The 130578-nt window shown below is 30.9% G+C and overlaps 10 protein-coding genes and 2 long non-coding RNA genes across 26 annotated transcripts in view; 6 read left to right on the top strand and 6 right to left on the bottom strand.

The window, feature by feature from the left end:
• LOC122525558 (fasciclin-2) overlaps nucleotides 1-4488 on the top strand; it is a gene marked incomplete in the record, with an annotated part of 110473 nt that extends 105985 nt beyond the window's left edge. Inside the window, 2 exon segments of the mRNA XM_043648428.1 lie at nucleotides 869-994; nucleotides 3366-4488. Coding sequence (XP_043504363.1) covers nucleotides 869-994; nucleotides 3366-3507 — 268 coding nt within the window.
• Nucleotides 4489-9648: 5160 nt separating this feature from the next.
• On the bottom strand, nucleotides 9649-13127 carry LOC122525585 (galactosylgalactosylxylosylprotein 3-beta-glucuronosyltransferase I). 2 transcript variants are annotated; one of them, XM_043648493.1, is made up of 5 exons: nucleotides 12995-13127; nucleotides 12328-12484; nucleotides 11165-11721; nucleotides 10386-10682; nucleotides 9649-10189 (listed from the first exon to the last, which is right to left on the bottom strand). In XM_043648493.1, exons 1-5 carry the CDS (start codon nucleotides 13007-13009, stop codon nucleotides 10091-10093), a joined length of 1125 nt encoding a protein of 374 aa, XP_043504428.1. In that variant the 5' UTR covers nucleotides 13010-13127; the 3' UTR covers nucleotides 9649-10090. The 2 variants fall into 2 exon arrangements, with proteins under 2 accessions (XP_043504428.1, XP_043504429.1); XM_043648494.1 differs by lacking the exon at nucleotides 12995-13127 and adding an exon at nucleotides 11987-12251 and having other exon boundaries at nucleotides 12328-12418.
• Nucleotides 13128-16039: 2912 nt separating this feature from the next.
• LOC122525548 lies at nucleotides 16040-44995 on the top strand. Of its 3 annotated transcripts, none has more exons than XM_043648409.1 (18): nucleotides 16040-16927; nucleotides 36477-36796; nucleotides 37217-37293; nucleotides 37631-37844; nucleotides 38203-38337; nucleotides 38488-38517; nucleotides 38616-38697; nucleotides 39274-39468; nucleotides 39551-39685; nucleotides 39793-40033; nucleotides 40115-40343; nucleotides 40463-40902; nucleotides 41094-42076; nucleotides 42161-42945; nucleotides 43273-43585; nucleotides 43686-43935; nucleotides 44017-44244; nucleotides 44466-44995. In XM_043648409.1, exons 2-18 carry the CDS (start codon nucleotides 36720-36722, stop codon nucleotides 44669-44671), a joined length of 4620 nt encoding a protein of 1539 aa, XP_043504344.1. In that variant the 5' UTR covers nucleotides 16040-16927; nucleotides 36477-36719; the 3' UTR covers nucleotides 44672-44995. The 3 variants fall into 3 exon arrangements, with proteins under 3 accessions (XP_043504344.1, XP_043504346.1, XP_043504345.1); XM_043648410.1 differs by having other exon boundaries at nucleotides 16041-16927; nucleotides 43384-43585; XM_043648411.1 differs by lacking the exon at nucleotides 38203-38337.
• Nucleotides 44996-51327: 6332 nt separating this feature from the next.
• Nucleotides 51328-55857, bottom strand: LOC122525560 (kelch-like protein 10). Of its 2 annotated transcripts, XM_043648437.1 has the most exons (9): nucleotides 54775-55857; nucleotides 54194-54531; nucleotides 53791-54122; nucleotides 53535-53716; nucleotides 53176-53387; nucleotides 52738-53073; nucleotides 52522-52644; nucleotides 52264-52431; nucleotides 51328-51682 (listed from the first exon to the last, which is right to left on the bottom strand). In XM_043648437.1, exons 1-9 carry the CDS (start codon nucleotides 55179-55181, stop codon nucleotides 51495-51497), a joined length of 2286 nt encoding a protein of 761 aa, XP_043504372.1. In that variant the 5' UTR covers nucleotides 55182-55857; the 3' UTR covers nucleotides 51328-51494. The 2 variants fall into 2 exon arrangements, 1 of the variants encoding a protein (XP_043504372.1); XR_006305819.1 differs by lacking the exon at nucleotides 51328-51682 and having other exon boundaries at nucleotides 52340-52431; nucleotides 52695-53073.
• A 376-nt stretch (nucleotides 55858-56233) lies between these two features.
• LOC122525597 (15-hydroxyprostaglandin dehydrogenase [NAD(+)]-like) lies at nucleotides 56234-62754 on the top strand. Of its 2 annotated transcripts, XM_043648514.1 has the most exons (8): nucleotides 56235-56337; nucleotides 56556-56606; nucleotides 58719-58858; nucleotides 59199-59322; nucleotides 59414-59520; nucleotides 60025-60198; nucleotides 60676-60830; nucleotides 61158-62754. In XM_043648514.1, the coding sequence occupies exons 3-8, from the start codon at nucleotides 58766-58768 to the stop codon at nucleotides 61270-61272; spliced, it is 768 nt and encodes a 255-aa protein (XP_043504449.1). In that variant the 5' UTR covers nucleotides 56235-56337; nucleotides 56556-56606; nucleotides 58719-58765; the 3' UTR covers nucleotides 61273-62754. The 2 variants fall into 2 exon arrangements, with proteins under 2 accessions (XP_043504448.1, XP_043504449.1); XM_043648513.1 differs by lacking the exon at nucleotides 56556-56606 and having other exon boundaries at nucleotides 56234-56337.
• An 872-nt stretch (nucleotides 62755-63626) lies between these two features.
• Nucleotides 63627-66433, top strand: LOC122525576 (protein RCC2 homolog). 2 transcript variants are annotated; one of them, XM_043648471.1, is made up of 5 exons: nucleotides 64202-64288; nucleotides 64399-64501; nucleotides 64744-64984; nucleotides 65264-66111; nucleotides 66194-66433. In XM_043648471.1, exons 3-5 carry the CDS (start codon nucleotides 64774-64776, stop codon nucleotides 66362-66364), a joined length of 1230 nt encoding a protein of 409 aa, XP_043504406.1. In that variant the 5' UTR covers nucleotides 64202-64288; nucleotides 64399-64501; nucleotides 64744-64773; the 3' UTR covers nucleotides 66365-66433. The 2 variants fall into 2 exon arrangements, with proteins under 2 accessions (XP_043504405.1, XP_043504406.1); XM_043648470.1 differs by lacking the exon at nucleotides 64399-64501 and having other exon boundaries at nucleotides 63627-64353.
• A 2347-nt stretch (nucleotides 66434-68780) lies between these two features.
• On the bottom strand, nucleotides 68781-71031 carry LOC122525600 (ras-related protein Rab-18-B-like). 2 transcript variants are annotated; one of them, XR_006305824.1, is made up of 5 exons: nucleotides 70631-71031; nucleotides 70368-70485; nucleotides 69926-70243; nucleotides 69507-69726; nucleotides 68781-69283 (listed from the first exon to the last, which is right to left on the bottom strand). XR_006305824.1 is itself a non-coding variant. In XM_043648517.1 (4 exons), the coding sequence occupies exons 1-4, from the start codon at nucleotides 70711-70713 to the stop codon at nucleotides 69565-69567; spliced, it is 681 nt and encodes a 226-aa protein (XP_043504452.1). In that variant the 5' UTR covers nucleotides 70714-71031; the 3' UTR covers nucleotides 68781-69564. The 2 variants fall into 2 exon arrangements, 1 of the variants encoding a protein (XP_043504452.1); XM_043648517.1 differs by having other exon boundaries at nucleotides 68781-69726.
• Nucleotides 71032-71756: 725 nt separating this feature from the next.
• Nucleotides 71757-78615, top strand: LOC122525555. Of its 4 annotated transcripts, none has more exons than XM_043648424.1 (11): nucleotides 71757-72183; nucleotides 73364-73465; nucleotides 73557-73695; nucleotides 73773-73934; nucleotides 74011-74542; nucleotides 74621-75175; nucleotides 75255-75674; nucleotides 75748-75936; nucleotides 76027-76886; nucleotides 76966-77409; nucleotides 77486-78615. In XM_043648424.1, exons 1-11 carry the CDS (start codon nucleotides 72170-72172, stop codon nucleotides 77678-77680), a joined length of 3612 nt encoding a protein of 1203 aa, XP_043504359.1. In that variant the 5' UTR covers nucleotides 71757-72169; the 3' UTR covers nucleotides 77681-78615. The 4 variants fall into 4 exon arrangements, with proteins under 4 accessions (XP_043504359.1, XP_043504357.1, XP_043504355.1 ...); XM_043648422.1 differs by having other exon boundaries at nucleotides 73361-73465; XM_043648420.1 differs by lacking the exon at nucleotides 71757-72183 and adding an exon at nucleotides 72470-72749 and having other exon boundaries at nucleotides 73361-73465.
• A 1763-nt stretch (nucleotides 78616-80378) lies between these two features.
• Nucleotides 80379-98999, bottom strand: LOC122525571 (pancreatic lipase-related protein 2-like). 3 transcript variants are annotated; one of them, XM_043648461.1, is made up of 10 exons: nucleotides 98823-98999; nucleotides 85110-85273; nucleotides 84556-84710; nucleotides 84344-84463; nucleotides 84118-84264; nucleotides 83474-83702; nucleotides 81831-82262; nucleotides 81444-81570; nucleotides 81145-81351; nucleotides 80379-80869 (listed from the first exon to the last, which is right to left on the bottom strand). In XM_043648461.1, coding segments are annotated over exons 1-10 (1686 nt in total). In that variant the 5' UTR covers nucleotides 98825-98999; the 3' UTR covers nucleotides 80379-80766. The 3 variants fall into 3 exon arrangements, with proteins under 3 accessions (XP_043504396.1, XP_043504394.1, XP_043504395.1); XM_043648459.1 differs by lacking the exon at nucleotides 98823-98999 and adding an exon at nucleotides 93481-93536; XM_043648460.1 differs by lacking the exon at nucleotides 98823-98999 and adding an exon at nucleotides 93481-93536 and having other exon boundaries at nucleotides 81831-82253.
• Nucleotides 99000-99171: 172 nt separating this feature from the next.
• Nucleotides 99172-108638, bottom strand: LOC122525573 (pancreatic triacylglycerol lipase-like). Of its 2 annotated transcripts, XM_043648466.1 has the most exons (8): nucleotides 108358-108638; nucleotides 106738-107015; nucleotides 106371-106641; nucleotides 104122-104361; nucleotides 103488-103721; nucleotides 102789-103116; nucleotides 102300-102438; nucleotides 99172-99555 (listed from the first exon to the last, which is right to left on the bottom strand). In XM_043648466.1, the coding sequence occupies exons 1-7, from the start codon at nucleotides 108524-108526 to the stop codon at nucleotides 102333-102335; spliced, it is 1626 nt and encodes a 541-aa protein (XP_043504401.1). In that variant the 5' UTR covers nucleotides 108527-108638; the 3' UTR covers nucleotides 99172-99555; nucleotides 102300-102332. The 2 variants fall into 2 exon arrangements, with proteins under 2 accessions (XP_043504401.1, XP_043504400.1); XM_043648465.1 differs by lacking the exon at nucleotides 99172-99555 and having other exon boundaries at nucleotides 101962-102438; nucleotides 108358-108637.
• Nucleotides 104271-104983, top strand: LOC122525624. The gene is made up of 2 exons (XR_006305837.1): nucleotides 104271-104373; nucleotides 104769-104983. It is a non-coding gene; the product is annotated as an uncharacterized LOC122525624 (long non-coding RNA).
• Nucleotides 108639-111770: 3132 nt separating the features above from the next.
• Nucleotides 111771-130578, bottom strand: part of LOC122525626 — a 24452-nt gene continuing 5644 nt past the window's right edge. The window contains exons 1-3 of one of the 2 annotated variants that reach the window (XR_006305840.1): nucleotides 117312-117410; nucleotides 112207-112322; nucleotides 111771-112128 (exon numbers count right to left, since the gene is read on the bottom strand). This is a non-coding gene — a long non-coding RNA (uncharacterized LOC122525626). Of the gene's footprint in view, nucleotides 112129-112206; nucleotides 112323-117311; nucleotides 117411-130578 lie in introns of those variants that run through there. The other variant, XR_006305839.1, reaches the window with a different exon arrangement.

Genomic DNA, 130578 nt, shown 5'->3' with positions numbered 1-130578 from the left:
TCAACGAATGTTGGTGGTGGTGTTCACGAGTAAGAAAAAAAAAGTTTTTAAAACGATTAATAATATTCTATTATTTTAAACAAATATGACTGGTCATATAAATAATATTATTTCGGTCATATAAATAATATTATTTTAAATTATATATTATTATTATATAATAATATAATTGATATAATAACGGGTCATTATAAATAATATTATTTCGTAAATAATTTCTTTTAACGAATTCAACGAATCATCACTATTTCTCTCTATCTCTATATATAAATCATGTTCTACATCCTACATTTATGCTTTGGCAAGTCTGGCGCTATATATAGTATATACATACATATATATTATATATATGTATTATATCTTATCACGTTTGTTATATAAAATTGATACCATCATTTAAAAACACGCGCTCACATATTCGAATATATTTCTCTTTTATTATTAAACTATCGCGCGATATCGATATATTTAAATATTTATCATATATTTAAATATATATATATTTTACATATACATATATAAAACATACTCTTCGATTTGTATTCCATAATAAAAAAAATTATTGCACATTCATTTTCGAGTCATACTAACTTTTGATACGAAAATCGTGTTTTAACTTTTCTAAAATCTTTCTTTTTGTATTTTAAATTAAATAATAATAATAATTCACTCGAGACACACGAGTCGCGTTATGTAACACAAAATTTTCAAATTTCAAATTAAAATCAAAATTCATAGGGGAAAATAAAATTATTTAAAGAAAGAAGAAAAAAAAAAAGAAAAATGTAACCATATATTTTAGAGAACAGAAAAACTTTGTTAAAAAGATCCTCTCGCATTTTTCTCTCTTTTTTTTCTTTACCGGTAGTCTTTACGGTTGGCGGTTTCCATTGCCGTATTGTGACCAAAAAATGGCCAATGTCGCCGGGGTGACGGCCATCCAAGACTCGGGTAGTGGAAAAAATACCATTAGATTGGTCAAACACACTGCCATGTAAGAGAAATATGACGATACGTATTTAAGTGAAATCAGTAAGAAGCATGGACCAGACCCTTATTTTAAAGGGTTCTCTCTCTGACACGGTTTTCTACTTGGCATGTTTCATCTCTCTTTCTCTCTCTCTCTCTCTCTCTCTTTCTCTATTTTTTTCCTTGGCTTTTGTTTTATTTTATTTTTTAATCTCTAATAATATCTTCCCCCCTCCCCCATCTCTCAGTCCTTATTTTCGACCATTTCTTTTTACATTGTTTTGTTTGTTTATTTTTAAACAATAACGAAGATTAAATTTCTAGGAAATATTATGAAATAAATAAAATACATTTTTTGAAAAAATCATTATTAATTTTTGGTCTAGTATCGTTAATTGTTTAATCTCTATTTAAAAAAAATCAACAATTATTAAAAAATAATTATAACTAAATAATGAATTTTTGTTGAAAAAGAAAGTTGTTGCATCGACAAAATGATTTTTTTGTTTCAATATTCCATAGATCATCCTAGATTTCGAAAAAAAAAAAGAAAAAAGGAACGAAAGAATAATTATTAGAATATTTTTTCGATCAAACACATTAATTTAATAGTTTATTTCTTTTTTCTATTAATTTTGATCGTTCTCTCTTTATTCCAATTGTTCGTTAAGAATTTTCATTAAACCATATATTAATATTTTTACCGCCAACCATGGAAAAAGATCATCATCAAACAAAATCGTTTATCACTATTTTTGATTCATTCCATTATCATCATCATCATAATGATCACATCGTCTACGTTGTTATAATAATTCCGTTATATTTTTTTGTCTAGCATTTATTAATTATACACGTTTCATTGTCACAGCTAGCTTGCTCGTTATTATTGCTCGGCTTATTATCATCATTATTATTATTATTATTATTATTATTATTATTATTAATAATCAACGCGAGCATAAATAAATATAATATTAACCATCGCTTCCTCGTAAATCGAGCAAATTAAATTACGCTAGAGCTTTGGCCATGCTGCATGATAGACACACTTGAAAAAAATAATAAATTAGTCTACTATACTATGAATAAATAGCACACCTTCTTTTTTTTTTCTTTTTTTAATTTTATTACCTTATTCGTTTACCTTATTCGTATATTATAATAAATAATACCCATAACAATATTGTTAAAAACAACGTTTTCCTCATTTTCAAAAGAAAGGGAAGAAAATGAGTGGGTACGTTGAACGAGAAAAATTATTTAAAAAAAAAAAAAGAAAGGGTTTAACAAGTAAATCCCTTGAGTATATATATTTCCCTTTGTACCACCCACACACACACACGTATACACGTGAAATCATATGCATTTTGGTTGTGTTTCGAGTAACAAGTTCTAGAGAAATACGAAATAAACATAAATTTGTATACGTAAGACGGAGAGAGAAACAAATATTTCGCGATTTATTTTCATTTTATTTTATATATCTTGAAAGAGGGTGGATATAATATTCTATGAATGATTAGCATGCCTGACGTATTTATTATAATACATTACAATGGATGTGTATTGCACCCACGCGCGAGATGCATCTATCTTTTCACACGTGAACGAATTTTTTCTTTTCTTTTTTTTTTTATATTCTACAATTTATTATTATATATATATTAATGTATATAATATGAATATATTATTATGCATATATAAAAAAAGGTGTATATATATTATATTTATTTTATTATGCAAGTAACCCTAGTTATAAACAAGGCTTTTGAAAATTTAACGATAATTATTATTATTATTATTACAATCGATATTTATTTATTTTTCTTTTTTTTTTGTCTTTCCATGCGTGCGCGAATTGTATTATCAGATTTGTTTTATTTTCTTTATAAAATATAAAACACATTTTAACACACGGTGGTGGGTTCAAGGTTGACACATTAAAATACTTGCATATGAATAATTTGTGTATAAATATGAAATATGTAATAACGTTATTTATTCGTTTGTAAGATTTTATTCTATTTTTTTAATACTAATTACTTCTTATTTCATAAAAATTCGCATATACTGATATTATTATACTTTGGTTACTTGTATATATAAAATATATAAATACAATAATATATAACACATAGATATTAAATATTATATACACACACACACACACACACGATCTCTCTCTCTATCTCTCTCTTTTTCTCTCTCTTTCTTTCTCTTTCCATATGTGTGTGTGTACGCGTGTGTGTGGTGTGTACGATGATGAAAGAAAATAAAACACGTTGAAATTTTGTCCGAATTTATATACATATATATATTTTTTTTTGGTTTTTTTTTTGTTTATAGAAAACTTATGATATTAATAATAGAATAAATTGTGAATTTTTTTTCAGAGACGAGAAAGAACCGTTGAAGGAAGAGAAGAAAATAACACCTATCATCGATTCTGGATTACGTAGGGAAACTTCGGTAACCTTTGATGGGAAACGATCCGTTTCGAAGACCGGTTTCGTTGGAAAAGATTCGGCCGTTTAGATATTCTTCCGGCGTACTAGATTGTAAAAGATTAATCATCCCTCTCTATATCTGTCTAAATTATTGAAATACTTATTATTTCCTTTTTTTCTTAAGGTATTATTATATTAATAATAATAATAATAATAATAATGCCTTACATTCTCGCAGGCATCGTTCGACAAGGATATGAAAAAAAAAAAAAAAGAAAAAGAAAGAAAGAAAGAAAAGAAGTGTGTTCTCGACAATTTATCAACGAAAATGATTAATATTAATAACCGATGATACAAAACGTGGATATTGATTACGAATATTTACATTTACGAATTCACGCGTGCATACACACGTAATGTCAAACACACGACGTAATAATAAACACACACACACACCCAACCGTGTATATTCGTACGTTTACGAGTCGAGTGTACGAATGGTCAAAAGGTTTATTATAATTTTTCACTATTTTTTAATTATTTTTTCATTTTTATATCAGAAAAATTTGTTAAAAGGATAAGTAATTCAATTTTTGATTATTAATAATTTTATTTGAGGATAGATATATGTGTTGGTAAAATTTTATCATACACATTAGGAGAGAGAAACTTTACACTGATTTATTTTATTATTATTATTATTATTATTATTATTATTTCACACAAACAAATAATTAATTTAATTTACTAACATTTAAAAGGTACCAAATTTGTATAACAATTTATTTGGCCCCCTAAAAATGTAGATAATTCGATCAATCAATCTTTAAGATTTAGGAATTAAGATCGATTTGACAAATGCAAACGAGGACTCGTAGGACAAAAATCATTTCTTTTTTCCTACCGCGAGGATCATTTTTTCAAATGAAAATTCGTGTTGTTAGATAGAAGATCATCATCGTACTTCCCATAACTATTTGATTTTTCAATCAATTTCGAATCAGAGTAAAGGGAGGAAGATCGTCGTACGAGTTATCAATTTGTACTATTATCTTTGTGTGTATCTGTACGAGAGTGTATGTATACGGGAATACGTAAGTGTGCGTAATAGTAATTTATAGCTGTTCTTTGAAAAAAAAATCGTAAAGAAAAAAAAAAGGAAAGTCATAGAACTAATTAGAAATTTTCTCTAACTCTTTGTGTGTGTGTGTCTCTCTCTCTCTCTCTCTTTCTCTCTCTTTCTCTCTCATTCTGTCATTTTCTTTCTCTTTCTCTTTCTTCCTCAATCTCGTTCTCTTTAAAACGATCTTTTTATCTATCTTTATTTTTGTGGAGAAAAAGATCGCAAAAAGGAAAAAAGAAACACAAAAATAGCAGGGGCAATCAAATTTTAAACGAAAGTGTGTTTAGTGAAGTTAGGTGTTAGTACGTTGGAAGAAAATTTTCAATCAGATATTATTATAGTTCGTCGTTTTAGATAGGGAAAAAGAAAAAACAAAACAAAAACTTATTCTCAATGTATTTCTAACGTATTTACGTAGAAAATATTTATATATATTATATATAATATTAAAAAAAATTAAATAGAAAAAGAGGAAAAGGAAATAATAACGTGAATGAATAATTCAAATGAAAGTTTTTGATGATAGGTCGCTTATATAAAAATATTTCCATAAATTTAACACACACGTACACACATTACACGTGCACCCAACACGCACATATATTTATAAGAGGAAAGATGAAAGAAGAAGAAGAAGAATGTGAAAGAAAATATCAAAAATGAAAGAGGAGAAGGAGAGAGGAGTAGAAGAAAAAGAAAAAGACAAAAAAAGAAAAGAATTGACGAGAAAAAAATATACAGAGTGTATAAAATTTCATCCACCGAACATTGGTTAGAACCCAGGAATGGAAGATAATGTTGTATATCGATATAGTTAGTTTTTTTGGTCGATGCTACTGCGCTTCGAGGCACATAATTTAAACAAACGAAAAAAAAAGAAGAAGAAGAAGAAGGAAAAAAAAAATTAGAGAATAATCAAACACCCACACAACACAGTCTAGTACGCTGGATTAGTTTATAAGTGCACGAAATGTTGGGTGTCCGCACCCAACCCCTATCCTCATCCCCATCCCCATCCCCTTCCCCAGTCCCCCATTCATTCATACGTTCGTGCAGATGATCGTACAGTTTTTTTCATAATTTTCTTTTTTTTTTCCACGCGCGATACATCTGCCACGAAGAAGGGAAGAGAAGAAAAAAAAAACAAAAACAAAAAAGAACATTTCTAATCGTATAATGTTTTTTTTTTTACCTTCTTTCGATGATCTTTTCAAAATGGGGGGGGGATGAATAAAAAAATGAATAAGTAGATTGCACGAATGAAATGATGGAACAATGAAGTTAAAGTAAAAAAAATAAAACATGGTGAAGAAGAAGAAGAAGAAGAAGAATTAATGTGAGCAATGAGAGGTCATCGAAAGAAGGTCAACAGAATTTTTTTCATTATTTTATATAACGTGTATATATATAATTTCAAGATTATTCTTTTTCCTTCCCTCCCCTCCCCCCCTCTCTCTCTCGTAACTCACCTTGTAACACTACTTATCTACCTCCCCGATCCACTCGATATAATAATATTCATTTTTGGTTTAAGAAACTCATAGAACTGACGACATTACTTTATTAGTTTTCATTTATATACTGCTATGGGGGTTTTAGTTAATAAAAATTATTATTTTTATAATGGGTCTCGGCTCTGTATCGAAAAAAACAATTATAATATGATGATCAGGTATAATAATATCATTTTGCTATAATACAATTGGATGAATATAATTTGATGAATTTTTGTTTGTTTGTTTTAGTTTTTATTTATATCAAGTTTCGTGTTGTCATATGTTATAGATAATTAATTATCTATTTATTAATTCGACTTTTCGAGAATCGTGAGAAAACATAGTTGTTTGGATATTTAAAAAGAAAAAAAAGAATAAGAAAGGGAAAAAGAATTAGGATATCAAAAAGCATATTTTATATCCATCCAATGAGAGAAAAGTTAAATACTCTTGAAATATATTTCAAATTATTTCTATATGGAAAAGAAGAACTTTTTTTTGATACAACCGATATATAAATAATAGAATTATTTTGAATAATAATTTTTTATATTAACTCTCTCGCTCAGAGGGATATATATATTCGTGATTATCTTTAAATTTTTATTTTTCTTTTTTTATTTCACATATCTTACATTCTTCTTTTAAAGACTGACTGACTCTCTATCTATCTATCTATCTATCATTTTTTTTTTTTACATACTGGTGGAGACGCAACCCGAAGTCATATATAATTATCACTAAATAATTAATTATGATTCCATTTCATTTAATCATTTCATCTACATTCTATTTTATTCTAATTTTAACATTCGTTGTACTATTTGAAATCATACTACCATTCGTATACACTCTTTGTTTGAAACTTTGTCGAAAATGTTTGAAAATGATTTATGTGTTCTTCATTTTATACAATGGGTTAATTCTCGACATTACAAAATCGTACTACGAACCTTTGTGAAATGAATTAACAACCTTGACAAAACCTAGACGAAACCGTTCTATTGTTAAATTGACCAATAATAAGTTCATGCGGTATTTTTTGTTTTGTTTTTTATTTAAACGAAATAACAGCTAAAACTTATTGGCCAATTTAATACTTTTATTTATCTATCTATTTTTAGTATTATTAATTATTTTATATAATTTTTTACTGGCATTTATTATAAACGGGAAAATCGTCTCTCTCTCTCTCTCTTTTTCACTCTCTTTCCACTCTTTTATCTATTTATCTATCTATCTATCTATCTATCTCTCTCACTCTATCTTTAAATATACTTACATATACATACGTATATAGAGTGAACGTAATCGATGGCATTTCGAGGGATCGTTTTCGTAAGTTTTTAAGAAGGTAATTATAAAGATAAAAGACAAAGATGAAAAAAAAAATAATTAATTAATTAAATAAATAAATAAATAGGAATGCGCGAACATAAGCTTGCCTGTTTCCACAAAAGAGTCTACAATGCGTGTTAGTTGTTGTAAACCACCCCCAAGTCGTCACATTCGTTTACGATACAATTTTGCGTTCGTTTCGAATTTTTATTTCGAATTTATTAATAAAGAAAATAAAAGAAGATTTTGGAATTTTCCAAAACTCAAATATTCAATGAATATTGTATCGTAAAAATGTGAATGACTTAAAAGAAAAAGAAAAAGAAAAAACAATACGTACGCTTGTGGACTGTTTAATTGCCCTTAAGAATATACAAAAGAAAAAAAAAGATAAAAAGTAAAAAAAAAATAATAATAATAATTACAAGTATGTTGTGTAATAAGGGTTGGCTTCTTTGCAAAAACGCAGTTTTAAAAAAAAAATATGTGATACGTTTTTGTAAATGCTTGTGTAAACGTTTCTCGCCCTTGCCCTAACCCTCCCACCGCCCCCACCCTCTCTAAACCCTAAGGAAAGAAAAGAAAAGAAAAATACCTTGTAAAATTTAAGAATGATAAATTTAAGGGAAAAAAGTTTTCGATAGATTTAAGTGAAGAATGATGATGATGATGATGACGATGACGATGATTGTAACGCGAGTTGTTGTTGAAGATCGTGTTCGCGAGAAGGAAACTCTTTATCGAACAAATTAATAAATAGAAGAAGAAGAAGAAGAACAAGAACGAGAAAAAAGAAGATGAGAAAGTATCGTACTAATATTAAGTAGATTTCGAGAAACAAAAAAAATAAAACAAAAATTTCGAATCAAGTAAAAAAAAACAAGAAAAAGAAATGTGTTGGTTTCGTTCATCCATTATATTCGGTGCGTTTGTTTCCATCTCGCGAAAATGATTTTATCAACGTTTTCGAGTAGCTTTTTTACACGTAACGTGAGAAGAAAAAGAGTTTTGCCAAATGTATAAGTACTTATTAGCTATTAAGTCATTATTAGCTCGTAAACGACATGTGAGAATTAATGATTATAATTATATGTATATATATATAATACAAAAACATCGATCTTGGACACGACGACGAAGAGAGAAGAAAAAGAAAAAGAAAAGAATAGAAAAGAGAATAGAATAGAAAATAGAATAGAATAGAGTAGAAAAAAAAAAATGAAAAGAAAAAACGTGGATCGCGATTTGCGAAGCAAAGATTGTTCTTCTTTTTTTCTGTTTCTTTTTTTTCTCTCTCTATCTCTCTCTATCTCGTCGGGACGATGTTTCCAAAAAATCGGAGAGAAAATAGGAGGCTTCGACGTTAAACTTCTTTAACACTTGTTCAAGCAATTTTGTATCTGCCGCCAAAATGATCGTAAAAAAAAAAATTTAAAAAAAAAAAAAAAAAAAATTATGGGACAAATGAAAAAGAAAAAAAAACAAATATAAAAACCTGGAGCGTAGCTCTGTCTCATTCTCTCTCACTCTCTCTCTCTCTCACACTTTCTTGTTTTCTCTTTTTGCATATAGAGCTTTCCTTGATAAAAAAAAAAATCAAAAGAGGAAAAAAAAAGTATTACTACGCAGCTTCCAATTTTTAATAAAATAATATTAGCGATTATTATTATTATTATTTTTTAATTTTTTATTATGATTATTATTATTATTAGAGTATTATTATTAGTAGTATTATTATTATTGTGGAAGGTTTATAAATGTAAGGCATATTTTTTATGTATGCTTTTTCCTGTACGTGAGAAAAACGTACCCGAATAAAGAATTTAAAGACATTTCCAAATAAACAAAATTCAAAGAAGATATTAAAAGGAACGACGATGAAAAGGGCTCGTGAAATTTTCGCAATGGTCAAATTTTTTAACCCCTTTTTACATTAGGGAATTATTTTCTCATTTTTTTTAAGTTTAAAGTAACGTTCAATTTGAAAGACTATGAAATATTTAAAATTTATAATTTTACTAGACAGTTTATGTTTAAGTTTAGAATTTTGAATTACCCAAACCCCATAGTTTCATGTCAATGGTATTTGACTCCGCAACAATGGATTAAAATAATATTCTTTTAAACACGTTTTAAGTCTGTATTTATTTATTATAAATATTAGAAGGAATATTTTTTTATATACACTTGAAAACAAAAAATTTGATCGCGATATTCGTAAGAATACGCGTGTATATGCACTTTTACTATTTGTAAAAGTAAATAGTATATATAAAATTCCCATTACATTTTATTTCGGATTGAGATGAAATTATTTGCGATAACAGATATCGATTAAATTAAATGAAAATAATAATAATAATAACAGTATAAAGTATAAATCGAATTGAAAAGTAAAAAATACAAAAGTATTAAGCCGATGATTTTTCAGCCGCTATATTCGTTCGTCGATATAATAAATTCCTACCTTATCGAACAACAATTTTCAAATAGAATCATTTCAACAAAAAACAGATCTCTCTTTTATTAAATATAATCTAAAATATATATATCACGTTGAAGTGAAAACTTATGTTGATTGCATAAAACCCACATTATTAGTTTGTGGATTCAAATCCATCACAAAAGTCATGTTCATATCGTAGAATGAACTGAAGCTGCAGTTAGCAAACGAAGACTTGTGTATCTTTTACAGAAGATACATTGTCATGATTTTAGACTTCTATTCCAAAATCCGAACGCATCCCTTTCTTTATTAATGATTGCTCAACGCTCAATCGTGGTGGTTCTGTTCGCGTATGCCAAACGTATACCTATAATTTTTGATAAAAAACATTAAAGAAAAACACCCTATGAATTTCGTAACAGTAAATAGACTATCATCTGTTGGGTATCATCATTTGACTGGGTATGATAAAAATATTAGGTACATACAAACTGTTACTAAAGTTAGTGTTAAGTTTTTACCTATACTTGCTACCTGAAATAAAGATCCCAAATGTTACTTACTTTTGTACAGAAATCTGCTAAAGGTTCCAGTTCATCCTTAGTTACAATTTGTCTAAGAATCTCACTCTCCTGATAACCACTCTCAACTTCATAAGAAAATAATGCATCCTTATTCTCTAATAGGAGTTTCAGGTTGATAGCAAAACCTGCCATATCTATAGGAAACGGTCTATTGGGCTTCCAAGCAGCATTAAATCCGACTACTTTATTAGTTACATTATCACAAATAGGTTTCTCCACCATTAGACCACCAACGAGGCCCACCGGCCAAACGCCGACCTTTTGAATCTTTCTCATCTGAAATATATGCAGCAAGTTGACTTGGAACAAGTTTTCTCAACAGGGAGGAGAATTTCTCCCTTGGGGGCAATTGTAAGGTTTCAAGAAGGGGGATGATTGGGGATTAATATTTAGCTAAGTTTACTGTCTTCTAGATTATGTACGAAACTATAACATCGATTATTGAACATCATGAGTTATTCATTTACGAAATTAAATTATTATTTAAAGACCCAGGTGTTTTAGGAAATTCTGTTCTAATAAAATTAAGAAATTTAGTTGGATTAGTTTGAGTAGAGTAGTAGAAGGTTGAAAATTATACCGACATAGTAGTTTATTTTTTAATAATATATGTTAAGTTGATGGAAAAATAATAGAATAATTTTTGAAGTAATGAGAAAAAGTCATTGTCAAATATAAAATAAAATTGACAATTATATTTCTACATCTCAACTCTTGAAATATATTATAAATAATATTATTGGATTATATTACGTTACCTCTTGGAATAATTTGACGGAATAAGTATTATCGTCATCGGCAAAAAATACAACGCCGTTTTCGCTTGAATCAACATTTTTCCTTAGCCAACGCAAAGCGGCATTTCGTTGCTCAACACCTCGCGGCTTTTTCCAATTAGGATCGTCCTTACCAAGTTTATAATTAGGAGGAGTAGCCGTGGCTAAATGAGTATAAGTCGTTAATGAACTTTCCTTGAGTAATCTCGAGACAAGTTGTGTCCTCTCTGACGAGTCCTCGACGATTATCCAATGGAAATTTGGCACAAGTTGAAAAGTTTGGGATAGCCGGGTCAATTCGGCCTTTTGTACGGCCCTGGTAAAAGTTGGCGTTATTGCGTATATCCTTGTTTTTTCGTACGTTACATTCGTACTGTTGTTATTGTACGTTGCTTGTCTCAGATACAGTTCCATAGCTCTCAGGAAATTATTTTGTGAGGCTATATAGTCTCTGTTAGATTCTAGGTAGCTTTTGTGAGAAACTAGGTATGATTCTATTCCATTCCACATCTCATGCCATTTATTCGCTTCTAGATAATCTGTGTTGAAGGAATATTTTAAAAGATCGTCAAAATTATTCAATAAAATGTTTAAAATTAAGCCCACATGCGCGCAATTAATCTTTAAAGCAATCGATGTCAGAAAGGAATGCAAATTAATAAATATTATTAATTATTAATGTAATCATAATACATAAAATCATGAAAAAAAAATACGTTAGTATATAGTCTCAATCAGGGACGTTAAAAAATGATAATAAAATGCGCATAAAAAGTGGTTATACTTAAAACATGCATATCAAACCGAATCAAATATTATGTTGTGTGTTTTGTTTTTGTTATTTCTTTTATTTTATATTCCTTTTCATTTTCTAATCCAAAATTAAAGAAGGAGGGGGGGGCATCGAATTATTATTTAATAGTTTAATAAGAAATAAAATTGTTTGATTCGTCGAATCCTCCCCTTCAATAAGATAGTTTTTGTCTTTTGAACTATTTGAATTTGGCACCAAAATTATACGGAAGCGGCCATCATTAGTATAGCGTTTCTCTCTCTTCCCCTTCTCTTTCTATATCCATGCAGTAACAACAGTAAGCAGAGACACTAGAAAAATATATAATCTACGGATCGGATAATAAACTCACAAGTATAGTTTAGTGTTGCAATAAGAGCTATCACTAGGTAAACAAGAAAACTCTTTCCACAGGAGTAGAGCAAGTATCCGAATATCATTCGACGTTTCATTGTTAATTCGTTGCCAGACGAAACACTCTCTTCCATATTGATGTTACAACCACGGAGCTATATACAAGGAGAACGAATGCAGTGTTATAAATGTGTCTACGTATATGCAGTATGAAAGGATGTTTTCTATTGTCACTAGAGAGCGCGTCGATTCGATGGGGTCAGATTTTTATAATATATATAGTTCTACCTTTAACTTAGGAAAAAAATAGATAAATAAATCGACGAAGTAAATACAAAAATTATAAACTAAAGAAAATCGAATAATTAGTTATGATATCACAAGGTCAAGAGAAAATAACGAAAATAATAATAATAAATCACCCTATATATCTGTAAAAAAAATTGTGAAATTGGAATCAATTTATCTTTAACTCAATTATTGAGTATAAAAATGAATGATACTGCGTGTAAAATGTAATTGTCAGTTACATTAAGCTTAGATAGTAAATCATAAAATCAACAATATGAAATAACCTGTTGATCTGTAAGAAAATTAATCAAATAATTAACCATAATTAACGGATAACTCCCAAACAACAGTACCACTCTTATAGAGAATCGTACCTGATCTTTGCTCATTTTTAACGACACAAATTCGACGAGAATGCGTATCCTATTCGTTCTCCTTGTATATAAGCTTCGTGGTTTCAACTTTCATCTTCCAAATGGCCGCTCATGTTCTTTTAACCACGAGTCGACATCTATGTCCATTGTTTCATACCTTTCAAATAGTTTCAGTGTCTAATTTTTGATGGCGCTCTCAAGTCTAGCTTTCTCAACATTTTAAATTCGAATTCATTTTTGTAGATTAATTTAATACTTGTTTCTTTTTTTATTTATTAATGCACACGCTATTGGGTTGGCGCAACAATAATTATCCGGTTCCATTGTTTGAATTTCAAACTCATTTTTGGGCATTTACAATATTATTTTTTACTTTTTATATTTTTAAGAAATATATATATTATTAGCACTAGTATTATTAGGTTGGTGCAAAAGTAATTGCAGTTTTATAAAATAAAAAGACATATATATATATAATTTAAATGTTGAATTACAGTTAGTTAATCAACATTGGTTGTATAATATAATTTTATAAATACAGGCAATAAAAATATGTTGACATATTTCAAATCATTTTTATTGATCTTATTATTTCATATAAGAAAATTAAATAAGAAAGTAAAGATATAAACTCTTGGAAAGGTTTTTTTCCAACAAAAAACAAGGAACTTACGTTTGAGATCAAAGATTCTCTCTCAATGTCCGTCATCACTGTTCAATATTAATGGCCTAATGAATTATTTTTTAACGAGCCTAATGTTTCCTTCACCTTACGTATCTTCATTTTTATTTTTAAATTCAGTTTTATTATGTAATTTTAACAAGAGCTCCCTATAAGGATCTAAACATTTTTCCAATTCTTTTTTAAACTTTTCCCTTCGCACAGTTGAAGGATCATTTTCTAAAAAGAACGTTTTTAATTGTTCACCCAATTCTAGTCCCTTGCTCACAACACTTAAATCAAAATTTGCGTCCGATTCTTTATTTATATTTTCGTTTACCAATACATTGGAAGAAGATGCGTCAATCAATTCCATCAGTTCCTCATCATTTGACATCTCTTCTCGAAACAGTTCTTCTAAATCTTGACGGTTTTTGTCTTTTTTAAACCCTTTGCCAGTTACGCGAGAAGTAACATTTACTTTTTCTGGAAATGAATTATCATTTCCTTTTTGGATCATTTTCAAATAATTACATGACCGTTTCTTGAAAATATTTTTTGACATACGAGAAATTTTATTAGAATTACAGAGTACAGGTAATCGAGACTTATCTATGTTTTTCATTATTCTAGTATTTAAGGAACAATTTGTTAACATTGGATTTATCAAGAGATTTTCTGCTAAATTTGTACACATATCAAGAGTGATACTTTCTTTGTAAGCGTCAAGATTTTCAGGCGATTCCGCCTTAAACTTATAGGCAGTCTGTTCACCTTGAAATTTAATATTATGCAACGAGTATCTTTTTTTTAAATTTTCTAACCACCCTTTACTTGCGCTAAATTTTGATTGTTTTTTGTCATCTGCAGAAGGACCCCTAATTTCTATCAAATGATTGTAGATTTGTAATGCCTTCTCTTTGATACGATTGCCATTAACAGGAATATTTTTGGCAATACAGTCGTACAACCAAATCATTAGATCTCGTTCCATTTTAACTATATCAATATCTCGATTGCGTGTCGTACGTTTAGCACCTAAAGGACAACCATCTGCCATGGTTTTCCTTATTTTTTCCTCATTTCTCTTCAACGTTCTAATCGTAGATTCGTTTAAATCGAACGATTTTCCAACAGACGATATCCTTTCTCCATCCTTCAAACGATTTAAAATTTCTACTTTGTCCTCGAGAGATATAAACTTTCTTTTCAATTGTTTTTTCTCATTTTTGTCAGACATTATATTTATATTTAGGATTAACAATTATTTTCGGATTAATTTTACAATTATTTGATTACGTTAATAAATAATATTATCTTAAACATCGTTTTTAACGGTGTTCAATTACGATAAAGTATATTAAACGAGCGAAAAGTACTTCCTTAAATACTACTTTTTACGTCTAAAGCTATTAAAAACAGATCGTCTACTGAAAAGTCGATTAGGTAGAGAAAATGGCAGCGGCAACGAAAATTCGGCGTCGCTATTGGATAAAGAAAATCACTAGGCAGCCAATAATATCATTGAGCTATCACAGCAGCAGTAGCAGCAACAGCACAACAATGTTACTGCATATTTTTGAATTTAATAATAGAATATTTGCGCGTACATATATTAAAAATTTGTTAATACGATTCCGCGAACTGTTTTTACTTTTAATTATCTTATAAACATGGTACTTTTCTTTTGTGATTTTACATAAATATTGTTTGTAAAGTTGACAATTGAAATGAAAACATTACAATAGAACATTAATATATTATTCATCTATATAAAGCGCAACAAAATGTATTAACAATTATTGCATAATTTTTATCGAACCGTTAATATTCTACTTCGGATTATAAAATAAATCGAATAATAATAACATCGCACGTTATAATTAAAATTCGTAGTATCGAAATTAACATTCAAATTGTTCTCTTCATTTAGTAACCAAACTGTAACTACCCTTTCTTTCCAACAGAGAAGATAATTCCCTAGGCAAAACTCTTGCTAAATTAACCAGAATTTGACGATAGATGGCGAAAGTGGTCAGGATGACGGGAAGGAGAGAATAATATACCCATTGGCACAGAGGAGGAGGAGACTGTTTTTCTCAGAGGCTTTCTCGTTGCTTGCGGAAGATGGTCTCGGGATAGAACGAAGAGGAATTAAATCTCGAAATAATCGAGATCCATGTTAGGGGGAGTATGGAAGGGTAGGTTTTACGATAAAAATGTAAACGTAACTGTATTCCCTTAATGATGAAGTAAAAGGGGTTCCTATCGTCTGCTGATTATATAGTTTGCTTAACAATGAGTTGGTATTGGAGATGGATAGGGGATGAGGTGGCGGTACTGCACGTGCGTATCTTGGACGCCCTGTCACCACGGAACAGCGTCACTTTGCTCGACGGCAGTAGCCTCCTCGACAGCGTCGGCATAACATCGTGCGCTTTTGAAGAGGGTGAGAGGGGGGATGGGTCACGGCGGCGGGGGCTAGTCGATAGGGCAGGAGAGAGAGAGAGAGAGAGAGAGAGGTAGAGAGAGGTAGATAGATAGATAGAAAAAGAGAAAGAGAGAAAGAGAGTAGGGAGAAAGAGAGAAAGAAGGATAGATAAAGAGGGAACGACGAGTCCTCCTCACCTTGCAACAGAGGTGAGCTCCAGCACGCATTGCAAAGCAAGCGGCTGCTGCAAAACCGAACTGACACTTAATTTTTTCGGTCAGTTGTTATTTGCCGCTGCTGGCAGCGTTTGTTACCGTTCCTGTGTTAGGTGTGTTATCATCCTTTAGCTGGGGGGATGGCCACGGTGGTTTTTGCGGAGGCGGGGTAGTCGTTCGTGTTGGTCGTGCTTGTTTGAAAGGTGGTGGTAGAGGTGCTTGTGTGCCTGTGCTGCGCCTTCGTCGAAAAAGGGAGAGATAAAGATAGGTAGAGGTAACGAGAACGAGAGAGAGAAAGAGAGACAGAGAGAGGGAGAGATAGATAGAGAGAGAGAGAGTGAGAGAAAAGTAGCCCTCGAGGTTACGAGGCCAAAGGAGAAAGTGGGTGTTGCCGAAGTAACGTGTTGGACCGTTCGGGAGCTGCGGGACATGCCGGGAGCCCGGACAGGTGGTGGCGTGCTAGGATACGACGAAGGATAAAGAAAGAGAGAGAGAGAGAGAAAGAGAAAAATAGAGAAAGGAAAAGATTAAAAGGAAGGAAAGAAGGATGCCACTTTTCGTTGATCCTCGATCAACGAGTCATCGACGACGTCATCAACGTATCCTCGACGTTAACTTCGTATCCAGTGAGTAAGCCAAATTATCTTTTCGAAGTACGTTTCCTTATAATGCATTAAAAAAACAATAAACAAAAAAAAGAAGAGAATAATGACAAATATAATAATATAATACAGGTCTCTTTTTTTTCGTCGATCTCCTGTTCATTCTTAACCAAAGTTGACGCATTTCACTTACCAACGAGAGAGTATCCGATATTAAATTCGATAAGGGATAATTCGTTGGATGAGAGGGATGCTACAGAAGAGAGAGAGAGAGAGAAAGAGAGTTTCATCTAAGGTTCATTTATGTTGGCGGAGATTGGAGGGTTACGAGAAGGATCGCGTAGTTTCTCTTGCTCCTCGAGGAAATATACGGGTCGGATGCAAATTATGATCGCGAACGAGACGGTAATTGGGGCGAAGGGATGTTAAGACTCCTACCGTAGATTAGGATGTTTTCTACCCCTTCTATATTTTCCTCTTTTTTTCCTTTTTTTCTTTTTTTTTTGCTCTCGCTCTCTTTCTCTCTTTTTCTCTTTCCATCTCTTCCTCTTTTTTATTTTTATTTCTTTTTATTAACCTCCGGCAAGCCCATCCTCCCTCTCCTTTTTCCTCCCTATATCTTTTTTCTTCTCCTTTTTTTTCGTTTGTTTTTTTTCTTCTTTTTTTTTTCTAAAAAGAGAAGGGGGAAACCGCCGGCGCGCAAAGCTCGTCGGTTGAGCTTTCGTACGTAACGAGAAGAGGAGCTAGCTAGCTAGCTAGCTAGCTACCTAGCTAGTAGCTAGCTGAGTCGCGTTATTGTATACAGCGTGCCTTCGCATCTCGTGCCCTTTTGCACTCCACGTTTTTCCTGGATCGCCACGATCCACCCTCTCCTCCCTTTCTCTCTCCCCTATTTTACCACCCTACCACCTTACCACCCTGCCACCCTACCACCACCACCACCACAACCACCACATCTCTTCCTTCTCTTACTCCCCAAGCGGCGTCAAGTGTTACACTAGAATACCGAGAATAATACTCGAGCCCCGTCGACCGCTCGTCGTGAGTGAGAGAACTTCCTCACCACCACCTATCTCTTCCTCATCCTCCTAACCTCACCCTTCCTCATCCTCATCCTCATCTTCATCCTCTTCCTCTTCCTCTTCCTCTACGCTACATCCATTCCTACCCTTCAAGAGTTTTACCAAACGCCATCCTCTCATTCTCTCATTCTCTCATTCTCTCTTTCTCCTCCTCTTTCACGTTTCAACCCATCCTCCGAGAGGAGGTGTGTGCACTGGCCTCGATTAGTCCCCGCTTATAGAGAGAAAGATAGAGAGGCCGTGAGACCTACCGGATTATTCCTTTTTTTACAGAGAGGGCTGCGAGGGGTACTCGCTAACGACGTCACCGTGTCGAGTGAGTCACGGCTTCTAAATTGATCCCCCACCAAGCAAGCAAGCAACCAAGCAAGCAAGCAAGCAAGCAAGCAAGCAAGCTCAGACCCTTCTTTCTCTCATTTCCTCCCTCTCTCTCTCATTCTCTCTCTCATTCTCTCTCTCATTCTCTCTCATTCTCTTTATCTCGACACGCTCGTCAACCTCTTTCTTTTACCACTCTTTTCACCCACATTTCGCGACCTATCTATGTATTAAGGGTGCATGCATATCACTACGTTTGTCCACGTTTCCTACGAAAAGTTATGCACTCGCGGATTACGCTCGAAGGCCATCACGAGAACGACTTTTAATGATTTTTCCTGATCTTCTCCGATATTTGGCTAAAATCTACATCTATTTTCTATATATATATATGTATATATGTGTGTGTGTGTCCTGTGTTTGCTTTATTTTCTTTCATTTTTTCTCCTCTTCTTTCGATAATCGCTTTCATCTCGTTCAACACGAACTACTAACCCCGGCTAAATTCTTTGTCGAGAGCAAACGTTGGGATTGATCAAAAGTTATCAAGGTGTTTGACTCGTGTACACATCGTTCTCTTTAATTTAGTACCACCAATGAGTTTATCCTCTCTCTCTCTCTCTCTCTCTCTCTCTCTCTCTTTATCTCTCGTGTTCCCTTTCATTCCTTTTATCTTTCCAATCTAACCCGACGCGAGAGTGAGAAAGAAATTTTTCAGATTAAAAAATTGCGGTCGGTGTAGTAAAATTGAAAGAGAGAGAGAGAGAGAGAGAGATAAAAAAGAATTGTAATAATTGCGTTAGGCCAGCAACGAACATGATTACAGATGTTCAAACTAGGTTTGATCTTATCGATCACATGGCGTATTATTCATAAGCTTGTTTCATCGTGATTCATCGGGTTCGTTGTTATCACTCAAGTCAAGTACACTCATCCTGTGTTACCTTCTCTCTCTCTCTCTCTTTTTCTTTTCTTTTCCGTGTGTACTTTGCAAGCGGGTTGAGGGGTGGTAGAGGATGTGTGGGTTACGCTTTTGCCAAGATTTTCTTATTTAATATAACACAATGGGGAAACTATTATACTGTGGTCTTAGATAAATGAAATATAAAACAATGTCGTGGCACACACACACACACACACATTATGTCAGGCAAATTCGTGGCTTTACTTTATAAAACTCGTGATCGATACGAGAAAGCTCATGATTGAATAATATAAAGCACACCACGGGATACGCTAGGGTATAGTGAATTACGCATAGGGCTGGGGGGATTGTTATATAGTCACATTTCGTTTCCCTTTACCTTACCTTCACCCTTTTTCTCGTGTATATTTTATCTCTTCCTCTCTTCTTGTTTTTCGTTTTTTTATTTTTTCCTTTTTTAATCGTAAACGCGACTCGTTACAAATAATAATCGTAACTCGATGTAATAAAATTTGTTCTCCCACGCGAATGAACATTTAGTTTTTCTTCCACGAGTTTTATTCGATGACAAGGAAATGTCGGAGCAAATAGTTGGGGTTGGGGAGTAGGAAAGCCAGAGGTGTGGAGGAGGTGACGCGTTTTCTCTCTCTCTCTCTCTCTCTCTCTCTAATTCTTCCGTCGATTGGCCACTTCCGTGCAAACTCCGGTTCATTCTGGCCAACCTTTAAAAAGCCCCCCCTGGAGCGAATTGCCTTGCAAAGCTCATCATCGTCGCCTTCGCTATTACTTTAGGCATTTTTCTACTTTGGAAAAGAGGAACTTTCAGTGAACATACGAATAGATGAATAGAAAGAAAGAAAGATTACAAAAATAAATGGATTTAAATGCAAAGGGAAGAATATTAATAATATGAAAGATAAATAGGGGGGAAGAAAGAAAAAACAAAATTAACACCGTGACATTTCCGGATTGTTCGTGACCAACGAAAAGGTCAGCCCGTACTTTGCTTTTTAGGTGATAGAAAGAGGACAGGTGGGTGTGTGGGGGTGGGAGGTAGGGGCCAGGTTAAGTCTCAAGGGGAATTAACACAACGAACGCATCGATGAAGTTTATCACGATCGGAAAGATTATATTATATGATATATAATATGTAGTATGAACAATTCAACGACTTTTTTTTTTTTTTTAGTTCCTCACTCCTCCTCTTCTTTTTTTTTCGATTAAGGAGGGTGGGGGTATACACACAAACGCACGGGAAATTACGCGTTACACGTTCGATTCGTTTTTTACTTTTAATTGGTCAAATCCGAATGTCAAATCGTATTGATTATTCGAAATGTTAATAATGTTATCGGTCAACGATGTGTATGCAAATTTTTACATATTGATTATTATGATTGATTTATAATAAAACGCATCCACAGGACGAACTATTTTTTCCTTATCAAATCTATAAGATCGATCGGGAATGGTGATGGTGGTGGGGTGGTGGTGGTGGTGCTGGTTTTAAGGAAGGAAGGAAGGAAGGAAGGAAACCAATATATTGAGTCGTTCGGAAAATTCGTGCCAATTTTGAAGATTGAAACGCAATGCAACGCAACCCGGACGCAACGCACACACATTTCAGTTTTCTTTTTTATATATATTTATTAAATTATATAAGCACCATATATACCATTTCACAATCTTTCTCAATCATTCAGGTAACTTGAAAATTCCGTCCTTCCATAGAATTTCCGTCCTTCTATAGAATTTAGTGTGTTTCTAATACATTAAGACACTCGTCTTTATATCACCTACCGAAAATCGGCACGAGCTTAGAGTAAAGGGTAAAGCTTAATGATTAAAACGGTTCAACTCTCGAGCGTCACTCGACACACTTAGGATCGTTGGGTTGGCCGACTCTTAAAGGTTAACGTACGATGAAACACGCCGGTGTCTTGTTTACGAGTGAGGAACAATGAAGAATTTTGGGAAAGACATTCGAGAAAAGAATCCTCGTATAATAGATCTTCCATATACATATATACATATATACATATATCTATCTAAAAAAAAAAAAAAAGGGGGAAGGGAAAGGGGGAGGGGATGTGTAGGGCTAGGTTATTCCTTTCACCAAGAAATTCTCTCCACTCGTGTAATATTTTTCTCTCTGAAAGTTGATGTCACCCGTTACGAATCGATGTTTGCTGCTCTTTCACAATCAACCTGAGTACAACTTTTCTCTCTCTCTCTCTCTCTCTCTCTCCCTCCCTGTTCTTTTCTTGTCCTCTCAGTAACTCTGACGAGAGTGTCTCTCGTATTTTCCGAGAGTCCGTTATTGAAACGTCACGGAAGAGTATGAGGAGGAAAAGGAGGAGGAGGATGACGATGAACGAACGAACGAACGAACGTTTTCCAGTCCGATCGATCCCGCTCGTACCGAATCTTATTCCGAGTGTGTATTTGTGGCCACGGGTGGGTCGTCGTGAGTGGGATAAATAATCCAACGCTACTCCGACTGCTAAAGCTAGAAAGAAGAAACTCTCACTAATGCAAGAGAGAGAGAGAGAGAGAGAGAGAGAGAAAACGCGATGGACGACGAAAGAAATAACGAGCGTCGAAGCCGCTTTTTCAAACTATTCGGGTCAAGATGTATTAAATTCTTGGCTCGATGCACCACCTGCCCGATTAGCGATGGAACACTCTTCCCAATCCCCCCCCCGCCTCCACCCCTCTACCTACCATTTCTTTCCAAGATTTCTGCTCGTTTACTTCTCCAATGAGTATTTAATGCGAACGGCCAGTAATCCTCCTCCCTTCCCCTCCCCCCCTCCTCCCACCGATTTTATTTCTTTCTTTCTTCTTCTTCTGCTTCTTCCGATTCTTTTCTTTTTATATATTATGATCTGGAATTGCACCGACCCCCTAGTCGATAACCATTAAGCACCTATTATTATTATTATTATTATTATTATCATTATTATTATTATTATTATTATCATCGTTGTTTAGTTTAAGGATTCATTTGAAGAAAAACGACGATTACTTTGTTTTTTATTGACTCCATTTAAAAATCAGATACTCTTCTTTTCGTTTAGTTTCATTGTCATGCGATTAGGGGTTTCAATATTCCTTTATTATATTCGCTTTAACCCCTTTTTTTCTTTCTTCTTTCTTCTTCTTCTTCTTCTCGCGCGAAGAACGTGCTTAATATTTTTTATTATTCTTTTACATTTAACAAAGATTTATCTGCGCGTTCCAAATATCCTTATCGTTTAAACGAAACGTTGTGTAGTAGGTGAGTTTTTATATCAATAATAATTTACTTTCTTTTTGCTGGCCTTTTTTACCCGTCTACGATTTAACGATAATGATATTAATTTGTTCGACCTCGTATTCATATTCTCGTGGTTTTAAACTTATCTCATATTTTTTCTTTTTCCTTCTTTTTTCTTCTTTTCTATTTTTAACAAAGCCTTACAATAACTTCTTACATATTTAAACTTTCGAACGAAATTAGCCGTCTGATAAATATTCAACTCGTACCAAACCACCCACCCTTCGCCCCCTCGTCACCCCTCACCCCTTTTTCCTTCTTTTTCTTCGTCGAGATGAAACGATAAAGCTTTACGAGAGTACGACGAATGAAAAAGAAAAAAAAAAGGAGAACAAGAATTTAGGCGGGGTTGGCGAGTAGCAGGGGGACTGGGGAGGGGACCAAGGGGGGGTTGCACGGTTACCGTGACGTTTATAGAATTTAACCGAGACCCGATGTTTATCCAACGATCATCATTTCGGCGAATTTTCGTACAAATTTATAAAAGGATGGCGACACGGCGAGAGGTGGGGCAGGGGTGGGGTAGGGATGGGGTGGAAAGTATACCAATAATGGTAAGGTATACCATAAATGGGTCTCGAACACGTGACATTTGTCCTGGGAAACGTTGTAATAAAGCACGCTTTATCGTTACGCGGCTCGAAACTTTACATTTGCACGCGAACACCGGGGCACGTTGAACTTGTGCGGATTTGTTTCACAACTACATAGGACAAACAACTAGAACCACCCCCTCGTTCTCTACCCCCATCCCCCCACTCAACCCCGATTCCCCCCGAACGTTGCATAGTTGATAGGAAACGTAATCTCGAGACAATGTTGGTTGGTTGGTTTGTTGGTTGGTTGGTTATATTTCTTTGTGTATTTATCGTGATCGTACCGAAGGAATGAAACGTACTGTTAATAGTATCGAGTTTTGTTCGGTTTATTGTTAGAAACGATAAAAGAGTTGAGGTTTCTGTTACCGTATTTCTACTGTTAAGGTTGGTGCTGTTATACAGCTGCTAGTGGTCCGGTACTGGGTACCTGGTACAACTGTTACCTTTATTATTGCTATTGCGTAAAAAAGAAAAATCAGATAAAAGTAATATACTGAATTAAAAGTTATTGTCGAGCAATATAAAATGCTTACGTTGTTGTATTGCTGTGTTTTAAGAGAAATATTACGAAACTATTGATTGTTTTTTTTTTTTGAAGAACAATATGGTATAGAAGAAAGTTTAGAAGAAGTATATAAAAAAAAGAAAAAAATAAAATAGGAAAAAAAGAAAAATAGGAACGATCTTGATATTTCAATGAATGGTTTGGTTTCTACTTCGCGAATACCACGAGTGCATTCTCGTGATACTTTTCCAGTTTCGTATTACTCGTATAAGTACGTAAGACACCTTTCGTCATTTTTTTTCTACCCAATCCCCACCCCCAACTTCCCCCACTCCCTCCCCCCCATCATCTCGAGGATTTTCTAGTTCAACAATTTACCAACCCCTTAGAACACTTCTCCATCTTCTTGCAGCAGCAAGCAGCAGAGATCATTTTTGTTCTTCTTGTTGTTCGAGAAGATGCTGACAAAAATATTAAAAAAATACTAGCGAACTTTTGAGACAAAAGAACCAAGTTTCTTCTTCTTCTTCTTCTTCTTCTTCTTCTACTTTCTCGTATTCTAGAACCGATGATTAGAAATTTTGTCAAGTGCTTAAAAACAAACAAACAAATATAATAAACGAAAAGAGAAACAATCTCTAATAAAGTAAAGAACTTTTATTATATTCGTTTAAGCAATAATCGTATTTTTGTATTGCATTTCTAATTGATTATCTCGGTGTTTTCGAAATATTTTAATAACTTTTAGATGATGAGTTAACAAAAAAAAAGAAAGAAAGAAGAAAAACATTTAAAGCACGTAATTTGTTCGCAACAAGCGCATTTAATAAATCCGACATTTTTATACGAGCGGAAATATTCTTTCGATATTTCGACAGATAAACAAACATCGTTAAAATTAATAAATATTGGTTTTTCATTAATTTATTTGGCCGCATACCACGCATATGCAATCATTGGTTTGAATATATATAGGGGGTAGGCACTCAACCGAAATAATATCAACATATAACGCAAAATAAATACGAAATTTAATTTAATTGTTAAATAAAAAGCATAATGATGTTCGTTTTTCCATTAGAAGGAAAGAGAGAGAGAGAAAAAAAAATCTTTCTCTACCCACGAAAATATCGAATTTACGAAATTAACTTACCGGAAAATGAATAATAAGCTTTAAACATTTTCGAACATTACTTTATAATTTTTACATATATATATATTTGTTTTTTTTATTTTTAAAAGATTAATACTAAAATATAAATAACAGCTCGTTGTTAACAGAATTGCAATATTTGTCGTTACATTCCACGATATAAATCGTCAATTAGGATGTTGTACGTTAAAAAAAGAAAAAAAGTATCTGTACCATACTTGTCCCAAATACATTTGTTGGAAAAAAAAAGTAAAGAAATAGATATTGTATAATTTTTCAATCAGATAAATAAACTTTTCGGGACACTATTTCGATACTACGTTGTACAATTTATTAATTCGTATAGGAAAGATGAATATCAGGTTGACAGTTGATACAGTTGATACACGAAAGTTATTTGTCACCGATCATTGTATATAAATATATAAATATATATATATACTTCCTATATTTTCTATCACATACTATAGGTGTGATTTTTCATCGATTCTATCAAGTAACGACACTCGAAGAGAGAGAGAGAGAGAGAGAAGATGGAAGAGGTGTCTAGACGTCTGATCAAATACACTCTCTTCCACCATGCGAAAAGTAGTAGTGGTCTATACTTGTGTGTGCAAACGAACGACCGTGACGAGGTCAAAGGAAGAGAACGGTTCATAGTTATTTTTCGTAACACTTTTAATCCATAGGGGAAAAAGGGATGTACACGAACGGGAGAAAATAATGGGAATAAAATAAAGAACGAAAAAGAGGCAAACGACCGACGAGAACAAAATCGTATAATTCCACCCACACCACCCATCCACCCCCCACTCAGCTTGAACTATTCGAAATGTTCATTAATATTTTTTTTTTTAAATAATAAAACATCAAACACACGCGAATACAAATGAATTAACAAACTTGATCTTGGTTTTAATCATTTCAATTATATAATTTGAAACGTCTACGTTTTATCTAATTGGACAGTTTTTAAGGATGAGACAAAAATCGTATAATTCCACCCACCCCACTCAGCTTGAACTATTCGAAATGTTCATTAATATTTTTGTTGTAAATAATAAAACAAACACACGCGAATTCAAATGAATTAACGAATTTGATCTTGGTTTTAATCATTTCAATGATATAATTTGAAACGTCTACGTTTTATCTAAGTTCTGCAGTTTTTAAGGACGAGACAAAAATCGTATAATTCCACCCACCCCACTCAGCTTGAACTATTCGAAATGTTCATTAATATATTTTTTTTTTAAATAATAAAACAAACACACGTGAACTCAAATGAACTAACGAACTTAATCTTGGTTTTAATCATTTCAATGATATAATTTGAAACGTCTATGTTTTATCTAAGTTCTGCAGTTTTTAAGGACGAGACAAAAATCGTATAATTCCACCCACACCACACCCACTCAGCTTGAACTATTCGAAATATTCATTAATATATTTTTTTTAAATAATAAAACATCAAACACACGCGAATACAAATGAATTAACAAACTTGATCTTGGTTTTAATCATTTCAATGATATAATTTGAAACGTCTACGTTTTATCTAAGTTCTGCAGTTTTTAAGGACGAGACAAACATCGTATAATTCCACCCACACTATTCAGCTTGAATTATTCGAAATGTTCATTATTTTTTTTTTTTTTAAGTAATAAAACAAACACACGCGAATACAAATGAATTAACAAACTTGATTTTGGTTTTAATCATTTCAATTATATAATTTGAAACGTCTACGTTTTATCTAAGTTCTGCAGTTTTTAAGGATGAGACAAAAATCGTATAATTCCACCCACACCACACCCACTCAGCTTGAACTATTCGAAATATTCATTAATATTTTATTTTTTAAATAATAGAACAAACACACGTGAACTCAAATGAATTAACAAACTTGATCTTGGTTTTAATCATTTCAATTATATAATTTGAAACGTCTACGTTTTATCTAAGTTCTGCAGTTTTTAAGGACGAGACAAAAATCGTATAATTCCACCCACACCACACCCACTCAGCTTGAACTATTCGAAATATTCATTAATATTTTTTTTTAAATAATAAAACAAACACACGCGAATACAAATGAATTAACGAACTTAATCTTGGTTTTAATCATTTCAATGATATAATTTGGAACGTCTACGTTTTATCTAAGTTCTGCAGTTTTTAAGGTCGCTGATGCAAACACTCGCTCGCATATACGTAGACAAACACACCGACATATATCTACAACCTACACCTACACGTAGAGAAGACATAGATCTTCAACTTTACTATTATAATTCGCAAGAGAGATAGATAGTACGAGTAATGAATGAACCCAGCTCCCGAGAGTAGTCTGTGTTATATCATTCACGGAATAATAAAGAGAATTCTAACGTTACCTTCGTACGCGATAAGGATTCCTCTTTCATTTTCACGTTATCGGTGTATCTTCAAATCTAACACGGAATAATATATAATAAACGTGTACAAACTAGAAAAGAAAATAATACGAATCATAAGTTAATAACTAAGTTATTTCATTTATATTACAATTAATTAGATCAAAAATGTCCTCACATGTTAAAGTTCGTTATCGGTGTATCTTCAAATCTAACATGGAATAATATATAATAAACGTGTACAAATTAGAAAAGAAAATAATACGAATCGTAAGTTAATAACTAAGTTATTTAATTTATCTTACAATTAATTAGATCAAAAATGTCCTCACATGTTAAAGTTCAAAGTTGCATCATCATCATCATTATCATTATCATCTCAGTGGTGATTTCTTCTTCTTCTTCTTCTTCTTGTTCTTTTAGAATGATGATAAAAGAAGGAAAAAATAAGAGAAAGTTAAGAAAGCTTTTCGTACGAGCTTACCTCGGGGGAAGTTTCCGAGAAGTGACAGAACAAATCCGGCAAGTTTTCTCGCAAGTGGCCGGTGGTACCGTCGATCGATAGGTCGACGACCAGGGATAATAGACAGACGGAAAGAGAGAGGGATGGTGAGGGGTGGGAAGGGGTTAGGGGGAGGAGACCAAGAGGGTGATGCAGGACAGGTCTTCGTTCCGGTCGAACGTAACTAGTCGCGCAAATCGACATGAAATTTCAATTTTCTACCCCTTCAGATCCATTTCCTCCCTTTCCCCTATAAAAATAGAGGAGAAGGGTGTCTCATCTGCCCAATAATCAACTTCCTTTATCACACTTTTTCATTTCATTATTATTCAATTATGTTATTTATTTAACTGATAATAATATCAAAGTTTAAAATAATACTTATTAGGATTTTATTTTTTGTTTCGTTTTAAATAGGAAGATAATTATATGGAATTCACAATTTGTTAATTTATCATACTTTTTCATTTTATTATTATTCAATTATGTTATTTATATAACTGATAATAATATCAAAGTTTACAAAATAATATACTTGTTAGGATTTTATTGTATATTTTTTGTTTTGTTTTAAATAGAAAGATAATTATATGGAATTCACAATTTGTTAATTTATCACACTTTTTCATTTTATTATTATTCAATTATGTTATTTATATTTAACTGATAATAATATCAAAGTTTACAAAATAATATACTTGTTAGGATTTTATTGTATTTTTTGTTTTGTTTTAAATAGGAAGATAATTATATGGAATTCACAATTTGTTAATTTATCACACTTTTTATTTTATTATTATTCAATTATGTTATTTATATAACTGATAATAATATCAAAGTTTACAAAATAATATACTTGTTAGGATTTTATTGTATTTTTTGTTTTGTTTTAAATAGGAAGATTATTATATGGAATTCATAATTTGTTAATTTATCACACTTTTTCATTTTATTATTATTCAATTATGTTATTTATTTAACTGATAATAATATCAAAGTTTACAAAATAATATACTCGTTAGAATTTGTTTGTATTTTTTGTTTTGTTTTAAATAGGAAGATAATTATATGGAATTCACAATTTGTTAATAATAAAAATATTGAAATTGTTACATTCGGATATTATTTTGTTTTACAATCTTTCGTAATGGTGTGCGTGACTTTTTGAAATGTTACATATCAATCCATCGAAAATTATTTTCGTTTAATTTAATTGTATACAGAATATGTGTGTTTGCACATATATTATTATTATTATTATTATTATAATCTCTATTTGCGATAATTATTAAATGATTCTTCTTCTCATAAGGATTATAAGATTTTAATTGGAAAATATGAGAATTAATTTATAATCTTTGAAAATGTCAATTGGATTGTTAATTTGTATTAATAGATTGATATTCGTTAATCTCATATTGTATACATTTTCTTAGTTAGCGGTTAAAAAATATTTAAACTATAGGGTGAGATAATAAAAATAAAACATAAAAATCAATATATATATATTTAATTAATGTCATTAATCGTATTATTGTTAAACTAAACACGATGATCCGATTATAGTGAGTACACGATTGGAATAATAAATGATCTTTTTGAATCATGTCGCGAAGGAGAAAATTACAGTGCGATAAAGTGAATATTAAATGCAATAACATCGTTATATTCACGTTTATAACACGTAGGGGTGATAATAGAGTCTCGTGCGTTAGGTTTGCATACATTTTCCTATCATTGTAGTAAATAATTGGAACAAACTAGTAGTCCCTTTTTTTCTCTTTTTCTTTCTTTCTTTTTCTTTTTTAAATAGAATCAGGCCAACACTACCACTATAATCGTGCAATATCGTCATTATTCTTTCTGGTTTGCGTGCATAGACCGAGGGATAAAAAGAAAAGAAAAGAAAAGAGAAAGTATAGTATTATTATTGTTACGTCACAAGTAGTACGAATGCTCGGGTTGAAAGGTTCTCTTCAAGGTTAATCCCGTTGAAAGGGTGAATCGTAAACGAGTTTTCTCTCTTTCGCGTTTGACACTCGGTCTGCTCGAAGAATCGTTCTAACCTCGAGCCTACCACCCTAATTGGATGAAAAAAAATAGAAATAGAGTATCGTATATTAAAATACCAGAGTGAAAGTTTATCGACCCTATTTGATAACTTTACTTCCTTCCCTGTATTTTTGTTTTTACATTCTTCAAATAATTTGTCAATTATCCAAAAAGAAGAAGAAGAAAAACAAGAAGAAGAAAAAAGAAAAAAGAAAAAAGGTAATAGAAGAAAACGTTGATCGAACGTTGAGAATTGAATTTGAATAATTTATTTTATTATTAATTTATTATTAATTATTATTATATTATTTTCCTTTTATTTGTATTTATCATTTTCATGATTTCGATTGATCTACAAAACATCGTATCGTAAAGTTGAAATTTTCAAAAGATATTTATAAAAGGCGTGTATTTGTTTAATCGTTTATTTATGTTGCAACGTTCTCACTATCTTTCACGTGTTCAGAGGGTTGAAAGAAACTTTATATAAATAAATATATATATATATTATCAGTATATAGACAGATTGATGCTCCGTCGATCGCGCGTGAATACAAAAAAAAAAAAAAAAAAGAAAAAGAGTGAAAAAAGTAGTCCCTTTTATCTCGTCGAAGAGGAACGAGAGGAACACTCCTTCCCTCTCTTGCGATTCTAGGAAAAGAGAAGAGACAATGCACGCGGCGTGTATGTACTACATACGTTTTCTAAAATTGTAGATACCTAGAACTTATCACAGTGTGTATCCTCCCTGTTTTTTCATACGTGTATGATGTATCTTTTTACAACTAAAGCTGTGATCGTTCGTCGACGGTTCCCTTGGACGTTATCCAACGACCTTCGGATTGCATCGAGATCTCGAGCCAACCAAGGCTATTTCTTTTTCTCTCTTTATCTAAAGAGAGAGAGAGAGAGAGAGAGAGATAACGTTAGGGGAAAAAATAAATATCAATATACGCGAGTATTTTCGATCTAACGATAACTAATATGATATATAGGGTAGATTACAACGATCATAGATAATCCGATAACGGTGATCTCGATTAATTACGTAAATAATTAATCCCTAGAAATCGATAAGCAATTATCTCATCTTCCTCTCTCTCTCTCTCTCACTCTCTCTCTTTCTCTATCTATCTATCTCTATATTTCTCTCCTAGTTTTCTTAAAGCTCAATTTAAACTTGCTTATGAAACGAATTTCGTCGAAGAAAATTGATTTGCTCGAATGAAGGAAACAAGTGAAAATGGGATAAAATTGGTTGGTTGTGTCTTATATGGTTCTACGTGGTTTTGTTCACTTTGGAACACAGCTTCTTCTTCTTCTTCTTCTTTTTGTTTCTTTTTTATTTCTTCTTCTTGGGGAAGTAGAAATGGTCGACGTGAAGGTGGTGGTGGAGGAGGTGGTGGTGGTATGTATCGTAAGTAGGCCACAGAGTGTATACGAAAGCTCGCAGCCGTAACTTGTGTCTCGGATCATTCTGGTTGGGAGGATTAAACTGGGCCACGGTGCGTCGGCCTCGCTACCAGAAATATTGTCGACCCTTTCCCTTCCCCTTTCCCTTCCCTTTCCTTTCCTTTCCTTTCCTTTCCTCTTCCATCTTCTTCTCTTCTACTCTATTCTCTACTCTTATCTTTTACGTTCAACGATTAAGAAATTCTCGGATATTTATCGATGTTGTAATAAACGATGATAAGGAAAGAATGATGAAACGTAATAATAATAATAATAATATGATACAACAAGTACGTGTACAATTCGTAACGTTTGATTAATTATTGTCTAACATTTCTTTTCGTTTACCTGTAAAATACAGGTAGCCTTTTCTAAGACACATGTCGTTTTATCTCTCATGCAAGAGAGATAAGAAAATTGCGATAGATAAACTTTTTTGTACGATACTATTGCACTTCTATACAGTATTGGATAATGATGAATTTGTTGTTTAACAATTAATATTACTTTGAAATGATGACGCGAAAATTGCGAGAAAAATTTGTATACGATTACTAATGTACTTTTACAGCATACATACACACATACACATAATGATGATTTCTATTAAACATATTTAACAATTGAATAACATTAAAATATTAACGCAATGGAATAATAAATTCTTGGTCTCCTAAAATACAGTTTCACGCAACACGGCATTTTTTAGGAACCTGTCTATCGTAAATTAATAGAAAAGTTACCTGTATTTTATTCTGTTGTTTTTTGTTTTTATTCGATTAATATTACTTTGAAATGATGACGCAAAAATTGAGAAAAAAATTTTTACACGATTACTAATGTACTTCTACAGCATACAAAACACACACATACACACATAATGATGATTTTTATTAAACATATTTAACAATTAAATAACATTAAAATATTAATGCAATGGAATAATGAACTCTAATTTTCCTATAACACAGTTTCACGCAACACGGCATTTTTTAGGAACCTGTCTACCGTGGATTAATAGAAAAGTTACCTGTATTTTATTCTGTTGTTTTTTGTTTTTATTCGATTAATATTACTTTGAAATGATGACGCGAAAATTGCGAAAAAAATTTGTATACGGTTACCAATGTACTTTTACAGCACACACACACACACACACATACACACATAATGATGATTTCTATTAAACATATTTAACAATTGAATAACATTAAAATATTAATGCAATGGAATAATGAACTTTAGTTTTCCTATAAACACAGTTTCACGCAACACAACATTTTTTAGGAACCTGTCTACCATGGATTAATAGAAAAGTTACCTGTATTTTATTCTGTTGTTTTTTGTTTTTATTCGATTAATATTACTTTGAAATGATGGTGCGAAAATTGCGAGAAAAATTTGTATACGATTACTAATGTACTTCTACAGCATACACACACACACACATATAATGATGATTTCTATTAAACATATTTAACAATTGAATAACATTAAAATATTAATGCAATGGAATAATGAACTCTAGTTTTCCTAAAACACAGTTTCACGCAACACATTTTTTAGGAACCTGTCTACCATGAATTAATAGAAAAGTTACCTGTATTTTATTCTGTTGTTTTTTGTTTTTATTCGATTACGCCTACCGTTTACGCCATATGGATATTTTTAACTTTGGATAGTCTTAACATAGCAAGCATGATGGGTGGGATTCTCGCCTTGCCTTGCCTTCTATTTTCTTCGTACGAGCAACCTCGCGTGTTACGTACATAAAACCAGGAAGGAATAAACGAGAGATAGAGAGAGAGAGAGAGAGAGAGTTAGAGGGAGAGTGAGAGAGAAAGAGAGCATGCAGCATCACCTATTCTCATCTTTTCTCTTCTCTTTTCCCCTCTTTGAGCAAAATAATCTCCTTAAGGACGTTGAAATTGCTTCAATATAAAAAAGAAAAAAACTGAGAGAGGGTTTTCTCTCTCTCTCTCTCTCTCTCTGTCTTTTCTCTTTGCTTGCTTTCGATAAAAGCATCTTCTTGCTTCGACTTTCTCTTAAGGATAAAGAAATTCTCCACTATCGGAATGGGATTTGTCAGAGCAATAGGATTTACTTATCGCTTTGGTAGAGAAATTGTGACGAAAATCTTTCCCTAAGAATCTTTCTGAGAAATGTTTACTATATTGAAGAGAGAGAGAGAGAGAGAAGAAGAAGTTTGTTCTAAGTGATTGCATTTATTTTTATCATCCTATAATTGTTTGCGAGTAATTAATTTTTCTTTCTTTCTCTTTGATTACTTTGTAAAAGTTTCTATAACAACGTAATAATTTCGTCTTGAAAATCGAATCAATTGAATCGAGAGATATTAGGGGGGTGGGGGGTAATCGTTAATAAATGGTTCCGGTTGAGGGAATAAAAAATAGAAAAAGCAAATTACAATACGTTAAAATACGACAAATTGTGGTCTAAGTAGAAATTATTAAAATAAATTTAAAATTATAAAGAAGAGAAGAAATTATTAAAATAAATTTAAAATTATAAAGAAGAGAAGAGAGAAATTATTAAAATAAATGTAAAATGTGCTAATTTTTCATTGTGCTGATTTTTCTATCTGCCGATTATTCGGATTTTCAACTAAGCGAAGGTTTTTGTTAAAATAAACACCCTCGCTTAGTTGAAAATCCGAAAGGTCGACACATTTTATAATATAGATTAAAAATTTCAATAACAATATTTATTTTCTCGATGTTTTTCATTCTTTATTGATTTGTTTTCGTTTCGTTTCGTTTACCGAAAGAAACATCCCCTCCTCTCTAATCTTTCTCACTTTCATCCCTACTTTTAAAGTGTCACGAATACGCGAGTAAAGGTAAAAGGATTTTCATAACAAATCGTATTACCTATGGTCTTCTCTCGTAAGATTTTTTTTTAACACACCAAACCCCAACACAACGCGGAAAATTCGTATAATAATAAATACATTTATTCGTATAAAATATTAGATTATATATAATATTTTCAACGTAAAATATAATACGCTTAAAGCCCCACAAAAAAAGAATTTTTTAATACAAATACTTTTATGATGGTTTATAAAATTAAATTTTACGGTTTATAAAATCGACATTTTATTAAATATATATTCGTAACAATATTAACAATATCAACGGATTGTATTCGTGCAACTTTCATCAACAAAAATCAATTGCTGCACGGTAAAGAAACAATTAATAAATCAAAAAAATTATACGTGTGTATAATCCAACTTTTTAGATCTGTAATAACGGTGTGTCGCTTAACAATATCAACGGATTGTATATAATATAATAATATAATAATTCGTAAAATATATTAACAATATCAACGGATTGTATTCGTGCAACTTTCATCAACAAAAATCAATTGCTGCACGGTAAAGAAACAATTAATAAATCAAAAAAATTATACGTGTGTATAATCCAACTTTTTAGATCTGTAATAACGGTGTGTCGCTTAACAATATCAACGGATTGTATAATATAATAATAAAATAATTCGTAAAATATATTAACAATATCAACGGATTGTATTCGTGCAATTTTCATCAACAAAAATCAATTGCTGCACGGTAAAGAAACAATTAATAAATCAGAAAAATAATATGTGTGTATAATCCAACTTTTTAGATCTGTAATAACGGTGCGTCGCTTAACAATATCAACGAATTGTATATAATATAATAATAAAATAATTCGTAAAATATATTAACAATATCAACGGATTGTATTCGTGCAACTTTCATCAACAAAAATCAATTGCTGCACGGTAAAGAAACAATTAATAAATCAGAAAAATATATGTATGTATAATCCAATTTCGTTTTTTTAGATCTGTAATAACGGTGTGTCGTATAAATGAGGAAAAAAAAAAGTCACAAAATAGATATAGAGAGGTATATCGGATAAGAGTGAAGATGGATGCTGCGCAATGGAGCAAATGACGCGTGGTTGAAATTTTTCGCGCGAATGCCACTTCTTTCAACTTTTCCCTCCCCCTCTCTCCCTCTCTCTCTCTCTCTTTCTCTTTCTTCTCATTCCGGTGTCTCCTATCTATCTTGCGTCTTCGTCCGTTGAAAGAGGTCGTTGATCTTTCGAGCGAGTAACCGAGCAAGAGAAAGAAGAAAAAAAAGAAAAAAAAAAGATAGGTGCACGTTTGTGGGCATACGGCCTTCGAGCGACCTTGACAGTGGGGGAGAACGTGTTTTAAAGCGAACTACTTTTTCAACGGCTTTTTATCGCGGCTACTTAATTCCCGTGTAAAAGAAAAAAAGTTAAAAAAAGAAAAAAAAAGAAAAAAAAGTAATTCACCATTCGAGTCGCGTGAACAAAATACAAAAAACCATTTACGTTCGTACGACACCTATTTTAAACGCACTAAATCTGACTCATAATCGTACGCTGCATCGACAAAATTCGTATTATTTTTCTGATTTCGTTTAAACCCAAGGAAAAGCTTCATTTTGTTTCTCATCTTGTTATTAGTTGCTAAAAAAGAAAAGAAAAGAAAGAAATCAACACATTGCATTCACATTGTTGCTGCTGCTGCTGTTGCTTGTCTTACAAAGAAACACAGAAGATGACTGAATAATTAAATAAATTTTCGTTAAAAAGAGATTGTTTTTTCCATTTAATTTTGCGCAGAACATTACATCATCTACGTTTTAAAATTAGACAAATGCAGACACAAAGAAAATTAAAGAATGATAAGTAAAGTATATACAATTAGCGGGTTGCCATATTTTACCTCCTCCACTTTCTTATTTGAAATCGTTTCACTTGTAATGCCACAACAATATATAAAATATTTCAAATTTAATTTAAGTTGTAAGAGTGGTATCATTGCTTATAATAATAATAATCGTAAATATTAGTCAATAGGAGTGCGCTGCACTAAAACAGGGTTACCATTAAATATAATGGAAAACCTAACCTAAAAACTAACACTTAAAACATTTATTGCTAAAGATAATTGAGTTAGCATTACTCTAGAAACGAATGGTCAAATAAGCTCCCTATACTTTAGCATTGAATGGCAACCCGTTGTATACAACGTTTAAAATATGTTTACATATTGTAAAAGAAGAATACTATACCCGAAAAAAAAATAACTAGGATTCAATGTGTTATGAAACATTGAACAGTCGACTTTTGAGATATAAAATCTCAAATCAAATAAAAGAAAGAATATAATAATATGATTAACACGTAAGTCACGTACAATTCTTTCTTATCTCTTGGCAGAGGACCTTTGGCGCTGAAAAGAAAAAAGGTTCAAAAGAGAGGAAGAAAGGGAGGAAGGAAGGAAGGATGGCAGGTGGAAGGAGTATAGCATCATCGTCTAAGCAGACGAAACATCGTCCTGCGCAAAGTTGGCCATCGTACGATTAGGGAGAATCAAGATAGAAAGGTGATTGGACAAGGAAAACGAAGAGAAAGAGAGAGAGAGAGAGGGAGGGGGTGATTCCTTCCATCCTGAGGATCGAGATGAGCGATCTACAGGCCACCCTCGAGTTCTCCCTCGAGCTCTGCAAATTCTACAATGTTGACCTCTTTCAACGAGGGTAAGGAAGAAAAAGAAGAAGATGAAGGAGTATTGAAAGTCTTCTTTGATTGCAATACTTATGAAAAAACGGTCTCCTACGAGTTCAATTCGTGTTGGGGAATCCCGTAGTAATATAGAAAATGATCACCTCGTATGATAAATATAAAAAAAAGAATCATCATCGGTTTTCTCAATTCACAAACTTTTTATTATTTTTTATTAGAAAATTCTTTTATCATTAGAAATAATTCTAGTCAGATGAATGCGTTAGGGGGGTTGATTAAACAATATTAGTTCGTGCCGTTTATTGTATTGTTGTTTTGGATAGAAACAATTTTTATCGTTGAAGTCAATAAAATTACATTATATGCGTTAATTTAAAAAAGTCAAGAACTGTTGGTTCAACCTAACATACATTCGACTTTATTTGTTCGTTTAGATATTACCAAATACGGACGGCTCTTCGAGTGTCGCCAAAATTACCGGTCAAGGTGGAAGTCAATCAGCTGCGCAATCGTGAGTGAGTTTTTTCGTCAGTATCGTAAGACCCGAGTAAAACTGATCGTTCAAATAGAATTCTCAGAGATGCGTCGATGCGACGATTCAAATGGATCTACATAATTACAAATATTTTTATTGAAAAGAAAAAAAAAAATTAACGAGATATTAAAAAAAAAGTGTCTCCAGTCAAATGGGTAATATCTTTTAATAATAGTAAATTGATCAAACACTAACAATCAGGAACGTTAACTTTGCTAGGGAAGAAGAGAAATCAATTTACTCGGGTCTAATCGAATCATCGTCACCCTATTCTCATTGGCCACTAGGGGAACGTAAAGAACCATCATTTTAGATTCGTTGGAGGCACCAGGCACGAGCAAACGCTTTCCAATCCTGTACAGAAACGAAGAGGTGACACTGGGTACATCGGTACTATTTCGAGCTCATGTGCTTGTACACAGTCACAAGATCGAGGAGGCCCTGTCTCGAACCCACTTCAATCTTGGCGTCGAACTATGGTTCAGCGAAAATACACAACCCGGAAATATGGCATGCGTGTCATCGAGGTGAGCACTTTAACGGCTGCTCTTACTCTCCCTCTCTCTCTCTCTCTTTCTTTCTCTTTCTTTCTCTTACTCATTTACAATCGGTTTATCTCGATCATTGTAGAGAACGTAGAAACTCATGGACACACACATATTACATATATACACATACATAATAGAGATAGAATACTATTTTACTAACACACGCATTAAAAACAAGACACATTGACGAACTTTCCAATGAAACGGACGAAAATCGATACTTTCGAACAGTCGTGTGCACTCCTTTCTCTCTCTCTCTCTCTCTCTCTCTTTCTCTATCGTTTTTTTTTCTTTTTTTTTTTGTTCTTTCATTATTCTCCGTTCGATTCCTTTTCAGGGCATTGCAGCTAAACTTCGCGCCAACGAAGGGCCTCCATTATCATCTCCCGGTACTCTTCGATTACTTTCATCTCGCCGCCGTATCCATCACGATCCACGCTTGCCTCGTGGCGCTTCATCAGCCGTACATCAAGTCGGTATTTTCTCTCTTTCCTTATCTATCCTTTTATATTATCACGATTATTTTTTGTGTATATAATTATTTACACTTTTTATAGTATATTGTATTATATATCGCGTGTGTTTCTTTTTTTGTTCCCTTGTCCCACGCGCAAACGATCAGGAAGAGCATCCTGCATTACGTTCAGAGTTGGTAAGTTTTTTCGTACTCTTTCTGTTTTTAAAAATGAATTGGTTTTTTCATGTTTTTTGTTTCAAACTGATTAAATAACGTGTATATATTATTTGTAGCGCACCGCGAGGTGGGAAACCATGGTTGCAGTTTAAACAGACGACAGCCAACAGCGAGAACAACGCAACCTTCGGGAACGTTGTAAGTTGAAACGTTAACGTAACTATAAAAACCTGGGTAAGCTTCATTGGTTTTCATTTCTCAATTGATTTATGATGACTTTTCGTTTATAAATCGTACAGGTTATTATACGACACCTACGTATAAATAACGACAATTTCAAATGACCCGAACGGAAAGTTCAGAGTGGGATGTGTTTGCGACCGGTGTTGCATGGAACGTATGTTACATATGAGTGACGTGACCGTATGTTTCGAAAGCCCAACGTCACATATATGTGACATTGTCCAATGGCCGTTTTAATTTAATGCATTACATATATGTGACGTATATAATAGTCTATAGAACGGACATTTTATCTATAGACACCAACTGTTGTGTCACATATGTATATATATGACATATTTATATAGAATGCTTATGTATCTACTTATTTATTATACTTTTACAAGTATATGAGTAAATATGTGATATGAAATATCGAATAAAAAAAGCTACGCTTCCGAGGCATGTGTTTTTTTCTTTTTTTTTTTTTCACAGTAAACCATTGAACCGACAGAAAATTGAATTTATTCATTTTGTCGACTCCTTGTGTAGGAAAGTACTACGAGGTGCGTAGGTTCGGCTACCAGGATGCAACACGCCAGATTGGTTCAACAAGAAGTTGCGAGATTACTTTTAGCTGCTAGGGAATCCCTGTTGAATGATCTGGCCGATTTAGCAAGGCTTTTACCATCTTGGCAGCAAAGGGCACTCGAGCTTGCACAGAACACGCACAAAGAGATTACCAAGGTTTACTTTTGTTTTTGATTAGACTAGTTTTGATGGAAATGTTTTTTGAAAATGTCATATCATGTGTTATCTCGATTAACAGATGATGGACACGGAAGAGGCAGATATAGCTCAGCTCTGTGCACAAAATATCGTCCTGTGGCAACACTTTTTGGAAGCTTTCTCAGGTCGCGAAGCTGTTCATCAACATCTCGCTAGAATTCATCATCAGTTGCGAGTGAGATTCTAAGAAACCTGTTGATTCTGATCCCAATTAATTGGGCTTATTTTTGTTGTTTTTGTTGTTGCTGTTGTTGTTGTTGTTAAACAACGATCGTTCTACAGGTTAAACGTTTCGCGGAAGGGTTCTTCGTGTTGGAAAATCCACGAACGTCAGCGGCGGGTTGTTACGATGCTAATTATCAGTCTTATCAGGCAGTGAGCGAGGCAGCACGAAGATCACGTTATCTTGCCTCGTTACCACCGTTACCAGTTCATTGTCCGGAATTGGATGGGGATCTCCATTCGTTGCCTTTGATCTTCGAGGATCAATATGCCGATATGCAACAGAGACACAGAAACAGTAGTAAGAAAAATTTAGATTAATATTGAGAGGAGAGTTATATTATATGTATAATATAATATAATTATATTATCTCTTTTTCAGTTCCCAGTATGGACGATTGTAGCTGTGGAATCGCTGCGATTCTGGGATCCAGGTCGATGGGAATCTGGTCACCGAGAAGCGAAGGTGCTGCACAGGACATCGGAGCGATGCATGCTAGGTTCGCTACAACCCCTTCGACTTTACCAGCCAGGCATAGCAAGTCTCTCGATCAGTTGGGTCCTGAAATGGCACCATTGCAACCAAGAACTTCGCCTAAGACATTACCCAGGTTTGTTAGATTCTCGTTTCGAATCCATAAATGATCCCCATATGAAAGTTTATCTTTGGCGAGTTATCTGGGAATAATTAATAAGTTTGTAACTTTAACTTAACTCGGCTTTAACCCAGATCGGTGTCGACCCAACTGTTTCCTAAACAACGTGGTGGAATGAGAAATGCGACTCCACCAGCGACAGTTCCATCGAGAGGAAGGCCAAGGTCAACGGTACCGTCCACCACCCTCTTCCCACCGTCTGGACAACAGCAGGCCTGTTCAGCGCCAAACCCATCATTGAGTTCCACTCCGGTGATACCTCTTCCTCGAGCCAAATCCACGCAGATGTTGGTGCAAAATCGACAACAAGTCGATCCCCAATCGACGTCCATCGGCTCGCTTCTCGTGGCAATGTTCCCGGAGCTACCATCGGACACTCGGCTGCCTGGTTATCGGCCCAACGCTAAATCCTGCGAACAAAATCTAACGGTACCCTCGTATATCAGAACGTTGGATTTGGCCCAACTGGCTGATTGCTTGAATACCGAGAGCAAGTCTTCTCACACGTCTGAAGGTATCATTTGTTTTTTTTGGCCATTTCTCTATGAAATTTATCCACGTGTCACGTTTTATACATCTATTGGATATTTCAATATTTAAATATATGGATAATATATATATCGAAATAGAAAATGATGCCTTTGAATATTTCCCGAACAATCAGAACAAACATTTCTATGTGTGTTTCGTTTTTATTTCTTTCAGACTATCATTCTTTGGATACCAGAAGGATACGATTGGAACCGAGGAGTCATCGATTGTTAACACGACAAGGGCTCTCAGGCAACGATCAAAATAACTTTCCTCTCGGTAAATCTGGTGCCAATGTTGCTGATGGTTTCTTGCACGAACAACAACAGCAACAGCAACAAGCGCAACCGCTTCATACAGCTACACTTGATAGGATAACGTATCGTGGAAATGCAAGGAAACAGGCACATCAAACAGGTAGTAAATACAATCAAACCAACGGATTGGATTCGCGACGTTATCATACGATCGGTAAAACGAGCTCAAGTCACGGACAATCCAATCGGGAAACGCAGGATTCGATAAACGGTGGCACATTGACTAGCAGTCATTCGTTGCTGATGGAACCGTTGTACAGAGTATCGAATTACTCGTCGACAACAACGGATTCATTTTTTTATCGAACAAACGGCACCAGCGGACGTACCCGCGACGAACCTGACCGACCGAAGAGACCGAAAAGTACCGACAGGCTCGTAGACGAGACTGATAGAAACGATTGTTGCGAGTTTAGGAGGGACAGAACGAAAAGGAAAGACGAAAGGGTGACTAAATCACCTCGTAATGGTGTTACGTTGTCGAGGTGTTACGTGGACGAGAAACAACAGAAAAGAGGTCAACGTGATAAAAGAACGATGGACTCGCCTAATGAGCCCTTATACGAAGTGATCACGCTCAAGGCCGAACCCAAAAGGGAAACCCGCGTCGAAAGAAGAAGGGACAAGCACGGTAGGAGGCCACATTCAGCGCCCGTATTGGACACCGAACGTCCTATTGAGGATGGTAGAAAGTGTGGTCATAGGAACAGGAAGCCTGCCCCGCCACCTGCAGCTTATCAGGATCCGGCTATGGCACCTTTGCCTAAATATCGTCATCCACCGCCAGCACCTACGACCAATGTTCTCGAAGTTGAGAATAATAATAAGATTATTCTGAAGGTAATTAATTTCGTATTTTCATTCGATGGTGAATCCATTTATGGAAATATTAAAATGTTTATTTAATATTATATCAAATTTTAGGTTGAACCGATAAAATCTCCTAACGAGATACCGGCTACAAACGGTAGAACACCGTCATCCGAAATATCAAGTACCGGTGAACAACCGCCCAACGTGAAAAGACTGAGATGTGCCAGCGTACCCGTGGCACAGAACAAAATCGTAGTCCCACGTAGCGCCGTTTCGCTACCATGCATGCCGATACGCGATAGCAAAGATAGCCTTAGCAACAATCTTCCCGTCATTCCAAATCCCCTTAGTCCGCCGTCCACTCGACCGAGTAGTCCTACGACCAGTTCGAGCTCCAGCAATTTGACGTCTGAGTGTTCAGGTTGGGTTAGCAGCGGTGACACCTCTAGCTCGGAACAAAGACGTAATGCGAGATTATCGAGCGAACAGTTGCGTCAGAAACTTTCCAAAATCGTACCGAAAAAGACTGGTCCAGCAAAGGAGAGTAGCAGTCCTATCGAACATTCTTACGAAGAAGTTAGATTGCCACCACCAAAAATGTTCCAAGACGAGCCACCACCTCCGGAAGAGTTTCGCGATCCACCAGCGCCCATCGACAATCCTCTTTATCACGTTTACGAGACGGTAAAGAGAACTAGGAGTCCCAAACAGAACAAGACAGCACCCTGTAGTCCTCAACGGAATCGAGAAAATGCGTACGGTGGTGGTACCGTCTGTTTGGATTGTTATCAAGAAGGCAAAGAACTTTTACAAAGTACCCAGGACGATTTGATCAACTTCAAAAAGTGTAAGGAAGAATTCAAGCGACAGATGAGCTTCTCCGGTAGGATTTACAGGTGTGTACAATTTGTATATTTTGAGGATCGTGCTTTTGGTCCCTCCGATACTCTTCTAATTCCTCGTATTCTCTCTTGAAATGAATCTTTTATTTCTTTCCGCTAACGCAACAGTGTTAGCACTTGTGTGCTGCTTCATCAGCACCAGCTAGCAATAGCCTGCTGCATTTTTTTGTTGTTTGGATTTAAGTTTCGCCGCCACACGTTTCTTCTGATTTTCTTTCTTTCTTTCATTCTCTCTCTCTCACTCTCACTCTCACTCTCATTTCCGAGTCCACCTTTCCATTCGTATTTTAAGTTCTCTTTATCTACCTTACCCTTATCTAGAGAACGCAAGGAAGCGCAGTATCGCTTCCATAAGCGTGCCCGTTCCTTCGGATACGGTGACCTTCTGACCCCGTCGTCGATTCAACCTTTAAGATCGAATGTGCCTCTTAGCGATTATCCAAGCCTGGCCTCGACCTTGCCGTATTTCCACATCAGCGACGAGTACCGATTATTCTCGCCGGAAGGTGCTCACCTAATCGTTTGCGTGCATGGACTCGACGGTAATGCAGCTGATCTACGTCTCGTCAAGACTTATCTCGAATTGGGTCTACCCGGGGCACACTTGGATTTTCTCATGTCCGAGAAGAATCAAGTAAGTTTTTTCTTTTTATTCTCCATAATCATCCCCTGTTTCTCTAATCTCAACATGGAAAACACAATTATCGATATCGAACAATCGAATTGTTTTCTAGGGTGACACATTCTCGGACTTTGACACTATGACGGATAGATTGGTCGCTGAGATTCGTCATCACATAGAAATATCGGGCTTGAATCCAACGAAAGTGAGCTTCATCGGACACTCTTTGGGGACCATCATTATTCGAAGTGCTCTAACACGACCACAACTTCGGCCACTTATTCCACGTTTGCACACCTTCCTTAGTTTAAGCGGACCTCATTTAGGCACTCTTTATAATACCAGTGGATTGGTTAACGCTGGTAAGTACGATTATTCTTAAAACAGTCCAATGTATATATATACATATACTTGTTTTATCTGATTTTATCTGATTATACCAGGTATGTGGTTCATGCAAAAATGGAAAAAGTCCGGATCGTTGCTTCAACTGGCAATGAAGGACTCGCCGGACGTCAGGCGTTCCTTCATGTTTCGTTTAAGTCAGAAAAGCAATCTGCAAAATTTCAAACACGTACTTTTGTGCGGAAGCGCTCAAGATCGTTACGTACCGCTTCACTCGGCGAGAATTGAACTTTGCAAGGCTGCCGTACGTGATCCGTCCGATCAAGGTATTGCAATATTTGACTTATACAAAAATTCTTTGTTTTTTGTTTCTTCAATCGAGTTTTTTTTTAGATACACACAAGCAAGGATACATCAATTATTATACGACACAACGCACATAGAAAAATATCATTTCGTTGTAGATATTAATTATTAATCAACTAACTCGTATGCAATTTGTGTCAGATTTTGAAAGGAAATTATTGACAATATTTTTGATTTTTAGGGGCAGCGTATCGCGAGATGGTGCACAACATACTCTATCCCGTGGTGTCGGCATCCGGTGTGAGTTTGGTCAGATACGATGTCCATCATGCACTACCACCGACAGCAAATGCACTTATCGGCCGAGCAGCTCACATCGCCGTCCTTGACTCCGAGCTTTTCATCGAGAAATTTCTCCTAGTTGCTGGTCTTAAATATTTCAGATAAGGGAACATGCAACAACATGATGGGATCGAACACATTCGCGAATCCAATAATTAATCATTCATCGTTCATTTACATGGGGATGCGTACTATCACGATTTTCGATGTGTACTATTCCAATTAAATAATAAGTTAATAGGAGCAACGCGAGCGCCAAAAAGAATGATGAAATTATTAATGAGAAAGAAGATATTAAAGAAACGAGAAAAAAATATATGTTTAGAAGTGAAACGATTGAAATGAATTCAAATAATAATTAATCCGTTTCTGATTGTAAGTATGTGAGATGCCGCACGATAATAAGGTTAGTTCGATTTAAATGACGAAGAAGATGAAGAAGAAGAAGAAGGAGATAAACAAACAAAAATAAAACGATTACATTTTAATTAATAAAGAGAAAAAAAAAAAGTAAACGATTTTTTCCCCCGCGATCGAATCGGTTCGAGAAAATTTTTTTTTCCGGCCTAGCTCCCCGTCGTATTACGATCGAACAATTTTTAAGAAAGTTGCAAACGAAGAAAAAAAAGAAAAAAAAGAAAAAAAAGAAAGAAATTCTCGAATATCATCGCGACGAATCCTCGTAAATTTAAATGCCAATAATTTTCATCGATAATATCGCGAAAAAAGTCATACGTAAACCTTAAACAAATAGGTTAGTTTAATAAGACCATCGATCGAACGTAATTGGTTCAACATTGGCCAATCTGTGCGTTGCAACATATAATATATATAAATACGTTCGTATATAGTTTTTCGTGTTTTTTTTTCTTCTTTTTAAAAATTTCGCAAGAAAATAATAAAAAAGAAAAGAAAAAAGAACTCGCGTAATCGATTCGCGACATTCAGTCGCGATTTAAAATATTTAAATACTTGACATACTTATCGCGTATTAAAAAGTATGTAGACAGTGTTTCGCTGACTCTTATCAAATAAATAATTCATTAAGGAAAAATTCATTTATTAATGATAAACATTCATTTTTATAATTCATTTCAATTCTCGTTAACTTTTACACAACGTTAATTGAAATTTTTAATCTAATCAGATTAAACGTTTTTCATCGCGAAATCGTAAAACGTATTCAAAATAATCGAGCCTCGCGTATCCACCGAATTTATTCTCTATAAGTATTCATCGAATTTATAAATAATTCTTATTACGTATGAGATTCAAATTATACTAAACCCTTCCGTAGTCCCCATCTGACTTGGAAATTACATATCGAAATTTTGTCCGTTTAAATGAATTTTTTCTCAATCAACCCCCTCTCCCCAAATTTAATAACGTTCACATATTTTCTCTTTTCACTATATTCAAAATAAATTGAATAATCATTGAACACGAATTATTTATTCGTATTCAAAGTATTGAACATTATTTATCTTACAATTTATACAAAATTAATTTAACCTATATACAGAGGGTGTCAAACAAATATTTAAAATTAATTCTAATTGTAAGTGTTTCTTTTGTGAAGAATTATACTTCCATTTTTTTTAACGTAAGAGTCAGCGATTCGCAGGCGTATTTGAAAGAAAAAGAAAAGAAAAGAAAAGAAAAAAAATTTAAGATTTAACAAAAAAAAAAAAGAAATTAAGTAAAAAATAAAAAATAAAAAGTACGAGAGAAAGAGAAAGAGAGAGAGAGAGACAGACAGATAAAGAGAGAGGAGTAGTTTGGGAGAATGAGAGAGATAGAAAGAGAGAGTGAGAAAGAGAGAGACAATGCTAGAAAATGCATTTGTCTAGCAGTTAGGAAAGTTACGAAACGCATGTCAATTGTTAACCTCAGATAAGTGTGAGTGCGTCCCGTGCGCGTGTTAAAAAGAGAGAGAGGATGGATGAACAAACAAACAAACAAACAAACAAACAAAAAATAAGAAAGCGTAAGAAAAAAAAGTAAAATGAAATAAAAAGGACGATGGACGAGAAGAATAATTAGAAGAAAAAGTAAAAACGAACAAACAAACAAACAAACAAACAAACAAACATACAAAGAGAAATAAAAACATAGAAGAAGAAAAAGAAGAAGAAGAAGAAATAAAATAAAAATAAGAGAAAGACAACACACAACACGAATTAGTGAAATATAATTCGTATATAATATAATTCGTAATAATATTATTCGTTGGTGTGTTGTTGTTGTGTTGTTGTATCGCACGACGATCGGAAGATTAATTATAAACGCGAATATAAAAAGAAAAAAGAAAAAAAAAAGAGATTGATAAAGAATTTTGTAAGGAGCTTGACTAAAAAACGAGCTTTGACGAAAGTTTGCTTGACGAACGGAATAATAATAATAATAATAATAATAATAAAAATAACGCACGCGCGTCTTTGATATAGAAAAGAAAGAGACAAACGAAAGTTTTGTTTCGTGTGGGGCTACAAAATTGTTACGAAAATGTAATAATATTTGAAGAATGGACAACAAGATGAGAAATGAGGAGGATAGGAAAGAAAGGAAAGAAAGGAAAGAAAGGAGAAAAAGGAGAGAAAGGAAGGAAGGAAGGAAAAAAAAAACGTTTCAGGTATATGAAATCCCTCCAATACTAGATCTCAATTGCTCGTATATAACAATCTACGAAGAATTATAATTAATTAAATAAAAACTTCGACCACAAAGCGGACGTTCTACAAAAAGAAATACGCCTATTACGATCGATCAATCGTCGTCGGAATGAGAGAAAAAAAAAAAGGAAAGGAAAGAGAAAAACAGGAAGAAAGAGAGAGAGAGAAAGATGGAGGGGTGGGGGAAAAGTGAAAAAGAAAGAAAATAAAATAGAATTAAAAATTAGTCAAATGAAAACGATAAAAGTGGAAAATGGCGTTGTAGTGTACATCATCGTCTCGTAGCTTGTCGATCATTAATTGTATAATTAGCTTTTAATTAATTATCGCTAAACAATAAGACTCTTGATAAGACTCTTTAAGTCGTCGGTGCTAAGTATCGAAAACTTTCTTTCTTTCATTTATATTTTTTTGCTTATTATTATTCTCTTCTTCGATAGTATTAACAATTATTTATTATTTATGTATAGTTTTTTTATTCGAGAGATCAATTCGTTCTGTTCTTTTTTTTGTTGTTATTTTAAATCGTAATATTTAACCCCTTGGCATAACGATGACACACATCTTAGATACGTCATATTTTTTGTTTTGTTTATATACTTTATAGAATTAATATTAATTTATTTTGTAATAATGGTATCTCGTTAACCCTTTAACTACGATTATGGCAACTATTGCAACAGTTTGCATACGAAAAGTAGTTTGGAAATTGAAAATATATTGTATACCGAAAGAAACGTCTGTTAAAAATGGAATTATATTATTTTCCATTATTTATACAGCTTGTACAATTGTTTAAACGATGAAAATAAGTTAAATGTGTTGAAAAATATGACTTATATATATATTCGAAAGCCACTTTAATAGCTACAGGGTTAATATTCATTATTATTATTGTATAAATGGTTTGATTAAATTAATATTTAGCCGTGTAAATATTTCGTTATATTTTTTCAAACTTTTATAATTGTTCAATCTCGTTCAACATAATGAAATTTCATATTTTTGTAACACGTCGAATTCTGTGATTTGATTTTCATGTGTCAAGGGGTTTGTGTAAGAAAACTTTGAATGAATTGAATTCGATGAATGACGAAAAACAATATCGTTCCTTTTAATCGCGAGTGTGTGTGTGTTTTTGAAAACAAAAAAAGGAAAAGAGAAAAAATAAAATGGAAAGAAAGTGAGTTGCAACCAAAAAATGAGAAATTGTACGCGAATTTTCATTCGATTTCTTTTAAGATATAGATTAAGTTTAACTGTAAATTTCTGACAAAAGAGACCCAGTTTAAATTCAACTTCCTTTTTCAATGGGCTGGTATCCCATGTAAAGAAAGAGTAAAAAAAAACAGAAAGAAAACGTGTATGTATGTTAACGTTTGTATGCGTGTACGTATGTACGTATGTATGTATGTATGTATGTATGTATGTATGTATGTATGTATGTATGTATGTACGTATGCATGAGAGAGAGAGAGAGAGAGAGAGAGAGATACATTCTTAAATAATTATTATACGACCATACGATAAAAAAAAATTATATTAACGATTTTTAAAAGTCATTAATGGTAACGATAATTACATATTACACGAAAAAAAGAAAAAACGGATCGATTATTATTAATGAAAATTAAACAAAATGTTTCTTTCGTTTTCTCGTTGTCCGACGAAATGAAATGAAAAATTACATTGTTAAAAAAAAAGAGAGAAAAAAAAGAAAATAATAAAAGATAACTCAGCGACCGCAGTAAGAAAAAAGAAAAAGAGAAAAAAATAGGAAAATGTATAAGAATAGATACGAGATTGAAGAAGAAATATTATGAAAACGTAGGATTATGTTAGAGAATGATCTTATTTATGAAATAATTTATTTAACTCTCTATAGTCCTGCATACGATTTTTAAAAATCGCAAATACGTATAAAATAAACTATTTCTTGTTTCATTTAATTTTGTTCAATAATAATAAGATACACGTATCTTAAAATAAATTTGTCTGTAACTCTTTTATCAAATTTAATTTCAAAAATATCGCAGTAAATCTGATATTTTTTAAAAGTCTTTTTTTTTATATATATTATTTGATTTTTAATTATATTTATTTAGATTTCAATATAAAGCATAACTAAACGTACTTTAAAAATTTAATTCGTTATTAATTTAATGTTTTTTTTTTTCTGCAATAAAGAAAAATCTTCGGACTGTAGGGTGTTAATTCATTGCAAAAAAAAAACAAAAAATGAAAAAAAAAAGATAAGAAAAAAAAAAAGAAAAATCACGTGCCACAGGAATTTTCATTAAATTCTTATCAAATATAATTGATTGCTCGCGTATTCGTATATGAGTATCCTTGCATTCGTAATATCGTATCGAGAATTTATTATGCATACGTGTACCTTGCGAATTGACATTACACATGTAAGTCAATATATGTATATTACATAATATACATATATATATACATATATATATACATATATATATAATATAAATCTAACTTTTTTCGCGCGTAAATTTTTTTTAATTTCTTAATCATCGTTAATCAACGTATGGCACAATTTTTCTAACCGGCTCGTATACATTGACGAGAATGAAGAATTTGAAAAAAAAACTGCCACCACGAAGAAAAAACGATCCGATGATAACGATTTTAACGATCGATAATCGATCAATCGATCGATTGATTATCGATATACGCGTGTCCATCTATAATATATGTAAATTATATGACACACGCGTATATCATTTATTAAACCGCGATGAATAAATAAAAAGAATTAATAAAGAAATATTTCAAAAAAATAAAAAAGAAAGAAAAAAAGAAAAAGAAATGACAACATTTGCATTAACAATTTTAGAAGGAATTTTACTTGACGGATTTTTCTCGACATTTGAACGAACCGATTGTCCAAATCGGAAATCCTCTTTTTTTCTTTCCCCCTCCCCCCTACCACCCCAATTGTGTTTAACCAATGAGATCACAAAAGTATTTGTCAATACAAGCAGTATGTACGATTTTTGTGGAATAAGAACGTGCATCACGTGAGAGGGATTTGAGAGAGTGTGTATGTGTATACGTGTGTGTGTATGTGTTTGTGTGAGAAAGAGAAAGAAAGAAAGAGAGAGAGAGAGAGAGAGAGAGAAGCACAAGAAAAAGTAAAAGGAGTTTGTCGTTAAGGGAGAAACACCAATGAAGATGTAATAATGTATACACTATACATAATATATGAGTACATATGAGAAAAAAAATGAAATAAATCTATACATAAAGAGATAGATTAATATAAAATTTTAGATTTATTTAATGGACGGTAAATTAGATGCATCCCGACAACCCGATTGTGTTCAATATTCTAATTTTTATTCCTATTTATTATTATTTATATATATATTATTATATAAATATATATCAATATATATTATTATATTATAAATTATATTAAATTATATTATAATTATAAATTATTATATAAATATATATTAATATATATATATATATATTAATAATATATATATTATTTTAATAATAATATAATAATATATATATATTATTTTATATGTGTATTTTATTTATTTTTATATTTACGAAGATATATATCTTCTCTTAATTTATATTTTAAGAAAAAAAGAAATGGAATATATAAAATCAATCCAAGATTTTCAAACAGCGGAGATATAATTTTATTAATATCAATAAATATTCTTTTTCTCTGATTACATAACAATCACGATAACGAACAAAATTGAAATGTAATATATTAGAAGATTAAAAAAAAATGTTCAAAATCATTTTCCCCACTCGCTTATCTTCGAAATAAAAACAGGTCATTTTAAAACGCTACGGATAAAATTCATCCTGTTCGTATTATAATCAGAGAAATTAAAATTAGAGTCGTGTCGTGTGTAAATTTTACAAACGTTTAAAAGAAAAAAGAAAAAAAAAAGAAAAAAAGGAAGATAAAGAAAAAGATTAAAAAAAAAAACAGTATATATCATAAAACGACATAATTGCGATCGATTGATGTATAAAAAAAAAATAAAAAAAAATAAAAAAAAAACACATTTGAGAGTAAATAAAAATTCTTTCACGTTAGATTATTTTTTAAAAGAAAAAAGAAAAAATGTTTGTTTTACGCTTGCGTTATACGTGCTGCTGCTGCTGCTGCGAATTTTGTCGTCAATAATTTACGAAATAATAGTTTAAAAAAATCATTCGATATATAGAAAATATCATCGTTGTTCTCCTGTTAATCGACGTTACGAAAGATTTTCTTGCTCCTCGTCGTTAACGTCGTGAAAGTTTGCAACAACACCCTCGGCCATACCATCGATTGGTCCAGCAGCATCCCTACCAACAGCTTCGTCTATGATCATAGCAACATTTGTCTCGGTAGGACCTTCTCCTGCTTGATCTGGTTTACCTCGACTATTCGTAGTAGCTTGTCCTAAATATCAACGACAAGATTTTTTTTTGACAATAACTCGAACAATTACAAAATTAAAAAATCCCATTTATATTTATAAACTCTAAATTATCCTGATTAATTTCATAAATTCTTGTTCACACAATCGTTAATGTTACGTTACGTTATAAAATTAAACATTCTTTTTTAATTTATTATTTCAATCAGAAATACCAACAGAGTATTACCCTTGGTAAAAAAAAAACACATCTGACGATGAGATACAACAAAATAGGGATGAGATTTATTGATAAAATTCGAATATAAACGCAAGGATTATTTTGCACGTGATTATAAATTGCTACAGATATAAAACGGGACTATCCAACGGTGTGTAATAAATTACGAGCCCAACGTAAAATCGTTAACTTCCTTAAAACATATATACATATATACATATATATTTGTATTAACCCTATTTGCTTGCTAACTATTGTTAAAATAAATATATATTTCGCGTGCAACCTAATATAATTAATTTTCTTTTTGCAAATGTATGCCAAAAGGAAGTGAGAAAGTTAAAAAAAAAAAACTTTCAATGTAAAATAAGATGGTAAAGTTACCTTGACCAAGATCTCGTACTTTGCTCAGGTAAGAATAATCTCGTGCATTCGAGAGACCGGATATAACACAGGCACTAAGTGCACTTCGATTTAGATTCATCGGTGATGCATCGTACCATTCGTTGTTGTCCGCATCGTAACACTCGACGTAAGCAATCGTAGTCGTACCTGAGAAAAAATACTATGACTTGTGACCTAACAACAATAATCTAAATGAATCAATATCCGAAATCAAATGAAATTAATCCTTAAACTGACCGTTGAAACCTCCAATGACGAATATCATGTCGTCGAGTATAACCGTGGCAAAATTACTCCGCGGACTGAACATTTCCGTGACTTCCTGCCAATTCTCGGAATTGTTTGGACTGTAACGTTCTCCTAAAAGGAGATCAACGAGATGGCTAGAGAAAAAGGTAGAAAGGATTTACCTAATTATCGCTTGGATTTCGAAGATATCGAAGAAACCTTCACCGGAACTTAGCCTAATGAAACCATTGAAGCCACCCAATGCGTAAAGGCTATCGCGAAAGGCAACCAATGAGACACCGGATCTAGGACTGATCATTGATCTAATGTAACTCCACTGATTGCTTTCTAGATCATAGACCTCAGCTGAGTCGAGAATTTCTTGACCATTGAAACCACCGACGATGTAAATTTTATTGTTAAGTGCAGCCGCACTGGCATCTGAACGTTGTCGATTCATCGACGATATCATTTCCCATTGATTCTTCTGTGGCTCGTATCTTTCGGCTGAATTCATTCTGGTCCTTCCATTGTATCCTCCCAACGCGTAAATCTTGCCACCTTTTTGTTTGTTTTTTTTCAAAAATGTTCGTTACATCAGTTCGATAATTTCTTGATATCAACGTTTTAGTAATGACAATTTGTAATCGTGTAATCCCTCACCATGCGTACAAACGCTAACGTAACATCTAGCGTGATACATGCAAGCTCGTTCACGCCATTCCTTTGTCACCGGATCGAAACATCGTACCGTGTTGAAATGTTCGTTCCCATCGAATCCTCCAATCATGTAGATGAGATCATTTAAAGCACAAATCCCGTGATAAGCTCGTGGTGTTAGATCCGTGCTTACCGATAGAAACCATCTGTCAGCTCTAAAGTTGATATTTATACAGATGGTGTGTTATATGATTTTTAGGATATGTGTTTTGTAATAATTTGATCATTTTCTTCTAAATTTTTTTTCTCTTTTTTTTTACTAGAAAGTCTAATCGTTTGAATGACAATCCAATCAATATTACCTAGTGTCGTAGGTCTCGACGAAACTAGTCGGAGAACCGGCACTCCAGCCACCAATCGCAAAAAGGATTTCGTAGGGTACTCGTGGTCTCGACAATGGATTCCTCATGTCGATTTCTCCATTCTGTTTGCTATCCTGTTCGGTTAAGTAAGTCTTTGCTGACTGTAATATTCGTTGACAGGCCTAGAACGAAAATAACTATTCAAATAGAAAACCCGATTTTGAAATAATACTCTTTTTTTTGTTGTTCCACCTACTTCGTCTTCCCTAACGAATTTCCAATTGAGAACGTTGTCGAGAAAATAATTGTAACTCATAGATCCGTAACGAATGCATTCTAACAATTTTGCCAAGTAAATCTTTCTTTCATCTATTTTATACTCGAACCAATTTTTAACAGCCTCAAATACTATTTCCTCGTTTTTAACGTTCAATTCGTCGTCCAACAATATCGATTCCAATTCTTCCGGTTGTAATTCCTTGAACTCCGAGCTCTCGTAAAGTATTTGTTTGAAATGATGACGAATGTATCTCCTACCTTTATCCTCGAGATCCCGACAGAAATAATGACGAGCAAATTTAAATATTCCTATCGAAAACGGATAAATATTATAGAATATCGAGAGATTAGTTTAATCTTATCGAGTATGGTATGTATACCTAAACAATTATCCGGCTTGAGTTCTTGCAAGAGAAACTGACAACAGAGTTGAACGACCCCGAGTACTTCGAATTGATCTGCCAAAGGTAGAAGTTGTTCAACGTTGTCAGCGTTTACGTTGCAGGTGCCAGTGTAAGCATAATCGAGGATCAGAGCAAAGATTTCGCTGGGAACCGAATCGATAACTACCTCGGTAGTCTCACTTTTTCCACCCTTGAGACTGTTAGTGAATAGGGCTTTGAAGTAAGGACTAACCGCGGAAAGTATGGCTCGATGAACAGGAAATAACTCGTCCTTGGCACACCTGATGGCACCGTCGCAAAGCTGTCTATTCGCTCTAAACAACAATAACAATAAAATAAATGAATCGTTCGTTGATTATGCCGTCTTCTTGGGTGTCTTCTTCTTTATCAAAAAAAATAAAAATAAAAAAGGATATTTTTTAATTCGTATCATCAAATCGATATTATTCTAGCACCCATTAAGCATATACGTATAATTATTATTGGCCAATTGACAAAAGTACGAATAATAATCACGCGAATAATCAATCCTGCGTGACTAGGTCTAAAGAAATAACCTAAGTTCCGACCAGACAACCGGGAACTCGACGAGGGCGTAATTGGAGGGGAGACAAACGCACTTCCTCACTCTGGCGGTTTGTTTTCTCTTGCACTGTTTCAGTGCAAGAACAGCTGTAGTATGGAAACGACGTCTCGTTATATTAGATTGGGCAACTATAGTATCCTGAACGTCATTCTGACGTAATTGTCCATCGGCTCTTGGCCTTGAACCGAGTCGTCGACCTGGTAACGACGACAGCAATGGCCGTAGAATAAACAATGGATTTCTTCCTTGTCTTCCTCTACTACTTGCACCAGTACCACCGCGTCGCCGATAAATTCCTCTTAAATCTTCCTCCCTAGAATCCTCTTCGCTTTCGTTATCAAAGCCAGTCCAAACGTAACCGCGGAGACTCGCGGCCATGACAGACGAAGCCCGAAAATTTCCACATTTGTGTTTATCCGATTTTATTTCCTAACTCGATTGATCGATCACAGCTGTATGTGTGTATGCGTGTGTGTTCGTGAGAGAGAGAGAGAGAGGGATTCATTAATCGAATTCAATTCATATCTTACTTCCGACTGGATCCTTCCATCTTGAATATTTCATCGGAAATGAAAAATTGATTTTTTTTTCCACTCCTATATCTCTTTTTCTTTCTCTCTCTCTCTCTCTCTCTTTACTCTTAGGTCGTACGTATGTAACTCGTAAATTATGGAACGAGGGTGAGCCGGGGAAAAATTGATGACTCTTCCCAACGTGAAAGTAACCTGCTAGGTAAACTCACATACCTTTCTTCTTTTTCCTCGATTAAAATATATCCAACGTTTCAATACAAATATAATTCGATTATAATACATATTTCCCCCCGAACGAACGAGTCTTCTCTGCCAGATCAATGTTTCGTATTAACAAAATTCTAATAAATAAATAAAAGTAAAAAAAAAAGAATTCTTACCATCGTCGATGATATTTTTGCATTTATCTCGGTACAGACAGATTTATAAAGAATAAATACGCATACTTATGTGAATATTTTCACGCTTGTTCACCAAATAAATAATAAAACAGATAAAATGATTACAAATAAGAGAATAGGATTGATGAATAAGAAGAAGAGGGAGGGTTAGGGGGGTTGGGTGGGGGGAGGGTCGTGATAGATAGAGGTTTCGTTTCGTTTCATTTCAAGGGCGGGGTCGATGTCGGGGTTTTCTCGTACTTCGAAACGGTGTGTATCCGAAACTTAAGGGATGGCTGAGGGACCGGAGGGAAGAAGAGAGGGAGAGAGAGAGAGAAACAGTGGGGATGGAAGGTTAAGGGCTGGCTAGGGGGCGCAACTCGCGCCTACGCAGCTTGTACACGAGCTCACACACACATACAAACACAGACACACACACGTTTGTCAACTTAAGTGTGCACGCAACCAACCGCGCCAATCAATATCCAGCTATATAGGGTGTCGGCACAAGTTCACTTCGCTGTGGGAATTTAGGCGAGTCTCGTCGATCTTCATCCAGTAGGAACCCGACCACCACCAACAACCAACCACACCTCCTCGAAGCCTGGAATCTTAAAACACGTGCGTGTGTTCTCTTTCTTACACTCTCTCTCTCTTTCTCACTCTCTCTCTCTCTTTCTCACTCTCTCTCTCTCACTTTCTACACTTATTTTCTATAGAATATACGTGTGGTCCTGCTGTTTCTGTATGTGTGTGTGTGTGTGTGTGTGTGTCTGCTACTGTGTATATGTGCACCCCCCTGTACCGGAGCTACGACACACGTTTCGCTTTCGTTCCAGTCTCTGTCTCCGGCTCCTCGAGACAGGAGAACCAACGGGATTTAAAAGAAGGTATGGAAAATCGGATAAAGATAAACGCGAAAATACGAAAACGATAAACTGTGATTGCGCGTTTGAGAATTAAGCTTTTTTCTTTTTTACAATTAAATCGTTTCAAGATAAATATTATATATAATATTATATATTTTTATCTCCTTATACTTGATTTTTATCTTTACTTATTTTCATTCTGCACTTTTTTCATCTGCTTTTTATTCTTCTTTTCTGTTTTATTTTTTCTTCGTTATTTAATAATTCGTTAATCATTATATTTCATTTCTTTTATATTCTTTCTTCCTTTCCCTTCTCCTCTTCCACTCCTTCATCCCTTTTTTTTTAATAATAATTCAATTTATACGAATATTTAACTAACCTTTCTTATTTTATTTTTTTTTTCAAATATAACGTACGCGTAATACATTTTATATTAGTCGATATTTTTAAATGCGATTGCGGGGGAGGATAGTTTTTAGAAAAAGTGTGTTTTCCTTTTTTCTCTTTCTTGTTTTGCAAAATATTTAAAAAAAAAAAAAGAAAAAAAAGAGAATACCACGAAAACATGGGAGAAATAATTTTTCTTATTAAAACCATTATTCCTCCGGGAGAAGATGCGAGATAAAAATAAATAAAGGAGGGAAAAGAAAGAGATATATATATATATATATACGAAGATCCTCAATAGACGAGTCTTGTTCTTTAAAAGAAAAGAAGAAGAAAAAAAAATTAAAAAAGTCACACACGTGTCAAACGGTAAAGAAACTTTGTAGTATATACGCGTTATGTTTGACATGTGATACGTGTGGTAAAACGCTTTAAAGAGTTGAGAACCAAACCATCGTGTATCTTCTCACACATGCACGCACACACACACACACACACACATATACAAAACCCCAGACACAACACACGAGCGCACACTTACATTTCTCGTACACGGATAGAAAAAGAAAAAAAGCTCGTATAGAGGGGGGATTCATGGTGAAGATAGAAAGAAGAGAAAAAAAAAGATAGAAAGGGTGAGTTACATTGACAGGAAGAGGGGGGATGATGTTGAAGAAGTAAGTGTGTACGGTAAACGAACGCTTTCAGAGTAAATTCAGTGATTCATGTATATATAGACACACACACATGCCATACACATTCTTATATATTGATATTTTACATAGAACACACGCGACGAATGAGTGAGAAAGCGAAATACGAAAGAGAGATCGAAAATAAGAGAAAGAGTGAGAAAATCAAGCGTAGACGTGGCTTTTGTTCCACCCTGAACGATGGTCTGCTGCTGTCTACAAGCTTCCTCTCCCTCTCTCTTTCTCTCTCTCTCTCTTTAACTTTTATGATAAATCGTAAACGAAATAATTTTTCTCATAATATATAATAAAATAAAATCAAAATTGTATTTTCCTCGAGAACAAAATCTAATCTCTGAAGTTCGTCAATCGATACTTCGTTTCGTCTGCTGTAATTCGGCGTGCATTGTCAAGGCCAACAAGTTCATTACCAATGATTTTTAGATCTGGTTCGTATGATTGATTATAAATAAACAAATAGGATCGTTAAAATATATCTACTCGTGGAGAAACGAATGTTTGGTAATCGATACTTACGTTGTCTGTGATAATCCAATAAGAATTGTCAAATCTAACAATGTCTGATCAGTTAATGTCTGATTTGTTAAATAAATTCATTCAATTTTTATTAACCTGGTTTATAATATATATATAATGATAGATTATAAATAATAATAAAAAATATTATACTCTAGGAGGAGAAACAAATATTTGCTAATCGATACTACGCAGTCCTGTGACTACTGAGCATTGCCGAATTAATCGAGCCCAAAGTGTTCATTGTTAATCATTTTTACTGCTTATCGATATGTAATAGATTATTAATTAAAAAAAAATAGTATATATATAAGAAAAAAATAAAATCTAAAAATTGTTAATCAATACTCTCATTCGTAATCGTTACAATTCAAACAATTTCTTTCAAAATCAACAATACTGTAATCAATCGTCAAAGTTCATTATCAAGTGACTTTTTTCGTGACTTGACGTTACGAATTACGAAAGACCAATTCTATTTCCTTGACACTTACCCTGTTGTTTCTTGTTTAAGGATAAGGATTAGAATTCAAGACTAAGAAAGTATTCCTGAATCGAAGGATGGAAGTTAAAGGGCTAGTTGCCCTGGTGACGGGGGCTGCTTCCGGTATCGGCAGAACTTATGCCATCGAATTGTTGAATCAAGGAGCTAAGGTGAATAAATAACGATACTACTAAAAAGAAATATTATCCTATTATAATTAAGAATTATTATCCTAAATAATTAATTAATAATTAATTAATTACAAATATTTATTATAAAAAAAAATTTATTTATTATAAATTTTATTATTTTATATTTAAATTATATTATTTTTATTTTATTATTATAAATATTATTTATTATAAAAAAATATTTATTATAAAAAATAAAAAGAAAGAAAAGAAATATCTTGAATAAAAGATAAGAAGATAACGTTTTTAAATACTTGATTAATCACATTATTATTATCAATTAGACGAAATTTGTAATTTGTCACTGTTTTATCGGCAGGTATCGATTTGCGATATCGACATTACGGAAGGTGAGAAACTGGCTGAAGAACTTACCATGAAATATGGAAAATCTCAAGTGATATTTTCCCCATGCGATGTCACGGATTATCCACAATTCGAGAGTACGTTCGATCACGATCACGATCATTATAAATATCTGTCATTAGATTGATTAATTATATCTTAATAATTTCATTGATCTGTTGTTTGCAGCTTCGTTTCAAACTACGATCGCTGCTTTTGGACAAATCGATATTGTCATCAACAATGCCGGAATAATGAACGATCGATTTTGGGAACTCGAAGTCGACATTAATCTCGTGAGTTCATTTTTTTTCTTTTTTTTTTTTTTTTCAATTATTTATAACACAATATTTGAATTCCAAAAAAGGTTCCACCTTGCTTTAATTTATTCTAAAGGGAAACGATGAATAACAACGTGAATATATATGCATAGTTTATAAATATGAAAATAATAAATATAAAATAAATAATTAATTTTGTGTGTGTGTGTGTGTGTGTGAAACATTCCTTCGATAAACGTAAACGTATTATATTATATTATATATTACAAAAATGCAATGACTAAGCGTTCAGCCGATAATCAAGAGAAACGTTGCATAAATTTAATACCGGATATTTCAATGTTTGAATAATTTTCCTGTTAAATCGATACTTTTCTCTTTTCGATTAATATTTTTTTCTGATAATCTACTCTCGTCAAATATTAAAAAGAAAATAATTATTAAATATTGAATAATATTTTATATATATATATACAACAACGTTGAACATTTGAACATTATTTTTTGTTTTGTTTTTAGAATGGCGTGATACGTGGCACTCTACTTGCCCAACGATTTATGGGTACGGACAAAGGTGGACAAGGTGGTGTAGTCGTGAATATCGGAAGTAACGTCAGTATCAACCCCTGCGTAAGCGTGCCCATTTATTCGGCAACAAAAGCGGCAATCGTTAGTCTTACCAGAGCATTTGGGGTAAGTAAATATGCAAATAAAATTTTATCGAACTATTTATTATGTCGATGATGTATCATTTTAATTAATTTTTTTTTCCTCTAAATAATTTAATATTTTGTGTATCGTTATATATATATAATTTAATAAATAATTTAATATTTTGTGTATCGTTATATCGTTATATATATATAATTTAATAAATAATTTAATATTTTGTGTAACGTTATATCGTTATATATATATATAATTTAATAAATAATTTAATATTTTGTGTAACGTTATATCGTTATATATATAATTTAATAAATAATTTAATATTTTGAATATCGTTATATATATAATTTAATAAATAATTTAATATTTTGTGTATCGCTATATATATAATTTAATAAATAATTTAATATTTTGTGTATCGTTATATCGTTATATATATATAATTTAACAAATAATTTAATATTTTCTGTGTGTTTCGTTATATATATGTATGTTAAATAGGATCAGTATCACGTGGATTTAACGGGTGTCAAAGTAATGGCACTTTGCCCAAGTACAACGGACAGTAATTTGGTACCGGATGTTGGTAAACAATTACTTTCACTGCGATATAAGGATGCCTGGAGTCGAGACACTAGTTCTATTGTTCCGCAAAAGTAAGAAAATTCAAATAAAAGATATATACAAAATTTCTAAAATTTCTAAAATTTCAATGAAGACTTGAAAAAATAATCAAGGATTCTACTATTACTTTTTATCAAATCACACGCAAAACACTTTAATATACTTTAATTTACAATGAAATCATATTTCTAAGATAAAATAAAGAACTATTGTTTTGCAATTTATTTACGTTTAACAAAATGATACAATACTTTAACGTTAAACGATCAAAACGATTATAATTCGAATAGAATTTGTTTCCGAATGAATTTAATATATGAAATGTAATATTAATCAAAATATTTTCCTTTATTTCACAGAGCTGAACACGTTGCCAAAGCGTTGATTCATATTTTGAGTACCGGCAAAAGTGGCAGCGTTTGGATGGTCGAGAACGGTGAACCACCTCGTGAAGTGAACTTTCTAAAATATTAAATAATTAACCAAAAGAGCCCAAAAAGAGAAAATAATAATAATAATAATAATAATAAACAAAAGGAAAAAGAAAAGAAAAAGAAAAAAGTCTCAACGCGTCAGTCTCGCACGACACGTAATTCTTCCTCGCTTAATCACAAAATAACTATAACTATGCCGTAACTATAATTATAATTTTATATCGATTTTTTATAATCGAAACTCTACCACTACCGAAATTCTCGAATCCGAGTTTTGTGACGATCATAATCACTATTACGATATTATTCATCTACTTACTATCATCATCATCATCATCTTCATCATCATCATCATCATTATCATCATCATCATCATCATTATTACTCTCATTCATTCATCGAGAATTCGAGTCAGCGACATTTTGTACGTTTTTACTCTCTTTCAAAAGGAATCCTGTAATTTAGCACCGAACCCGATTAAATTAGCACGCTAGAATCGCGTTGATCGCTTGGTCGTTAACGGATACGTCCGATAATTATTTGCTTTCAAAAAAAATGAAATAAAAGGTACGCGTAAGTGTGAGGATACGTATGTTTCTCTGCGTGTAAGTGTATGCGTGCGTGTGTGTGTGAGAAAGAGAGAGAGGGACGATTGATACAGTTCGTAAGTACACCATAATGGTACTCTACTCGTCCGTTGCTGAAAATAAATAAGAAAACATAAAAAGAAAAAGAAAAAGAAAAAAAAAAAGAAATGATACAAAGTAAGAAGAAAATACGTTGTAAATCTCTACGACAATTTTTCTACGAAAATTTTGTTCTGCGCCCAAGATACATAAAGAAAAAAATAAAAATTACAATACAAATTTTTGAAACGACAAATCGCGACACGATACGATAAAAGGGAAACTGATTTTTGTTGTTGTTTATTTGCAAAATAAATTATAATAACGAACGAATAATTTGATCATCGTTATAAACTATATAATATTATATAATCATTATTTTCTATTATGTTAGTCGGATAAAAATAATCTTCTTGAAGAAATTTTATAAGATAAGTAATAATAATTAATCATCGAAAATGATTAATATTTTGATTAGAACTGATTTTACAATTTGAATACTTTGACATGTAATAATATTTATTCAATAATTTGATAAAAATTTGATACGTTTGACGTAGATAATTTAAACTCTCGATCAATCTCGAAGATTTATAAATGAATATTTTTTAATTGAAAATTTGAGTTATTTTCAACATAGGTAACAGAAAAGACGAAATTCAAAAGGATGATGAAACACGTTAAAAGCAAATGCATATACGTATTTATGTATTTAAATTACGTATTTTCGATCGACGAGATAAAGAAGATAAAGAAGAAGAAGAAGGTGAAAAGAAAAAATATTCGTAGCTAATGGGAAACTATTGTTGGTTAGTTTGTTTGTTATGATTTGCTGAGAATGTATGTTGCGCCAAGCTTTGCCAATAAAAATGCATAGCTTTTTAAGAAAATCGAAAGGAAGAATGATTAGTCCTATTTATTTATTTCATTTTATTTCTTTTTTTTTACCCGACTTTTTGTTTTATTCTTGTGGTCATTGTATTGATTTAAATCAATCAAATAAACGAGAAAAACACGTAAGTCCTGCCAAAAATTAAAATTATTCATTTGTTACAATTTTATTCGTGTAATAAGCAAAATTCTTTCGATATAAAATATAACATATTAGATTCATAATTATTTTTTTTGTCCTATTGGCAAAATGTTTTTTTTAACGTCAAATATGATATCGAACATATTATTATGATAAATCACTATTAATATTCAATTCCACGTTATTCTGATTGTAAATAATTTATTTCGAATAAAACTGTCGTCAATGGAAAAATGAAAAGCAATTAAATCGAAAAGGAAATTGAATAAAAAAAAAATAGAAAAAAATAATTTACAAGACGAAGAAAAAGTTATTAATAAAAAAATACATTCTTTTTTTCTATTATTGGTAACATCTCAGTTCTATTATAAGGTATGTAATCGTTCAAAATATTAAATAATAATTATGAAACACATATTATAATTTACGCACAGGTATATTCAATATTCAAAAAATTGATGTGCATTCTCTCGATCGATCGATTCGAGACATTCGAGATCTCGAATATTCGAAAGATCCTTCATTTAAAAATTCATTCGAATCATCCAGTTGAAGGGAATGTAAAAGAATAAAAGAAAAGCACTGTTGGATGCTAATTATTGCATGACAATACGGGAAATAAAACCGAGTAGTAGTTGAATTTATCAAATTTGACAATTCGCGATTATTTAACATCTTTGATTCTAAATACGAAAAAACCGTTTAAAAAAATAAAAACAAAATTACTTACCCAACGTACAATTCAACGTTTATAAATGTATCTTATCTCATTTATTTCCATAAATTATATTATTTTGATGTAGCGTATAATAAAATTGAAAGACATAAAAATAAAAATAGGGGAAGAAAAATATCTCGATCGATTAATCGAAAATTTGAATGATTCGATATAGAGAATGAAATTCAAAATTCGTATAGCCGAGATGATAGGTAGGAAACGAACCAAAAATGAAGCGTTCCGCGTTCCCTAAATTAAGAATCGGGGGAACACGGAGCGCGCCTTCGGCGATTTACAATCATAAACCGTGGTTTGCTTTATACTTATCGTTCGAGCATGGTTTTATTATGATTTTTGAGCGCCAGGTGGCCGCGTTTTTGCTGGCCATTCGTCGTATAGCGGTGCAATTTACTGAGCGCCATTGCATCGATAAATGTCACGAGGGTAGGTCCGGATTTGTCAAGAAAATTAGTTTTTTTTTTCGCGCGACAATAAAAGGAGGCCCAACGTTTGTTTGGTAATTAGTTATTTTGGTGTAGTGCCGATATGTCTAAGCGAAAAAATGCGACGGTTAAAAAGGGTCGGGCTAAATCTAGGAAAGTCGAATACGATGAGGAGGATATTTCGAGTGAACACGAGTCCGATGTTGAGGACGCCGAGAGTGGCACTAATGTCGACGGTGAGGACGCTGCCGAAGACGATCTTACCGATGTCTCCAATATACCTGAGCTGCCGTCGCCAGAGGTGACTTTTTATTTACTATTTATCTCATTTCAATATTTACCTCAGGTAACACAAATATTGATGAATAAAACACGATGAAATCCTCCTCCTAACGATGCGACAACAATTACTATGTGTTGATAACGACGAACCTGGCAACTAACTAACAGTACGTAACACGACATTTATCTCTGGTCATGAATATGAAAAATAATAGAGGTGGCTTATGATGGATTTAACAAACCTACACTGTGTCATCGCAATACGCATGTAATATTTCGAATCCGTCTAATGCAAAATTTCAATGAATTTGCATAAATCCATTGGATTCTGATAAGAAAAAAAAAAAACAATTAGTGCATAATAAATAATCTAATCGCTGATTATATGCTCCTATTGATTCTGTTACAGGGAGGCTGGGGTAAGCCTGGTACGTTGCTTATGTGCGGTCTAACTAATTGGGAAATGGCAGGGCGCAAAGCGCCTCCTAAATCACTCAAGACTAATGTTGGACGTAGTTTGTGGACTCCGCATACTTTTAAGAATTTAAATGGAGCTCGTATCAGACTGATCGCTTCCGGACCTGCTGCCTCTCATAATATTGTTGTTACGGAGGATAATAGATGCTTGACTTTTGGTAAAAATGATAAAGGTAAATTGATCGTTGAATCTTCCTTTTTCTTTTTTAATTTCAAAGTTGTAAATACTTTACCTGCAAATCCGCAGAGTTTTCTGTAGTGCTGGATTAGCAGGATATTATTATATATCATATATGAACATTATTTCATAACTTTGAGTATTTGTTAGGCCAATCACTGTAATTATAACAATTATAATTATAATCTACTTTTTAGAATTCTACAGCACAAAAAATCTGTTTAAATTCTATCTAAAATCGTATTGAATAATCTATATTGTCAATGAATTGTAGGTCAATTGGGTGTTGGTGATACTAAACGTCGGGATGAACCAACCGAAGTAGAAGCATTAAAGGGACACACTATTATAGCAGCATCTTGCGGTCGAAATCATACACTTTTTTTAACCAGCCGTGGTTTAGTATTTGCTGCCGGGGACAATAAGTTAGGACAGTGTGGGGTAGGAAAAACTGATCCCTGTATTGTTAAAGCTACAAAAGTTAAATATACCGGACCTCCCATAGTAAAAGTAGGATGTGGGGCAGAATTTTCTATGATCTTAGATATTAAGGGTGGCCTACACTCTTTTGGATGTCCAGAATATGGTGTATTAGGTCATAACACAGATGGAAAATATTTTATAACTAATACGAAGATGGCGTTTCACTTCGAGAAAGTGCCTAAGCGAATCGTTTTATACGTAGAGAGAGGTAAAGATGGTCATGTAACGCCATTAGACCGTGTGGAAATCACAGATTTCAGTTGTGGTCATTATCATACAGTTGCTATTGACAGTATGAATCGTGCTTTTTCATGGGGATTTGGTGGAATCGGTCGATTAGGCCACAATGAACAAAGAGATGAATTAGTACCACGTTTAATTAAGTTTCTCGAGCCGCCTAACCGAGGTGTTAGATCTGTTGCCTGTGGTAGTACTTACAGTATTGCAATTAATGTTCATGGTTCAGCACTTATGTTTGGACAGACTAAACGTACTGGAGAAGCTAATATGTATCCGAAACCTATTCAGGATTTATCAGGTTGGGAAATCAGATGTATTGGATGTTCGCAAAGTAGTATAGTTGTTGCTGCAGATGATTCTGTTATTGCCTGGGGAGGTAGCCCCACTTTTGGTGAATTGGTAAGTAATATTTTGTAATCGCTAAAAGTTTAAATTGTAGTATTTTTATATTTAAAAAAAAATATATTACATTCCTACACAGGGTTTTGGTGAAATGCGCAAATCATCAACTACTCCTATGGAGGTAAAAGCCTTAGAAGGTTTATACATTACAGCTGTTACTTGTGGCGTCTCTCATACATTAATGATCTGCCGAGATGACACAGAAGAGGAAAAGGCTAAAATTAATAAACTTCCAGTATATTCTGTTTAATTATTAGATAATTTTTTGGATTGATAAATACATGGGATATACAATGATTACCACCAAACCTTTACACAAACAAACATTGGAAAGAATATTTTAATTCTATATTCAAGCGTAAGTAATCATATCCCAATAAACAAGGTCAGCCTAACATCAGGGATGCATTGTAAAAAGATTTAAGCTATCTTTGCTTGGGTCCAGAAACAGTTGCAGCATTAAAATGCTCATTTCCTTGAGAAAAAGTCTTTAGCAGACTGGAAAATACGTCCATATGAAACATAGACTTAGCTATTACTCTACTTTGTACTTCCAATTTTTACTTAATCTGTAAATGACAGTTCATCTGTAATAGTAATCCCTTTCTGTTAGTAGCTCAGGATATAGACCAAACAGATAGATGCAAAAATATATTTTGATACGTTGCTATTTTATTGGAGTTCGCTGTAAATTTAAATTACAGCGAAAAGTGATTATTTGTATGAGAAAAAGTGCTGGGAACTGGAAATTGTTAAGAAAGTTTTTTATTTCTATCATTCATTGTAGTGAATTTATTATAATCTTGTAATCTATACCATTGATTCATTACGGTAGTACCTGAATCATTGCACCCATAGAAATTTTTATATTACATATGTAAGTACTATATGATACATGACATATATAGAGATACATTTAAATAATTCACATGTCCAATGATTTATAAACAATATGTTAACGACTTAATATTTATGGTGTATGACCAGTAATTTTATTTTATTTTAGCCTGTAAGATATGAAAGCTTCCTTGAAACCAGCATTATTTGTCATACCTTTTTTTTATGAAAATTAACTCCTTTTATTTTATTTTATATATAACATATAAGAAGTGAAGTTTTTCAGTGAACATTATATATTGTTGGCTATTGTATTATTATGCAAGGCATTCCAAGATTTTTAGACTATCACAATTCACAATTATTTGGAATCCCTTGTATCTCATCTCAGCACAATTATTTAAGATTACTTATTTTTATTTTATTATTATTATTTTAAAAATAAGACTTTTAAAATGAAATAGAGTATTAATTTTACTTATATTTTTCATCGTAAAATATAAAATATATAGAAACTTATAAAACTTACTTTAGATTTTACAAGACAAAATGTAAAGAACACTGCCAAAATGTGTTAAAACATATTGTTTTTTTTATTGTAACACGTCCGGTATTTAACCATTCCATTTCTTTCTATGTAATACTCTTATGCAGATTTTGCACTAAAACGAACTTGTTCTAATAAATTTGTAACGAATGTACAATTATAATTGTCAAATAAATGAAATTTTTAAGAAAAATTTATAGCTGTGAATCCATATAATCTATAATTTCTTTAACATATTTTTCTGGAACATTATTATATTTCCAACGTAATAGTTGATACGATATGTAGTATATTGGATCCGTTGGATTGTACTTTAAAACACTGCTCAATGCCCAGATGAGTGCTAATACTTTATTGTTCCTGTATATATATATATATATATAAAGATAGAGAATTCAAATAATTCTAGCAAAAACTTTGAATAAATATATATTATAAAATTTAACTAACGTTAATTTTGTTGATTCTAGATATTCATAGCAGGAACATTTGAATGGTTTAAAAGTACAAGATTGACTTGTTACCGTATAATCATTTGGAGAAAGATACTTTTTACTTGAAGTGCACGACGAAATATCTTGTTCATATTCTGTTTCGCTAGACATGATTTTATTTTCTATTTTGTCTTGCAATATTGAAGACATAAGATATACTAATTTTTTAATATTGATAACTTTTGTTTGTACATATACTTCAAGAAATTTGTGAATATATAGCAAAGAAATTAATATAAAATTTCATAATGAAATCAAAAAATAATTGAGCATCAGTTTACATTATTATCAAATTGTGTATGATCTTGTTAACAAAATATTTAAAATATATGAATTTAATAGTTTAATAACATACAGGGTGTCCTTTAATTGATTGTGCAAACGAGTAGAAATGATTCTGTAGAATTCTGAAAAACTATAAATCAAAAATGTAGAACAAAATTTTGTTATATACTTGACTGAACTTGCAATTTTAGAAACTTATTCAATAAGTGTATAAGTGTAGAACTGATACAAATATTATCATCATACTGACAATATATATAAAAATATTAAGAAGAGTAAAAATACTCTCTGAAATATCAGAAAGTCATGTGTCAAATTGAAACTTTATCAAGAAAACGAATATATAACAAATTTCTAAACTTGTTTTTCTCATAAACAAAGTCTTATATACGAACAAATTTAATTCTACAATTTTCAATTTAGTTTTTCACGTAGAATCATTTCTGCTTGCTTTTACCACCAGTTACAGGACACTGTATATTTTAATATAGTAGCATATAATATATATTGAAAATGCTTTATTTACAAATAAGTACAATAAGTTACAATAGACTTGTGTATAAGACAATGACCATAGATTATTTTGAAAATTTTATTTGTACGAGTATATTTCCACTTATTTTTAATTTTTGGATCAGTATATCTTCTATAAATTATGTGCATTATAGGTATTGGAATATAAGCAAGTAAAAGACAGATCATTATAAAAGAAAGACAAATTTTATCCTCTAATAGATAGACATACGTTTATATCACCCACATAACAAACTTTATATAAGTGTATAAATGTAACAAAGCAAGAGACTCTATAAAAAGTGATCAAGCGTCTGTGATAAAAAATTGATAAGTGTTAGGATAAATATTTATTTATGAATAATTTCGAAATAAATTAAACCTTGTTCATTTAGAATATTTGAATAAACAGAACTTTGGCTAGCTTATTATTAATGGTTCAAAGCACCAGCTTTTCATTCTTGGCTCACCCTACGTCCGATTTTTTGTACACCTGCAATATATAACTATAAATTGATGATATTTTTTAAATTCGTAGTTAATTAAATGATTAATTATAATAAAGAGCTCTATATAAATTGTTAGCACATTTTGTTTGTATTGTTCACAGATGGTTGTATGTTTGTTTCTTTATCTAATGTAATATAATTCTAACAATGATTTACAGTATTAATTATTCATTGTAACTTATTCTTGTTGTTTAATAAACAACATACCATACAGTAGGCATCATGATTATAATCATTACCAAAAGAATTTCTTTATCACAGCCACTTAAATCATACTACAATAACAACGCGAATATGAATTCTGTGGTTCGTAACCATCCGTCAATTGTAATCCTCTTTTTCCCATTCGATATCTTGCGCCGGTTATATTGCCATTATCGATATATTTTTGTGATTGAGTATCCCATAAACCGGGAGTTTGCAATATCTATTAATAAATAATATTTAGTATCACACAATAGTTATATCGTTAATTCCTTATAACAATTAATAAATAAGTTCATAAAATTTGCCACAGGGGGAGAGTAGGATTCTTGTTTCTCATGTTCAAGTTATAATGCGTATCACAAGGCTCATGTGTCATTATAGTGTAATGGATTAATATACAATAAATCATTGTAATTTACCTTTTGAACAAGCTCCTCAAAGCAACACTTAACTCCATCTGCAGTTTTTGCACTACTTTCGATATAAAGCGACTGATGTCTCCTAGCAAATTGCAAACCTTCTTCATTGCTTACCTCTCTATTAGGTAGATCTATTTTATTACCAACTATCATTTTAACGATATCTGTTTTATTGCAATATGTATTTAATTCATTAAGCCATGTATCGAGTTTTAAAAATGTATTCCTATCGGTAACATCATATACTAGAATAGCTCCTTGTCCGTCTCTATAATAACTTGGAGTTAGAGTACGAAATCGTTCTTGTCCAGCGGTATCCTATATATATGACAATACACATATATATAATTATAACAATTAAAACTTTACATAACATGTACACACCTATGGTTTCAGAATAATACTATTTATACAAGTAATTAATATTAATTAAATAACTAACCCAAATAGCAAGTTTCACTATACTATCATCGATTGTGATATATTTTGTTTTATAGTCCATGCCGACTGTATTTCGCATATTTTCCGAGAATTCATCTTCTGTGAACCTTAAAAGTATACTAAAAATACAAAATACAAAAGAAAGAATGAGCGTTATATCATCAATTAATTTAACATTGTAAATTAACCTTATCAAGAAAAATTGTATATGATAAATGTACATACACACACACACATATATATATACGATTAGTTTAAATCTACCTTGATTTACCCACGTTAGATTCTCCTATCATAAGAAGTTTAAGAACTGTTAAAATATTTTGATCCATGTTATGATCATCCATGATGTACACTTGAATGTATTTTCTTTAACGTTTGCGTCGTATTATTTTTCTACGACACACAATTGACTTTTGATAATGCAACAATATATCTGCACTTCATAAGTATTAATTATCAACAACATAAACGCGTCACAAATTAATCCGGTGACACACAAGTTCGTAACTGCAGAAATAGAAATTCTCCCTTCTATGATAAAGATTCCTATAACTTCCCCAATCGTCCTTCAGATGGCGCAACGATCGCCAAATGCATTTCCAAAATTTTTTTTTTACAATTTTATGCAACTTTTTTCTTTTTATTATCTCTTCTTCGTATAATTAATTTAATAAGTGTATATAAATATTCCCCTATTTTCTTTTTTGCATATATACACATAAATCAATTATCATTTCTATTTAAATGAATATTATGAATATGATAATTTTTATCAAAAATTTATTAATAATTTTGTTAATTATTTTTATTAACAACAATTATCTCGAAAAGATTTTCTTTTTTAATGAAAACAAATGCGATATTCAATTATTTTTTTAAGAATTAATACAATGAAATCATTATTATACGTTATAATGGGGAAATGTACGATTTCGTAATAGTTAATATTATTTATTTAAAAAATGTATGCTTTAAATAGATCGATCGATCAATACTTGATACAAAGTAAACATAAATGGATAAAAAAAGAAAAAGAAAGAAAGAAAGAAAGAAAGAAAAAATAAAACAGAGGGATTAATTCGACGAATGATATGCAATTTCATTTTTATTAGTGTGGTATCTGTATCAAGGAAAATATGGTGCCAGTATTTCTAACCTATACCAAATTCGGTATTCGCATAATCGCACGTCTGAAGATGACGTTTGTAATAAATTATTACAGACAATACAATGTCGATTATTAATCATTATTTTTACGCGTATAAACGAGTAAATTAAAATTTCGATATAAGTTAAGGAAAAAAGAGAGTAAAAAAAAAAAGAAATAAGAATGCATAATGAAAAAAATAGATTCGCATTGTTATTCGAACAAACGACACGATAATATATATGTATATATATATATATACACATACAGTAGTTAGTTATCTATTCGGATGAATACATTCGCATACTTAATTTAACCATAATATCGAATTTGAATTGATCGCGCGCATATGATAAATAAATAAAATAATAAATGATTATTCTTAAAGTATATATGTTAAAGAAGGAATATCGAAGGAGGGATAAAAAAGTATGTAAGAGTATACTTGTTATCTAAAATAAGGTAGAGAGAAGTTTGGCTTGATTGCAAGGATTAAGATGGCCGCGGTAGGCTGCCATGAAGGGAGTGCGTCGCTCGTGCTCGTGGAAATGGGACGTTGCAACATCGAAGTGTCATTGTTGTTCTTATGAAGTGTCACGTAGTGACGTTAAGTGATTCAGTTAATTTAACGAATTTAAGAAGAATCATTAGAAATGGCATCGGACGGGTAAAATATATTTCTATTTTAAATATATGATTAAAGAAGGAGTCGTAAACGCGCTAGTCACACATAACGATATAATGTATGTATGCTTAGCCCGAATGGTTTGCTGCAGATCGATAGTGAATTTTTACCACTGACCCGTCCCAGTTTTCACTCTAGACAAGTTTTTCGTCTTATTATATGGGATTTAGTTTAAACCTTTCTCACGATTCTCCTAAGATATTGGGCGGGTCCCCCCAAACCAACCAACCAACATTTACTTATTGTCTTTTATACATTGTGTCATTTTTATGCGCCTCTTAGCTCTCACTCTCTTTCTGCGCACTGCACCGTACTATTCGTTATCTTTCTTTTTTCCTCTTTCACCATTTCGCGCTTTCGTTTCTTCTTATTCTTCTTCATCTACTTCTTCTACTTCTCCTCCTTTTCCTTTTTTTTAATTCCCTATCTTTCTTCTCTTTTTTTTTTCTTTCCTTTTCGCGACTATACGCACACGATCTACGCGCGAATGACTCTCCACGGCCTATTTTAGCCAATTAAACGGATAACATGACATCAGGCAGTTGCTTGTAATGCCACCAGCATTCCTATCAATTTATGATCTTAACAATAGGGGTCGAATGTTCTTTTGCTTCTCATAACTTTAACTTTTTTACTTTTTTGTATTTGTTTCCCTAATTTTTTTCTATTTTTATATCAGCTTTTATTTCTAGAAATTAAGTGACTAATAGATTATGTATCTTGCTTGTGGTTTTTCACATATTTGCTTTTCCAATTACTCACTTTTTAACTTGCTTCAGTTCGGTGTATTTTAATCATTTCGTTATATTTATAATTAGTTTATTCCATTCGTTCACACAAGTCAAAGGGATTAACTTTAGTTTAAATATTTGTTGTACATTTTAGTGTTAAAGAGTGCTTAATTGATGGTGAACTTTTTACGTTTGAAATCAATTTTTTTAATAACGAGCTTAACACTATTAAATAAAATTCCTTATGGTTGTTGAATGATAAGTGATATGAAAATGTGTGTAATTTTATTCATTTTTCTTTACTCTTAGTTTTATGGAATTAATTGTTTCGGCAAATGATTTCATAATTTATTTGGCTCGTACATTCCTTTTAACATAGACCAATCTGCGAATCTCAAATGTGATATCTTAATTACAAATAATTACAGTAGGATGGAATGGGTCGAAATCATAGAACCACGTACGAAGGAGCATATGTATGCCAACCTTACCACCGGAGAATGCGTATGGGATCCACCACCTGGTGTACCTGTGTAAGTGATTATTTTTTCTATCTTTATATATTTTTTATTTGAAAGTGAAAAAGAAAGGAACAGAGAGTTTACGTTTATGAATAATTTACAGGAAGAAGACGGATAATAATCAGTGGTGGGAATTATTTGATCAGAATACGTCAAGGTTTTATTACTATAATGCCACGTCTCAGAAAACTGTCTGGCATCGCCCAACCGATTGCGACATTATACCCTTAGCAAAACTGCAGGTGAAAAATTGTATCCAGTCGATATTACTTTACATTATTTTACAAGTTTTTAATTTGTATGAATTTGATGTTCGTAGACATTAAAGCAGAACACAGAGCCAGCTGGTAGTAGTGGAAGTGATATCCAAAAGAATGCAGAACCTAGAAAGAAAGAATCTGTATCTACGCAGACTCAAACACCTGTTAGTCGTTCAATGCGTTTTAATCATCAAGACAATCCTAATTTATCTGTTACGCTGGTAAGATTAATATTTCTGTGCAAAGGTATTTGCTTAATATTCTTCGTATATTGATTTTGTATTTTTATTTCGATAGCAAGTGGGTAGTGCTAGTAAATCTCGAACATCTGGCATCGGTGTGGATATGCAGACATCTCCACCATCTCCATCTCCTTCCTCGAGACGACATCATCATCATCATCATCATCATCATAATAATCGGCACCATAGACATCACGAAGTACCAGCAACTAGACGACAACATAATCATTCTCAAGATTCTGGTCGATCCAGTGATAGTTCTGTCTCCCATAGTCGTACTTCTTTAGAATCAACAGGGTATCGATTGCTAGATTCTCCGCATCGTCATCATCATCGTACTACGGTTCAACCTCCTCCAACACATGCTCAGTCTTCACCTAGACAGCATAGTGGCACATTAGAAGGTAGATGTCATAAAAGTGGGACACTTGAAAGCGTTAAGAATCAGAAGTCTATATCATTGGGTGAACCACCACCACTGGGATTGTCTCTCTCAACTAGTACTCCTCTCTTCAAGAAAAAAACTTTCCCAGATGCACAACGCGAGGGTAGAGTAGGAAATTTGGATCTTGAAAAGAACAAAAATGGTAAGGTTTTTAAAGATTGTCTTATTAAATGGAATAAAATCAAAAATCAATTACTTAAAAATATATTTGAAAATGTAGGTAAAGAAAGTAGTAGGGGTTCCTATGGTCCTGAACCAAGTACTTCTCCATATAGAGATTCTTTAATGGAATCAAGAGTATTCAGGCAAGAAATGCCACCCTATCGTCCGCCAGAAGTTCAAATAAGTCATAGCTATAAATCCCAAGGTGAAAAGTATGGTTCGTTAGTTGAAAGCAGTAACCGTTTCCTTAGAGAAAGAGATTGGGAAATGCATCAAAGAGAAAGAGTTAATAGTTTAGACAAATCTAATACTTCTGCCTTTTATCCAAGTTCCATGCATCCACGGAATATGAATAAACAAGATACTACAGGTAGTATAGGTAAAAGACATTATGGATGTTCTGCTTCATTGTCAGAAGCGAATGTTCGTGATATGTATGGAGCAATGTTAGCAGAGAGAAATGATCCATCCAAGAGTTTAGTAAGAGCTACAGGAATTATTGCTAACGTAGCCAAACAGAGAAGTATGGAAGTATCTGAGAGAGAAAGAGAACGGGATCGTGATAGAGAAAAGGAATATAGAAGAAACACGGCGTGCAATAATTCGCTTGACTGTAAGTACATGAATTTAGAAATTTGCTTTTAAAATATAACTTTTGAAATATTAAAGTCGATTGTGTGATTGATTTATAGGCACATCGCAACCTCTAGCTCGTAGTTATAGTTTTGTGCAACAACAAAAATTGCAACAGTTACATCAGCAACAACAGCAGCAGCAACAACAACAGCAGCAGCAGCAGCAACAACAGCAAAGTAGAAGAAGAGATAGAGACGAGGATGCCATGCACGAGCGTTATTTGATAAGTCAAAGTCATGAACAATCTAGGCAACGACTTAGTAGTAACACTAGTAGTAGCAACAGTAGCAACAGCAGTAGTAATAGTGCTGTAGGAGAAGATATTGAAGGACATCTGGATACGGAAGATAGTAAGAAGAAGAGAAGTAATGGTAATCCGAGTCCACCGTTATCTCCGTTCTATGGAAATCTTTTATCAGATGCAGATCATTTGTTACCACTTCAACATTATATTCTTCAACAAGCTAAATTATCAGGTAATTACATTTTTGTTCTTGTATTACCTAACGATTAGTCGTATGTGATGTATTTATATGTTTATTTCTAAAGGTTGTTACAAGTTTGGAGATCCATTGTTAGTAGAAGAGGGTGATGATTCTTTAGACGAAGAGGGTGGTCGAAGTGGAGGTATAGGAGGAAGAGTTGACGATGATTCTGATGATCAATTTGCCGATGACGAAGCAGCAAGTAATCAGGGTGACTCGTCTAGCCAAGAATATCTCGAAGATCATTATGCTGGTTAATATATTATCATTGATCTAATGTACATATTAGTTTTTATCAATAATTAAACAATTTACATTAATTTTTTGTATTATTTGATTACAGATCTAGGTAACTATGATACCGCTGGTTTAGCAACTTATTATAATACAGCCGACACATTAACAAGGCCACAACCATCTCCACCACCTTCGCCAACTATAGTAACGCAAACAGAAACACAAGATAGCGTTGTTCCGTGTGTTAGACGAGTATCTTTACCATCTTCCACTTTAACTTCTATACCAAGTGTGGGTACAGGAAACGATAATACCGATTTAGACGAGGCACGTCGTGACGATAGTACCAGTGGTGGTGATATCGAAAAATATGCTCAAGACAATCTTAATTTGAATTGCGGAAGACCAAAAGGATTAAGATTATTGTTTCGAAAGAAATTCAGTGTCCGTGATATTCTCAGTTGGTCAAAGGATCCCATACCCCAGCCTATGTTGGTTGTTGTTGATGGTGAAAAATTATTGAAAAGAGAGGCATGCAATTTGTTTCGATTGGTTCAAGTATATATGGGTGATCGTAAGGCAAACGTTGGTATGACGTTAGACGGAGTTGCTATGGACATCGTAAATACAGCATTTTCTAAACCACCTTTACGCGATGAGCTGTATGTTCAAATCTGTAGACAGACTACAGAAAATCCTCGAAAAGAAAGTCTTCGTAGAGGCTGGGAACTGATGGCTATTTGTCTAGCGTTTGTACCACCTAGCGCTACTTTTGAACCTTACCTCGAAGGATACATGAATAGGCACCGCGATCCAAACTTCCAATTTCCAGAGGTTGCTAAGTGGCCAATTCATGTACAGGTCAGTCATTATGCAACGGTTGCCTGTAAACGTCTTCAGCGAATTGGTGCTCATGGTAAAAGACAGCCGCGCAAGGCTACCACTGAAGATATCGATCAAGCTAGGGTAATTATTTAATAACTGTTTTAATAATTTATTTAAATATGTCTTTTATTAATAATTTATATTTTATTTCAAACGATAGATACAAATTTTCCGTGCATCTATGTTTGGTGCAACCCTGTCCGAAGTAATGGCATTGCAAAGAGATCGTTTCCCACATCGTGAATTACCGTGGATACAAACGACTTTAACGAGACAAGTATTGGTACGTGGTGGCACATTAACGGAAGGTATTTTCCGGGTATCCGCTGATGCCGACGAAGTGAGCGCTTTGAAGGCCTGCTTAGATAAATTTGAAGATGGCGCGATATTGGCAGCTTCCCAAGATGCACATGCTCCTGCTTCCTTATTAAAGCTATGGGTACGCGAATTATACGAACCTTTGATACCAGACTCCTTTTATACGGAGTGCGTATCGATGCGTCACGACGATGCACAAGTTTCAGCAACTAGCGTAGCTGCTATCGTTGATAGATTGCCTGATCTCAATCGACGCGTTTTGTGTGACCTTATACGATTCTTACAGGTAAGTTAGATAATAATATTTACGAAATGAATTTTTACAAAAAAATAACATAAAAATATTTATCTTTTCGTTTCAGATCTTTGCAAGGCCTGAAGTAGTAGCACGTACCAAAATGGATGCAAATAATCTTGCAATGGTAATGGCACCAAACATTTTACGGTGTACATCACAAGATCCTCGTGTTATATTAGAAAATGCACGAAAGGAAATGGCTTTTGTTCGTACTCTGATCGAGTCGTTAGACACTGCTTGGATCGATGGTCTTCACTGACCATTCTATTACGCTAGTAAAGAACACTTTAGACTATTATGCCAAATGAATCAGCTGTATATTCACACCCGTTGTTAGTTATCTCACTGTTCTCTACACGTTCGTATATTTTTGTTTATTTGTTTGTTCATCTTTCGTCACTTTAAAAAGATGATGATGAAGAAGAAGAAGAAGAAAAAGAAGAAGAAGAAGAAGAAAAAAAACAAGAAAAGATAAGAAAAAAAAAATATACCTTGAATGTTCTCTCGTGTTGGTAAGTTTAGTGCTCGAAGTTTTACCAAGCTAATAACGCCATATTCTATTCTCCTTTCTCACTTTCTATTTATTATTTATATACAGATTCTATGTTATAAAGATAGAGATTATTAGATTATATTATGTAGATCCCTCTATATATATATATCACATTGTATGTCTATATTATATATAAATATATATATATATATACACATACACATATTATATATATACATGTATATGTATATGCGTACAGAGTGTATCCGGTAGGGTGATACAACCGTGCGAGAGGTGATTCTAAATATAAAAATTTGCTCGAGAACGGGGCCTTAAACGAACAAAAAAATTTTACTCCTTTTTTTCGACGTTATTTTTACACTTATAATCACCACCCCTTTTTGCCCGGTTGTACCACTCTCATCCGAATATATTCTGTAATAATAATATATATATATATATATACACATATATACATATATACATATATATTTTATCATCCCCTTGTTACCGCGCAAAGCAAGCAAGCAAGCAAGCGGAGGGCTTTTTTACTCGATCATTGTTGAATCTCGTGTAAGATACAAGATCTTCATGTGTTATCATGTATAGCTGCACTCTTCGCGATGATCTTTTTTGTATAAGCGATGAATTGAGAGACGTGTACAACGTTTATCAAAAGAGTAAACATTGTAAAACATCAATAAGTTGTACTCGCAGATGCGTTTCTTTGATTTTCCTCTTTTTTAGTTTCCTAAACATACTTACGTACATATACGTATATATAGATGTATTATTATTTCATCATTTCGCAAAATAGTTTCTTCCTTTTTTATATATATATATAACATTAAAATTATCTCACAATCAGTTCTGAAAACTTTTTCAATGCGTTCAATAATTATTAACGTGAAAATCTTAAACGACGTTTCTAAATTCAATAGATAACATATTGTGATTGAAAATTGATGATACATGTGTGTGTATATATATATATATATATATAAATACACATTAATGTTTTATTTTTTATTGATTTTCATTATCGTCATTAAACGACATCGTTATTCATCATCATCATCGCCATCGCCATCATCCATTGTTAAACAAATTCAGCTTTATCAATGTAATTGTAGCGAAAAAAATGTTTAAAGGCACCGTTACGCTTATCACAGTTTTTGAATGAGAGAGAGAGTGAGAAAGAAAGAAAGAGAGAATGAGAGAGAGAGAGTGAGAAAGAAAGAAAGAGAGAATGAAAGAGAGAGAGAGAGAGAGAGGGAGAGAAAGAAAGATAGATAGAGAAAATGTGAAAAAGAAAGAAAGAAAGAGAGAGAGAGAGAAAAAGATAAGAAATATAACAATGTTATACAGAGCTGCCCAAAAACCTAATCACGGATCAACTATTATTTTTATTTGACTACATACACGGTCACTCTCATTGTGTACAATGTGTTCCTGAAGAGTACAAGTTAAATCTTTACGCGTTTCATTAAAATATAAAAAAAAAAAGGAAAAAAAATATGATATTTAAATTATAAAACAATTATATCACACACACACATACATATACAAATAAACACACATACATACACACACATACACACACATTAAACATAAACACGAACAATTAACGTTCCTATGCGAATAATAATGGCTACTAGTTTCTTGGTTACTTGTCTACGCAGAGAGAGAGTAATAGTTACAGAATAATAATTAAAAAGAAAAAGACCAAAAAAAGGGGAGGGAGGAAAAAAAAAGTATAAAGAAGATAAACCAAATGAAAATTAAAAAACTACACGAACAAAGTAGTAGAGTTAAGCTTAAGTCGTAGTTACAATACAGCAACAACAATAAAAAAATTAAAAAAAAAAAAGAGAGACAGAGAGAGAGAAAGAGAAAGAAAAGAACATTAATAATTGCTTCGTACTGTAATTGATGACGTTATCGCTTAACCCTTTATTTTTTACATTTAGGATATATATATATATATATAATATATATTATTATATATATTATTATATATTATATTATATATATATATTAGCTTTAAATCGAATCACTCAGCACACAAATTATCATCCTTCATTAACACGTGCACAAACATTACATACATCATCACCGAGCATATTCTTATTATATATTTATCTATATATATATGTATATGTATGTATATACATATATATAGAGATATATATATGTATGTACACAAGATATACAAGATCGATTAAAAATTAATACTATTGAAGAGAGATTTTACAATTAGCTGAAGGAATAATAATCTATATAAAACGCTTTAATTTACTTGTAATGTTAGCTATGTCCAAAGGATATAAAAAAAAAAAATGAAGAAGAAAAAAAAATTGCAACAAAATGCTTTCAACAATACCTTCTCTCGATCATATTTACCAATTATAGAGTAAAGAATTTTATCGAAGATGCTTGGTGGTCCACTTTTATTTTCTATTAATTTTTGTTGTTTTTTGGCTGTTTTTTTTTGTTCTTGTTTTTTTATACAATCTTTGAATCGAAAGATCTCTACGAGTGTTGTGTTTTAAAAAGCGTTTACACACGCGCATGTAATAATAATATAATCATTATGTTAAATCATTTCATCTAACTGGGATATATTAACTAGTGTCGATATTTCTGTGCTTTTGTTTGAAATACATAGTCAACTAAATTGACCATGGAGATTTGTTTGTATTTGTACATACTACTTATTTACTTACTCACTTACTTACTTACTTACTTATTTATACTTTTGTGTATATGTATGATATATATTACATTATGGTATATATCAGTCCCTTCCAAGCGCGCGAAGATGATGAGATGAAATTATTAGATATATATCATCAACAATTGTCAACGAACGAAGCTGCCGAACCACTGGCAATTTCTGCGTATTGCTGCCTATTCGCTGAACATAACTTGCTGGAGAGATCAGTCTCTCTTTTTCTATATGTTATTGTAACAACAGAACAAAAAAAAGAAAAAAAAAAAAAAAAGAAAAAGAAACAGTTTATTGAATACATATCTTTAAATTAGAGTCTTAAAAAAACGTAATCATTGAAAGTATAATAATATTTCCATTTTAAATTGTTGATTAATTTTAAATGTTATCATTATTATCATTATTATTATTATTATTATTATTATTATTATATTATTACTATTGTTACTAGTATACACTAACTCGTTATTAATGTTAGATAAAATATTAAGAGACTCACCCTCTTCCTGGTAGTTCCATTACGTCAACGCTAACACTGTTGACGTATAATCGATCGTTACACCAAAAAAAGCATAACGATCGTGGTTGAAGCACGTCCATATCATAAGACCAGGATAATTCTACTCGTCTGATCTTGCCAATTGAACCTGACGGATGAGCTATCACCATTCGTACGCTCGTGCCATGCTCTAGTCTCATATAACCACTGAAATTTGAAGAACAATCATCAATTAATTATTAATGGTCAGTTTTTAGTATGTTTATCTAAATGTAAATTGATCAGGATTAGAATATCACCTAGGTGTGAGATCCATGTTACGTATCAGTCCGTTGTCAGCATGAAGAGTTACCTTCATAAAACCTTGAACCCAACTTTCGGCACTGGGTGGTCTAGCTAGATTGATCGTTATCCTGTAGTGTCTTCCTAAATAATAATTATTCGATTTGTTAGCAAATGCATAGATATAAATATATATATATATATATATATATATATATATATATATATTAAATATTTATTATAGTTATTACAAATGATTAACTTCTCTCTCGAATAAAAAATGTCTTGAAAAATTTATGAACATGTTATAAAGATTAATAAGAATAACAAGCAATAATATAGCACAAGCAAACAAAAAAATAATATAATACAATTTATCATTAAACTCTTGATATTTAACTTACTGCAATAAGGATCTTCTTTGCCGGTGTTAAAAAAAAATTTCGATCCTAGCAACGAGGAAACATCTTGTTTAGTGGCTCTACGTCTTAACAGAGCTGGACTAGCATCAGCGTGATAACCCATGATCGCACAGTTTAAACTATCGTTTCCCTTGCAAGAAAAACACTCGCCCTTTAGGAAACTCTTATAGCTCGAACATTCATGAGCTATATACTGACACTTCGAATTGATGCTCTCGGTGAAGAGCTTTATGGCACGTATATGATTGCAAGCCACCAGGACACGTGATGCTTCATCAAAACCTTCACGTATTAGAGTCAACGGTAAAGATGGTGTTGTCTCACTCAAATCCGTACAACCTGGTTGTTCCTTTCCATTGTTTGGATAAAAGTCCAGGTGTCCACATGCTTGACTCATCCCATAACCTGGAAGCCCTTATCATAACTTTATTTAATTTTTCATTATCATTTTTTAATTCTTTGTTTATTTTTTTTTTTAATTAATCCTTCATACAATTAATGGCTATCATCGAAGAAATTTCATGAACCCCACCCACCCTCAAAAAAAGAAAAAGAAAAAATATATATATATATATACGAAGCGTATAATCTTGATGTTATATTTGAAATTATTATTATTAATAATTCATATTATTCATTTAACATTTTCATTTCTATGATATTTAAATAATAATAATGAGAGATATTCTCTCTCAAAAATTATGTTTAGGTATGTTTCTTTTTCTTATAATGTTCTCTTCTCAATAAAATATATGTCACGTAAAAGTGAAATTTCATTTTTTCCAAGAAGATGCAACTACAAGTATTCAAACACATTTATTCGTGCTAATTGTTACGATGTTGTTTGTCATTATTATTATTATTATTATTATTATTATTATTATTATTATTATTATTATTATACGAATGAATTTATCCGTATCGCATTCATTTGATATATTAGATAATAAGGAAAGTTTCTTAATAATTGAATTGCTTTCAATCTTATTATTATTTGTTATAAAATATAATAATATATTAGGCTGTAGAGAGAGAGAGCTATTAATATGATGCCTTGGTATTAAATTCATTGCATCAAAATCGCCATCTTTTTTTTTCCCCTCCCCCCCAAGGAAATTCGACAATTGCCTGAAAGCAATTTGACCAAAAGCGTAATCGAAAATAATTACATACTATTTTCGAAGAATAACAACAGGTGTATGGATTATTTTATAAATAAATAGTTAAATTTGTTTATATAAATGACACGTTATTAATTGCTACACCTGATATACATTTTACGTGTAAAGTGAAATTTCATTCCAAAGAGAACGATTAAAACTGTAATCAATTTATTTGTTTAAACTATCTTAATGATTATTTGTAAATAATTAATTATTCATTATATTTATTTATTATAATAAATAATAAAAGAATGACTTTTTCTTTCATGGAAAAAATTTCTTTTTTCTTATTTTAATATATTATGCGAAATATCAATGAAATTTCTTCGTCGATGATAGACATTAATTTATTTTCTTATTGTTGTTGTTGTTAATTAACTTTTAAAAGTAAAAAGGGCTCAAATATATATTACAAAAGTCTATACATTTCTTTATTTTTCTCTTGATTTTGATCTCGCCTACCTAAGAAAAATATACTCTTTCCATCCGTATGAATTACGTCGACCAATTCGGCATCAGTATAATCCAAACGAATGTGACTTGGCATTCCTTGAAAATATGGTTCCGCTGGATCCAAGCCGGTTATTCTGCCAACGTTACCACGTAATTTTTCACCAGCATAACCAGCTGTATGAGCACCAAGACTGTGACCTATCAGATGAACATCGTTTGGTTCCAATCTATAATTGGTCTGTATTTTTTTTTTTTGCAATAAAAACATAAGTGTCATTATGAGTGTCTAACAAATTTCTCGATTAATTAATTTGTCAATCACTTTGGTTATTTCAAGTAGACGGGTAAAAGATTATAAGTCGTCAACTTTTTAGAAAAAAACATACAAATAAAAAAAAAGGATAAACATTAATATATTAATTAACATTATTATTCTTAATTCGTGATATGAATATTTTATAAGTTCAATAACGCGTAACACATACATATGTTATCAACTTTCACGTAAACAACATTTAATATCTGATATTAAATTGCATTATAAATATTATAAGTGATTCCTTATGTTAATGTAAAACCAATGAATTCTGATTAATATTCTTTTACCCGTTCACGAATAAATATATAAATTGAATAATTAGGTTTCTCTTCACCTGTAAATGTTTGATCAGATGAGCTATTTCTAAGCCAACTAATCTGGTATTGGCTGTAGCTTGTGTATAAAGAGGTAGACTACCACCAGCCCAATCCACCACAATTACATTGTAATCCCCGTGTTTTAACAATTCGTTCTTCATTTCCTACATAATTTCAACATAATTCGTTGATTTTGTTTTTCAATTAAAAAATGTCACAATGGGTATACATTAAAAGCCTCACCTTTACCCAACTGCTAAGTGGTGTATCAATGAAACCATGGATTATAAACTTAGTCTTTCGTTTAGGATTGAAGTTAGAATATTTGATTGTTTTGTCCTTGGCTACCGTCAATACGTGACCCTAAATGATTATTTCATTATTATTCATTTCATCATCTAATTTATCGGTTGTGGTAATAGTTTATAATGAAATCTATTTGAAAAATAACTCACCACAGTTGGATTGTCATTGGTGTAAAGGATGAAGCTTGTGTTGATGACTTCTCTTGGTAAAGGAAATACGTTTAATGGTCTATACATCAAATGATACCAACTTCTTGTTATGTTCAAACAGCCTAACTCGTCGTAACATCTTGTTTCGTTCTCGACTGTAGAAGGATATATATATATTTAAATATTCTTTAAAAATAACACACGAAATAATCTCATCTTCCTTTGTTTTTGTTTTACACTATTTTGTATTAGATTATGGTGAACCATATTGTTCGTGTGTTTCAATTAATATATTAAAAAAGTCGAGAGGCCCGGGATTCGAACCCAGGATCTTTCGCATACCGTAAGAACGCTCTACCACTTGAGCCACGAAGACCTGTATGATTGAATTAATATTTTCAAGGTAAATTTTACAAAAAAAAAACTAAACAATCCCATTATGCAGTTTCAAAGTAAAATTTCAATCCAATGAACGCACGAACTTTTGCTTCACATTATAATTTAACATTTAAATAAATTATATATATATAGATATATAAGAATTTAGTATTTACATGGTAACCATGGTATGTTAACTTCGATTCGATCGCTTCTTGCCCATTGAAAGGGATCCAAGATTCCGGCGGAGCAAAGAACAGGAGTCAATGCGACCAGGAGCAAAATGATTACTCCTGCGACCTCAATGACCTCGTATTTACTCGTATCGCTCCTCCTCATCCTGCAATAATTGATTCAAATTAAATATTCGATTTTTTATTTTTAAATTTATTTATTATTAATTTTTTGTATTATGATAAAATTAACGTTTTATTTTCATTTTATAAGAGTATAAGAATGATAAGTATGTTATCTAACATAATCGACAATAATTATAAATATAATCGTTGCATCGTTGTTTTGTTTATTTCGAATTATTTATTTTCTCTTTGTTTTAAAAATGATGTCTCGTTTTTTTTTTCTTCTTATATTTTATTTATCATCTACTTTTTATTCGTCTATCATAAAATTTATAATATCTTATACCGAGTGAAGGAAAAAATTAGAAGAACGAGAGAAATAATTCGATTCTTTCCAGCAATAACAATTTTCCCCCCTATTTCCAATTCGCTTCTCTTCCCTCGTCGTAAAAATCTAGATACAATTTCCAATTTTATTACAGAAGGAAACGCTTATGAAACTATTAAATCCTGCAAAACAAGAATCCATTCCTTTCTCTCATATATTTTCAAAGGAGACCAACGATTCCTTTACTTTAAGAGAGAGAAAAAAAAAATAACAAAAAACAAAAAACAAAAAGAGATTCCCCCTTCCATTGGAGGGAATCCTTTTCGAAAGTGTGTCTCGCGAGATCATTAAAATTAAAGAAGAAACACAAAATAACGATTCTCAAACGAACAGTTTCAACGTAAAATTATAATAAAAAGGGAAACGTATGAGCAAAAGAAACAAAAAACAAAACAAAAAAAACACAAATAAATTAACATAATTCCGTGAAAATAAATCGATAATAAATCAAATTAAACGAGAATAAAATAAAATAAAATAAAATAAAATAAAGAAGAAGAAAAAGAAGAAGAAAGAAAAAAAAAGTTAACCCTTAAATAAATAACGAAACAAACAAGAATGCGAGGAAAAAGGAGAGTAAACAAAAGTAACAAAATAAACGACAATGAACAAAGAAATAAAAGAAAGAAAGAAAGCGAGAGCGAGAGCGAGAGAGAGAGAGAGAGAGAGAGAGAGATGGTTAAAAATTGGTCACGAAATCTCTTGAGAAAAATAAGAAACCGGTCCTGAATCGGGATCGTGCATTTCACTTGAATAAATGATGCTGAGGAGAGAGTAGAAGGAATGTGTATGAGGGAAGGGGAGGGATGGGGGAGGGGTGGGGGCAGGGGGAGTAGGAAGGGCCTGGTAAGAAGGAGAGTAGTATTCGGGTATTAAATAATCATTATTTCGAAAGTAAGAGTGTAAATGCGGCGCCAAAGTAACCCGGTAACAACGTAACACAAAACAACATTTCTTACAGGAGAAAGAAAGATAAAAGATATGTGAAAGAAGATGAGAGAGAGAGAGAAAGAGATATACATATACGTATACGCATATATGTATTTGTATGTGTATATATATTTATTATAGTGTGGCCCAGATTCGACGTCCTTCCCTCCGGCAATGTTGTATCGCTTCCTGTTTCCACCCTTCCCCCCCAATCCCTCCCCCCACGCCCTGGCCCCTTTCACCCCTTTCGCCCCTCTGTCCTTCTGGCTCCGCATTTATTTTCTTTTCTCTTTCACTCGATTGTCCAACATCCTTGCTTCTACTCTTTTCTCTTTTTTTTTGTTCTTTTTCTATTTGTTTTTTTCTCTCTCTCTCTCTGTCTCTCTCGTGGTTTCTTTTTTTTACGTTTGAAATTTTCGAAGTAAGATGACATATCTTTTTTTTCAATTTTGTTTTTTGTTTTTTTTTGTGTTTTCTTTTTATTTTTTTAAAGAAAGAGGTATAAGGTGGGGTATGTGTGTTAGTTGGAGAGAAGAAAGTCGTCTAAACGATACACATGGGAAAAGTAGGCAGTCTCGAGAGTATGATAAAACATGGTATCTTTCTTTTTCTTATATTTTGTTGTTCTTTCTTTCTTTATTTATTTCCTTCTCTGATTGTCAGACGATTATTTTCAATGATTTTCATTGATCGATAATAAAAATTCAATGATTTATGATTTATGATATAAGAAGAAAGATCTAGTACGATAATCGAGTTTTCTTTTTTTTCTATGGGAAATTAGAATTGATACCAGTTTCGATGAAATGTTTTTAATTATGTACAATTTAAATGATTTTTTTATATTAATCTTGTCGAACGTAGGAGTCAGATAATTATGAAAGTGATATAAGTAAAATATATATGTATATTTGTACGTATGAATTATTTTGTTAAATGATTACGCATTATTACGGTGTAGATAAAAAATGTTTAATTAAATAAAATTTATGAGAGAAATTCATATAATAATTTATTTTGTTCTTCATTCGATTCACACTTTCATAATTATTGTATAATATTATATAATATATTAGGCTGTGGTAATTAATTCGGTGCTTCGATATTTTAAATTAATTCGATCGAATAAATATTGGCATTAGTTTATCGTCAAGAAATTAGATCGTTGTTTGACAAAAAAATAAAACAAAGTAATCGAAAATAATGAAAATCATTTTTAATAATAACAGACGTGTATGATTAATTTATTCAATGAAATATTAAATTTGTTTAAAAAGTATCGATGTAAATGTAAAAATTGATGTATTATTCTAACGATAACAGATGTGTATGATTATTTTATTCAATGAAGTATTAAATTTGTTTAAAAAGTATCGATGTAAATGTAAACATTTATGTGTAAGATTATAATTATTAAATATACAATATAATCAAATATATTTATCGTGTGTATTACGTATGTATTTTATATTCGTAATCATTATTTTACTTAAAGTAAAATAGAAAGAGAAAGAGAGAGAGAGAAAGAAAGAAGAGTAACAAAATAGAAAATACAAGATTGGACTCCTTTTAACAATTCAGGAAGGAAACGATTATGATCATCGTGTTCGAGATTATCGTGTTCGATGAACTAGATAAAGAGATATTCGCATAAGTTAGGAAAAGTTACTTGCATTACGTTAAATACACTCGGGAATAGGACTTTTGAAAGTGAATACAATTACGTAAACGATGGTTACGTCTCATCTTGATATATTCATCGATAATAATTAAAGGATCTTTTTCATTTTGATCGATTTAAATTAATAAATGTAAAAGAAAACAAAAAAAGAAATATGTTACAAGACCTTTCTAAAAGAAACATTAATTTTTTCTGAATACCTTTTTAAATATTATTATATTATTTTTAAATTAATTCTTATAAGTATCTAACATTATTTAATAAAAATAATTAAAATAATAAGACGAACGAATATATTACAATTATTTACACTTTTATTTTATCTTTTCGTTACGAATCTAACACGAATTTCAGGAAATGATGATGTGTTCGCATAATAATAAACAAATTAGTTTTATTCAACGTGTCGCTCGTTGTCAGTTAGCGTGAATAATTGTGCAGGAAGTTATATGATCGTGTGTATCGTACCGTGATATATTCATATACACATATTAAAAAAAAATATATATATAATAATAATAATAAGTATACTAGATATTTTAATCTTTCTTCTAATTTTCTGTTTCTCTTTCTCTCCTTTTATTCTTTTGATCATAGCAAGCGGAAATATTCTATGATTCTTTTTAAATTATTGGTAATCTCGAAACATACTAATTTATTAATCATCACCCTTCCCTCTCTCTCTCTCTCCCTCTCTTTATTTTCTCGATATTCCTGTAGAAAGCGAATTACAGGGGAAGTATATTTCCTCGCGTGTTCACGAGTAAATATCAATTTACTCTTTTGACAGGTCTACGTTTATTTCCTAGCGACAATGTTCTTTCAATTGATCTCTCTCTCTCTCTCTCTCTTTCTCTTTTCTTCTATTTATATTACATTTATTTCTATCTTTCTCTTTTTCATTGTATAAATACAAGATCATTCAAAAATAGCTGAATGAGAAAGATAAAAAATAACAAATTTAATTTTAACCCCTTGGGTACGGATTTATTTGAGAAAATATTTGCATGTGGAACGAAAATAATTTTTGGTTGCTTGGTGTAGTATCTAAAGGCAGTACATTTTGGGTAAGAATGTATTTATTTTTAAAATATTGGTGACATATGTAGTATTAAGATGTATTCAAGTAATTAGAATTGCAAAAGAAAAATAAATTAATAATAACAAAATAAAACTAAATGAAATAAATTGTACCTAAAAGTTTAATTTTTAATTTGACGTCTTAGACACGTCACCGCTCCTAGGGAAAAAAAGTGAATGACGTGTCTCAGACGTCAAATGTACCTAAAGGGTTAATCACACGCAACAACGTTTACTTTTTATTTTTATTCTTTCTTTTTTTTTTTCTTGCTCGTATAAATACAGGTTGTTCGATTTTTCCGAATATTTATTTGTTTCTCATCTATCGGGGGTGGGAGGGTGGTAGGAGGAGGGAAAAAATTAGAAGAAAATATCGAATGATTAGCCACGTAATTTTTGAAACATCCTGTATAAATGAAGTAGTAGTACTACTAGTGATAGTAGTAGTAGTAGTAGTAGTATTTGAAAGTTAAAACTTCATTTACTCTAAGACGATTTCTAATCCAGGAAATACGAATTAATTTCGAATTTATTTTCTAATTCCTTTCGATTATATCTTACTGACTTTTCTCTATTGGCCTTGATCTTTTTCTACGTTTTTTGAAATAGAATTAAATTAGATCAGGTAAGGATCATTGTCATGATCTAATCCAATCTTCTGATAGATCAGATTAGAAAGAAAGAGAGAAAAATAGGGAGAGAGAGAGAGAGAGAGAAATTGATGAGAGTGACGTAAGTAAACCTTTGTTTCTCTTTTTATATTTATATATAAATATAGTATCAATAAACACTCGTATGTGTGAAAGGTACATCTAACAAGATGATTTCTAATTCAAGAAATAATCATTAAAATTCTAATATTAATTCTTGTTTTTTTTTTCTATTCTTCTTCTATATTTTATTAATAAATAAAATGGCCTTGTGAGAAGAGAATTTGATTTTTTTTTTTGAAATAATAAGCGATTAAAAACCAGTATTGAATCATTATCGTGATTTAATCCAATGTTTCAAGAGATTACGTAAAAAAAAAGATATATAGAAATTTTGTTAAGTAATATTCGATTGATTAACAAGTTTCCTCGTATTTTCTTGATAAACAACATTTAGGATCGCATAACATTTGATAATATTACAGAGATCAGGTAATACTCTTGCTTGCGTTTGAAATATTATACATCATAGAGTAATTAAAAACAAAAACGTGATATCAGTTTGTGTTCATTTATTAAAGATGAGTTCAAAATAATAAAGAACAAATTCGCGATACGTTTGTGAAAATAGTTTTTGAATTTACATAATATAATTTTATACAAAATACAATTTATAGAAAGAAAAATTTCATTTTCGATGTAAACGAAAATTCGTTATTTGTTATATTTTTCTTTTCTTTTCTTTTTTTAATTTTCAATGGCCTTGATCTTACATTTCTTTTTCATTCTTTGTAAAATAAAAATAATATAACAACATCTTCTCAACCGAATGTCATCGTCATGACCTAATCCAACGTTTGAAGAGGTCAGGCAAGCATAAAAAGAAAGTAAGAGTTAGTTTAAAGAGAGTGAAATGAAATATTTTTTTTTTCTTTTTTTTTTTTTTACCGAAGAAGTATTATAACGAATATAAGTGACGTAAATATGTGTACCTTTCTCTTTCTCTTTAATTTTCTTTCTCTGTCTCTTATTCATTCTCTCCGTTTCTCCCTGATCCGAAGATTACGTAAGATCAAAAGACTGGCCACAAATTCTTAAGACCGAAGAAAATAAATTTCACCTGTGGATTGATCCCCAACCCCCCCCTCTCATAAAGAGCTCGAGTTACGTTTACTCTCTCACCATAAAAGAAACAAAATAATATATCGAATCGTCTTACTCGTTGTGTCGTTGTTTTACCTACACACAACACAAGATTTGGTTTTTTTCCTACGTATAGCGTTCCAACGTAATGCATTTGATCATTTATCTAACTATGATGATGCTTATTTCGAAGTTAGTTAGTTAGTTAGTTAGTTACTTACTTACTTTTTTTTACTTTTTTTTTCATTTTATTATCTATCTTTTGTATCTTGCGTAAAATGAAAGGTAGTAGAAATTTAACGATGATTCCCCGTAGCGAAAGTTTTACTAATGTTCATTTGGTTTTTTTTTTTTTTAATTATCTCGTCTCCGAATTGTTTCGATAATTTAAACAACAATAGTTAAGAAGAAAAAAAGAAGAAACAAATTTGTTACGGTCATAATTTTATATATTGATTCTATTTTATCGTTGATTTTATTATAAATGATAGAAATTTTGATGTTTTCAGACAGACGATATGATTTTTTTTTTTTTAGAAATAAATCAAATAAATATTAAACGAGAAACACAAGTTTAGTGTCGTATTAATTAATTAAATAAAAGTATGGAATTTTCGAAATAAATATCGTACGATATCATCAATTAAAAAAAGAACGTTCGCTTTCGAAAAGATAAAAAAAAGATATATATATATATATATATATATATATATACCAATACCTAGATGAAAGAAAGCAAAAGAAAAAGAAAACTACAATAAGAACCAGTTAAAATAAATACTTAACGTTTAAAAGTTAATTGAAAGTTAACTGTAAATGGTGAAGGATTTTTCAAAGAAATCGGAATTTTAATGATTCGACCGAGTTAACTCGTTTTCTCGCAAAACGTAGTTACACATACCAAAGTAATATTATACTCTACCCGTTAGAGTAGAATATATCTCACTAAGAAGACATTATTAAATAAAATTGCACAGTAATCATTTATAGACCCATATTAGGATGGAATTTATTCATTTAAGTTAAATTGTCTCTAATGACGATAAAGGATTTGACTTTGAAAACAATATTACTAAATTTATCCAACGATTCGTTGACGTATTCAAAGATTGCTATCATTTTCAATAACGAAGGAAAATCATTGAATTCGTTCGCCAATGATTAAATGATTGACAAATTAATAATGAAAGAAAGAAGTGAAGAAAGAAACAATTTAAAAGATAAAAATAAAGAGAGAGAGAGAGAGGGGGAAAGATAATAATAGTAATGGAAAGAGAGAGAAAGAGTATACTAATGCCGCAATAGTGAATTTCCAACGTGGCCGGCCTTTACACTGACCTATATGTCAGACATAACAGAACTCGAAAGGTGTACGGTAAATCTAGGTGGTTTTAACCTGCATTACAAATATATACTTATGTATATATATATATGTGTGTGTGTGTAGATTGTCAACGTAATTTATTGCACATGCACAACATTGCTCGCTTGCATACAAACACAGATCATTCTTACGAGATAATATGTCGTATTGTATGTATTATATGTCGCTACTTACTCTGAATAGAAAAAAGAAAAGAAAAATAGGAAAAAAAGAAGGAGAAAGAGAGATGTATTTTCGTTGAAATGTTTTGTATACCAAAGATTGCATAAGAAAAAGTAAACCTATTCACCATAGAATTTCTCGATGACCGACAAACCCATTACTTCTTAGAAATCCCTTTCATGAAATATTTGAATGTGTTGATAATAATGTATATAAGTATGTGTGAGTAAAGTCTACGAGAATTGTACTATGCACTTAGGTCGAGTAGTAATTATATAAATAATACTTAGAAAATGTGTGTGTTGTTAATTATTTTATGACGTAACCATGTTTTTTTTGCACCGATGGAAGTTTCATTTATAAAAGAAGAAACTGATGATATTTTGAACGAGTATTTCAATAAATTTGATCCTCGATCGAATTACGAATTTATAATTTTTGTATATATATATATTTCTTGTATTACATAAAATTATTTTAATTTTAATAATAGAATATATATGTTGATTGCAATTAAATGGAAATAAACACTTGTATCTGATAATTTATACGTATGTTTTTATTTTCAAATAATCTTGTCCTATGTTAATATAATAAATTAATTAATAATAGTTTAGTCAGAAAAATGTAAGATGAAATTTTAATTAATTTCTATTTTATTCATGTATATTTTATTTTCTGTCGATATAAGTATATATTTTTATATGTCATAATGCCAAGATAAGAGAAAGAAAGAGAGAAAGAGAGAGAGAGAGAGAAAGGAAGAAGGCAGGTGTTCCAAGTCAAAATAAATAAGCCATAAAAACTTGAGAGCTATGTGTGTTACGTACACAATCAACCAAGAAGGCAACGTTCTCCTTGTGTTTGTCATCGAATCAGTTCGAAAGAATGTTGGCGCTTTCTCGTCGTCATTGTTGTTATTCTCCTTTGCAAACTTATATTCAATATAATAATAATAATATAATAATAATACAAAATTCGACAATCATTCATTTTCTATCGTAAATTAAACTCATCCTAAGAATTTTCAATCAAAAATTTAATATCGAATATTCAAATATTTAAATTAATCTCACACGTACAAAATAAAAATTAGAATTGTATTATTGTCAAAATATTGTTTATAATTATATTATTTATAATTAAAAAAAAATAATATTTAATTTATATTTTTATGTATTTATTTATTATTTATTATTAGATTTATTTATTATATTATTATTTATATTGATTTATTTTATTATATTATTTATAATTATATTGTTTATAATTATATTTCTTCTATTACACAAGATATATCAGAATTTCTTATATAATTTTGAAACGTTTGAAATATGTTTTTTTTAATTCGTAAAAGTCTTGTAATTTTAATAATAAATCTAATAAATTATATATAAAAAATGTTCAACAAAAAAGTAAATTAATTTATTATATTAAACATTGTCTAAAGAACTTTCGACGCTATACACTGTATAAATTTGCAATAATATTTAAAAATACGTTAAATAATTGTTTATGTTAATCCTATCTTGTCATAGATAAAACCTATCTAAATTTTCTATCATATATCGTTTAATAATATATTTCAATAAAACACGTATCGTATTTAAATTCAAATCAAGCCACACGTTTGTGATATTTATGAGAAAAAAAGAAAAGAAAAAAAAAGAAAGAAAAGAGAAAAAGAATTTCGCTCGAGAAATATTCGCAAAATTAATTGTAAATTAAAACGAGTAAAATGTTTTAATGGCGAGTCAACCGACAATGTTATCCGAAGACGATCATTCGCGCAATGATGATTTAAATTTTCAAATACATTTCCAAGAAGAGATCCCACCCCCTCCCCGGCCCCCTACTCTTCCTTCTCTTCTTTTTTTTTTACTTAGTTTTTTATTCTTCTCCATTATATTGTTTCATAAAGTAACGTTAATTAAGTTAACGATTTAATCGCTTAATTTTCCCCCTACTAATCACGGTTAACAAGCACGTTTTCAATTTAACGAGCAAACCAATGCGGAAATGGCGTGTTGGCATGATGGCGAACCATAGATGCAGATGCGACTTCGTTGCTGCGAAAGTGGTTGCACTTTGAAATTTTCTACGTAACGTTGCTGTTTCTAAGCCAGCACACAGACAAAGGTCTAAGAAAATTCTTCCGTTTTGCACGCTTCGTCTGTCTAACTTGAAAATTTGTATTATTTTTAATTCATTGTTTTTTTTCCCTAACATTTTTTTCCCCAACATTTTTTTCCCTAACATTTTTTTCCCCAACATTTTTTTCCCTAACTTTTTTTTCCCTAACATTTTTCTTCCCTCCATTTTTCATTGTAATTAATTTTGATCTTTTTTTCGTATTATCGTTTTAAATCTTATCGAATAGGTAACAAATCATTACTCGTGTAAGTATCATAATAATTTAATAATAATACTATCTTGAAATGTGTGTATAATTATTGTAAAATGATTATTCTTCTTCTTCTTCTTCTTTTTTTTTCATATTCTTTTTTTTATTCATTATATTATATTACTGTTTATATGAATTATAATCAAGTTTGAGAGATTTTCCGTATTGTGTTTCAATTTTATCATTAAATAGGTAATAAATTACAACTCGTGCGTGTACAATAATTAATTAATTATTAAGTTGATTAAAATGGATGATAATAACCAATTGATTTCGTTTGTTGTTCATTTTTTCTTTCTTTATCATAAATTAGTGTCTTTGAAAAATGATCAATAATTTAAATCTCTCGTAATCTTTTTTTTTTTTTAATTATTTTAACTCGTACGTTATATAAATAAATTTTTTCTTCGTGTATTTCTATTATGTTCTTTTTTTATTTAAATAAATTAATGTACTCTTTAATAATCTCGTATGTCATATAAATTAATTTGTTATTTGTATTTCTAACGTTTCTTGTCTTTTTATTTTTTTTTTTAATAAAGTACAAAGTATAACAAGAAATTAAATATTCATTATAGTTCATGTTTTTTTTTTATATAGAAAAGAACGATTATAATTATGTTAATTATAATTAATTACTATTTTCCTGGGTGTATTAATTTTCTTATAAAATCTCATTAGTTGATTTATATTACAATAAAATAAAAATCAAACAAATTATATGATACAAAACGAAATGGACTCTTTACCATTTCTATTTCAATTAAATTAATCCAATATAAATAATTATAGAAATATATAAATTAGAAATAAATTTTCTCGAATTAAATTCAAATCGTCGACATAACAAACTAATAAAATGTTAACTATTTAATCCTTTATACAAATCTCTCGTATCCGTTTACGTGCACGCACGCACGCATGCAAATACGTGTGCACGTGTCTGCGTGTTTGTAAATGTTTTCAATCTTTCAAACCACATTTTGCGGTTAAAAAAATTATTTATAAATATCTTTCATATAGAGAGAAACGCACAGATGCACCCACACGTATGATATACCAACACGACCTTCCGATACTATATGACCTTGACCCTTTCGTCACGCTTTCTCGACGTCTTACGATCCTCCGACGTTTCTCGAAGGAAATGAAATTACTGACGTTGAAAACTTTTAACCGACGTTCTACTCTATGCATTTGTTTTCTTTCCTAAAGATCATCAGAAATGATCATTGAAGAGACTCAACCTTAAGATTAATGTCCGAAGAAATTCTATGGTTCTACGTAACGTGACTTTGTGAAAGGTTTAAATCGTGTTCACGTCTTCTTTTCAACTATTATTACGAACTTTTCAGGGTTTTCGTATTAATATATACCTGTGTGTGTATATATATATGTAGGTAAGATTGTATATACTTGTATGTGTATGTTTGTGTGTGTGTATGTGTGTGTGTGTGTGAATGTGATCACGAACAATTTAAGAGGGAAACTACTATGTTTTCTTACGGAAGTACACACAATCAACTCTCGTTCGATGGTTGCATAAGATACGATTAATCTCTACATTTGTATATCAATTTGTATACTTATTAATCATTTTGTTTCCTTTTTCTTTTCTCTTTTTTTATTACAAGATCATTTAATTGATATTATTATCTTAAATGAGTCGAGTATATATATGTGTTGTAGAAATAATTTTTATTCGAAATAATTTTAATCTATGATTTATGTGATATTTTACACATTCATTTATTTTAATGGGTAAGTATTTTTTTGTTTAAAAAAATAATTCTTATCCTAAGAGAAAGAATAAAGATAAGAGGAAAATCGTATTTTGTATAATTTGCATAATTTATATGTCATATATCATTGAATAATTGAACGAAAGTTAGTAAAAAATATTATTAATTATTCATACGATTTAAATATCTTTTTCTTTTTCTTTTTTCGTTGAAATAAATTATAGAAATATCTTTAATTATTTTTATCATACCCGATCGTCTCTGATAAAATAATTTCAATTAATAGAATCTATCAAATTGTACCATTTATTCTATCAAATTATTAAAAGAAAAGAAATAAAAAAGAAAGAAAATAAATCATAAATATATGAAAAGAGAATAATTATTGAAATAATAAAAAAAATAATATCTTTTGTTCATAACGTACATAATATTTGTATTAACACATATATAATAATTAATAATGAAATAAAATTAATAAAATGAATAAAAAAGAAACAAAGGTGACCGAGACAAAATTTATTTATTCTCGACTCGTGCGAATCGTTTCTTTCTTTTTATTTATTTTTCTTTTTTTCTATTTTTATTTTCTTTCTTTTTATTTTCAAGAACAATCGATAAAAGATGAAGGAAGGAAGGAAGGAAGGAAGGAAACGATTTGCACTTAACGAGTCAGTTTGCGGAGTCGTCTCGCGTGTTGCTCGCCGATATAAAAGTTGCTTCCTAGTTCGTGAGTACTCGGAAATAAATATCTACGATATTTTTCTTCGATTATAGTACTCTACGATTCGAATCGTTTGACTTTGTGTGTATACCGTTTATATATATTTCTCTCTGTTAAACGCATACACGTTTAAACGTACACACATATTAAAACGTGTACTGTTATATCTGTTTATAAATAATTAATTATTTATAAACAGATTATTTTATTAATTATAGATTAATATATTTAATATATTATTATTTTTATTAATAAATTTTTATTATTTGATTAATACATTAATATATTTAATTATAGATTATTATATATAAAATGAACAAAAAAATCAAAATAATAAAATCATACATGTGTAATAATAAAATTCAAAATAATTTAAACGTTGATAAATTAAATTAACGTTTAAACCGTAACAAAACGCGTATCATTCTGTGAGAATAAATAAATTACTTTGAAAAAATTATAATTAGATTTTATTTTGATTTATATATTCGATTAAAAGAAAAATAAACTTATTCTCTAACGAATATAACTTGGAAAAGTTATTCGATAAATGTAAAAGCGTGTACGTCGTACGCCTACGTAGGATTCGAGTTGCTTGTCCATGGAGAAAGTTCGCGTACTAGCCTATAACGTTATATACAAACACATACACGCATGTGTATACATACATGTATACATTACGTACGTTTGTGTACATGCACACATCTTTTTATATATAAACCATTCCTAAATGTGACATCAAATTTTTGAAACAAATCAAATTTCGTTTGATTGATTATAGGAAAATTAATTACAACAAATGAACACGTGAATTTGTTTGTTGTTTCAACGAGTGAAATGAAATTAAAGAGAGAAAAAGATGAGTCAAACGCATACATCTTTGAAATTCGAATGAGAAATCTTACGTGTGAAACGTGATGGGAATTATGAGAAGATAAAAAGAAGAAAAAAGAAAGAAAATAAAAAAAAAACGAGAAATACAAAAATAGGAATGTTTGTATAGTTATAAAATTTTGACTATAGTATATTACAGTTATTACATAGAGAAAGAAAAAGAGAGAGATAAAGAGAGAAATGTTCGACTATCGATTACCTCATCGATTTTCTACACTCCTCTAACTCCTAAGTTTAATATCAATAAGACCAATTTGTTAGGAATATTAAAACGAAGAGAAAAAAAAAGAAAGTACAGTTAATAGAAAATTAAATATTAAGTTAAAAAAAATATCGGTGTAGTTTGTTTATCATTTTTCTTTCTCTTTTTATCCGAAACAGATCATAGATCCACTACTACTCACTCACATTTTCGAAAACGTTCCTTCATATCACACTGCTGTGCTCCCTTTTGTTATATTATTTTTCTCTTCACCGGTCCATCGTGTAATCACAACTTAACTTTTTGCGAAAATAGAAAAACCAAACAAAATAATAATTCTACGATACAAACAAACCGGCCGAAAAATAAAAACCTTGCGTATCGTCAATTATTTATTTAATTGAATATATTATATCGCCGTATAATTAATATCGAATAAAATATAACATTATATCGAATAGAATTGAATGATAATAATATGAAAACCAATACGAGAAAATAAGAAATTTAATTCCTTCTATCGATACAATTATTTACACGATTTATTTTATAATATTTTGTTTGTATTTCTTTCTCTCTCTCTCTTTTATAATTCGGTATTATTACTTTCTCGAATAGCGTGTAATAGAAAAAAAAAAAAAAAAAGAAACAGAACAAAATTCTCGTCTTCCTCTATTCGAGAGGCACAAACCGATCCGAGGCGAAAGAAAACGTGGCCGGGCTTTGAGAACGCAAAAGAGACGGAAACGTTTCGCACGGTGAGAGGCCGATACTCGACTGCTCGTCGAATGTTCAACCAACGGATTCCACTTGCTCCGGAATATTTTGCCCACCACACTGTTGTTAGTTTCCAGGTAGGTAGGTAGGTAGGTAGATAGGTAGGTAGGTAGATTGGTTGATAGGTTGTTAGATAGCACCTATTTCTATCTACCTCATCGGCTGACGTTAATCCAACATAAATATAGTTGTTTAGTTACACAAGTTTTTGTTTTATTTATATTATATTCATATAATTAATTGTCAATTAAAATTTCATTTAAACTTCATCGATATAAGTGATATATGTGCCCACAATTATGAAAGTAGTATAAGTCAATATTAAAAAAAAATAAGTTTATTAGTTATTTAACACCACCATTATATTTTAAACTAAATTAATTCAATGTAATTTTCTCGATATTGTCAAAAATGAACCGTTAGATAGTGTTTGTTATTTCAATGTTATATAGAATTCATTTAATGTTCAAATGTAATCCTTTAAATATCTCGAAACAAGAATTATATGACTTAGACCTATATCATAATTATGGGCTTAGATTATTATTTATCCATTAACACGATCCAAAATTAATATTTATTATTAACTGTTGCATTTTTTCTTTTTCTGTATATCCATGCAAGTTTTGTAATAATTAAAATTTGTTATTTAAATGTGTTCCACAATTATTTATTATTTCTTTATTAGCAAGTTCTAACGTAAAAAAACGTAGTATTGAATAGTTTATTTATATATATATATATATATAGTAAATTTTATTTAATATAAATATATATATATTAAAAAAATAACTTGAATATATGCTGAAACAACATAAATGTTGTTTAATTATCTACTAGCATGATCTAAAATCAACATTAACTGTGAACTGCTTTTTTTCTTTTTTTACATATAAAAAAAAAATACTTACAATTATCCTAAACTGACGTAACTATTAATTAATACAATCCTACATTAACAACAATTTTATTCGATATAAATTTTTTGTTAATAGAAGCAAAATCCATGGTTATTTTCCATTATATACTTTCCATACGTTTACCATGTGTCTATTAATATACTCAAGTATGAATATCAATTATAAACCGTTTTACATAAATGAGTGTATGTTAATTTTGTAATAAAAAAAAAAAAGAAAAAAAGACAAACCGTTAGACTTGTTTTACAATAATATAGATATTTTCTATTCATCGACTATTATTATACTTATTATTAGAAGGGTATTCGATCGATTTACATATCAATCTGATACAGTCGTAATAAAGTCTTGTATTTTTTTTTATTTTTTTTTTCTTCCTCTTTTACCTTGTCTGTCTTTTTATATTTATTTTTTTAATTTTGTTTTTGTCACCTCACACAAATGTTCTTTTTTTTTGTTTTCACGATCAGGTTTATCGGTCAGTGTCGAGACAGATTCTTTCTTATATAAGTACAAACCTTATTATATAATATCAGAGTGTGTATGTAATTATATTTCAAAATAGAAAAGAATAATATTAATAAATTGAATATTAATTGGACAATTTAAAGAAAAAAACACTCGTCACACACGTTCATTCCAATTGCCTGAAGAAAGAAATTCAAATAAAAATGATCAAAAAGTTGAATAATTTGAATAATTTTCATATATACCCACGAATATGCTAAATTATTAACCATACTATATAATAAACTAACTGATAAGTATACGATATTTGTGTGTCTTTTTATTAGAATCATTTCGAATGATAATTCAAACGTCCCTCGATTCTTGAGCATATTTTTTATTTGTTTTTCTCGTACAAAGTATGTGTTAATCGTTTTGAAAAAAAAAAAAAAAAAACCGATCGTTGAGAAATAATCCTCGATCATATGTTAACATACTTTACGATTAGTTTTATTTATTATTTACATTAGTGAGGAATGTTTAATTAAATGTTTCATAAGTTTCTCTTATTTTCATTTATAATGGATGGAGAAAAAAAAAAAGAGAGAGAGAGAGAGAAGGAGAGAGAGAAAGGGGGAGAAAAGAAAAAGTATGAAGAGAGTCATGATCGCAAATGATTGGATTAATAGTCTTCGATTTACCGGTCACGCATGAAAGCTATTGCCAAGGTGAAAGATACACATGTGCATAATAACAGTGAAAGGATTGGATTTGTGCATTTGAGTTTTGTGCCACCGATCATTAAGCGAAACTAACTTTGTTATAACTACTTCATAGAAAATGTAATTTTATACGGAGTGTCTCAATTTGATTTCATTTTAAAAATTAATAACACAAATTCTATGATAAAAATAAGATCAAAAATGTATTTAAGTAGTTTTTTTTTTTTTTTAAATGTTCCATTATAAAATAATAAATGAATGGATTATATTATTAAATAACGCTCGCGTAGTTTCGTTACATTTTAATAAAGGAAAAATACAAATTTTTGTGCTCATAATTAAATAAACATACAGCCCACGTTTCTATGAAGAATAAAATAAGTAATCAGTCGTTTATTATTATTTTTTGTACTTTTTAACGATGTTATCATTTTTTTTTGTTTTTTTTTTTGTTTTTTAATAAACTATTTACAATTTTATATATTTCTATACATATTATTTTGAAACATTTTTAAATCGTAAAATATGTTCGGATACAGTTTTATTCATAGAAATTAAAAGAGAAATGAGGAAGAAGAAGTAGAAGAAAAAAAAAGAAGAAAAAGAAGAAGAAATAGAAGAAGAAGGATGAGATGATACCTAAATAAAATGATGAGGGTTCTTTGACAGCATACAGATACATAGATAATATATTCGAGCAATAAATTAATCTTGGCGAGAATGAATTCTAATCGAACGAATGCGAAAGTTGATTATTCATCTTATTTTCATTCTAATTTTCTTTCATATTAATTTTCTTATATATTTATTCAATTACCTATAAATTAATATGTAATATTGAAAAAATTGTTCACGTAGAAATCGTATTGGTGTTGGTGTTGCCACAATTTTTGGTCGTTAATAGCTTCGATTCGTTAGCTAAGAGCGTTTTCGTTTTATCCGGACAAACTGTGATACTAAAAAATAAAATGAAAAAAGAAAAAAATGTACAAAAAATTATAATTAATATTAATTATAATAATATTATTATATTATTATTAATATTATTAATTTATATTATTATATTATTAATATTATTAATTTATATTATTATATTATTATAATAATATAAAATATTAATTAAAATACCAACATAAAATTTTTCCTATCGAGTATTATATATGTTAAAATATTTTTTATATCGTGTAATTATTTTCCATACAATATTGTAATAAATTTGATCGAAAACGTGGAGAAGAAATAATAAAAAAAAAAAATATTAATCGTGTATAAAATTAATTAAAAATATTTAAATAAAAATTCGTACCTATTATTAAATTCGAGACTATCGATCGTCAATGAATCGATATAAGCACGAGGTGTATGTAGAAATCTCCAAGTTAAAGGATTGAACATTGAAGTTTCATATTCCCACGTAATCTCAACAGCATCCGGTTTACCAACAACATCGCCAGGTAAAACAACCGTGTGTACGCTACCAGGCTCGTAATATTTCGAATTTCGATTGAGTTTCATCTTCTCTGTTTGTTTTCCATTAGTGCTTATCACTTTAATCGTAAACGTACCTACTTCTCCGCCATAACTTATGCTCTCGTTAGTTTTTGAAATATTTATTGTTATTCGATAATGTGCCTCTGAAAAATATATTTCAATATTCTTATATGTAATGTAAAATGTTAATATATTAATATTTTTAAATGACGGATGTGATTGGTCATAGATTTTTCAAATGATTCATAATTAAATTAAATATTATATTTATTATTTATTATTATATTATTATTATATTAAATTTAATATTAATTATTTCATTGTAAACAAAATCATTTGACCTGAGGTATTATAATTTGAAACAAAATTAGGTTGAATAGGTTTCAAGAAAAAGAGTAAATTATTTTAACACCATCATCAAGGAACTTTGTTAATATATATATAAATAATATAATGTTGTAAAAAATAATTGAAAATAAATATAATTTACTTATAAGAAAAATAAAAGACTTACTACAAAATGGTTTATCCGAGCCTGTCATAAAGTAAACAGAAGCATGATAATTTCCTGGCTGGGCATCCAAACCAAATTTAGGACAATATTGATTGATGCAATCGAAACATTTACCCTCTTCAAATTTATCCCATGACGAACAGGGTGCTGCTATGAAAGGGCAACGAGTGTTAATGCTTTCGACGAAGTACTCGTAACTACGAATATGATTGCATCCTAAGAACCTTTTAATACCTTTATATACAAGAAAGAAAAAAAACACATTACAATTATTATATCTTAAAAATAGTATATCATAATCATATATAAAATATATAATAATAAAATAATAATATAAATAATAAAATAAATATATATATATTATTTACTTATTAATTATAAGTATGGTAGATGCATCTAAAAGATTTTTTTGTTATCTTTACTTACGTATTATAAATCTAATATAAAACGAGAAAAAAAAAGTCATATAAATTTGACAAATCTACGAAATATACGATGATACTCAAACATATACTTTTCGTATAACGAATGAAAATAATTTTGTCTACAAAATAATAATATGGATATTACAAATGAGAATGATTAGAGCTTATATATATTTCCGTATATAGTATTATAAATTAGTATAACTAACCACGAAAGAAACTACCACGTTCCAAGGTTATAGAATTGAGAACACCCTCGTTGCAACCAGGTTGATTGCGACCGCCATTTGGATAGAAGTCAATATGGCCAACTGGTTGCGTAATACCAAGGCCACCACTGATAAATGGATTACAATCGGTGTGAATTGCTGTCACGAACATTGCGTCGGTTGGATCGAGTCTTACCATAGGCGAGGTATTGCTAAAGTGTGGTTCTGCTGGGTCGAGGCCTTAAATACAACGTAAAACAACACATTTATTAGCAATGTTGTTCTTATCAATTCCCAAAGAACTTAGTATTATCTTAATGGAACGTAAAAATAACATATACGAAAAATAAACTCACTAAAGAGTAACGTAAATTAAGAAAGTTATTTGAATTGTTTGTAATAAATTAAAAAACGTCGTTTGTGTATTAATTTACGTTTAGGTGTAAATAATAATACTAGGACGGTTGGTTGATTAATAATTTTGACATTTTATTATTTTCTTATTTTCTATTTTCTTTTACTTATTCTCTCTCTTTCACAACTTTCTCTCGTAAAGCGTTGGTTTAGAATTGCACGTTAATTAATTAACCAACCGTCGTTAACTATTTCTGCGAATTTCTTTTCTTTTTCTTTTTCTTTTTTCTCAGGCGACAACGAAGATGGTATCGCGTAAAAGTGTTACAAGATATTTGGCTATATGTATGTATGTGCGTATGTGGGTGTGTGTGTTTGTGTACGTTTTTTGTCGCAACCTCGTCGTATCCGGACTACAAAATGCTTTATTACACCTGACATTACGCAAATAAGGAAATGTGATTTTTTTCGTTGAACGTGTAAAATAAATTTCGAATTTGTTTTGTAAGAAAAAAAAGAAAAGAAACTACGCGTTTTCTAATTTACAAAAAAAAAAAAAAAGGAAAAGAAAAGATCGCGTAAAAATATTATCATCGAAAAAATAAACGAGAGAGTTCAATGATACTTTTTCGTCGAGGATAAAATTCGTAAAAAGGGAGGAGTCAACCTCGAATACTTTCTACTATCCTGTTAGTTCCTGATGGGATCGATAGCTTACGTAACAATAAACCTGGACATTTTTTTTTTCTCTATGACGAACGGAAAAGGAACAAAGAAGAAGAGAAGACCATTATCGTCGATCAATCGGTTTATATTACCATAATATAATAAATGCTAAATCATTAAGACTCCATTCTATTTTCTTCATCCATTAAATAAAATATTCCTTTAGACAAGAAACGAAAAAGCATACATAATTTCTTCACGACTAGATTTGTTACTTTATATGTTACGTAATCTCTTGCGAGATTTACATGAATAGTAAACAATTTTTCTAAAGAAAGAAAAAAAGAAAAAAACGTACAAGAGAAGAATATACGTAATTGAAAAGATAATATATAAATTTGAAGAGTTAAAAAAGAAAAATTATAAATGATTTATTTATAATATATTATTTATTTTCGCGCGTTAAATTTGCCAAATGATACTCGAACGAAGCGGGTTTGATCTTTGACTCGAGAAATGATGCGCTTTCTATCGTTTATTATATATTTTAAAAATGTAGTTGGTGGGGAAGGAGAGAGAGATAGAGAGAGAGAAAAAAAAGAGAATGAATATAAAACGTTAGAGGTAAAAGCTTCTCTTCCTTCATAGATGTTACCCTGATCGGTTGGGTTTCGATCGGCCATCTTCGTATGTCTCCGGAGTGTCGGTGAAACCACGTGTGTACGAAGAGATGAAGGATTCAGGTTCGGGATCATTCGGGTTACGCACGAACGAACGAACGTACGAACGTACGAACGAATGAACGAAGCATATAATAAGTAAATACGATATGAGTGGTGGGATTTAAGTGAGTCGTTGACTTGGAAAAAAAAGAGAGATGGGAAATAAGTGTGCGTCAAAGATGGCGACTTGTATCGAAACAAAAGAAAGATCAAATGAGCATACACCTGGATTTAGTTTAACGCGTATAAAATGGTATATCGTAAAATCCAAAATTTGAATTAAATAAAAGTGTCATGCGATTATCGATTTATAAATAATATTTCATTTATATTAAATTCGATGGAAATTATCAAATGGAAAATGAAATCAAATAGAAAAGAAAAGAATACTTTTTGCGATTATAAATATTACATGCATTTTTGGAAATGTGTACAAAAATGTCGAGATTATAATTATTATTCGTCGTGTCAAATTTAAATTCAAATTTCCCGCTTTTATTTTCTTACCAGTTATCCTTCCCAAAGTATGATGATAACGTAATCTTAATGTATAACCAGCGTAACCAGCTGTATGAGCACCAAGACTGTGCCCAATCATGTGCATCTTCGAAGGCAAAATTTTACCAATATTTATTAATTGTGCTGCTAATCGAGCTAACATGGCGCCAACCAATCTCGTATTAGCAACTGCTTGTGCATACGGTGGACCAGCTCCGCCAATCCAATTTACTATTAAAACGTTGCAATCTTCTCGTAATAATAATTCTTTCACCGTTCTCTACACAATAATAAATTGAATTAAATTAAATACACATGCGTATAAAAAGAAAGAAAGAAAGAAAGAAAAAAAGAAAAGAAATGATTGATTACTAACCATTACCCAGGTGTTATCACCGCTGTCTAAAAACCCATGAATTACAAAATAAAAATTTCTGTCAATTCGTAAGGGTGCATTCTCAATTGTTTCGAAATTATCGATCTTCAATTCGTAAGATTGATCTATATGAATAGTATCACGTGTGTATAGTAAATAATGTGGATCGATACTGTCTGGTCGTGTTGGGAACATCGAAACTGGACGATTTTCTCCTGACCATGGTGCACCGATGTAGAAACAACCATAAGGTTTGTAACATCTCCACATATACCATTCTTATTAATGAAACATACAAAATAAATTCAATTAATATCATTGAAATATAATATCTATAAAAGAAACTACATCATGAATTATAAATCATTTTTATTTATCAATCCTAATCTTGATATTTTAAACGTAAACATAAAAAGTAAACTAATTTTAATTCAAATTAATAAATTTGTAATTACATACGAAATAATTATCCTAATTTATTTCTATTACACAAAATTATAAGAGAATAAAAAGAAGAGAAAAAGAAACGCCTGTAATATATCGTAATTCTTAAACAAAACGTACGACGGAATATCATTCAACCGGGGTTAGAAAAAAGGAAAATGAGATGCTGATAAATTATTATACATATACGTACGCATACATGTTTACCACACAAATTAATTTGTATATTAATTATATATATATATATAATTAGTAGTAAAGATATTATAATAAATTGCACTTTTTTTGATAACTGATTATATTTACATTGCAATACATACACGCGTATTTTTTTTTCGCAATATTAATTAACACATGTGCACGCATACGTTAGTGTAGTGATATAAATATAAAATAAAAATTATATTAAGGTATAACACACACACACAACACACACAGAGAGACACGTTCAGTCACTATTAATTATAAATTAAGATTCAAAAGAAACGGATAACGTGATTGACCCACGAGAGGTTATCATTATTTTTATCAATATCTTTCTACGTCATTTTATCAGTTACTTGAACACAGTTATCCATGTTTTGTCTATTCGTCATTGAATTAACTATATATATATATATATATTTATATATAAACATGTTTGTTATATAGTTTAATAAAATACATTCGACTTAACAAATATTTTCTTGAAAAATTAACAATTTTATCTTATAACATGTATATCGTAATTAAAAACAATTAAAAACATATTTCAAGGTTCAGTTTGATACGATAAAAATGATTTGATAATATTTGAATTTATTTCGTACGAATTGCGAACGAATAGATCTTTCTTGATCTCTTTTTATGTTTACTTTGATAAATAGCAATCTTATTTTTCTAATATGTTTATTTTTATTTGAAATAACGATTAAAGAGAATTTTTTGAAATTAAGATTTTCATATAACAGACAGATTGATTTTATTAAATCACGAAAGAAAAGCGATTCATTAATTTAGTCATTTAATTTTTTACATGATGTTTATTGTTATTAAAAATGAACAGTGTATTATTTTAATCACGTTAGAAATAAAATAGAATATTTTGCCGATATAGTTGACAATTATTCGAATTTTATTTAATTAATAATTAATAATTATCGTACGTCTCGATTCGAACAAGAACAATTTACTTACGATCCTCAAAATCAAATTTATTTTCTTCTTCTTCCGGAGAAAGCGTCGTAGTAGATTGATTAGAAAAATCATTAGAATCAACAATTGTAGTTGATTTGTTTTGCGGAGGTAATCTAGACATAATATTGGCCGTATAAGTTAATACTAACAAAGTTTCGTTTAGAAACATTTTGATTTTATATTAAATATAAAACCGTTCTTCTCGACACTTGTAATAACACTGAACAAACACAAAGTTAACTAATAAATTGATCAATTAAATTCATAAACATATTCCAAACATTTGGTCACTTTACATCACTTGTGTTTCACTTGGAACAAATATGAGAATCACAATTCTTTCTTAATAAAGTATATAAATTAAGTTTTATTATACGTTGACTATAGTGAAAGGTCGAGAAACGATTTCTAATGAAAAATCGATTGACGTAAATTCCGATAAAGTCTACGAGAGACGCATGGATGTTGCGTTGATAAAAGAAACAAACAAACAAAAAAGAAAAAGAAAAAAAGGAAAAAAATATAACAGTTACAAGAACACGCTCTAAGAGAGTTCGAATTATATTTCAATAAATAATCGAACAATCTTCCCCGATCTATTTATTATAATTACTTTTTATATTTAAATAATCGATCTTCAACGAGAAAAATCAAACTTAGAATTAATTCACGAATTAAAAAAATAGAGATACACCCCCGATGAAAATTCGAATGTGTTCTTCTTGTTTTTTTTCTTCTTCTAATAATCTTTTACTTATTTATAATTAAAAGAAGAACAAAAAGTAAAATGAAATAAATGAAATAAAAGAATATAACGGTTACATATGCAGGGCTTATATTAAAATCAAAACGGATTATATTAAACGAACGAACGAACGAACAAAATAATAAATTAAATAAATTAATTAATCTTTTTTTTTTTATGTTTTCTTTTTAAAGATATATATCGAATGGTTTAAAGTCCTACAGACGTCTTGACTGATCGAGAAACCGTAACTAACTGATAACTTGAAATTTCAGTGGCTTCGACTTTATTCCCTTGGTATGCCCCACTACTCATGTTAGACTATTTTTTTTTCTTTTTATTTGGTTTGACATTTTTTTTTTCCCTTCCTTCCTTCTTCTCTTACGATATGTTTATACACATGTGTATGCACGCATATGTCAGGAAAAATGATAAATGAAGAAGACTCGAGACAAACTCCAAATGTGTTCGAAACTTGACTCGACATTTTAAATAAAATATTATTTTCGTAGAATCCGAGAGTATACTTCATCGACGTGAATGAGTTCAAAAGGGCCGCGGCCCTTTTTCATTTTTACCCTCGTCGCATTCCTTTCGCGCAAGTAGGTTTAATTAATTCAGTTTCTTCTAATTAAACCAATCAAATATCTGACTACAAGGTTACTTCTCCCTTGTTTTTCTTTTTCTTTAATATATATTTAAGAATAATATTAAAATTATATTTTTTATTCATTATTATTATTATTATTATTCATATAATTTGTAGATAAATTTCGATATGATAAAGATATTTGAATTGATTATCCGAAATCGAATATTTTGACAAATGAAGATAACAACCTATCGAAAATAAATATTTTCTTCGATGATAATTACTTCAACGAAATATAAACAAAACGCACGAGACTGTTGCAAAACGAAAATTGAAAAAAAAAAAAAAAAAAAGAAAAGAAAATAAGCTCGTATGGTGAAAGAAGACGGAAGGAAGCCGATCGATATGCGGGTAAGGTTTTAACCTAAGAAAAAGTAGTCGTCAGTAATCGATGAATGACACAATGGGGTGCCATTGAACACCGGTTTGAGTACTCAGCATCCCCATATGTTGCGAATCAATGACCAACCCTCTCTTACCCTGTTACCTTATCTCAAATGATCCTCTTCTATGAACGTAACAACCTAATACTTCGTACCCCTAACGTGTATCCACGATTCTACCAACGGGGGGTTGGTTGCTGGAATGAATTGAGAAACAGTGGGGTAGGTTGACTTGTTGATTACAATAGGTGAACCGTACGGTTACTCTTAACTCCTCTGGATTTCTGTAGACTTGATAGGAGTATCGTAATAGTGTCGTATCGTGATTACTCGTTAAAATGTTGATTGACAGCTTGACAAGCTATTATTTTATATCTTTCTTTATTTTATGTATACATATATATATAAAACAAATAATTTATAATACGTTTGATTTACAATACCACGTATGGTTGTATAAAATCTAAACGATTGTATAATCAATGGAAAAAAAAGATGAAAGAATATATTGTTAAATGGGGATGTTATAAACAATTTTGAAAATATTATCATCATAGTATTCGTTTAATTAAAAATTTTGCATCCATTTTTATACGATTGTGGTAAATTGTAATTCGATTGGTAATGAGAAGAAATCTCTGACCAGTTTATCTTAGCAGTAACCACCACTACCACCACCATCACCACCACCACTTCTGTTGGTGTTGTTTTGTTCAACAGCTTTAAAAGGCCTATAAGACCCTTGAAAGACTCTTTGCGTTCTTTGTTAGCCTGTTACACTGCCCTATCCAGTCCCCATTCATTTACATGCGTATCCATGCAACTCGACCTCGCATGCAACTGCGATCTCCGATTCTATCGAGTCATTTTTCTTTTTCCCCCGTTGAAAAGATTTGCCTTGAAATACACGTTTTTAAAACGAAAAAATAGAAAATATATTAAAACGTGTATTTCAAAATTCGAGCTGGAATTATTACTTTATGTAATAATATTCTTTTGTATGATAATAATAATAATAATAATAACAATAATAATAATAATGTAAGGAAAAATAGAGAATAAAATACTAAGAAAGATGAAAAGTGTAACGCAATTCGATTGAATTGTAACAGTAAACAAATAATTTAATAAATAACTTGATTTAATTGATTACTCTGTAAACGATGCGTCAGACGATTTCAACGAATGTTTTCGAAAGATTATTTATTTCTATATTCATAGTAAGCAAAGACGATGATAAAAGAAAATTAATATTTTTTATTTTTTAATACAATATCAACCTACTCGTGTATGTTTAATTATTCATCAATAATATATATATATATATTGTGCGACGAACATACGTTTCAATTAATTATTATTAATTTATAACAACGATGAGATTATTTATAATCAGGGAAATTATTATTATGATTGATTTTCAAAGATCTGGAATATATGTAAAATTCCAAAATTATTATTTAAAGTCACGCATGTATCTGCATAAGCTGACAATTATTATAAACGTCGAGCGTGGTTTTCTGTTAGATAATAATTTTATAAAATTAATTCATTATCAATTATTTACACAATCATATATTTATACACCATATTAATTGTTGTAATATAAATTATGAAATAAATAATCTTTTTATTTTTTAGTTTGGACTTATAGATTATTTCTATAATAGGTAATCTCAATTCGATTTGCAATAAACAATTTCTATTAATTCTATTGATTATCTATAAATAACACATGTGAATTCGAAGTTTCTTTGGGAGAAGAATCTTGAAGGGCTCGTTCAACAGTGGAACCAATCCTTTCTTCATGATTTCCTAGTAAAAGTGCGTAGGCGTATGCCCTTTAGGGAGTAACAGATCAAGGACACCCATAAAAGGGCTACTACCTTCTTCGAGGCCCTTTACCATAGAATTTCGGCGTTGGTTCATCTCAACGTTTTCATGGGTTCCTGTTGCTCGCATTTATCTTTAAATCAGTACCGAGCAATCTGCTACGATCAAAATAATCTTTCACCCACTTCACAATATAATATTCTATTTTTTCTTTGTTCACGACGATTACTACCAACCTGTTTCCTAGCGTTATTTCCAATTTTTTTCCTCCCCTTTTTCTTCCACGAGAAAGTCAAACAGGAATCAGGATAGTAGCAAAGCATCCGATCTTCGAATTATATATTACAAATGTCTGTCAAAGGAAAAATACTTTAAAAAGGAAGAATAATTGCAAACATCTATCGTTCGTTTTGAATTTGTTTTCTTTTATTTTTCCTGCAAAAGAGACAGACAAAATCGAGATAATTTGTCTTGAAATTATTACAAATGATTTTTGCTAGCATAAAAATATTATTTACAAAAAAAATAGAGAAAACTTTTCTCCATTGTTTACGATCTATGAATGCGTCTATTGTTCGTTTAAATTTGTATTTTGTTTTGTTTGTTTTGTACAAAATAAACAAATTGGAATCAGGATAGTATCATACTTCTTTGGAGATTCGTAAACATATTTTGCTTACAGAAATATATTCAAAAATAAGAATTTTATTTTATTTCTCTCTCTCTCTCTCTCACACACTTGCATACTGGTAAAAATGAATAATAACTCCTATTAACGATATCTAAATTATTTCTTTCCTCCAATTAAACCGACACTAAACATACACTCTTACACAATACACTTACCTAAACCATATACATATATATATATTTATTTATATCACTTTTTAGTCTATGGTAGAAATGTCCAAGTAATCAGGAAACCATAGACTCAAAGCTCGAAGTTTGTATTCTTCTTCCAACTTCCGGAAGGTGATCGAAGAAAGAGAAAAAGTATAATATATAAGAAACACGAAACACATGAAGGGTACACGCAAAGTATAACATATATATATATACTACCACACGCAAAGTGTATAAACATACACGTGTAAAGTGTATGTGAACATATACACACACACATATATATATTTATATATTTACTTTCTCTTTCCCTCTTTCTCTGACTTTATTCTCTGTACACCCTATGTATTCAATTCATCGTTAAAAGGCTGAAGAAAGATAAATCGCGCAGATGTCAACGGTATTAGGATAGCATGATCAAACAGAAACGCATGTGCGCACCATGCCACACCACCGAACCAATTTTCAAGGCGGAGACATACCTAAGCGATGGGGGTAGGGGTACGGGTGTGAGTGGGGGTGGGATGTTTGGACGACCTCAGAGCAATGGTGGCATACTAAAGAATAGAAACGGTTAATGGGGGAACGTGTATATATTATATAATTAAATATTTTGATTCAATATATCGAATATCAATACCATTCAATTATTTATTTATCATTCATTTTATATTATTTTCAATTGTTTATTATTAATCTGCGAATAGAATAATTATTCATATGATAAATGTTTCGGAGAGAATTCATTGTAATTGTAAAAGACAAAATTTAGATTGGATTTATAATGTTAGATTGAATTATTAGATGAAAAAAATTGTTTAGTAGAAATAGTTAATAATGATAATAATAATATAAAAAGAGGAGCAAGTAGACAAAATGTAATATCATCGAACTTGTAGATACAAAATTTATTTGTATGAACGCTTATCTGTATGATTGATTTTTTAATGAATTTTGATACAAAAATTAAGTTTTTTAGACAAGAAAACATTTTATTCTTTAACGTAGAATTATTTTTTGACTGGTTTTAATACGATTACAGTGACGCACTACATATTTTATATGAATATCGATTAATACGTGAACTTTGAGTTGTGTAAAGGAAAAAATATTATATATTGGCCAATAAGTATAACGTCAGTATAATTTATTTTAAAATAAATAAATAATAAAATAAATTATTAAACATTCTGACATTATATATATATTTATATAATTAAATATAATAAATTTATAATAAATTTAAAATATAATAAAAATATAATATAATAAATAAAATAAAAATAAAATAAATAAAATAAAATAAAAAAAATAAAAAATAAAATAAAAAAAAAATATAATATAATATATAAAAAAAATAAAAATATAATAAATTTATATAATATATTTATATTTATATTTATATATATTTAAATAAATACTTATTTTATATAATATAATTAATGATACTAACTCACATTTAAATTTTTTCAAAGAACTGGACTATGATCTAAATTATTCCTTAGAAAAGTATTGACCCGTTGACCTAATTAAACTCTTGGAATACTGTTCGATGTTCGAAAAAATATAATCGTGTGCGTATCTATATGTTTTTACAACACAATAAAAAAATTCGAAGAAATATCTGTAACCAGTCTGGACGACTTTGAAAAGGAGAAACAAACTTTTTCGTTGTGTTGAATACGTGTGTTCTTGCATTGCTTACTCACACATCCTTAGTGTACTGTATTACTGACACCCTGACCTATATAAGTTTCTAAAAAAAAAAGATCAATGAACTTTACATTTTCCGAAATATAATATTTTCGAAAGTGAGAATTACTAAGAGATAGGAAATTATTTTTTCAAAAATAACGAACATTCCTATACATTCATTTATATTTTTATATGTAAGAAATAATAATTATCATTTTATTTGTTAATATTTTTATTCGAGAGATCAAATAATGTAACTTTTATTAAAAAAATATATTTGTAAAACAAGAAAAATCCTTGGATAGAGATTATATTGAATTTATATAGAAGTTGATAAGTTTCGTTTCATTTAGTTATAGTTATAATAATAACAATAATAATAATGATAATAATAATAATCAAATATTATATTATCAATCATTAGATCAACAGATAGAAATTTTCACTTTCACATAATTGTTTTATCCATAATAAATATAATAATAATGGCAAAAAGACAGAGAGATGTTATCATTTATCCTTTTTCTTTCTCTCGTAGATGTTATTACAATGTTTGCAGAGTTCAACGATGCTGTTAGGTGTATCAGGTTTTCATAAGCGGGAAATAATTTGTAGAAACTTGATGCAAGGAGTGAATGATAGTAGTGGAGTTAAGCGCTTAAAATGAGAACAAGAGGTAAAGCAAAAGAAGAAGAAGAAGAGGAAGAACGAGAAAAGAAGAAAAAGAAGATGAAGAAGAAGTAGAAATAGAAGAGAAAGAGGAAACAAGTACGAATTAATCCGTAGTTTTCTTAGAATTATCTCTTTCTTCTGATATTTTTCTTTTCTTTTTGTTGTTTTTTATGTTTCCATCTTTCGAACCTCAATTCTAATCTCTTACCTTCTCTTTCATTTTACTTTTAAGGAATACGTGTGTACATACATGCATAAAGAAAATAAGTTCACGTTTATGTGTTATCGACGATAAATGATAATAAAACATAAAATGCGAATAATAAAACATAAAAATAGAGAGAGAGAGAGAAAGAGAAAGAAAGAAAGAAAGAAAAAATACAATTACGTTTCTTAAGATGCTTTGAAAAAGACGAAGATAATGCACTGACTTCTCCTCGTCACAGGATAATATGAATAACGAGAAATCGTTTCTCGATTGAACGACACCTACCCAACGATTTTTCAGATACATATAAATACATACATATACATATACATATATATATATATTAATACACAACACAACATATAAATCTGAACTGTATTGACAAGAGAAAGAAAGAGATAAAGAAAGGAAGAAAAATAATGAAACGTTCGACAGAAGGGAACAAAAGAGTACGGGAAGACCATAACAGGACAACATCCAGGCAAGGACTGGCACTATGGGTGTGTCCAATCAAAGGATCAATACAGAACCGACCAATCAAATCATTCGTTTTATCTCTCTCCACTTTACCGAATCAAATCAATCTTTATTTATACCATTTCTAACATATAGGTTAAATGCATTAAATTCTGTTTATTCTTGGCCAGTGAAATTAAACAAATTAATTATTTTAAATAATAATAATAATAATAATAATGATTAATGAGAAAGCGAAAGAGAATAAGATAGACAAAATGAGTGAAATGTTATATAAAGGAAAGATATTATTATATTTAACGTCCCTATGGTATTGAGTTATTATTTGAAATGGATTAGGAATGGTATAATCCTGTAATCTGCTTGTGTAAGTAATTTCATACAAAAGAAAGACGATGACAATGATCAGGGATTCATGATATAAAAGAATTTGACGAAACCGTTATTTACTTTGAAAGTCTCAATACTCTTATGTGTATCCTTGTATTATATATGCTTGCTTGCTTCGTATCACTCTCTCTCTCTCTCTCTCTCTCTCACTCTCACTCTCTCTCTCTTTCTCTCTCTTTCTTTCTCTCTCTATATGATGTAATTAAAGATACACGAGCAAAACAAATTACGTATGTTAACTTGTGTTGGATATTTTATATATTTATGTGTTTAATATGTATTGAATATACATATATATATATTTTTACATTATGTATTCTCTCGTGTTTTTCTCCCTTTATTCTTACTGAAATCGTAGACGACGGAAATGAAGAGAGAACGAGAAAGGGTTAGGAAGAACCAACGAAACATTCATAGAAACTCGAACAGGTTAGTAGGAGGTCGAAGAGGTCAATCGGCATATTTGCCTTTCCCCTTTGACAACTGTTAACTGTCTCGATTGTAAAGAATTCTTCTAAGAATTGAAACGAATCCATTTCCGTTCGCTTTCAAATAAATCAAATGATTATTTCCTATCTTTTTCCTTTTCTTCTTTTTTCATTATATATATATATATCTAATATTTTTCTAACAGATGAAGTTGGTATATATAATTATGAGAAAGTTTATACATTGGATATTAAATATATAATATATATTATAATAATATATAGAAGAAAGTGTGATGTCAATTTTTAGGATAAGACGACTCGGAGTTCTCTCTCATCACCAGAAAATGATGTCGTTTTATGAAAAAATTAAATTATTTTAATATATTTATATAAATATATATAATATAAAAATTATCACAGATTATTTTTTTCCTCTATTGTTCAAATTTTTGTTTATTTTAACTTTCCTAATCATTAGTATATGTAAAAAAATGTATTTTACTTTAAAAAATCCAAAATATTACTAGAGTACAATAAAGTGTTTGATATATCATAAATAATTATTAATTAATCGATAAAAATGTATATTGCAATGTAAAATGTACGGAATATCCGTTGGACGTACCTTCCTCTTCGAAATCCAACAGCAAACTCACTCGTTGTCTTCTGTGAAAGTTCTTTTATTGATTATTATTTATATGTATTTCCAAAGGTTATATATCTATAAAGAAAATAATATTCTCTCTTTTCTCTTTCTCTCTCCTTTCTTTCTCTATCCTTTCCTCTATATTTCCTTTCTTTTAACATCTTTTAATAAAATTTGATCGTTACCGTTGCCTACAAATTTTACCTTCAACAATAAAATGATATAAATTAACCAATAATTATACGAGACAATGAACTAACGAATAAATGAACATATTGTACAAAATGAAAAATTTATAATTTATTTTACAATATTATTAATAATCGTAATATGAGATATAAATCATAAAATCAATGCATTTCTATTTTTGAATTTACAATTAATCCATTCTCATAATTACCATACATATGTATTTGATCAATTTATTTTCCTATCATATATCAATTTAATTGAACATATAAACAATATTTACTCACACACACACACATGCATATGAGAATACACACACATGCATACATATATAGTAAGAGGAAAGATATCTACTACCTAACGAGCTATGCGACCCTAGGATCTTCCACGAGTTTCCTTTGTTCGCGAGATTATCGTCATGCCTCGTTATCGTGTCGCCATTGCAACCCTATTGCAATCTCTCTGTTCATCATCGTTTGTCCCCTACGGTTTCCTTTCAACGAAAGCTCTGTTCAAAGGAACGAACGAAGAGAATTATCGGTAGGGTAAACGAAACGTCAGGGGAACAGAATGTATAACTCGAACGCGTGTATTTTAAACGATCAATACTAACGGAATAATATCCACAAGCTACGTCACGTTATTAAGCGTAACAATTAATTTAAATAATCTCATTGTAACGTTTAAATGAATACTTATTAAATTTATAACAAATAAAAACAACGATTATAAGAAATGTCAAATAAAATTGATCATTTCTTAAATATACACGATAACAAATTACTACATCTATTATTTTGATATTTGAATAAATAAAGATATAATTTTGTTTTAAATAAAATTGCTATAGAGACGTCTGTCGAAAGCATGAAAGAATGGATGATATTGATTAGTTCGATGTTCCATCCCTTTCGTTAGGGGTTTCCCTTGCGTATTGCGCAATACGTTGGAAAAAAATACGTTACGCGTTGATTTTTTTCAAGATCAGGCTGTCATGGCAGCAAACAGATATCCGGGATTGGAAAGAATCTCTCGAGTTCGATGGAATAATAATCCACCAATCGTGCGAGACTTCACACTGGGCTTTCCAATCAATCGGCTGTTTCCGGCCTTATCAGAGTAGCATGAGTTGAACGGGAAAACCGAACTTTTCTATCGTTTCTCACACTCCCAAAGTCACTCTCTCGTTCATACACGTATACTCACGCATTCTCTATCGAACGTGGGCGGGATTCGTCAGGTCGAAAACAGGCAAGTGCGATGCATCGCTCCTGATAACAGCCGACTGATCGAAGACTTTTTCAATCGTCCGAGAAAAGAAATTGACTTATCTTAAACTCTAAGCAAGAAAAGAATATTTCTTTCCTTCTAGTATGAAAAACAAATTTCAACGGAATTCTTAAATTCGTTCGTTCCCTACGTTATTTCGTTTTATTCTTAACGATACGAACTCGTGTGTTATATATGATACAATATATATATTTCATATAAATATATATATATATTTTATATGTTATATATATACACATATTTATATGTATACGTATAAGATATATATGATTTGTATACACATAGATACGATCAATAAATATGAATATAGATTGCAGTGGAGAGGTTAGGAGTTCACATATGGTTGGTATTTCGAGGTTAGGGGCAGAAGGAAAGGGTTAGTCGTTCAAGTGCTTCGAGCCACACATCGCGAAAGGGATGACATAACTTTATAGAAGGTCTTCTAATATCTTGTGGGGTCGACGCCCCTATAAAGCTTCATACTCCTCGTTTATCACTCTCATTTTTTTCTTTTTTATTTTTATATGTTTCGATTACGTTGAATGTCATGGATATGATTGGTCGGTGATTTTAATGGCTTCTTGTGGACGCCATTTTTATTAAGACGAGACAACTTTCGGATAGAGACCAACAAGTTATACTTGATATATATGTATTTATCACAAAATTGTCAGCTTACTGAGAATTTATTTTTTCAACGAATTCTACCTGATGATTTCCTGATAAAACTAAGAGATCATATATATATAAATATATTTATATATATATATATATATAAATATATATATAAATATATATATATATTTTTGTAGATTTATACATTATTTTCGTAATTTTTAATATTATTTATGTTTCATGCTATAATATACTATAGCATATACTCTATTCTGCATTTAATTATTTTATATACATATATATACGATATAATTGCAAATTATTATATTAGTATATATATATATATAAATATATAATATATTTAAATAAATAGAATATATTTTTCTGTGTGGTCGATTTACTGAACCAGATTTCCCTTTCTTACAATAAGATAAAAATCTCTACTGTAAATTATCTAAATCCTCCTCATTCTAAAAAATTATCTCATAAATTTATTAATAAAAACATAAAAGAAAATAAAAGGAAAATGTTTAATTCAATCAATTAATTCAATGTTTATAGAAAAATGAAATAAAAACAATGACAGATTATAATCGTCAAACATATATTAAAAAACTTCAATCTATAATCAAATTTATTCCAATATTAATGATAATTAAATTAATTAATTGTAAGTGTTTGCACGAGTCAGATCGATGGTATCATAACGCGAGCATGTAACAGGAAAGAAGATCGACATAGGAGGTTAACCGTCGAGTTATCTGCAAGGATTTTAAGAAAGAAAGTGAAAAACACTTCGACCTACATTCATACACATATATACATTTTATCATGATTACAAGGGTCAAATAAATACAAGATAAAAAAAGAAAAAAGAAAGAAAATAATAAATGGACGAACATGAAACCTGGTTGAAGCCGATCGTTCGAATAATTGAAAGGGCTATCGGTAGTCTATTGGTTTGATCCCTCGATCACAGGCTAGCAGGAAGGATCGAGTGGTTGGTTGAAATTTCAGTTAGTAGTTTTGCTTGTGTGTGTGTGTATGTGTGTGTGTATGCGTATGTGTGTTAGTGGAAATGATCACGTTCTATCCAATTTTTTTTTGTAAAATAAGTATAATTATAACAAACAATACGACAAAGAGAAAGTAAATAATACCTTTGTCATTACCGGATATCCGAATACTCCAATTTATTCATTAAAACTGTATATCTAAATCAAGATTCTGATCTGACGAAGAGTATAAATCCCTGAGGACAGTGACCCTGGAAGGGTTCTTGATGACCTAATATTTTATAATGACACGTTACCACGTAATGTGCTGAAATAAACCCAAGATTGTTAGCTGTGTGTAATTTAACCGAGGGTTGCGGTAAATTGCATTTTAATATTAGGCTTTCCACACATTTATGTTATAAGACAGTACTAATAGCACTGTGTAATCAAAAATTATTATATATTATATGATCATTATTCATAATATCACTACTGTATGTGAAATAAAATATATTATAAATATTATTAATTATATAACTTATACTATTAAAAAAAGCCATTAGAAAATATATTGCTAAACTATATAATTAAATAATCGATAAAAGAGAAATAATTTGTTTGTAGTTGATAGTTTTGCAATATCTACCCTAATCGTTAATTGCTAATCACGTGAAAAAAATAAAAACAAATAAGTAAACATATTTATGACAATTTTATCCTATTCACCAATCCCATAAATGTACACATGCGAATAATCATACGTACTGCATCACTCGCACACATTGATTGATCCTTACAGGATGCTCACACAACTGTAAATCAATAGATTATTGGAATAATGTATTCTCGGAATACAAATGCTATATAATTTTCACTTAATTTTTAACCATTGCAAATTATAAATACTTTTGGTCAGATATCCTTCCGTAGTTCAGTTTAATATGCGTTACAAGTAAATCGATGTATAATTGTTTACATATTTTAACAATAATAATTCAACTGTTAGGATTAAACGAACATTACAAGGATCGAGTCAGAATGACTGGTATTCGTTGAGTGAGGGTTAAATAAGTATCCGGGTATTCGAAGACCCGAGTAATAAGAGCTTTGAGAGAAAGCCAATTCATATCACTATCTTTCTCTTTCTTTCACTCAACCCCACTCTCCTTCTCTCTCTCTATATATATAGTATATATATATATATATACTTTTTTATTCACAAACCGTTTCTATATAGTTTTGTTTGTTTTGGATGGTCCTAAAAGGGATTGAAGTGACAACCCTTTGACAAGAATAATTTAATCCTGAGCCCGAGGGAAAGGGTTGAATAAAATATATTCACATATTCGAAGCAGGCAAACATCCTCGATGAGAAAGCTTTTCTCTTCTTTCTCTTTCTCTCTTTACCTATATACAATATATAGATATATATATTATATATATATAGATAATGGTTGGGTTGCTCGCTTTATCAAAATGGCGGCATCACTTTTACATTACCTGTTGATTCTATACCAATTTTATGCTTCTCTGGTTGAAGTAGAACTCGTCGGAAGTTCTCGGTTCTTCGACAGTGTTCGGCTCGTCAAATAAGTAAAAGACAGACAGATAGATAGATAAATGAATAGATAGATAGATAGATAGATAGATAAATAAATAGAATAAAATGTATTATTTCAAATTAACAATTCTTAATTGTATACATTTATTCATATTCATTTACTTTTTTAAATCATATTATATATTTTATACTTTTATGGAAAATAAAATTTATTACCAAGTGTTTATTAATTAATGTAAATCTAATATTATATATTAAAAATTGTATAATACACAAAAAAATAAAAATAAAAATTCTATTCGTAAATTTTTCTCCGTTCTATATAATCTTGCAAAAGTATTGGTTAAATAAAAAATAATAGGAAAAAAATATTCGAATTTCTATGGGTTTCTATTATAAATAAATTGCTATAATAATTATATAAAAATAAACAAATAGAAAGATAAGAAACAATAGAAATATTAATTGTTAAAGGAAGAAAAGAGACAAAGATAGAGATAGTTAGATATAGAGAGAGAGAGAGACAGAGAGAGAAAGAAAGAAATAAAGGCTCGAATTTCTAAGGGTTGGGACAAAAAGACCCGCCTAGTTGGGATTCCACCCACGCTTTTCTCACAGGATAACATCCGATCGAGAAATTCTCAAGATAATTTTCCTTGTATTCGTTCTACCCCCATTAGAATTACCATCATTTTTTCTTCGGTCATTGAACTCTTTATATTTATACATTATTAGGCATTCATCGAGTTTAATAGAAAAAATTTGTAATTACAGTCGTGTACTTCTTCGAAGGTTATTCCGATCTGTGAAATGAATTATTAATTTTTTTTAATAGCTGCCATTTTTGTTTTTCTTTTTTGATTGTCCTATTCAGATTTTAATTATGATAAAGGAAAAAGATTAATATTATTTCATCTCTGTGTGTGAATTGATAATTATTTATTAATTATAAAATTGTACGTTATTAATGTAAAACATAAATGAAATAAATCATTTTCTTTCACTGTTTCAATCGAATATAATAAATTATTGTAGAAGCATAGGTACGCGGAAGTATGATATAAGTATCGAGGATGACAAAGGTGATCGTGATCATGATCGTGGATCGTGCTAGGAAACCGGAAGAGATCGTACATTTAATATTAACCTCGGCCCGGAAGTGAATCACGATCCAGGAAGTCTCGAGGCGAAATCTCTAAAGCTCGTTTTCTACAGAACAATGTAAAAATTTAAATTGCATGAGATCATTGATACGAGAAATGTATGCACATAGACAATAATTACTTGAATACTATACGTGTAACTATTTTCTTTTCTTTTTTTTCATTCTTTTAAATCTCTTATTTCCTGTGTTAATAATTATTATAAATATTTTAAGTAATAAAATAATTATAAACAAATAAATATATATATATAAATGTTATCTCCTACAATTTAATATTGTAATGTTTGTATATATAATAATATCAAATTATTATTATTATTATTATCTATTACTATTATTATTATTATTATTATTATTATTATTATTATTATTATTATTATTATTATTATTATTATATATTGATGAATGTACAATTAATACTTTACTACTTGTATATTAAATAATGAAAAACATATCACTCCTAACTCAAGCAGGCATGTAATCACTGGACTAATTATATGTACTTATTTCTCACATATCAGTTAAAGTAAATTTAGCAAAGACTGATTCAGCAAACATACTCTGGAAACCTCCTTCACGTCCATGTATGCCTGAACAATGTCACCTGCGATGTAATTAATATTCATACGTACGCACCATGCGTTCTATTGATACATACTAATCATTATGTCCACTATAATATGGCGAGATTACTTTAATTACATGGACGTGTTTATACTTATTATTCATAAATTGATATCATCATTTGAAACATGTATTATACTTAGAAACTTTAATACGTATAAAAATGTCGTTTCAACCTAATATTATAAAATATCGATAAAATAAAAGTAAACATTTGAAAATTATGTCTTGTTGCTTTAATAATTATACTCGACGTTAATGAACATATAATTATGATTTAATAAAGTATTTTTTCTACTCACAAACTAAGAGTAAAATCATTACGTAAAATATGATAAAGTTATCCTAATATTATAATACGATGAGAAATCGAACGAAAAATGAAAAGAGAACAAATTTCGAGGTTGTATTTCTCTTTCATTCATATTTGAAATCTTAATAGAAGAAATAAAAATATGTTGATGGATGAAACCGTCTGTTAGTTGGAAAGTAATAGGATCTTATAAAAGAGAAAAGTAAACTATCGTTGGTTGGAAACCTGACAAAAGTGGTAGGATAACATATGTTTGTTTACAGATATTCTGGAATAGAGAGTGTAAAACGATGTTTTCTGTGGAATTTATTAATAAAGATAAACAAAAAAAAGGAAAAGAAAAAATAGATGATCAAGTTAGACATTAATTTGGTGGGTAGACAATAGAGTAAAGTAAACAAGTAGATTAGGGTGTCATGGAGCTTTTAGAGGTGGTTCGGTTAACCTCAACGGGGATCCCCTAAACGGGGGTGGCAACGTGGTTAAAAGTCGATTTCGTTGGTTCGAATAGACAGGGGATGTGTTTCTCCTCGAATCAAGGGTATAAATTCTAAGGAGAAGAGGAGTTTCGCCCTTAGGGTGGAGAAATGTAATTGAGAGGGATGGTCCCTTGTCGTTACCAATTAAGCCGCCCATTTAAAAGTCATTTTTATTCTGTCATTTAAAAAGCATCAGCACATTCATTTTAATTTAATGTTATTGTAATTATTATAATAATGATACAAAAAATAATAATTTTCTATACTCGTTGATAATAACATTAAAACGATATATTATGTATTATATTAAAATTTACTTTCCTTAATATATTTTAGAACGTTATTATTTTTAATACATCTTTTTGTTTCCATATTTTTATAAGAATACAAAACAAATCAAATGTGAAATATTAACGCAATATTTGAAATTATATTCTAGACAATAATATAATACGTTTCCTGTTATTATCATCAATAGCAAAATCCAAAACGAATTAGTAGACCGAAATTGAATAAAATATCTAAACAATATCCTGTGGATCTCAAAATAAAATATAGTAAATCACTCTTGTCCGCAAATATGTATCTACTTGTATCTATCCCTCTCTTCGCATATCCAAATAAAGGGAGGAGAAAGAATTAATATCAATAAATTAATCTACATGATAAACACACCTACACATTTATATACATATATATATAGTTGGTTGAACGAAGACGAAGCTATCCTCTGGGCGTTTCCATCCAGCCCAGACTCGACTTTCCATTTCTCTTTCTCTCTTTTTCTCTCTCTCATACACACACACACACATACACTCATTCTCGCGAGAATCTAACAAGCCAATCTATGAATTATTCGAAGAAAGTCTTTACTCCTTCTTACTACCTGGAAGGAGTGTAAATGGTGAATAATCATTTATCTGGTACACCTCGTGTTTAGAAACCCATATATTTAATGTTTCTCTCTCGTGCCTAAACCTTTTTCAAATTCGGCGACTGGACAGGCACAACGTTTCCGTACCGCCTCTTCAGCTCGGGGTTCCGCCCCGCGAGTTTGACGGCCTGCCCTCCGCGGGAGCCGCCCCCGCTCTTCGAATAGGATCACAGGAACCTCAAGGAATTCTATCATTCTCTTTAGTGATAACTCTAATACACCTTTATATGTAAATACATCTGTATATTATGTATGTTCCTGATTCCCCTATAGGGATGATCGAAGATGGTTCTCTTCTTCATTTTTTTTCCACGTATATTAGGGTGAACCAAAAGTTCGTCCATTCGTTCTGTTGAAATTTTACTTTGAAACTGTATAATGGTATTGAAATTTTGTTTTATTTGTTTTCTTTTTTTTTTTCTTTTGTAAAATTTACTTTGGAAATATTCATTTTCAAAAATACGTTCACCCTAATATATTGGATATGTGATCTGATATTTTATCCTAACTGGTTGGTTGTATTGTTTTTCTTTTTTTTTTTATTTTGATAATATTTAATATATATATGATAATATTATTCTTTATCTTATTAGGGGATTGTTGAGGGTTTTATTTTTAAGATTGAAAATTAGTGTCTTATTAATGGAACTGTTCTTGAAAATTAATTGAAAGAAAGAAAAGATCTTGAAGTTATCCTTACAATTCTATTTCACAGATGGTATACATGAAAGTATTTTATATATGTGAAAAAAGACTGAAAAGTACAGGATCTATAATATGTGGAAGTTGAACGTTCATTAGCGTGTTTAAGATCTAGTTATCGATCTTGAATTAAGTATTGATTTATAATAAACAAAAAAATATATTAGAATAATTTACAAGATTAATTGTATATATATATTTTTATATATAGACGAATATATATGACTACGTTTAATTAGACTTGAATAAGATATTGATTAAAGTCTTCTCGGCAAAGCTTTAATTAAAGGATTAAATCAATAAAAAAATAGCATGAGGTTGCATCATACTGCAATATTGCAGGCTTTGCTTAAACATAGGTTGTTCCTAAACACAGGTTGTATCTAAACATAGGCTTTCCTTAAACACAGGCTATGTTTTTGACATGCGTGGTAAACCAAGAAGAGAAGAGAAGGTAGAAAACCCTCGACCATAGGTCTAATCTTTCTCTCTAATTTGATCATTTTTTCTAAAAGACCACACGGTACAAATTAAAACTGATTTGTGTTACTACACAATGATCCTTCATTGTTATTCTTCCTACAGATTTTGAATACTATATTAAATACAAAGATATTATATCGAAATAATTTTTAAAACTTATATGATAATAATTTAATTATAAGTAAATTATTTTTAACAATTCCTGAAAAATGAAAAATATATATTCGTTTCTAAATAATTTATAATTATTTTATCTCTCTGAAATCTGGAAAACATATCTGTAATAAATAACAACAACATATTTCAATATATAAATATATAAAAATAATACAAATATATAAAAAAAGAAAGTATGTGTGTGTGTATGTATTTAAATAAAAGCTTGCAAAAAAATAATTAAGAAAAGTATGTATCGATCTGCACATTTAACTAACCTCTCTCTTTCTATAATACAGTAGTATAATAAGATTTCTTTTACATCTAAATTTAAATAATTAAAATAATTGCTAAATTAATCGAAAAAAATGTGTATTGTAATTTAGAAGCACTGGGTATATATTCGGTGCACCGTCTTCCTCGAAATTCACCTTCAGACTGGCACGTTTATCCTCTATGAAAGTACTTTTATTAAATGTTGTTTATGTGACTTTCCGAATGCTGCGCATGTGTATAAAAGGAATAATTCATCTAATCAATAAAATTTCAGATTACAACGCTCAAATTTTAACATTTTAACATTTTTATGTAATTCTTTGTATTTAAAATGTTTACTTAAACGTAATTGTTTTATTGTTTTAATTTTAAAACGAATCCAGGCAATATTTTTTGATATTTAAACATGCAAACACTTCAGCTTTCTTCTTTATAATGGTAAACTTAAATAATTCACATTTTCTGATGCCAGGCATTATTAGCATTGCCGCGGGGGGTTTGGCTTCGTCACCAGGCATTGTGAACAATGCCTGACCCGCCAACTTTTCTCTGACATTTTATAAACCTTTGCAGATTGATTTCTACCTCGATAAGGTATCATTAAAATCTATTCACTTTTAGTATAAAAAATATTTACCGAAACTTTTCAAAGAAATGGCAAAGTTGTACAATTTACAGCATTGGATTCACCGACATTTTCTGTACTTTACATTTGAATTTCATAATTCTACAAAGTATTCTACGCGTAGAGAAAAGAATGAACTTCAATTTAATATAAAAATCATTAAAATCCGCTTTTGTGATATAAGTATAAAAAGTATTGACGCGAACTATTCAGAAAAACGACATTTCTTCGAAATCCACCGTTGAAATGAAACATTGTCCTTTATCAAATTACTTTTATTAAATTTTTTTATATGCCCTTCCGAACGCTGCACATGTGCATAAAAGGAATAATATTCGTAATAAGTAGAATTTCCTTATTCGAAAAGTCATATAAATAATTTTTAATAAAAGAACTTTCATAGTGGATAACATGCCAGTCTGAAGGTGAATTTCGAGAAAGACGGTGCTTCAAAGATATATCAAGTGCTTCAAAAATTACAATATACATTTTTTTCGATTAATTAACAATTATTTTAATGCACTAATGCACTTTACTAATATTACAGGAGAATTTGACCCTAATATATAGATCGATACCTTCTAGCCTAAACCCTTAGGTTAAACAATCGAAGATAGCAAACGAGAAATCTGATACAAGGTTGAACCCTAAGTGTAGGCAGTGCCTATCTAGACGAAGAAGGCTGTTTTTGGCATGCGTGGTGAAGCAAGAGGAGGATCAGAGATGAATCCTAAAGTAGAAGGGAGAGAAACTAACCAAGCAGAAATCTCTCTCTCTCTCTCTTTCTCTTTCGTAAAACACTATAGCACAGTTAGAGGAATCAATGAGGGGGTTAGCAGCAGGAGCATGCGTCTCTGGGTTTGCCGAATTCGCACAGGCTCTTTCTCTCTCTCTCTCTCTCTCTCTCTCTTTCTCTCTTTCTCTCTCTCTATGCTTCCAGCGAAATTTCCGTTTGGGAAGAAGGGAATGCTCGGATGCTGCGACTGGTCCAGAGAGTGTATCGAGAGGCAGGCAACAACGGAGGATCGGTAGTAGTGGGGGGGAAGGCTGGGAGGTCGAAAGGGACCGTGAAATAAAGCAAGATAAAAGGAGAGAGAGAGAGAGAGAGATAGGACCGATAGAAAGAGAAAGAGGGATGGATGGGAGTATATAGAGTGTGTCTCCTCGCGTTTAGGAGGCCACGACGAGTGGTGGCCGCGAGGCTGGCCGAAAGGGTCAGATACGTGCGCCACTCGAAAAAGGGTGCGACCTTCGTTGGCCGAGGCCAGCCCTCGGGGAGACCGCGCCCACGCATTTTCAACAGGATCGCAGGAGACCAATGGAGCTTACTTTGGCCTTGGATATATATTCTCTCTCCTTTATGTTTCGATCTCTTCTCTCTCTCTCTCTCTCTCTCTCTCTCTTTCTCTCTATTTATCTCTATCAAATGTCTTTGATGAGATTCTCCCCCTCTCATTCTCTCACAGTTCTCACCATCTCACTCTTTCTTATTTGGGTCTCGTCTGATGCTGGATCGACCCTTGGTAGGGTTGAACGTTAGCCCCACCATACTTATACGTTCAATTTATTGCTTCACTCATACTTAGGCTTTATTGGTACGATTAGGGTTAATATGTGTGATGCCTGAAGGGTAGGGCATGGAAACAAGTTTTGTTTTATTATTAGTATGAGAGTAATTTATTTTGAAGATATTATTTGTCGAAGTATATAAGGATGTATAATGATAAATGTTTATAATAATTTTATCTTGGAATATGTTTAAAATTAAAATATAAATAATATATATATATATATAGCTTGAATTTTATATGGAATTTTAACGTTCAAAATATATTTATTGTAATCTTGATTCGTCTCAATCATTATTTATCATTAATATTACTATGATAGATAAATATATATACATGTTAATACGATGTTCGTATGGGTTATCGATAATATTCGTACTTTAATTATATAAATAAAAAAAGAAAAATAAATATATTTTATTATAACTCGGGCTTTATTTTTTTTTATATTATTCTCTTGCAATTTCTAATCAGATATCAACCTAACTTTAATCTTAAATTAATCGAGTAAAATTAAAAATTGTTAATTAGATAAATACTTTATTAAAATATCGATTAAAAATTGTTAATTTTGATAGAAAATATATATTTAAATTATTTTTTCGTACCATGTTAATGTTATTTTATTTGCAGAACTGCTGAAATACACAGTTTCGATTAAATACGCGTTCTCTCCTTTGAGCTTCATGTTTTCTATGATTTTAATTGCTGTTATAGAAATAAATTATGCATATCGATTAATTAAATTTTTCATTTATGACAATATACTCCTTTACTTCGTATAGTTTCTTAACCCGTTAAACCTCTTTGCTCCTTTTATTCTCCTGTTATGCCGATGTAACGGAGTTGTTTACACTGCGCATGTAATATGGCACTGTTCGCCATTTTCACCATTTCTACCTGTGTAAGTTACTAAGTGCACAGGTAGTATGACCACCTTGTATTTCCCATATATAAATCGAAATGTACGATTTATTAAGAGAGAAAAGAGAGAATCATGTAAATTATATTCTTTTTCAACAAGAAAATATTAAAAAGATCGGTATAGTTTACTCTACGACATTGTCAATTTCAAAAGTACGAACAACCTGTATGTAACCTTGAATCTCAACTTACGAAACGAAAAAAATAATGAAAGAGAAATTAAAAACGATACCTTGGCTAAGAGGAAATCATACAAATTCAAGAGGTAACTTAGGGTCGACAAAATTTTGCAACAAAAAAAAGAAAAAGATCGAATCTTTTAGAAAGTATTTTAAAGATGATCG

Source organism: Polistes fuscatus, unplaced genomic scaffold (genome assembly GCF_010416935.1).
Source record: "Polistes fuscatus isolate 324 unplaced genomic scaffold, CU_Pfus_HIC Scaffold9, whole genome shotgun sequence".
Taxonomy (NCBI): domain Eukaryota; kingdom Metazoa; phylum Arthropoda; class Insecta; order Hymenoptera; family Vespidae; genus Polistes; species Polistes fuscatus.
This window is presented reverse-complemented; position numbering and strand designations above follow the sequence as displayed.

Coding starts and splice junctions, on each gene's coding strand:
- LOC122525585 (XM_043648493.1), bottom strand. Junction 10,683..11,164: donor CCGTCAAATTATTCCAAGAG/GTAACGTAATAT, acceptor CATATATTTCAG/ATGAGAAAGATTCAAAAGGT. Junction 10,190..10,385: donor TAGCAGATTTCTGTACAAAA/GTAAGTAACATT, acceptor CAAAAATTATAG/GTATACGTTTGGCATACGCG.
- LOC122525548 (XM_043648409.1), top strand. CDS start 36,720: ATGAGCGATCTACAGGCCACCCTCGAGTTCTCCCTCGAGCTCTGCAAA. Junction 38,698..39,273: donor ACGCAACCTTCGGGAACGTT/GTAAGTTGAAAC, acceptor CTCCTTGTGTAG/GAAAGTACTACGAGGTGCGT. Junction 40,034..40,114: donor ACAGAGACACAGAAACAGTA/GTAAGAAAAATT, acceptor TCTCTTTTTCAG/TTCCCAGTATGGACGATTGT.
- LOC122525560 (XM_043648437.1), bottom strand. CDS start 55,181: ATGGCCGCGAGTCTCCGCGGTTACGTTTGGACTGGCTTTGATAACGAA. Junction 54,532..54,774: donor GTTGTCTGGTCGGAACTTAG/GTTATTTCTTTA, acceptor ATTGTTGTTTAG/AGCGAATAGACAGCTTTGCG. Junction 52,645..52,737: donor TTTCATTAGGCTAAGTTCCG/GTGAAGGTTTCT, acceptor ATCTCCTTTTAG/GAGAACGTTACAGTCCAAAC.
- LOC122525597 (XM_043648513.1), top strand. CDS start 58,766: ATGGAAGTTAAAGGGCTAGTTGCCCTGGTGACGGGGGCTGCTTCCGGT. Junction 58,859..59,198: donor TGTTGAATCAAGGAGCTAAG/GTGAATAAATAA, acceptor TTTTATCGGCAG/GTATCGATTTGCGATATCGA. Junction 59,323..59,413: donor GGATTATCCACAATTCGAGA/GTACGTTCGATC, acceptor TGTTGTTTGCAG/CTTCGTTTCAAACTACGATC.
- LOC122525576 (XM_043648470.1), top strand. CDS start 64,156: ATGTCTAAGCGAAAAAATGCGACGGTTAAAAAGGGTCGGGCTAAATCT. Junction 64,985..65,263: donor TTTTGGTAAAAATGATAAAG/GTAAATTGATCG, acceptor AATGAATTGTAG/GTCAATTGGGTGTTGGTGAT. Junction 66,112..66,193: donor GCCCCACTTTTGGTGAATTG/GTAAGTAATATT, acceptor ATTCCTACACAG/GGTTTTGGTGAAATGCGCAA.
- LOC122525600 (XM_043648517.1), bottom strand. CDS start 70,713: ATGGATGATCATAACATGGATCAAAATATTTTAACAGTTCTTAAACTT. Junction 70,486..70,630: donor TCTAACGTGGGTAAATCAAG/GTAGATTTAAAC, acceptor TTGTATTTTTAG/TATACTTTTAAGGTTCACAG. Junction 69,727..69,925: donor TTGAGGAGCTTGTTCAAAAG/GTAAATTACAAT, acceptor ATTTATTAATAG/ATATTGCAAACTCCCGGTTT.
- LOC122525555 (XM_043648420.1), top strand. CDS start 72,730: ATGACATCAGGCAGTTGCTT. Junction 74,543..74,620: donor TCTTGAAAAGAACAAAAATG/GTAAGGTTTTTA, acceptor TTGAAAATGTAG/GTAAAGAAAGTAGTAGGGGT. Junction 77,410..77,485: donor ACCTTATACGATTCTTACAG/GTAAGTTAGATA, acceptor TTTTCGTTTCAG/ATCTTTGCAAGGCCTGAAGT.
- LOC122525571 (XM_043648459.1), bottom strand. CDS start 93,521: ATGACAAACACAAGGAGAACGTTGCCTTCTTGGTTGATTGT. Junction 82,263..83,473: donor AAAGAGTATATTTTTCTTAG/GTAGGCGAGATC, acceptor AGTTATGATAAG/GGCTTCCAGGTTATGGGATG. Junction 81,352..81,443: donor AACATGGATCTCACACCTAG/GTGATATTCTAA, acceptor TTCAAATTTCAG/TGGTTATATGAGACTAGAGC.
- LOC122525573 (XM_043648466.1), bottom strand. CDS start 108,526: ATGTTTCTAAACGAAACTTTGTTAGTATTAACTTATACGGCCAATATT. Junction 107,016..108,357: donor TAAATTTGATTTTGAGGATC/GTAAGTAAATTG, acceptor TTCATTAATAAG/AATGGTATATGTGGAGATGT. Junction 102,439..102,788: donor AGTCTCGAATTTAATAATAG/GTACGAATTTTT, acceptor TTTATTTTTTAG/TATCACAGTTTGTCCGGATA.